The sequence below is a fragment of the Dendrobates tinctorius genome, unplaced genomic scaffold (assembly GCF_039654945.1).
Source record: "Dendrobates tinctorius isolate UK_male_01 unplaced genomic scaffold, ASM3965494v1 ptg000064l, whole genome shotgun sequence".
NCBI classification, from domain to species: domain Eukaryota; kingdom Metazoa; phylum Chordata; class Amphibia; order Anura; family Dendrobatidae; genus Dendrobates; species Dendrobates tinctorius.
The window spans coordinates 4,481,397-4,625,575 of record NW_027361732.1 but is presented as its reverse complement, the minus strand read 5'-3'; positions in this window follow the sequence as shown (position 1 = coordinate 4,625,575).

Genomic DNA, 144,179 nt, shown 5'->3' with positions numbered 1-144,179 from the left:
AAATGTGACAGCCCTTGAAATATTTGTAGACAGCTATTAAAGGGAAGGTGCCATCCCAAATAATTTTTTTCAGCAATTGAAAAAATGTAAAGAATTAATGTTTACATGTTCTTAAAATATATTATCATTTGTTTTTAATTTTGCAAAATGTGAAAAATAATTTTAAAAAGTTTGGTAATTCCACTTCTTAACACTAGGGGGAGTTGCTACTGAAATTTGGCACAAAAACCTAGTGTACAACTAGCTCACATTACTGCCCTGCAGTAATTATGGGCTGAGTCTGCTGACATGGGTGTGGTGTCACTCCTCTCCTCCCCTTCTGGGTGTTTGCTAAGGGAAAAGAGAGGATGACATCTAGGAACACAGTGAGCAGCCATTTTGATGGGGCCTGCAAAGTTACTGACTGCCTTTGCACGTAAAGTCTGGATCAGAACAGGACATCAATCAGAAGAAATGTTTCCTGGATTTCTGTGGAGCAGACAAGAAGACGGTCCATCCATGTGTATAAAACACAGCGCTCTATGTACAATCCCTGGCACTGAACAGGGTGCCCCCCATAGACCAGCACACTGCTCTCCTGAAATACTCTGTGCTGCTGTCGCCCTGCTCCTTCCACCATACATTAGGCCCCTGTCGCCTCGCTTTCACACATCGCCAGAACAGGATCTGAGGAGAGGAATGGGGTCTTCGGTCACCGAGGATGGCAGGCAGCAAGGATTCTGGGAGCAGGGTGACAGCAGCACAGAGTATTTCAGGAGAGCAGTGTGCTGGTCTATGAGGGGCACAGAGGGAGATATATGGGGGAGGAGCAGGGTGACAGCACCACAGAAATCCAGGAAACATTTCTGCTGATTGATGGCCTGTTCTGATCCAGACTTTGCATGCAAAGACCCCATTCCCCTCCTCAGATCCTGTCCTGGTGATGTGTGAAAGTGAGGCGACAGGCGCAGTCCGGGGTGATGCTGGGAAGCAGGATGGGGGGAAATGTAGCCATACAGTAACATTAAAAATGAGGCCCTTCTCTTCAGCTGCCTCACCAGCCCTCCCCTGACTGCACCTAACTATTACCCCTGACCCGTGTGCAGGTGCTCAGCCAGAACCACCCTAGAATGGGTCCCCTTTTAGCAGATAATACTGCCATAGTGTTCTCACATAATACCGCCATATACTTCACACAATACCACAATGTAGATCACACATAAAACCAGCAGGGTGACAGCAGCATAGAGTATTTCAGGAGAGCAGTATCACACGGGATAGGATTAGATACACGGTTCAGCAGACTGTATCACACAGGATAGGCTTAGATACACGGCTCAGCAGACAGTATCACACAGGATAGGATTAGATACATGGCTTAGCAGACATTATCACACAGGATAGGATTAGATACACAGCTCAGCTGTCAGTATCACACAGGATAGGATTAGATACACGGCTCAGCAGACAGTATCACACAGAATAGTATTAGATACACAGCTCAGCTGTCAGTATCACACAGGATAGGATTAGATACACGGCTCAGCAGTCAGTATCACACAGGATAGTGTTGTGAGTTCATTTTCCCCTCCGTCACTGAGGCCTGGTGAACTCCCTATTCTAGTGAAGGAAGGTAGTGAGCCTGATTATCAGGCACCTGGGACTAATGAAGACGATTGGCTGAGTGGAGTCACTGACTGGATTTAAGGCAGCCTACGCCCTTTCTGCCCTGCGGGTTATTTCTCTGTGGACTCTTGGACACCAGTCTGATTCCTGCTCTCCTAAAGCTAAGTTTTTTGTTTTGCCTTTTTTGCATCTAAGATTTGTTTTTGTTTTTCTTGCTTTTTGGATTCTGCCACTCCCTGCTGGAGTGTGCAGTGTTCCTTGAGCTCTGTCTTCTGAAAGTACCTGAGTGCTGATTTAGTTTTTGAAGCTTAGTTGCTTCAGGGCCATTTTTATATCAGCTTGTTGGCTTTTGTCTCTGATAGGGTTTTGGCAGATTGCAGACAGCAGCCTTGTTATCCGTTCCTATCTAGGTAGTTTTTGGGCCCCGTCTTTGCTCAGCCTGTCTTTCTGTCTGTGTAAGTGTTTTCATCTTGCTTCACCGTCATTATATGTGGGGGGCTGCCTATTGCTTTGGGGTCTGCTCTGCCGTTAGGGACGGCGGGATGCACTAAATTTAAATAATAGGAAGTGCGTTCGCCACCCGGGGTCCACCGTGCAGTAGGAGTAACAACCTCTGCTGAGTAATGGCAGACTCGCTATATGGCGGTATACGGCGCTCGGGTTAAACGTCACCCGAGGTGCGCAGAGCGGACTCTGTTAAACTCAGAGGTGCTTTAGTATAAATAAAGCATAAACACCGAGCCTGTTAGCTTCACAGGTCTCAGCTGGTGTGCACACACAGTATATGGTCACAGGACGTGGCCCAAGGCAGAGGTCGGTGTCTGTCTTGACCTCCCGTGCGTGCAGCATCGCTACTGCGGACGCCGGTAAGTGCTGCTAACTGCAGCGTGGCGGTCACTACTGTCGCTGTATGACAGTGCCATGAGGCATAACACTATCGTACGCTAGTGTAGCGGTGCGGTATGCACTGTGGCGTATGGCTTGCCACTGACTGGCGCTGACTATAACTCTAACTCCCTAACCACATACGTAATATTAGAGGGAAGGGGTTTTAATGAGTCAGTCACCAGAATCATACATCCGTCACCATTCACACATAGCAAGTAGTCTATACTAGCGCATGGCCGAGCGGCCATGTGGGCCTTTTATAGCCATGCGCTTCCGGGACCTTCCAGACCTCTGAGATGGGCCAATCAGATCAGGAGAAGGACCTGAGCATGTGACCCCCGATCTCCACTGGGAGATCGTCTCGTGGGCATGCCCAGTAGCGCGGCGAGAGGACAGCCTCTGGAGTGGTTTCCTGCAAAGCAGGTTGCGCTACCATTTCTGGTCCAGAGTTGGCAGCAACAACCAGACCCAGAGAGCTGGTCTGAGCAGGAAGCCTGGATCGCCGAGATTGCTGTGCAGGTCCCTGAGCGGTCGCAAAGGAATGGGAGACTGCTGGATGTATGGCTCTGGATTCCTGCTGTGTAGCAGCAGGAATCTGACGCCTAACATTACCCCCCTCCTAGGGTCCCCCCCTCTGAGCCTCGCTACGCTCAAAGGCTGTGATCAGGAGCGGAGCATGGATGCTCCCAGGTCCGGGCCTCTGGACCATGACCCTTCCAATCCACCAAATAAAACTTTTTGCCACGCACAATCCTGCATCCCACAATGGCGTTAACCTCAAACTCGTCCGAAGACAAGTCTGATGACCCGGCAGATGACTCAGAGAACCGGGCCATGTGAACAGGTTTGAGAAGGGACATGTGGAAAACATCAGAAATGGCTAAATGTGGAGGAAGAGCCAGGCGGTAGACCATAGAGCTGATTCGCTCGAGAACCTTAAAAGGACTCGGCCCGCAGCTTGATGTTTCGAGCAGAGAGCCACACCAAGTCGCCGGGAGAAAAGGTTGGAGCGGGTCGCCGATATGTGTCGGCGGATGCCCTCATTCTTTTAGAGGCACGAATAGCATCCTGAGTGCGATCCCAAATGTCACGAGCCTCCACTGCCCAGTCTACTACCCTGGAGTCAGCGGAGGACACTGGCATCGGGACAGGGACGCGCGGATGTTGGCCGTAATTTAGAAGGAACGGCGTCTGACCAGTGGAATCAGCCACTGCATTATTCAGGGCAAATTCAGCCCATGGTAGGAAGGATGCCCAGTAGTGTTGAGCGATACCGTTCGATACCCAAAAATTTCGTATCGGATGTTATCGCCCGATACGAAAAAAATATCGGGTATCGCCGATTCCTATACCGGAAGTCCCATTCAAGTCAATGGGACTTCCGGTATTGGAATTTAAAAAAGCCCTTTATTTCCTTGTTGGCTAATTCTACATAATTGAAAACAAATAAGAATCATGTAGAATGTATTGTGGGAGGTGGAGGAGACATTAAAGGCATAGTGGTTTATTCAAATCACATGGCATAGCATTAATTCCAATTTTTTTTTTCAAGACGTTCGGCGTTAAAAAGATATTGACTATGTTAACCTTTTTTATATTTTATCAGATATGTATGTTTCACAACTTCCATGCTCTTCACCTTCTTTTGTACTTCTCCCACACTTTCTCCTTCATGATCCGCAGCAGTAGCATTTTTTTCATCAACTTTTTCTTCACCTTATTCATCTTCTTCTTCATCTTCTTCCCATTAATTTTTTTTTTCCATTCTTCATATTCTTCTTATTCAGCTATTATTAATTTTAATATACTATTTCTTCATCTTCTTCCTATTCTTCTTTGTCTTCATTTTCTTATGGTGACAGGCATTCCTGTAGTACTTATCTATAAAAGTTATAAGATTACACCTTACGTTCTGCCTGTCACTAAAGATTTACAACAGGATTTGTCCGCGTTCAGTTTGGCCTGCAGCAGCAGGCATTTTCCAGGGGCACCACGAGGAGGAACGGACTCACCCCCATTTACTGCTTAGTCTTCTTCTGCTTATAATTTTGATTTCTTCTATGCTGATTTTTAGTCTTATGCTTAATGTTCTTCTGCTTTCTGTTCTTCTGCTTTTGCTTCTTCTGCTTCTTGTTCTTCTGTCTTTTGTTCTGTATCTTGGTGGTTGTCTTCATGTTCTTTGTCCTCTTGGTCTTATTATTTAGGGTCATATTTCTGGTCTTCTTTGGTGTGGTCTTCAGGGTCGTCGTCATCAGGGTCGTCGTCATGGAGATCAATAAGGATTACCAAAGACAATTTCAAAAAGCTTGATCTTGGAAATGTAGCAGAAGGTACAAGAAGGCTGAGAAACTGGCGAGAACCAGCTGACTGTACTGGAACCCGTAGTGGCAGAAGAAGGAACAATAGCCAATGGCACTACTGAAGAACAGCTGAAGGTGCTTGACCCCGGTTACTATGCAGGAGGTACCTGTGCTAGAAACCACTACCAAGGACCAGCTGACGTTGCTGGACCTCGGATACCGAGATGGAGGCACCTAGGCCAAAGGCTCTGGCGAGAACCAGCAGACAGTGCTGGAACCCCGATGGGTAGCAGAAGGAACAAGAGCCAATGGCACTACCGAGGACCAACTGGCGGTGCTGGACCACGGTTACTAAGCAGAAGGTACCTGTGCTAAAAAGCACTACCAAGGACCAGCTGACGGTGCTGGACCTCGGATACCGAGATGGAGGCACCTAGGCCTAAGGCTCTGGCGAGATCCAGCAGACAGTGCTGGAACCCGGATGGGTAGCAGAAGGAACAAGAGCCAATGGCACTACCGAGGATCAACTGACGGTGCTGGACCACGGTTACTAAGCAGAAGGTACCTGTGCTAAAAAGCACTACCAAGGACCAGCTGACGGTGCTGGACTTCGGATACCGAGATGGAGGCACCTAGGCCAAAGGCTCTGGCGAGAACCAGCAGACAGTGCTGGAACCCGGATGGGTAGCAGAAGGTACCCATCCAAAGCAAAGTAGCCAGGCCTCAAGCCGGCCGCAGTTACCGAAACCCACAGTCCTACAGGGGGTCCATGTCCCATTGGCACTACAGATCCAGCCTTCAGTGCCAGTTCCCGCAGCCCACATAGGAGTCACCTAAACTGCAGGCACCGTAGAGTCGGCTAACCCGGCCGCAAGATGACAGGACAACGGATTGGTGGCATAGTGACCTTGACACTACCCGGAAACAGCAGGCGTGCTGAAAACAGGCTGGGCAACAGGAAGTACCCGTGCCAAAGACACTGCCGAGAACCAGCTGACGGTGCTGGAACCCAGATGGGTAGCAAAAGCTACAAGAGCCAATGGCACTACCGAGGAACAGCTGACGGTGCTGGACCACGGTTACTAGGCAGGAGGTAACTGTGCTAGAAAGCACTACCAAGGACCAGCTGACGGTGCTGGACCTTCGGATACAAAGATGGAGGCACCTAGGCCAAAGGCTCTGGCGAGAACCAGCTGACAATGCCGGAACCCGGGTGGGTAGCAGAAGGTACCCATTCAAAGCAAAGTAGCCAGGCTGCAAGCCGGCCGCAGTTACCGAAACCCACAGTCCTACAGGGGGTCCATGTCCCATTGGCACTACGGATCCAGCCTTCAGTGCCAGTTCCCGCAGCCCACATAGGAGTCACCTAAACTGCAGGCACCGTAGAGTCGGCTAACCCGGCCGCAAGACGACAGGACAACGGATTGGTGGCATAGTGACCTTGACACTACCCGGAAACAGCAGGCGTGCTGAAAACAGGCTGGGCAACAGGGAGTACTCGTGCCAAAGACACTGCCGAGAACCAGCTGACGGTGCTGGAACCCAGATGGGTAGCAAAAGCTACAAGGGCCAATGGCACTACCGAGGAACAGCTGACGGTGCTGGACCACGGTTACTAGGCAGGAGGTACCTGTGCTAGAAAGCACTACCAAGGACCAGCTGATGGTAGTGGACCTTCAGATACCAAGATGGAGGCACCTAGGCCAAAGGCTCTGGCGAGAACCAGCTGACAAAACCGGAACCCGGGTGGGTAGCAGAAGGTACCCATTCAAAGCAAAGTAGCCAGGCCGCAAGCCGGCCGCAGTTACCGAAACCCACAGTCCTACAGGAGGTCCATGTCCCATTGGCACTACGGATCCAGCCTTCAGTGCCAGTTCCCGCAGTCCACATAGGAGTCACCTAAACTGCAGGCACCGTAGAGTCGGCTAACCCGGCCGCAAGACGACAGGACAACGGATTGGTGGCATAGTGACCTTGACACTACCCGGAAACAGCTGGTGTGCTGGAACCAGGCTGGGCAACAGGGAGTACCCGTGCCAAAGACACTGCCGAGCACCAACTGGCATTGTTGGAGCCCAGGGACAATCATGGTGTAGGCCGAGTCCTACTTGGTGGTAGTTTTAGATTGTTTGTAGTCTACAACAGACTGTCAACGTGCTCCAATAAGGCATCTGTCTCCACTCTGTTTCCAGGATTTCACGTGACCACCAACACCGCCAGTTTATGCGTACAGCAGCCGTCTGCCCAATCCACACGTGTTCCTGTGTTACTGGGGTTCTGTAATGTCAGCAGATCCCCTGATGTGTGTCTGCCACTGTCTCCTGCTCTGTCCACATTCCCACCGCTTGCAGTGGGAAGGTGGACAGCGCAGGAGACAGTGCCGGACACACATTGGGGGATCTGCTCACATAACAGAACACCAGGAACACAGGAACACGTGTGGAATGCGTGGATGGCAACTGTGAGTAGGAACTGGCGGTGTTGGAGGTCAGGGGAAATACTAGAGACAGAGTGGAGACAGAGGCCAAATCAGAGAATGTTTAAATCTGAAATAGTTACAATTTGGAGGCAGCAGCAGTTTGCCCTCCACACAGCAGGGGATCAGCTGACGTTACTGACCCCCACTTTCACATGAACGAGTGTTTTTTTCTGTGTGGACAGCACTTCCGAGCAACAACTGACGATGTTGGAGCCCAGGGATAGTCATTTTGTAGGCTGAGGCCTACTTGGAGGCAGTTTAAGATAAGACGTTGTTTGAATTTGGAGGCAGCAGCAGTTTGCCCTCCACACAGCAGGGGATCAGCTGACGTTACCGAACCCCACTTTCACATGAACAAGTGTGTTTTTCTGTGTGGACAGCACTCCCGAGCAACAACTGGCGTTGTTGGAGCCCAGGGACAATCATGGTGCAGGCCGAGGCCTACTTGGTTGCAGTTTTAGATTGTTTGTAGGCTACAACAGACTGTCAACGTGCTCCAATTAGGCATCTGTCTCTACTCTGTTTCCAGGATTTCACATGACCACCAACACCGCCAGTTTATGCGTACAGCAGCCGTCTGCCCAATCCACACGTGTTCCTGTGTTACTGGGGTTCTGTAATGTCAGCAGATCCCCTGATGTGTGTCTGCCACTGTCTCCTGCTCTGTCCACATTCCCACCGCTTGCAGTGGGAAGGTGGACAGCGCAGGAGACAGTGCCGGACACACATTGGGGGATCTGCTCACATAACAGAACACCAGGAACACAGGAACACGTGTGGAATGCGTGGATGGCAACTGTGAGCAGGAACTGGCGGTGTTGGAGGTCAGGGGAAATACTAGAGACAGAGTGGAGACAGAGGCCAAATCAGAGAATGTTTAAATCTGAAGTAGTTACAATTTGGAGGCAGCAGCACTTTGCCCTCCACACAGCAGGGGATCAGCTGACGTTACCGAACCCCACTTTCACATGAACGAGTGTTTTTTTCTGTGTGGACAGCACTTCCGAACAACAACTGATGATGTTGGAGCCCAGGGATAGTCATTTTGTAGGCTGAGGCCTACTTGGAGGCAGTTTAAGATAAGACGTTGTTTTAATTTGGAGGCAGCAGGAGAGTTTGCCGTACACACAGCAGGGGATCAGCTGACGTTACCGAACCCCACTTTCACATGAACGAGTGTTTTTTTCTGTGTGGACAGCACTTCCGAACAACAACTGACGATGTTGGAGCCCAGGGATAGTCATTTTGTAGGCTGAGGCCTACTTGGAGGCAGTTTAAGATAAGACGTTGTTTGAATTTGGAGGCAGCAGGAGAGTTTGCCGTACACACAGCAGGGGATCAGCTGACGTTACCGAACCCCACTTACACATGAGCGAGTGTTTTGTCTGTGCGGACAGCACTTCTGAGCACCAACTGGCGGTGTCGGAGCCCAGGGAAAATCAGGTAATAGGCCGAGGCCTACTTGGAGCCAGGTGTAAATCTGAGGTTGTTTGACTGTGGAGGGAGCAGGACACTTTGCCATACACACAGTAGGGGATCAGCTGACGTTACCGAACCCCACTTACACATGAGCGAGTGTTTTGTCTGTGCGGACAGCACTTCTGAGCACCAACTGGCGGTGTCGGAGCCCAGGGAAAATCAGGTAGTAGGCCGAGGCCTACTTGGAGCCAGGTGTAAATCTGAGGTTGTTTGACTGTGGAGGGAGCAGGACACTTTGCCATACACACAGCAGGGGATCAGCTGACGTTACCGATCCCCACTTACACATGAGCGAGTGTTTTGTCTGTGCGGACAGCACTTTTGAGCACCAACTGGCGTTGTCAGAGCCCAGGGAAAATCAGGTAGTAGGCCGAGGCCTACTTGGTGGCAGTTTGCGATTGTTTCTAGACTACTACTAACTGTCAACGTACTCCAATTAGGCCTCTGTCTTCACTCTGTTTCGAGTATTTCCTCTGGCTTCCAACCACGCCAGTTGCTGCTCTGAAATGCCATCTGCACAACCCACACTTGTTCCTGTGTTACTGGGGTTCTGTAACAGCAGCTTCTCCCTAGAGGTGAGTCAGGCAATGTCTCCTGCTCTGTCCACATTTCCACTACAAGTAGTGGGAATGTAGACAAAGCAGGAGACATTGCCGTGCTCACCTCTGGAGATGAGCAGATGTTACAGGACCCAGGTAACACAGGAACAAGTGTGGATTGTGCAGACGGCACTTGAGAGCAGAAACAGGCAGTGTTATAGGCCGGAGGAAATACTCAAAACAGAGTGGAGACAGAGGGCAAATCAGAGAACAAATTAAATCAGAGGTGGTCAGAAGTTGTAGGCAGCAGAAGAGTTTGCCGTACACACAGCAGGGGATCAGCTGACGTTACCGAACCCCACTTACACATGAGCGAGTGTTTTGTCTGTGCGGACAGCACTTCTGAGCACCAACTGGCGGTGTCGGAGCTCAGGGAAAATCAGGTAGTAGGCCAAGGCCTACTTGGAGCCAGGTGTAAATCTGAGGTTGTTTGACTGTGGAGGGAGCAGGACACTTTGCCATACACACAGCAGGGGATCAGCTGACGTTACCGAACCCCACTTACACATGAGCAAGTGTTTTGTCTGTGCGGACAGCACTTCTGAGCAACAACGGGCGTTGCTGTAGCCCAGGAAATAAAGTTCAAGTCATAGAAACATGAACACAACAGGAGACCTGGATCCTGTTGCCAGCCAATTATTTATTCTGGAAGAGGACTGGCAAATTCAGGTGAGATCCAGGCCTTGTTCATTTTCAGAAAAGTAAGCCGGTCAACATTATCGGCGGATAGTCGCGTGCGACCGTCTGTTACCACACCACCTGCAGCACTAAAGACACGTTCCGATAATACACTGGCAGCAGGGCAAGCCAGCACCTCCAATGCATACTGGCTAAGCTCTGGCCATGTATCCAGCTTAGAGACCCAATACTTGAACGAGGAAGAGCCGTCTGGGAGTACACTAACAGGGCAAGACAAGTAGTCTGTCACCATCTGACGGAAACGTTGCCTCCTGCTGACAGGAGCCGTCTGTGATGGTGTAGCCATTTGTGGCGGTCCCACAAAACTTTTCCACATTTGGGCCATACTGGCCTTGCCTTGTCCTGTGGCACTGCCTCTGCTACCTCTTTGTGCAGAGCTTTCTCCACTGCCTCTACCCACATGGCTGCTTTGAAAAGCACTACCAGCAACACTTGCGGGGGGAATGGAGAACATGATGGCCTGCACAAGTGTTTCTTGGTACTCCCGCATTTTTCGCTCCCGGTTCAACTGTGGTATGAGGCTTTGTAAGTTGTCCCGGTAGCGAGGATCTAGGAGGGGGTACACCCAATAATCAGCCGTGTGAAGAATGTTGGCAATGCGGCGGTCATTTAACAAGCACTGCAGCATGAAATCAACCATGTGCTGCAGACTGCCAACTGGACCGGAAACGCTGTCCCCAGCTTGAGGCAGCATCTCTGCCTGCTCAGCATCACCCCACCCTCGCTGTACACACTGACTACTAGAGCCTTGTGTACCTCCCTCCTCTGGAGAGATGTGTTCCTCCTCCTCCATTGACTCCTCGTCATCCGCCTCACTAAGTGTCCCCTGCCTGGGCCTTTGTGTGGAAGCACGTTGCACAGACTTGCCAGAAGCAGATGGCATTTCTGACTCCTCATCCTCGACCTCTTCAAAAACCTCCTCACTTAGTGCTTGTAAGGTTTTTTGAAGCAGACAGATGAGGGGGACAGTCATGCTGATTAGTGCATCATCTGCACTGGCCATCCGCGTGGAGTCATCGAAGGCACGCAAAACTTGGCAGATGTCCCTCATAGTGGCCCACTCAGTGGTGGTGAAGTGTGTCCGGCGCACAGTGCGACTTGTTTGCGCCTGATGCAGCTGGTACTCCATTACTGCTGCCTGCTGCTCACACAACCACTCCAACATATGTAACGTTGAATTCCACCTGGTGGGGAGGTCACATATGATGCGATGTTCTGGCAGGCGGAATTGGCGTTGCAGAGATGCAATGCGCGATCTTGCCATGCTGGAACGCCGCAAGTGAGCACACTCTAGGCGAACCTTGTGCAGCAGTGCATCAAGATCCGGATAGTCCCTCAGAAAGCTCTTCATGACCAAATTGAGCACGTGTGCCAGGCATGGTATGTGAGTGAGGTTGCCTAGGCCCAGAGCTGCCACTAGATTTCGGCCATTGTCACTCACTACCAAACCTGGCTGGAGATTCGCTGGCACAAACCACACATCGCTCTCCTGCTTGATGGCATTCCAGAGCTCCTGTGCTGTGTGGCTCCGATTCCCCAAAGAAATTAATTTAAGGACGGCCTGTTGACGTTTGGCCACACCTGTGCTCATATCTGGCCTAACAGGCTCATGCAGTGCTGATTCAGAGGAACTAGAGTAGGAGGAGGACTCAATATGTACAGACTGCATTCCTGCAATCCATGGAGTTGGCAGAATACGTACAGAGCCACTCTCCAGATCTGTACCCGGCTCCACAACATTGACCCAATGGGCAGTGAGGGAAAGGTATCGTCCCTGTCCATGGCTACTGGTCCACGCATCGGTGGTCAGGTGGACCTTGCTGCTGACGGCGTTTAGTAGCGCATTTTTAATTTTTCCCTCCACATGCTTTTGCAGGGCAGGGACGGCTTGCCTGCTGAAATAAAAGCGGCTGGGCACATTGTATTGTGGAACTGCCAATGACATCAAGTTCCGGAAGGTGTCAGTCTCCACCAGCCTGAATGACAGCATCTCAAGGGCCAGTAGTTTGGCAATGCCGGCATTCAGAGCCAGTGCTCGGGGATGGTTTGCCGAGTATGGCCGCTTTTTCTCCCATGCCTGTGCTACCGATTGCTGGTGAGTGGCCTGGGAGTGTGCTGATGACTGCGAACGTGGTTCAGTGGGTGGAATTTCACTGGGTCTCTGGACAACAGTGGCAGTGGTTCTTCCATGGCGTTCCAGTGAGGAAGCCGAACCAGCTGTGTGTGAGCTGGAGGAAGAGGCCCCAACACGAGCTGAAGAGGTGGTAGGTGCTGCTGAAGGTTGGCCTACATCTTCAGTGTGTCTGTGTAACTCCACCTCGTGCTTGGTACGCACATGTTTCCACATATTTGTGGTATTGAGGTTGCTCACATTTTTCCCTCGTTTCACTTTCTGATGACACAGCTTGCATTTGACAAAGCAAATGTCATCTGCAACTGTGTCAAAAAAAGACCACGCACTGCAAGTCCTGGGAGCGCCCGTTTTCTGTTTTGGAAGAGGATTGCTCCTCACGGGTGCCAAAGTGGAGGCTACAGACAACCAAGTCTGCCCCCGCCCTCTCCCTCCTCTTTTGGCCATTCGGGGAATCTCTTCCTCAGAGCTGCTCCCACCACCTTCCTGTGGCTGACGCCATGATGGGTCAAGGACCTCATCATCTCCACTCCCCTCTTCAAGCACCGGCTGGTCCTGGGTTGTCTCGCCAGCACCATACGCACCAGAAATTGGCAACTGAGTCTCATCATCATCAGATGAGCACTGAGGTGTGCTGACAATAGGCACTGGCCCACCCGCCTCTTCAGATTCAGAGGGACAAAGCAGTTGCGCATCACTGCATACTCCCTCTTCTTCACGCTCTAGAATGCTGCTTGGCTGGCCACCTCTTTCCAAGCCAACAGATTCTGAGAACAGAAGTAAAGATTGAGATGGCTCCTGTCCAGGGCTCTCAGACTGCCTGGGTAATTTGGCAGGTGGTGAAGAGACAGATGGTTGCTCTTCAGTGTTCTGGCCTTGGGAGGATGCGGAAGTCATTGAAGTGGATGCGTTAGCTGCCATCCATCCGACAACGGCTTCAATTTGTTCGTCACGCAGCAGTGGGGTACGGCGAGGTCCTACAAAGCTGCGCATGAAGGACTGTTGCCTGGTAAAAGTGGGGGATGCCGGGTCACTGGTGGCCGCAGCAGACACCGAATCCCCACGTCCTCTCCCTGCTGAATCCCCCCGTCCTCTCCCTGCTGAAACTCCACGGCCACGACCACGTGCCTTACTCCCTTCCTTCTTCATATTGGTAGACTGATAAAGATAGGCAGAAAAGTAAAAAAGGGGTGGCTTAGTGTTCTTATTCCTGAACACCTGCTAACCAGTATAAGAAACACTAATTTGGCTAAGAGTGTGTGTACTACACTTTAATATGATGTAATGTGGCCTACACAACTGTAAAGTGGAGTGTTTGGTGAACTTTATTTCCTTTTTTTTTGTCGGGGGGGGAAAGAAAAGGATGTGATCAAAGTTTGAAAGCTATAGTATCACAAACTTTTTGGAGCGATTACAATGCAGGAAGCTAACCTACAATGCAATTGATGAGGCTCCAAAAAATAGGGTGATACTAGTCTGGCTGGCCCTGAAGGGCACAAGCCAGCAAAAAGGCTCCTCTATCTAATCCTATATAGTGTTTGCAACCAACCAATGACAATGGATGCGGATGGAAGCACACTAATATAGGAACAAAAATCTGGATAAATTAGCTGCAAAAAAAGGACTATGTATGAGGCAGTGACGCACGCTGAGCAGACTACAGCTAGCGGTGGCTGTAGAACACACTGCAACGTGAGCTGCACTCACACACAGAGAGACCTATCAGACAGCCAAAAACAGTGCAGAGAAATGGGCTATAGCACTGAAAGGCTGCTGAAAGGCTCCGCTGTCCACTCCTTTAGTGTTTGCAACCAACGTATATGGATACGTATGGAAGCACACTATAGAGGAGAAAAAAAAGCAGCAATAAAAGAAAAATGTGTATGAGGCACAGACACACGCTGGGCGGCCTACAAGCAGACGTGCCTGCAGGACACACTACACAGCGTGGGTCTGCACTCACACAGCCCTTGCAGACAGCTATTAAAACAGCGCTGCTGGGCTACAAAAATGCTACAGTGGTGGATTATGTAGCCTGGGTAGAGCAATAGATATTTTTGATGATCGCTATTTCTAACTGTCCCTCACAGTCTTCAACAGCAGCCTGTCCCTAACTGAATTCACAGCAGAGTGACCAGAAATGGCGGCTGCAGCGGTTTTTATAGTGCATCATGACATCATTTCAGCAGCCAATCACAGCCATGCCAGTAGTTAACATGCCTACATGCCTAACAGGATGTGCCCGCACTTTTGAGGATCCCCATTGGCTGAATCAAATCGAGCGGGCTCCTAGCATTATGGGAACTTCCGATTCCGGTATTCGATATGAAAAAAGTATCGGAACTAAGTATCGGAATTCCGATACAGCGAATATCGGCCGATACCCGATACTTGCGGTATCGGAATGCTCAACACTAATGCCCAGTCATCCTGCCTGGCAGAGACGAAATGCCGCAGGTACGTGACCAAGGTTTGGTTGGCTCTCTCAACCAAGCTGTTCGTCTCGGGATGGTAAGTGGAGGACAGGTTTAGCTCCATGTTGAGTAGGCTGCAGAGCTCCCTCCAAAACCGGGACGCGAACTGGGGACCTCGATCACTAACAATTTTGTCTGGCATGCCATGCAGACAGAATACATGTTTTATGAACAGTGTGGCAAGACCACGAGAGGAAGTCAACCATGCGAGAGGCACCAGATGCACCATTTTAGAAAAATGGTCGGTGACCACTCAGATGACTGTACTGCCACCATACTTGGGCAGGCCAACCACAAAATCCATGCCAACCATCTCCCAAGGTCTATCCGCCACCGGCAGAGGATACAATAACCCAGCCGCCTCTGTCTAGAGGACCTGTTCGGTGCACACAAGATGCATGCTTGTATGTATTCCTTAGTGTCTCGAGCCATGTGCGGCCACCAATATGACCTTGCCAGGAGTTCTGTGGTCCGCTTATTGCCAAAGTGACCACCCACCCTGGATGTGTGTGCCCAAGCGAGAACCTCCGGCCGTAGCTGAGGAGGCACATAGGTCTTGCCCGGTGGCACTGACTTGAGAGCAACTGGAGCCATGGTCGTAAAGCTCTCCGAAGGGAGAGTTAGCCGTGGCTCAGCCTCTCCTTCCTGAGACCACCGAGCGCGAGAGAGCATCCTCACGGACGTTCTTCTCTCCAGAGAGATAATGCAAGATGAAGCGGAAGCGGGAGAAGAAGAGCGGCCAACTAGCTTGACGAGAGTTCAAGCCCTGGGCCATTTGTAAATAGACCAGACTTTTATGGTCCGTATACACCTGGAAGGGAAACCGGGCTCCCTCTAGGAGATGTCTCCACTCGGAAAAGGCCAACTTCATTGCTAGCAGCTCCCAGTCCCCGATGGAGCAATTCTTCTCCGCCGGACAGAAGGTCTTAAAGAAGAAGAAGCAGGGATGCTTCTGACCTTGAGCATCCTTCTGGAAAAGGACTGCTCCTGCACTGATGGAAGAGGCATCTACCTCCAGGATAAACAGTTTATCCACATTGGGAGGTTTAAGATGGGAGCACCAGCAAAATGGGATTTTAGAGACGAGAAGGCCTTGGAGACCTGGTCAGACCAAGCGTTAGGATTAGCCCCTTTCTTTGTGAGAGCAACCAAAGGAGCTACCAGTGTGGAGAAGTGAGGTATGAACTGGCGGTAATAGTTAACGAACCCTAGGAAGCGCTGCACCACTTTGAGTGAGTGTGGTTCCTGCCAGTCCATTACCGCTTGCAGTTTGGCCGGATCTATAGCCAACCCCTGGGCCGAGATGATGTAGCCCAGGAACGGCAAGGACTCCTGCTCAAACTGGCACTTCTCCAACTTGTCGAAAAGAGAGTTGGCCCGCAGACGGTCGAAGACCCTTCAGACGTCTCTCCGGTGGGAGGTCAAATCTGGGAGAAGATGAGAATGTCATCCAGATAGACCACCACCGAGGTGGAGAGCATATAGCGGAAGATGCCATTGACGAAATCCTGGAAGACAGCAGGCGCATTACAAAGGCCGAAGGGCATGACCAGATATTCGTAGTGGCCATCCCTGTTATTAAAGGCTGTCTTCCACTCGCCTCCTTCGTGAATGCGGATCAGGTTGTACGCCCCCCGTAGATCTAATTTCGTAAAGATCCGGGCCCCTCGCAACCTGTCAAATAGCTCAAAGATCAACAGGAGAGGGTATTTGTTTTTAACTGGTATGGCGTTGAGACCTCTGTAGTCAATGCAGGGACGTAACTCTTCGATCTTCTGCATGAAGAAGAACCCTGCACCAGCTGGCAACACCGACTTTCTGATAAAACCTCTAGCCAGGTTCTCCTGGGTAAATTGAGACATAGCCTCTGTCTTAGGGAGCGACAGTGGATACACACAGCCTCTAGGAGGTTCCGTTCCTGGCAGAACATCTATCGGGCAATTGTAAGGATGGTGCGGCGGGAGCGTCTCCGCAGATTTTTTAGAGAAGACGTCCGCGTACTGGTGGTAAGGTTTAGGAAGCGCGGAGAGATCCGCGGGCACTTCAGTGGAAGCTACCTGAACACTGCCCCTCAGGCACCTTCCCTCACAGTCCTTGCTCCAAGCCAGTATATTCCCCGAAGCCCAATCAATATGAGGGGAGTGACAACGGAGCCAGGGAACTCTGAGAAGTACCTGGTCGATGTCTTCTGGCAAAATGAACAAGGACAGAATCTCACGATGAGAGGGTGAGATTGAGAGCCTGAGTGGGGCTGTCTGGTAGGTCACCTGAGATGGTAAAGGTGCACCATTAACCACCCTGATGGTCAGATGTTGGGGCAGTAACACCAGTGGAATAGCGTGTTTCTGGGCGAAGGTCGAGGACATAAAGTTCCCCTCAGCCCCGGAATCCACAGTAACCTCTACCTCCCAGGTGGAGGCCCCGCTATCTAAGGTCCCTCGGAATACTGGTTTGGGAGAAAAGGGTTTCATATGTGTCTGACCACCACTTACGACCACTGGACGTGATCGTTTTTCCGACCGCAGAGGACACGTGCTAGCTGAGTGACCAAACTGCCGGCACGGGTAACAACGTGTGGAGCTTCGCACCGGACGTGGCTTGGGGCCGGCGAGAGACACCTCCATAGGTTCGGAGGATGTAAGCTCCTGGGTGGGTGATCTTAGCGGCTCGGTGAAGGTGGGAGCCAAGTTAACCCTTCGTCTGGATTGTGCATGTTCCAGCCCACGCTCCGTAAACCGGAGATCAATGCGGGTGGAGATGGCAATCACTTCCTCCAGACTTGTGGGGACCTATCTGGTTGCCAGAGCATCTTTGACATGCTCTGCTAACCCTCTCCAAAACACAGGGATTGAGTGCTTTATCAGGCCACTCTAGTTCGGAAGCCAATGTCCGGAATCAGACGGCATAATGGCTGACCGAGAGAGACCCCAGTGTTAGGGCCAATAATTGGAGAGAGGTGTCGTGCGTGATCCGTGGTCCCAAAAATACCTGCTTCAGAGCCGCGAGGAACTGAGCAGCGCCCTGAACCACGGGATCATCACGCTCCCACAATGGCGTAGCCCACACTAATGCCCTGCCAGATAAAAGAGAAACCATAAACCCCACCATAGCCCTCTCAAGCTGGATAGAGCACTGACTCACGAATCACCTACAGGTGGCGCTGTCACCCGAAAGCTTGTCGGGGAGCGGGAGGCGAGATATTGTCGGCATAGGAGTGAGTGCGGGCACGCGTGAGACATCCTCTGCGACTGCCTGAGCAGCGGCTACCATAGCATTCGCAGCTGAGGTGGAGCTCTCGATAGCCGCCATCCTGCTCTCCAGCTGCCGAATGTACCGCTGCAGCTGCTGCAGGTCCGCCATTACTAGCCAGACCCTGGCGCTAGTATAATGTTAGGGACGGCAGAATGCACTAAATATAAATAGGAAGTGCGTTCGCCGCCCGGGGTCCACCGTGCAGTAGGAGTAACAACCGCTGCTGAGTAATGGCAGACTCGCTATATGGCGGTATACTGCACTTGGGTTAAACATCACCCGAGGTGCGCAGAGCGGACTCTGTTAAACTCAGAGGCGCTTTAGTATAAATAAAGCATAAACGCCGAGCCTGTTAGCTTCAAAGGTCTCAGCTGGTGTGCACACACGGTATATGGTCACAGGACACAGCCCAAGGCAGAGGTCGGTGTCCGTCTTGACCTACCTTGCGTGCGGTGTCGCTACTGCGGACGCTGGTAAGTGCTAACTGCAGCGCGGCGGTCACTACTGCCGCTGTGCGACAGTGCCTTGAGGCATAACACTATTGGACGCTAGTGTAGCGGTGCGGTATGCACTGTGGCGTATGGCTTGCCACTGACTGGCGCTGACTATAACTCTAACTCCCTAACCACATACGTAATATCAAGGGGAAGGGGTTATAATGAGTCAGTCACCAGAATCATCCGTCACCATTCACACATAGCAAGTATAGTCTATACTAGCGCATGGCCGAGCGGCCATGCGGGCCTTTTATAGCTATGCACTTCCGGGACCTTCCAGACCTCTGAGATGGGCCAATCAGATCAGAAGAAGGACCTGAGCACGTGACCCCCAATCTCCACTGGGAGATCGTCTCGTGGGCATGCCCAGTAGCGTGGCGAGAGGACTTAGCCTCTGGAGTGGTTTTCTGCAAAGCAGGTTGCACTACCATTTCTGGTTCAAAGGTGTCAGCAACAACCAGACCCAGAGAGCTGGTCTGAGCAGGGCGCCTGGATCGCCGAGATTGCTGTGCAGGTCCCTGAGCGGTTGGAAAGGAATGGGAGACCGCTGGATGTATGGCTCTGGATTCCTGCTGTGCAGCTGCAGGATTCCGACGCCTAACAGCCTGTAATATACCACCAAACCTAAAAAGGCTTTTACCTGTTTTGTGTGAGGGGACGGGGCCAGTTTTGAATTGCCTCCACTTTGTTTACTTGAGGCTTGAGAACTCCTCTCCCAATGACGTAACCCAAGTACCGAGCTTCCTTCAACCCTATGGAACACTTCTTTGAATTGGCAGTTAGCCCTGCTTATCGCAGAGAGTCTATCACTGCCTGTACTTTTGCGAAGTGACCTTCCCAGTCAGTGCTGTACACAATAATATCATCTACATAGGCTGAGGCATAGCGGTGATGGTGACAGAGAACAATATCCATTAATCGCTGGAACGTTGCTGGTGCGCCATGCAACCCAAAGGGTAACACCTTATACTGGAACAGCCCCTCGGGTGTTACAAAAGCCTTTTTTTCTTTCGCCGCCTCTTAGGGGTACCTGCCAATAACCTTTAGTGACGTCCAGAGTTGTAAAATACCGTGCCTGCCTAAATCGCTCTATCAACTCGTCAACCCGAGGCATAGGGTAGGCGTCAAACTTTGAAATGTCATTAAGTTTTCTAAAATCATTACAGAATCTTAGAGACCCATCAGGCTTGGGTATTAGGACTATTGGGCTGGCCCACTCACTTTGGGACTCTTCTATGACCCCCAACTGTAGCATAGTTTTTACCTCTTCAGAGATGGCTTGTCACCGGGCCTCAGGCACCCGATATGGCTTTAGTCAGACTTTGGCCTGTCGCTCCGTGACAATGTCATTTTGGATTATGGAGGTGCATCCGGGGGAGCTCCGAAAAACATCTGTATTTCGGCTAATGAACTCCCGGTCCTCCTGAACCTGTCTAGGAGACAAAGTGTCTGCAATTTTGACTGTGGGTTGGGCTTCTCCTGCCTCGCCCCGAGGTGATGGAGCCTTCTCCATCTGGAACACAGGCAGTGGACTATCCCCGCCAAGGTTTTCTCTATCTTTCCATGGTTTAGGCAAATTAACATTGTAAACCTGTTGTGACTTTCTCCGTCCTGGCTGGTGTACCTTGTAGTCTACTGGCCCCACCTTTTCCATGATTTCATAGGGTCCCTGCCACCTTGCAAGAGATTTGCTATCTACGGTAGGCACAAGTACCAACACCTGATCCCCAGGACTAAAGGTTCTTACCCGAGCCCCCCGGTTATAGACCCGACTCTGTGACTGTTGTGCTGCCTCCATATGTTCCCGGACTAAGGATAGGATTGTCACCATTCTTTCTTGCATTTTTGCAACATGTTCTATCACACTTTTGTGGGGGGGTAGGTTGGTTTTCCCAGGCCTCTTTGGCTATATCGAGTAAGCCCTGTGGATGTCTGCCGTACAATAGTTCATAGATGTCTGAGGCACCTCCCGCACTGCAAACAACAAATATGGCAATAAGAGATCCCAGTCCTTCCCATCTTTGGAAACTGCCTTTTTAACATGTTCTTCAGTGTCTTATTGAATCTTTCTACCAGACCATCTGTTTGGGGATGATAGACCGATGTGCACAACTGTTTAACATTTTGTAAACGGCAGAGTTCCTTCGTAATTTTTTACATAAAGGGGGTTCCCTGGTTTGTTAAAATTTCTTGAGGAATTCCCACCCGCGAAAACATACCCATGAGTTCCTTTGCTATAAGCTTATCTGATGTGTGGAGCAGAGGAATGGCCTCAGGATATCGGGTAGCATAATCTAGAACTACCAAGATGTGTTGGTGTCGCCTTGCTGACTTATTGAGAGGCCCGACCAGATCTATTGCCACTCTCTCGAAGGGTACCTCTATGATTGGTAAAGGCACCAAGGGACTCCGAAAGTGAGGCAGGGGACTGGTTACCTGGCACACTGGACAGGAATTACAGTACCGTTTAACTTTAAAGAGAAGGAGGACACCATCAACAATACATACGGGGATACACCAATAGTCAGTATAAAATATTCAATAGAAAAACAAGGAAAAGCTACTGACCATAACAATGGGATCACACACTAGATCAAAATATTATAAATTTTATTAATTGTCAAAACAGACCAGGACACCATAAAAACATTTAAAAGTCACTCAATGACAGTGAAATTGAACCCTGAAGGGTTAATAATATAACCCTACAAAAAACTCCCCTCATACATAGGTATCATGATAGTGATGGCTGATCATAATGATAATAGCATAATTAAATCATGGTACAGATCAGGTATATTATAGTACAAATACATGGATATAACCGTTAGTAGCAAATGAACCAATCATGAAATACAAAATGCTGAACCATAGATCTATACACCGATGGATCAATATTCCAATTGAAATAATCATCTAATAAGAAGATAGAGAACCCAAAAGTACATCAGGGCCCTGATTGCAATGATTCAGAGCCCGGTGATGTTCCTCCAGAAAAGCGCTAAAAAGAGTATACAAGCACTGGGTGCAGAGCCATTACCATGCCAGGGGGAGCCTGTGGAATGCCCGACGCGTGTCGCTACCGCTAGGTAGCTTCGCCAGGGGATGGCAGCTGTCCATGGTGTCCTGGTCTGTTTTGACATTTAATAAAATTTCTAATATTTTGATCTAGTGTGTGATCCCATTGTTATGGTCAGTAGCTTTTCCTTGTTTTTCTATAGTACCGTTTAACTTCTTCATGGACCCCTAGCCAGTAGAACCGCTGCAGAATTCAGTCTAGGGTTTTCTTTTGGCCCAAATGCCCCACAAGTACATGCGCATGCGCTAAGTCAATTACCAGCCTACGATATGCCTGAGGTACCAGTAACTGTTCTACCATTTCCCCACGTATTTTCTCCACTTGGTACAACAAATCTTGGTTCAGCTCAAAGCATGGCAACACTGTAGCTGCCCCAGGTTGTTGGGGCTCCCCATTAACAAACAGTACATTTTCTCTGGCCCGGGCCAAGGTAGGGTCTCGGAATTGCGCCGTACCAAAATTGTCACCTGCTACATTCAAGTCTGACAACTCGGGTCCCGGCAGCAAGTCTTCCATCTCTCCAGCCAATACTTCTATGGGAGAATTCTTCCCCTCCTCCACCGAAGGGAAGGTTACCCCTACCGCCAGCACTCCTTCCTCTGGGCCACCAGGTTCATGCCCTACTTCTGGAGAACCTGGTTGCCTATGGTGCCGGCAGTTGCTCCGTGGGTGGGACAACAGATGGTCACAGCACAGAAAATAAAGGAAAGTCTCTTCCAATTATCACTTCATAATGCAAATTAGTCACAACCCCCACCTCGTGGCACTGCCTTCCCGCTGGCGTGTTTATCACCACTAGTGCGGTGGAATAGTCTTTTAAGTCCCCATGTATACACAACACCACTATTTTCCAACCCGTATACTCGCTGGTTTGTATCCAGCTGGCTCATACCAGGGTTACAAGACTCCCTGAGTCCAATAGGGCCACAGCCACGGTGCCTTCCACTTCAACCTGACACATATGTTCCATATTGGGACCTTTCGGGGTGCCCATTGCACACATCGGTTCGGCATAATGAGACTGGCGGTACCCAAAGTTTGCGTCCATGGGCTCAGCCAGGTGGGGGCAATCAGCTCTCATATGACCTGGTTCCTGGCACCGCCAGCATATTATGGGGCTCCTTACTTCCCCAGATAAGTCCTGAGCGGCCTTCCTGGGCTCCGCTTGCCGAACCAGGGGTGGAGACTTAGGGAACCTTCCTGTTACCTTCCGGGGAGTCCCTCCCTGTAGCTCTTTGGTAGACACCATACCTTTCAATGAGGTCTATCATCTGCATGGCATTAGTAGGGGATGTCTGTCCAACCCATGTCTGGAGGGAGGGGGCAAAGCCCTCCAAAACTTATCAGTCACTATGCGGTCCAGCATGGCCGTGGGGGATCACACCTCAGGCTGCAACCACTTTCGTAACAGGTGCATCAGGTCGTATTACTGGGACCGAGCCGGCTTGGAGGGGGTAAATGCCCACTGGTGTACCCGCTGCCCCTGAACTTACACATTTACCTCAAGACTTGCCAGTATCTCACCCTTGACGACCGTGTAGTCCGCGCTTTGCTCCGTTGGTAGGTTCTGATACGCTTTCAAAGGTCCTGGGGCCAGAAATGGAGCGATGATTTCTGTCCACTGGTCCCGGGGTAGCTTCTCTCTCTCAGCGACTCCTTCGAACACCTCCAGGTATGCCTCCACATCGTCCAACTTCTCCATTTTGGGAACCACTGTACGAACCGCTTTCCAGACATCATGGATTCCCCGGTTAGTTCCTTTTGTCTGTGCTGTCGTGATATGCTGTATCAACAGCTGATTGGTTTCCTGCTGCTGCTGCATAGCCTGCTGCCATATGGCCTCCTGCTGCATAGCCTGCTGCTGCTGTTCCATGGCCTCTATGAGCATTTTTACCGTGGCCTCCATTTCTGGAAAGTCCCCCGCCTTGGTCTGTGCCACTCGTTTCACCCAGGACATAGGCTGGGGTACAAATCAAAAATAAGAAAAACAGCCTGGCGTCACTGCTTTTGCCCGTATTCAGTCCACCAATTGTTGGGATTCGCTCTAATAATGGCAGGTAATGGCAGGGCTGCAGTAACGAGGCAACACACAGGCTTAAAATCCAATTTCAGTGGTTTAATGTCACGCTGCAAACAGCAGATTAACAGAAAGTAAGGAAAAACATAAATATATTCCAGCTTGGAGAACCACTGGTCCCATGTAGTTTTCGGTGGTGCGGATTTTTCCGCGCAGATTTTGGAAAAACCGCAAGTCAAAAAGACCTGCGGATTAGCCTGCGGTTTAGCCCTGCGGTTTCACACCTCTGCAAAGGAGGAGATGTGAAACCACAGAGGATTCCGCACAAACAATTGACATGCTGCGGATTGTAACCCACAGCAAATCCGCAGAATGTGCACAGCGTTTTTGGTTTTACCATTGGAAACAATGGTACTGTACAACGCAGCAGAAACTGCTGCGGACCCGCAGGGCCAGAAACACTGCGGATCCGCAGCAGAATCCGCACCGTGTGCACATAGCCTTACATGAACAGCAGGGTAAAAATATTTGGCACATAACTATACTGGAAGGTAATCCATCAGCAGTATTGTAATAAGAAAATGTATGTATGTGTAAATCTGCATGGACCAAATGGACCTAAATAAATTGATAAATAGATGTAATATATAGTCCAAAATGAGATTATAGCTCCTTTATTTTACTCATAAAAATGGCTGGAGATCACTATACATTAAAAGGCTATCGGTCATTTTTGACTGAACAGTACAAGTGTATAAAAAATTGTGGAGCAAAAAGTAAACAAAAAAAAAAAGTACCCATGGTAAGAACCCCTCAAATGAGGAAAAGTCAATCAACCACAAGTTTCAGACCCGCATCTTGAATATTTTGAAAAAATATTAAAGTTCAAAATCGGTTGTTTTTGACCGAAAATAACAGCAGGGTTAACCTGCTGGGAGAAATGTATCTCCCATCCAGTAAAGCATCCTTTACTGTACCACTATATATATATATATATATATATATATATATATACACACATACATATGTAGAAAACATACATATGTGTATATATGTGTAAACATACATCACATCTAAAGGAAACCAAATATAAAGCAAAGTCAAATAACCATGAAATTATAATTATATTAATCAATTATTAAACGGCCATACAGTAGACTGGTATAGCAGCTAAAAATATAAATTAAAGCAAATAAAGTGAAAAGGGTTACCTTAGTGAGAGAGATTGAAAGGTGAAAAGCTGTAATCAATACAAGAGACCAAATGTGAGCCATAGAGCCGACAATAGAGTGTTAATAATATATCCAAGTATATTGTATCAGAAGCATTTACCTGAATCACCAGGAGATATATGCGGCCAGCAGTCTAGGAAAATGTGTGCTGAAACCGCTACAAGCGTCTCTTATATGGTACCTTAATTAGGGACAGCAGAGGGGCGGAAGTAAACTGGCCGAAAGAAAGCGCATTAGATAGTAGCTCCAAATAAGCTAACATGTATAAAGCAGTGACTATAGTGATGGCGCATGCGCAGTACCGAATAGAGAAAGGGAAACTAGATGCCACGCAGGCACAAAGAATGTAACAAACACAGAACAGCTGTGTGCAGATGCGCAGCCATGAAGACCGCGCATGCACATAACAAAAGCAGCACGTGTGCACCGGAAAAGGCAATGAATATGTAGACGTGCTACCATGGAGACCACCCGTGCGCATCAGGGAAAAGCACAGTTCAGTATATGACTCTGAATGCCGCGCATACATCTCAAAGGGGAGACAGCGCGTGCGCTTTAAAGAACTAAGCAAAAACACTATCTTAGAGTCTAGTTATTATTGCGCGGTTAGGAGAACCGTGCATTGTGTGAAAAAATGTGGAAAAATGATCCTGGGGGAAGCGCAGGTACTGAAAAAAATAAAATAAAATAAACAGCAATATGAAAGACCAATTGTTTAGCTCTTAAAGGAAAAAAGAAGCCACTGTATACTTTAATATATGGAAAGGTCATAAGACAAAGGATGATGCAGGTCACTGTGTAAGGGCTCATACTCATTTGCGACAGACTCACATGATTCTTGTGCTAATCTCTCGCATGAAAACCTGGCACTGCCGCCGGCACTTGGACCGGAGCATGCAGCTACATGTATTTCTATGCTGCCGCATGCTCCAGTCTCAGTGCCGGCGGCAGTGCCAGGTTTTCGTGCGAGTCTCTCGCAAGTGAGTATGAGCCCTAAAGCGGATATACTGGGAACTCTTAATATGTGGGAACCCCTCTCCATAATCTTTGAAAATTCTTGGAGAACAGGAGAAGTCCCAGAAGACTGGAGAAGAGCAAAAGTTGTTCCTATCTTCAAAAAGGGGAAGAAGGTGGACCCAGGCAACTATAGGCTGAGTCTGACTTCTATACCAGGAAAGATCTTTGAACAAATTATTAAACAACATGTATGTAAGTACCTGGATAAGAATGAAGTGATTAAACAGAGTCAGCATGGGTTTGAACTAATAAGTCATGTCAGACTAACTTAATTTCCTTCTATGACAGAATCACTGATTGGGTGGATCAGGGAAATGCTGTAGGTAGTATATCTTGACTTCAGCAAAGCATTTGACAAAGTATCTCACACAATCCTTATTGAGAAAATGACTAAGTATGAAATGGACATGGCAACTGTTAGGTGGATTCATAACTGGCTTAGTGATCGGACCCAAAGAGTGGTCGTATATGGCTGCACATCCAGTTGGAAGAATGTCTCAAGTGGGGTACCACAGGGCTCTGTCCTGGGCCCAGTATTGTTCAACATCTTTATCAACGATTTAGATGAAGGAATTGAGGGTAAACTGATTAAATTTGCTGATGACACAAAGCTAGGAGGGATAGCCAATGCTAAAGAAGAGAGAGAGAATTCAAAAAGATATAAATAAATTGGAGCAGTGGGCAGCAACTAACAGAATGGTTTTTAACAGGGAAAAATGCAAAGTACTACATCTGGGAAATAAAAATGAAAAAGCATATACAGAATGGGGGGAATAGGGCTAAGCAACAGCTCATGTGAAAAAGACTTTGGTATACTAATAGATCACAGACTGAATATGAGTCAACAGTGTGATGCAGCAGCAAAAAAGGCAAATGCAATTCTAGGATGTACAGTCATGGCCAAAAGTTTAGAGAATGACACAAATATTATATTTTCACATGATCTGCTGGCCTCTGGTTTTTATGTGTGTTTGTCAGATGTTTTTATCACATACAGAAATATAATTGCAATCATATTATGAGTAACAAAAGGTTATATTGACAGCTATAATGAGTTAATGCAGCAAGTCAATATTTGCAGTGTTGACCCTTCTTCTTCAGGACCTCAGCAATTCTCCTTGGCATGCTCTCAATCAACTTCTGGATCAAATCCTGACTGATAGCAGTCCATTCTTGCAAAATCAATGCTTTTATTTTGTCTGAATTTGAAGGTTTTTGTTTGTCCACCCATCTCTTGATGATTGACCACAAGTTCTCAATGGGATTAAGATCTGGGGAGTTTCCAGGCCATGGTCCCAAAATCTCTATGTTTTGTTCCCTGAGCCATTTAGTTATCACCTTTGCTTTATGGCAAGGTGCTCCATCATGTTGAAAAAGGCATTGTTGATCGCCAAACTGCTCTTGGACGGTTGGGAGAAGTTGCTCTTGGAGGACATTCTGGTACCATTCTTTATTCATGGCTGTGTTTTTAGGCAAGACTGAGAGAGAGCCCATTCCCTTGGCTGAGAAGCAACCCCACACATGAATGGTTTCAGGATGCTTGACAGTTGGCATGAGACAAGACTGGTGGTAGCGCTCACCTGGTCTTCTCCAAATAAGCCGTTTTCCAGATGTCCCAAACAATCGAAAAGGGGATTCATCAGAGAAAATGACTTTACCCCAGTCCTCAGCAGTCCACTCCCTGTACCTCTTGCAGAATATCAGTGTGTCCATGATGTTTTTTTCTGCAGAGAAGTGGCTTCTTTGCTGCCCTCCTTGAGACCAGGCCTTGCTCCAAGAGTCTCCACCTCACAGTGCATGCAGATGCACTCACACCTGCCTGCTGCCATTCCTGAGCAATCTCTGCACTGCTGGTAGCCCGATCCCGCAGCTGAAACACTTTTAAGAGACGATCCTGGCGCTTGCTGGTCTTTCTTGGGCGCCCTGGAGCCTTTTTGGCAACAAGGGAACCTCTCTCCTTGAAGTTCTCGATGATGCAATAGATTGTTGACTGAGGTGCAATCTTTCTAGCTGCGATACTCTTCCCTGTTAGGCCATTTTTGTGCAGTGCAATGACGACTGCACGTGTTTCTTTAGAGATAACCATGGTTAACAGAAGAGAAACAATGATGCCAAGCACCAGCCTCCTTTTAAAGTGTCCAGTGGTGTCATTCTTACTTAATCATGACAGATTGATCTCCAGCCCTGTCCTCATCAACACCCACACCTGTGTTAATGGAGCAATCACTGAAACGATGTTAGCTGGTCCTTTTAAGGCAGGGCTGCAATGATGTTGAAATGTGTTTTGGGGGATAAAGTTCATTTTCTAGGCAAATATTGACTTTGCAAGTAATTGCTGTTAAGCTGATCACTCTTTATAACATTCTGGAGTATATGCAAATTGCCATTAGAAAAAATGAAGCAGTAGACTTTGTAAAAATTAATATTTGTGTCATTCTCTAAACTTTTGGCCATGACTGTATTAACAGAAGCATACAGTCTAGATTATGTGAAGTCATTATTGCCCTCTACTCCTCTTTGGTCAGACCTCATCTGGAATACTGTGTCCAGTTTTGGGCACCACATTTTAAAAAAGACATCAACAAACTGGAACAAGTTCAGAAAAGAGCGACCAGAATGGTGACTGGTCTGCAAATCCTGTCTTATGAGGAAAGGTTGCAGGATTTGGGAATGTTTAGCTTGCAAAAGAGAAGACTGAGAGGAGACTTAATAGCTGTCTACAAATATCTCAAGGGTTGTCACATTGTAGAAGGATCATCTTTATTCTCATTTGCACACGGAAAGATTAGAAGCAATGGGATGAAACTGAATGGGAGGAGAAACAGATTAGATGTTAGAAAAAACTTTTTGACAGTTAGAGTGTTCAAAGAGTGGAACAGGCTGACACGAGAAGTGGTGAGTTCTCCTTCAATAGAAGTCTTCAAACAGAGGCAGGACAGACATCTGTCTGGGATGATTTAGCGAATCCTGCTTTGAGCAGGGGGTTGGACTAGATGGCCCAGGAGGTCCCTTCCAACTCTATGATTCTATGGAATTGTCTGTGATTGTGCTTGGAGAATATCATTTTTCAAGGTTTCCCATCCTTCCTGGACATTTTTATCCTTAAGGATTTCCAGCCATTGGATCCCTCCAATTCTCTTTCTGAGTCCCTTAAAATCTGCCTTTCTGAAATCTAACCTTGAAGTCTGAGTCTTCACAGGTCTTCCTCCTCTAGTTATCCAAAATTCTAAAATAGCATGGTCGCTACCTCTAAGAGTCCCAGCCACTCTTACCTCCTCAACAATTTCCTCCCTGTTTATAAGGATTAGATCCAAGGTAGCAGATCCTCTTGTTTTCTCCCCTTCCTTTTGGAAGATAAAGTTGTCAGCAAGAGAGGATAAGAATTTGCTTGACCTGTTAGTTTTTCCTGAGAGAGATTCCCAACAAATATCTGGATAGTTGAAATCTCCCAGGACCACTATGTCATATTTTTTGGAGAACTTGGCCATTTGATGCATAAAGAGTTTATCCATACTTTGATGCATAAAGAGTTCATCCATATTTTCAGTTTGCACATTCAGCCTGTAGTAAATGCCTACAATGGTGTCCTTTCCGTTGTTCTCTTCTTGTATTCTTACCCAAACAGTTTCCACAGAACTCCCAGTCTCTGAAGCTTCAATCTCTGTGCAGTGTAGTGCAGCAGTGTCCACGCTGTGCAGTGATGAGGCACTAACCCAATCAAGTTCAAAACAAAACGTGTTTAATGTCCAACAAATCTCACACAGTGCACAGCACACTGTATCCTCCGGATCGCAGCTGGGAAAACAAAAAGACAGTCCGGGGTTAGTTGCTGTGAGTGTCCGCACTGCCGCGTATGCAGGTGGTGCCAGACCTTTTGGCTCCACTTGGCCCAGGGAATGCTCTGCAGACCACCTGCTCTGTCACTTTGCAAGACCAAAACTGACACACCCAAAACTCTTCCTGCAGGGTTTAATTTTCCTTCACTGCCATCTGTGGCCAAAGGCCACTTATAAGAGCTGGGCTGGAGGAAACCGAATGGACCTCACTACCTTCCTGCAGTCCGTTTCAAAAATAAAAGCCCATACCGGGGTTTCCTGAACAAGATCTTTGGTCAATATAACTTGACCAGGTTCAAACTTACTTTTATTCTGCCTTGTGAGTCACAGGCACGCTGCTGTGACCACAAGGCACTCCAGCGGATCTAATACACTTCTGAGCACATCCTGGGGGGACACATAGCGACCCTCACATATGACACCGGTCACTACCTCACATACCCCCCCCTGTTCAAACTTGTGGGGTTGAACATTTGTCCCAAACAGGGGACCCGTGACAGGGCATCCGCATTTCCCTGTGATTTCCCCGCCGGATGTTCCACTGAGAAACTGAAGTTTTGTAGGGACAGCAGCCATCTGGTGACTTGGGCATTCCTCTCTTTTGAATTTCTCATCCAGATGAGGGGTGAATGGTCCGCTACCAACCGAAACTAACGCCCGAGCAAATAGTAGCGTAGGGACTCCAAGGCCCATTTAATCGCCAAGCACTCCTTCTCCACTACGCTATAATTTTTCTCTGCCGGGGTCAGTTTCCGGCTCAAATAGATGACTGGATGCTCATCCCTGTTCACCTCTTGCGACAGCACCGCTCCTAAACCTACCTCTGAGGCATCGGTTTGGACAATAAAGATTTTCTTTAAGTCGGGGCTGATGAGGACCGGCTGTCCACACAACGCCGAATTCAGAGACTGGAGCGCTTCCTCCAATTGAGGATTCCACCGGAACATCTCTTCTTCCCTTTTAACAGGTCCATTAGGGGTGCTGATTTCCCAGAAAAATTGGGTATAAATCAGCGGTAGTACCCAGTGATGACAAGGAATGCCCTCACTTGTTTGGTACTTAGGGGCGTGGGCCAGTTTTGAATGGCCTCAGTCTTGTTGACTTGTGGCATAATAACCCCGCTGTCGATCACATATCTTAAATACCGGGTGTCACGCTCACCTCATCCCCGGTGCCTGTCACGCTCACCTCGTCCCCGGCGCCTGTCACGCTCACTGCTTCTGCTCTCCCCGCAGCATCGGCGGCCCCCGCTCTGACCGCCACCACCGCAGCTCTTCTTGGCCGTGCCCCTGCCACCGCCGGCCTGTCTGCCTCTGCTGCGTCTTCTGTCGTCATGGCGCCGGTGGTCCCCGCTTCCTCCCGTGCCTCCACGTCACTCAGGCACTTCCGGTCCTCTCGGCCCACCTCCTCTGCTGATGCCTGTCCATCTAGTGCCTCGGCTCCTCCTCAGGCACGCAGCCGCACCCTGACCCGGATGTTCTCCAGCATGCCCTATATCAGGCACTCTCCTTCTCCTCCCTGCCTGATTATCAATTGTGTTTCGCGTTCTGATATCGGGTCCATGCTCTCCAGCGTACCTTCTGTCTCTACGCTTCGTACCTTTCCTGGTTTCCCGCTAGTTTCCCTATTAGTTACGCTCCTGTGTTGCCTTCCAGGTCCTGCCTGTTCCTCCCTTCGCCTGCCTGTACCAGCATCTCACCCGCTACCCATTCCTGCCTCCTCCTTGGTTCTCCACCACCATCTCCGCGGCTACAGCTGTCTCCCCTGTGGTCATCACCTTCCCCTGTCTGGTCGCCTGCACATCCTGTTATGAATGGGAAACCGAAGAGGAAAAAAAGACAACAAGCTAAGTCTCAGAAAACCAGAGAAGTTGGTAACTATGCAGATTGCAGATCCCTGATCTTAACCACACAACTAGCAGCAGTCGTGGAGCGTTCCTACGTTGGTCCTAGACGCCTCGTCACAACCGGAGAACTACATAAGCCTAAAGCAGGAAAAGAGGAAAACTAAATGCCCCAGAGCAGACCCCAAAGGAAAGACAGCCCCCCACATGTATTGATGGTGAAACAAGATGAAAATACAAACAAAGGCAGGAAAATAGGCTGAGCAAACGATGGGGCCCGGCTAACTAAAAAGGACAGAAAAGGAAAGACACTGTCTGCAATCTGCCAAAAAAACCTACAAAAATATTGTCCAACACTTCTGATAGCAAAATTAACCCTGAAGTCACTAGACTTCTAAACCTATATCAACACTCTGAAATATTCTGAGACAGAGCAAAAAAGAGGCCAATCTAATAAGGGACAAAAAGCAGATTGGCAAATACTGATTAATAGGAGTGGAATTTCAGCATAGCCCCAGCAGGGGCAGGCTGATTACACAAAAAACTGAATTGACCAACAAGCGCAAGTGTGAACAATAGCAAAAAACAAACTTAACCTGAGAAGACTGGAAGAGAGCTGAAGTCCAGGACCTGAGAAGCAGACTGAATCACCAGCACCCGGATAGGGCGTTGGCTGTCTTATATCCAGTCTGATACTCCAGAGATCCAATCGTTATCTTCCTCATCAGGTGGCAGATCACTACCACTTAAACCAACCGCACTACCTCCTGCCACCACCAGAGGGAGAACGGAAGGGTTAACTCTCAACTGGTGGAGCAGAAAATGAGTTCATGACAGCACCCCCCCCCTTGAGGAGGGGTCACCGAACCCTCATCCATGCCACTAGGCCGATCAGGATGGGCCCGGTGAAAAGCATGAACCAATTTATTGGCATGAATATCAGAGGCAGAGACCCAAGAATTATCCTCCTTGCCATAACCCTTCCATTTGACCAAATACTGGAGTCTTCGTCTAACCAAACGAGAATCCAATATTTTCTCTACCTCATATTCCACATTGCCTTTAACCAATACAGGATCAGGAGGCGCCGCCACAGGAACTACTGGCTCAACAAACCTCTTCAACAGTGACTTGTGAAATACGTTATGGATTTTGAACGTAACTGGAAGAGCCAATCGAAAAGAAACAGGATTAAGAATCTCCAAATCTTATAAGGTCCAAAAAAATCTTGGCTTAAATTCTGGAGATGCAACCTTCATAGGAATATTCTTAGACAACAGCCAAACCATATCACCCACTTTAAACCAGGGACCAATGGTCCTACGCCGGTTGGAAAAATGCTGGGCCTTTTCCTGAGAGAGTGACAACTTATCCACTACTTGGTCCCCTATCTGCTGCATTCTCATGACCACAGTGTCCACACCTGGGCAGGACGAAGATTCCACTTGCCCTGAAGAGAATCGAGGATGAAACCCAAAATTACAGAAAAAGGGTGACATCAGAGTGGCAGAACTAGCTCTATTGTTCAGCGCAAATTCGGCCAAGGGCAAAAATGAGACCCAATCATCTTGGTCAGCAGATATAAGACTCCAGGGTCTGGTTTGTTCTCTCAGTCTGCCCATTGGTCTGGGGATGAAACACGGAGGAGAAGGATAACTGAATTCCCAGATTGGAACAAAAGGCTTTCCAGAATCTGGAAATAAACTGGACCCCTCTATCGGACACAATGTTCTCAGGAATCCCGTGTAACCGAACCACCTGTTGTAAAAATAAGGGCACCAACTCAGCGGAAGATGGCAACTTTGGGAGTGGTACAAGATGGACCATCTTCAAAAATCTATCACAAATCACCCAGATAACAGTCATTCTCTGAGAGACAGGAAGATCAGAAATAAAATCCATTGAGATATGGGTCCATGGCCTTTTGGGCACCGGCAGGGGCATCAGCAACCCACTAGAACGAGAACAGGGTTTAGACCGAGAACAAGTCCCACAGGACTGTACAAAATTCCTGACATCACGAGATAAGGCAGGCCACCAAAACGACCAAATCACCAAATCTCTGGTACCAAAAATACCCGGATGACCAGTCAATGCGGAGCAATGGACTTCAGACATCACTCTCTTTCTCCACTGGTCAGGAACATACAATCTTCCCATAGGGCAACGCTCAGGTTTATCCTCCTGAAATTCCTCCAGGGCGCGTCTCAAATCGGGCGAAATGGCAGAAAGAACTACCCCCTCATCTAGGATAGTAGTAGGCTCGGTCACACTAAGAGAATCAGCAAAGAAACTCATAGAAAGGGCGTCTGCCTTAACATTCTTAGTGTCCAGAAGAAAAGAGACCACAAAATTAAAACGCGTGAAAAACAAGGCCCATCTAGCCTGTCTAGGATTCAAGCGTTTGGCCGACTCCAGATAAATCAGATTCTTGTGATCGGTGAGGACCACAAATTGATGTCTAGCTCCCTCCAACCAATGTCTCCACTCCTCAAATGCCCATTTCATGGCCAACAATTCCCAATTCCCCACGTCATAGTTGTATTCAGATGGGGAAAACTTTTGAGAAAAGAAGGCACAGGGTCTTTTTGGGACAACACAGCTCCTGCTCCAATCTCAGAAGAGTCCACCTCCACTTGAAATGGAAGTGAGACATCAGGTTGCCATAAAACTAGAGCTGAAGTAAATCTCTGCTTAAGCTCCTGAAATGCGGAGACAGCCTCAGGAGACCAATTCAGCACATCAGCTCCCTTCTTGGTCAGATCAGTCAGTGGTTAGACAATACTAGAAAAATTACCTATAAATTTACGATAGAAATTAGAAAAGCCCAAAAACTTCTGGAGAGCCTTCAAAGAAGTAGGCTGAACCCAATCATAAATGGCCTGTACCATGGCCGGGTCCATTTCAATAGTCGATGGAGACAAGATAAATCCCAAAAATGAAATCCTCTGTACCAGAGAGGCACTTCGATCCCTTAACAAGCAGGGAATTCTCCCTCAAAATCCGGAACACAGTCCGGACATGTTCCACATGGGAATCCCAATCACTAGAAAAGATCAAAATATCACCCAGATAGATGATCAAAATCTTATCCACAAAGTCTCGGAAAATATCATTCATAAAGGATTGGAAGACAGAAGGGGCATTAGAGAGCACAAAAGGCATCACCAGGTACTCAAAATGTCCCTCCGGAGTATTAAACGCCGTCTTCCATTCATCCTTGTGCTTGATGCGAATAAGATTATATGCCCCCCTGAGGCAAGCTTAGTAAACCAGCAGGCACTCTTAACTCTGGAGAATAAATCAGCCAGTTTCCTACTCCACACTGATGAGGGGCAATACCCCGAAACAGCTGTCTGTGGATGGATACCATGTTTTGACATAGGTGGTTTCCTTCATTGGAGACTGCCCTTCCCGTGGTTGTTCCTTCCCGGGGAAAGACCTGGCTGGTCATTGCTTGCGTTGAGAAACATGTGATGGCGTCTCCACGGCTTCTGTTTTGCATGTTTTGCATATTTCCCATAAGGGATGGGGGCAGTGCTCTAGAATCACTGCGTTGAGAAACACGTGATGGTGTCTCCGCAGTGTTGGATGTTGATCTCCATGAGTTCATTCATCCTCATTTTCACAGTCTTTTACTAGGCATTGCTCCTACCAGCCAGTTTCCTACTCCACACTGATGAGGGGCAATACCCCGAAACAGCTGTCTGTGGATGGATACCATGTTTTGGCAGAGGTGGTTTCCTTCATTGGAGACTGCCCTTCCCATGGTTGTTCCTTCCCGGGGAAAGACCTGGCTGGTCATTGCTTGCGTTGAGAAACATGTGATGGTGTCTCCGCGGCTTCTGTTTTGCATATTTCCCATAAGGGATGGGGGCAGTGCTCTAGAATCACTGCGTTGAGAAACACGTGATGGTGTCTCCGCAGTGTTGGATGTTGATCTCCATGAGTTCATTCATCCTCATTTTCACAGTCTTTTACTAGGCATTGCTAATACCAGCCAGTTTCCTACTCCACACTGATGAGGGGCAATACCCCGAAACAGCTGTCTGTGGATGGATACCATGTTTTGGCATAGGTGATTTCCTTCACTGGAGACTGCCCTTCCCATGGTTGTTCCTTCCCTGGGAAAGACCTGGCTGGTCATTGCTTGTGTTGAGAAACATGTGATGGTGTCTCCGCAGCTTCTGTTTTGCATATTTCCCATAAGGGATGGGGGCAGTGCTCTAGAATCACTGCGTTGAGAAACACGTGATGGTGTCTCCGCAGTGTTGGATGTTGATCTCCATGAGTTCATTCATCCTCATTTTCACAGTCTTTTACTAGGCATTGCTCCTACCAGCCAGTTTCCTACTCCACACTGATGAGGGGCAATACCCCGAAACAGCTGTCTGTGGATGGATACCATGTTTTGGCATAAGTGATTTCCTTCGTTGGAGACTGCCCTTCCCGTGGTTGTTCCTTCCCGGGGAAAGACCTGGCTGGTCATTGCTTGCGTTGAGAAACATGTGATGGTGTCTCCGCGGCTTCTGTTTTGCATGTTTTGCATATTTCCCATAAGGGATGGGGGCAGTGCTCTAGAATCACTGCGTTGAGAAACATGTGATGGTGTCTCCGCAGTGTTGGATGTTGATCTCCATGAGTTCATTCATCCTCATTTTCACATGGAGAATAAATCAGACATCAGAGGTAACGGATACTGATATTTAACTGTCATCTTGTTAAGGGAACCATAATCAATACACGGTCTTAATGAACCATCTTTCTTGGCCACAAAAAAAAAAACAGCGCCTAATGGTGATGAGGATGGTCTAATATGACCCTTCTCCAGTGACTCCTTAATATAGGATCGCATAGCATCATGTTCGGGTACAGAAAGGTTGAAAAGCCGACCCTTGGGAAATTTACACCCAGGCATCAACTCAATTGCACAGTCATAACTCCTATGAGGAGATAAAGACGCAGCCTTATTCTCACTAAAAACATCAGAGAAATCAGCCAGATAATCAGGAATATCATGAGACTGAGGAGAGGTGGAGAAAACAGGCGCGTCCCTAAGAACACACTGACAACCCCAACTCACCACAGACACAGATTTCCAATCCAAAACTGGGTTATGAGTTTGCAACCAGGGGAACCCCAGAACAATAGTATCATGCAAATTATGCAACACCAAATATTTACAATTTTCTAGGTGGTCTGGGGCAACTCGATTATCACCTGGGTGCAAAACTGAGGTTTATTCTCCGCCAAAGGAGTGGCATCAATACCCCTCAAAGGAATGGGCGTCTGCAGAGGCATCATGGACAAACCACAACGTTTAGCAAAGTCCAAATCCATCAGATTCAGAGCTGCTCCTGAATCCATAAAAGCCTTAGTGGAAAATGTGGACAAGGAGCAGATCAGGGTAATTGCCAAAAGGAACTTAGGTTGTATACTACCCACAGCAAATGTGTGTGCAAAACGTTTTTCTCATTTAGGGCAGACAGAAATAGTATGAGAGGCGTCTCCACAGAAAAAACACAGCTTATTATGCCTTTTAAACTCCCGACGTTGCGCCCTAGACAAAATCCCATCACATTGCATAGGTTCAGACATTTGTTCAAAAGGTGGCAGCACCTCCCGTGTAGTTTTACCTTCACGTAAACGCCGATCAACTTGAATGGCTAATGACATAGAGCCATCCAGACCAGAGGGAACAGGAAATCCCACCATATCATCTTTTTACGGTCTCTGACAAACCTTTCCAAAAGAGAGCTGCCAATCATTCCATGTAGTAAGGACCACCCACTTTCAGAACTTTTGACAGTACAACGCTGCAGGATCCTGACCCCGGTTTAATGCCAACAGGGTTCTCTCAGCTTGATCAACGGCATTAGGTTCATCATACAACAACCCCAAGGCCTGAAAAAATGCATCCACATTAGTCAGAATAGGATTTTCAGGTGTCAGAGAAAAAGCCCAATCTTGGGGATCGCCGCGCAGCAAGGAAATGACAATTTTAACCTGCTGCACAGAGCTCCCCGATGAGTTAGGCTTCAAAGCAAGAAATAATTTACAATTATTCTTAAAATTAAGAAATTTAGACCGATCCCAGAAAACACATCAGGAGTAGGAATCTTGGGTTCAGCAGCATGTGACTGAATAAGGTAGGTGGAAATTCCCTGTACTTCAGCAGCAAGCTGCTCCACACGATCAGACAGTTGCTTAATCTCCATTAGGAAAAAAAATTCTCCTACGGCCCCAGAGAAAAAGAGGAAAAAATACATAATAAAAAATAAAAAATTCTGACACTTTTTCTTTTTTTTTCTTTTTCTTTCTCTAACAATTCTTTCCTGCTTTTGAGTACCCTAAAATCTGCGGTATGGCTGGTGATTCTGTTATGAATGGGAAACCGAGGAGGAAAAAAAGACAACAAGCTAAGTCTCAGAAAACCAGAGAAGTTGGTAACTATGCAGATTGCAGATTCCTGATCTTAACCGCACAACTAGCAGCAGTCGTGGAGCGCTCCTACGCTGGTCCTAGATGCCTCGTCACAACCGGAGAACTACATAAGCCTAAAGCAGGAAAAGAGGAAAACTAACTGCCCCAGAGCAGACCCCAAAGGAAAGACAGCCCCCCACATGTATTGACGGTGAAACAAGATGAAAATACAAAGGCAGGAAAACAGGCTGAGCAAACGATGGGGCCCGGCTAACTAAAAAGGACAGAAAAGGAAAGACACTGTCTGCAATCTGCCAAAAAAAACCTACAAAAATATATTCCAACACTTCTGATAGCAAAATTAACCCTGAAGTCACTAGACTTCTAAACCTATATCAGCACTCTGAAATATTCTGAGACAGAGCAAAAAAGAGGCCAATCTAATAAGGGTCAAAAAGCAGATTGGCAAATACTGATTAATAGGAGTGGAATTTCAGCATAGCCCCAGCAGGGGCAGGCTGATTACACAAAAAACTGAATTGACCAACAAGCGCAAGTGTGAACAATAGCAAAAAACAAACTTAACTTGAGAAGACTGGAAGAGAGCTGAAGTTCAGGACCTGAGAAGCAGACTGAATCACCAGCACCCGGATAGGGCGTCGGCTGTCTTATATCCAGTCTGATACTCCAGAGATCCAATCGTTATCTTCCTCATCAGGTGGCAGATCACTACCACTTAAACCAACTGCATTACCTCCTGTCACCACCAGAGGGAGAACAGAAGGGGAACTCTCAACTGTTGGAGCAGAAAATGAGTTCATGACCACATTCCCTGCCTGCATCTTCCTCCGGTTGTCCCCAGGTATCAGCTTCCACGGCGATAGTCTCCCCTGGGTCTGCCCCTAACGCTCCCTGTATAGGGGGTGGTACACCTGGCCAGCTCGCCCTAGGGAGGTTCGTCGTCGTGGTCCTGAGGGTTCAACTCCTGGAGCTCTCTAGGTCTCACAGTATAATCAGGCCATGGACCCCACTGGTACCTCGACCCAGACTCAAAAGGAACTTCTGTTCCTACGAGAAAACCAGACGAGGATAATGTCCTTCCTCAAATCTATGGAATCCCGTCTGTCATCCTTACCGACCTCTGACCCTACTAGCATCCCCCAGAAGGCGGGTCTTCAGAAGGCGCTCGCACAGCAGCGCGACACTCAGGCCCATATTTTAAACTACATGGCCTCAGTGGATAACCGTCTCCTGGCCCTCCAGACCATGGCCTCTTCTCCAACCCCGGTGGCTACCCCCCACCCACCACCCCGTTTGGCAAAACCCCCACGGTATAACGGCGATCCCAAACTGTGCAGAGGGTTCCTAAATCAATGTCAGCTACACTTCGAGCTGTCTCCCCTGCAGTACCCTACAGATCGGGCCAAGGTAGCTTTTGTTATGTCTCACTTGGAGGGTAAGGCCCTAGCTTGGGTAAACCCTCTTTGGGAGCGAGACGACCCCATTGTCTCCCAGCTCTCCATTTTTCTGGACACCTTTCGGAGGGTGTTCGATGAACCAGGTCGCTTGGTCTCTACTACCGAGGCACTGTTTATTCTCCACCAGGGCACGCTCTCGGTAGGTCAGTATGCCATTTGGTTTCGTATCCTGTCCTCAGAGTTGGGGGTGGAACAGTGAGGCCTTGGTAGGAGCCTTTTGGCGGGGACTCTCTGGTCGAATCAAGGACGAGTTAGCAGGACGTGATACTCCAGCCTCCCTGGAGGACTTGATCTCCCTGGCCACTCGCATCGACCTACGATTTCAGGAGCGATCCCGTGAGGCCGCCAGGGAGAGAAGACCTCGCGTTTTTTCAGCAGCTCGCAGTCCGCCCCGCTCCAGTCCAGTGTCGTCTTCTGTGGTTCCTGCCCCGGAACCCATGCAAGTGGATCATGTCAAACCGGTGGAGGAGCGTCGGAGAGAGAGGGTCGAACAGAGGCTCTGCTTCTATTGTGGGAGTGCATCCCACTTCCTCCGTTCCTGTCCAATACGCCCGGGAAACGCCTCCGCCTAGGACAGGTAAGAGAGGCCTCCCTAGGTAATTGTGATTCCTCTCTACCCTTGATTCTCTACGTTCTGTTGCACATAGGCTCCAAATGCTCCTCTGAGTGGGCTTATATTGATTCAGGCGCAGCTGGCAACTTTATTCAGTTCGAGGCGGTTAAGAGACTTTGGATTCCAGTCCGATCCCTGGAGACTCCTCGGCAGATTGCTTCAGTCGACGGTCGACCCTTGCGGATGTCCGTTACTCAGGTCACCGAAGAAGTGGAACTTCAGATTGGAGCCTTACACCGGGAGAAAATAGTCTTTTATGTGCTGCCTGCGCTATCCCATACCATCCTCTTGGGCCTACCCTGGTTGAGAACTCACGAGCCTGTCTTGGACTGGCGATCTGGGGATATCCTGAGTTGGGGACAGTCGTGTCAAGACAGATGTCTGTCCTCCGTCCAACCGAAGAACTCCAAGCCTCCCACTTCAGCCTCTACAGACTTACCTTCGGCCTATTGGGCTTTTTCGGACGTCTTTAACAAGAAGGAGGCGGAGGTTCTGCCAGCGCATCGGCCCTATGATTGCCCAATCGATCTTGTCCCAGGGTCTACTCCCCCTTGTGGTCGGATCTATCCTCTGTCTCCCTCCGAGACTCTGGCCATGACCGAATATATCCAAGAAAACTTGGCCAGAGGCTTTATCCGCAAGTCGTCTTCGCCTGCAGGAGCAGGGTTCTTTTTTGTCAAGAAGAAGGATGGATGCCTTCATCCCTGCATTGATTACTGGGCCCTCAATGAAATCACCATCAAAAACAAATATCCACTGCCTCTCATTCCGGAGCTATTCGACCGTCTATAGGGAGCACGGGTCTTCACGAAATTGGATCTCCGAGGGGCTTACAATCTGATCCGCATTCGTTACGGAGACGAGTGGAAGACCGCTTTCAATACCCAAGATGGCCACTATGAATATTTGGTCATGCCCTTTGGCCTGTGCAATGCTCCCGTAGTGTTCCAGGAGTTCATCTACGATGTGTTTCAAGACCTTCTCTACTCCTGTGTGGTGGTGTACTTGGACGATATCCTTGTATTTTCCTCGGATCTGGCTACCCACAGAAAAGACGTCCGCCAAGTCTTGCTACGACTAAGAGAGCATCGGCTTTATGCCAAACTCGAGAAGTGCGTCTTCGAGCAGTCCTCTCTACCGTTCTTGGGCTATATCATTTCAGACTCTGACCTACGTATGGACCCGGGAAAAGTGACCGCCGTGCTCAAGTGGCCGCGTCCCCAGGGAATCAAGGCGATCCAACGATTCCTTGGTTTTGCCAATTATTACCGGCAACTTATTCCACACTTTTCTACTTTGACGGCTCCTATCTCCGCCTTAACCCGGAAGAGAGCAAACCCTAACCTCTGGTCCCCGGAAGCTGAAGACGCCTTTCAAACCTTGAGACAAGCCTTCGCTGCAGCGCCTGTACTCCATCGTCCTGAAGCCAACAAGCCTTTTATCCTCGAGGTAGACGCATCAGCCATCGGAGCCGGGGTGGTTATTTCCCAGAGATCTTCCTCCGGTCGACTGCTCACCTGCAGTTTCTTCTCCAAGATGTTCTCCACCGCAGAGAGAAACTACGCCATTGGTGACAGAGAGCTACTTGCCATCAAATTGGCCCTGGAGGAGTGGCGGTATCTTCTGGAAGGAGCTGTACATCCATTTAAAATCTACACCAACCACAAGAACCTGGCATACATCCAGTCAGCACAAAGACTTAATCCCAGGCAAGCCAGGTGGTCACTATTCTTTGTCCGGTTCGATTTTGAGCTGCATTTCCGTCCCGATGACAAGAATCTCAAAGCAGATGCTTTATCCAGGTCCTTTCTGGTCTCCGATAACGAAGAGGAGCCATCACACATTGTGGACCCCAGTAAAGTCATCATGGTCGCACCCATTAGCTTGACTTCGTTACCGCCGGGTAAGGCTAGTTTCACATTAGCATTTACGGCTGCAGCGTCGGGCTGCGCACGGCTGCCGCTAAGCCCTGCCCCTTGCTGCGCCTCCACCGGTAGCTCCGCCTACAGGCGCATGACGCTGCATGCGTCCTGCGTCCCCTATCTTTAGCACTGGGGATGCAGGCCGTGCGCAGGTACGCGTTTGGCGGCGCATGCGTCCTTTTGACGCTGCGCCGAGCGCATCAAATTGCAACCTGTTGCGTTTGTTGCGCTCGGCGCAGCATCAAAAGGACGCATGCGCCGCCAAACGCATACCTGCGCACGGCCTGCATCCCCAGTGCTAAAGATAGGGGACGCAGGATCCATGCAGCGTCATGCATCCGTAGGCGGAGCTACCGGCGGAGGCACGGCAGGGGTGGGGCTTAGCGGCGGCCGTGCGCAGCCCGACGCTGCGGCCGTAAACGCTAATGTGAAACTAACCTTAGACCTTCGTGCAAGAAAGCGAGAGGAAGCGAGTGCTACGCTGGGGTCATGCCTCCAAGCTGGCCGGTCATGTGGGCGTCAAGAAAACGCTTCTTCTCATCACTCGTTTTTACTGGTGGCCATCCCTTCTTCAAGATGTCCAAAGTTTCATCACCTCATGCCCATCGTGTGCCAGAAACAAAGTTCCTCGGCACCTACCCTCTGGACACTTACATCCGCTTCCGGTTCCTTCGGCTCCCTGGCAACACGTCGCAATGGACTTTATTACGGATCTGCCTCGGTCTGCGGGCCACACCATCATCTTGGTCGTGGTGGATTGATTTTCCAAAATGGCCCATTTTATTGCTCTGCCAGGCTTACCCTCCACGCCTGAAATTGGTGAAGATCTTCGTCACCCATATTTTCCAGATTCACGGCTTCCCCAAGCATATCGTTTCCAACAGAGGGGTTCAGTTCACCTCACGGTTTTGGAGGGCCCAATGTCATGGTATGCCTAGGTTACTTTAGGCTAAAACCCCGGTACCCCTGCAGTGTCCCTCAGACTAGGGAAAACCCTGTCTGTCCCTCAACCCAGGGTTTACACTGAAGGTGTGCCTGCCTGGGCCTCCACCCTGTCCCTGTCTCCTGTCCAGCCCTAAGCTGAACCCACCACCCTCCACCCGGTGAGGGGACCAGACACCAGACCCCACAAATACATATGGACAGGGGTAAAAAAAACACCACACTGTTAATACACAAGGGAATACAATAATGTGCAAGGGCAACCAAATATATATATATAACAGATAGGAGAAAGAACAACTGAGAGATATACTGCACCAGATATCAGACGCTCCAAAACCACCACTGCTGACCGGTATTGCTAGCACTAGGCAAAAGCTATAGTCGGCGACGCCCATAGTCAGGACGGACTATTTAAAGACCAAGGGCGTGGCCCAGCCCTCAGCCAGCATGACAACCTGGTTAACCCTATCCCGACTGGAACAGAATACCCAACAAAGTCCCTGAGCATACTGTAGTGGAATAGGGTATTACCGCTGTCTGCCGGACACCCTGGTGTGAACAGTGTCCGACATGACAATACTGTAGTGGAATAGGGTATTACCGCTGTCTGCCGGACACCCTGGTGTGAACAGTGTCCGACATGACAGTACCCCGCCTTCTACGAGGGACCTCCGGAACCTCACCATGTCGAGGACCTGGCTTGTCCGGATGGCGACGATGGAACATAGTAACCAGTCGATCAGCATGAATGTCTGAGGCCGGCACCCATGTCCTCTCCTCAGGACCATAGCCACGCCAGTGGACCAGGTACTGTAGAGTGCGACGCACAACCCTAGAGTCCACCACTTTGGACACCTCAAATTCCAACGCGCCATCCACCAAGATGGGAGGTGGTGGCCCGGGAGAACCATCCACCAAACCCACGACCTTTTTTAGCAATGCTTTGTGAAACACATTATGAATCTTATACACAGCCGGCAATTCCAAATGAAATGCCACGGGGTTGATCACTGCGGAGATCCTAAATGGGCCAATGAACCTGGGACCCAACTTAAGTGATGGTATCTTGAGCTTGATGTTCCTTGTAGATAACCACACCCAATCACCCACACACAGGTCCGGACCTGGCACACGTCTGCAGTCAGCCACCCGTTTGTACCTGGAACCCACCTTCAACAAGCGCTGCTTGACTCTCCTCCAAACAGACGACAATTGAGCTCCCAACTGGTCCTCCTCAGGGACGCCAACCGAGCACCCCTGACGCAAGGTACAAAATTGAGGATGTTGACCATAGACACAAAAAAAAGGAGATTCCCCAGACGATTCCTGGCAATGGTTGTTTATTGCGAATTCTGCCAGAGGAAGAAACGCTGACCACTCTTCCTGATTGTCGGAAACAAAGCAGCGCAAGTATTGCTCCAGGTTTTGGTTCATCCGCTCAGTCTGCCCATTCGACTGAGGGTGGAAAGCCGATGAATGAGATAATTTGATCCCAAGGCGAGAACAAAAAGCTCTCCAAAATTTTGCCACAAACTGCGTACCTCGATCAGACACAATGTCAGATGGGACACCATGAAGTCTGACCACCTCGCGAATAAATATCTGAGCAAGAGTCTTAGCATTGGGCAAAGATGGTAAAGCAACGAAATGTGACATTTTGGAGAACCTATCAACAATTACCAAAATGACCGAGTTCCCCGCCGAGGCGGGCAAGTCAGTAGTAAAATCCATGGAAATCTCAGTCCATGGGTTACTGGGCACCCCGAGAGGCTGCAACCTACCAGCGGGACGGGAACGAGGAGTCTTGGCCCGTGCGCACGTGGTGCGCACGTGGTACAGGCAGACACATATGAGGCCACATCCTGCCGGATTTTAGGCCACCAAAAACGACGCGATACCAGTTCCAGAGTGCTCTTAACCCCTGGATGACCTGCCAGTACCGTGTCGTGATGTCCGCCTAACACTCTAGAGCGTAGATGTAGTGGCACAAAAGATTTATTAGCAGGGGGCGTGTCCGGATGCTGAGCTGAGCAGAAGTGTGGTGAAGGAGCTCCTGCCATCTCCCAGCTATAAATAGCATAATATCACCCTGCATCACCGGGTTCCACAGTCAGCATGGGGCCTAGGAAACCTAGAATCACACAGCAGCCAGCGGTGGACCAGCCGGCACAGCGGACGGCTCTGGACGCTTTTCTGGGCCTTGAACAAGTCCAGGGAGATACGCAGGCGCCATCTTTGCAGAGACAGGGCAGTGAGGAGGAAACTTCCTGGCACGACGCTCTGCATCAGGACGACACTCAGGAGACTGATGGCTGCAGGGAGGAGGAGGAGATCTCCCCCTCTACATCGGGGGATGAACCGTATGCAGAAGGAGCAGGACTTCATGGAGTTCAGATCAGCACCGCTGCTGACAGCAGCCACGAGGTGAGGGGGAGGGGGGGTGTTGGGCCCCCTCTCCTTTACCCTTCATATCAGCCCACACAAACAAACAGCTCCTCATTACATCAGGAGGTTCTTGGACAGAATAATACACAGAACACTGCCTATATCCAACCCCATCAGGGATACTACTCCTCTCATCATCCACATTATTCAGTTAACTATCCTCTTAACTCACAGCCTGATGGCAGCTTCAGGGGGCCTGCCCCTCCCTCCCAAGACTGGCAGTCTATTCTGACAACCCTACCATCTAAATAGGACTTTAAGATCCTCATTAGTGAGGTCAAAGACATATGCAGGGCAGAAATAGCCAACGTAAGACGAGATCTACAACACTTAAATGGGAGAATTGAGGCCCTGGAAGAGGAACATGACTCCACAAGAAAACACATGACAGAAATTCACCAGCTAGTGTCCTCACAACAGCAAGTGATGGAGGAAATGCAGTCCCACTTGGAGGACTTGGACAATAGGGGACGCAGATGCAACATACGTGTGAGAGGAGTGCCTGAGGTGGAGGACTCTGAGTCTCCTGATCCAATCCTGCAGGACATCTTTAATAATATTCTGGGTGCACCTTCAACCAATATAACTAAGTTGGACAGAGCACACAGGGCGCTACAGCCTAAGAACATGTCTACTCAACACCGAGATATTATATGCTGTGTTCACGACTTTACTACTAAAGAATTGATCATGTCCAAAGCCAGAACCCGGAACCAGACCCCCTCATTTCGGGGAACAGAGGTTCAGCTCTTCCCCGATCTCTCCCGCATAACCCTGCAGAAGCGGAGACACCTCAGGCCCCTCCTGCTAATTCTCCAGGAACACCAAATTAAGTATAGATGGGGGTTCCCATTTGCCCTGACGGCCAGGAAAGATGGAAAGTCCACGACTCTGCGTACCCCTGCTGATGTGACGGCCTTCTGTACAACCCTGGAGATCCCGGTGGTCAACATTCCACCATGGGTCCTGCATGTACCTGGTGCTCCCCCTCCGCCGGTGTGGACCAAGGTGGGGGGAGGAAGGCGCGGGGCGCGTGGGGGAGGCGGGGGGAGAGGCGGCCGTGCCCCGTCTTCCCCCCGTATCCGTTGACTTGACTTTAAGTTTAGGCTTGTTTAGAACAGGCCGCATATTCTCTTTTTTCTAAGCCTCCCTTACTGATTTGCCCCTCTGCTTTCTGGCCTGTGACGCTGGAAATGGGACATCCAAACCCCACCGGGGGATGGACACAATGCTGCCTCTGTGTGTCTGGAGCCGCATCATTTACTGAATCAATTGAAGCAGCTCACCCGGGAAGGCAGGTGGCGGGGGCTTCGCCAGGGCCACTTCGGTTGCTTCCCAGTTACCCCTTTCTTTACATTGGAGGGGCGGCTGGTTGGAGATAGACCGGCTCTCTCGGATCCAGAGACTTCCACCTATCCTAGGGCTTCCCTGGGATTGATACTGAGACCGACTTTTTCTACCACTCTGGCCCTCCGAGCCAAGAGTGGGTTTCCTCAGGGGATCCCTCCCCGGGTTAAACCCCGGGTATTGTTCTCAATGGTTTCTCTATGTTTTTTCACTTTTTGGATATGTAATTTACTAACTGAGTGTCTATGTCTTCCCTTTTCCTTGTTGTTCTTACCCTACCCAACCATCCAAATTTTGTTTCCACCCTCGGTTCGATCTTTGACAGCCTTCATCTGGTGGACCAGCCGTGCTGAGACAATCTCTATGTTAACCTACACCTTCACAGGTAATGGTCCTGACACCTGCACTACACTTCACTTAATGCAACTAAGATGACACGTATTGTATCTATTAACGTGCGGGGTCTTAATTCTCCCCGGAAAAGGAAATTGCTGTTACAGGAGCTGCGCTCCACTGGGGCAGACGTGGCTTTCATCCAAGAGACCCACTTTGACTCTACAGGCTCATTTATGTTTGCGGCCCACTTATATCCCCAACAATATCTAGCAAGCACGAATACTAAGAAAGGGGGGGTTGCAATCTTGATTGCAAAAAATTGCCCTATACAAGTCACTGGAAATCACTCTGACCCTAAGGGACATTACGTGATCCTGGAGGCACAGGTGGGGGGCTCACCTCATATTCTCGCTAACATTTATACTCCGAATGAGGGACAGATTCGCTTTCTGAGAGGGGTATTTTCACTCATAGGGGGGCTTCCCCATGCGGCGACGATAGTAGGTGGAGATTTCAATCTTCCATTCTCTGAAACATTTGACAAGCTCTCTCTCGGGAGGTTCCCGCCCTCTGACTCTGTAAAGAAGCTGTCTTTGGGCTTCCGGAGGATTATAAGATCTGAGATTCTCTTTGACGCATGGAGGGTGGCGCACCCTGGGGAGAGAGCCTTTACCTTCTTTTCACACCCACACCAGACCCATACCAGGATCGATTACTTCTTTGTAAACTCTGCTATTCTTAAGAGGCTGGGGGGGGTGGAACTGGGCTCCATTACCTGGTCAGATCATGCCCCTGTGATCATGGATCTTGAGGGAGCCCATTCTCGACCTAGATTTGGCTACTGGCGCTTAAATGAATCTTTACTCAAGGACCCCGAAGTCAGGGCCTCACTGCATAAGCAACTGGAGGAATTCTTCCAGCTCAATACGGGCTCAGTCTCCTCCCTGGGAATTCTGTGGGAGGCACATAAGGCGGTGATGAGGGGCCATTGTATTAGGGAGGGCGCCAGGGCCAAGAGATCCGCGGGGGTTCAGAGGGCACATTTGACTTCTCAACTAAAGCTTCATGAGAGGACACTTGCTGAATCTCCCTCTCTGGCCGCTTTGAAAGAGGTGGTCAGACTAAGGGAAAAATTAAAAGATCTGGCGGTGGTGGGGGCGGAGAAGCTGCTAACTTTCTCTAGACAGAAATTTTATGAAAGGGGCAATAAGGCTCACACCCTCCTGGCACGCCACCCTGATGCCATAGCTGATATTTTTTATAATTTCTACAAAAAATTGTACAATCTTGGTCCCCCATCGGCTGATGGATCCCAGGGTTCAGGGGCTATTGAAGACTATCTTGCTACCTTAGACCTCCCCTCCCTACCTAGTGAAGCGATTGAATCTCTAAATAGTGCAGTTTCCTCTGAAGAGGTAGAGGAGGTTTTGGAGTCCCTGCCCATGGGAAAATCACCTGGCCCTGACGGTCTGACATACTTTTACTATAAGACATTCGCCAAAACACTCCTTCCTCATTTAGCCTCATTATTTAACTCCTTCTTGCAAGGCGACCCAATCCCGTCCACAATGCTACATTCCCACCTCATCCTCCTTCCAAAACCGCCTAGGGACCCCTTGGACTGTGCAAACTATAGGCCAATAGCCCTTTTGAATACGGATTTGAAGGTGTTCACCAAGCTACTGGCCTCCAGACTTAATAAATGGATACCCTCGATTATTCATAAAGACCAAGTAGGCTTTATTCCATGCCGTCAAGGGGGTGATAACACCAGGAGGGTTGTGGACTTGGTGGACATCTCGAACCGAAAGAAATTGCAAACACTAGTACTGAGTCTTGACACCGAGAAGGCTTTCGACCGCCTCTCCTGGCCATTCCTTTTTAGTACGATGCGGGTCTTTGGCATCTCGGGCGGATTTCTGTCCGCGCTGAGATCCCTATACAACCACCCTACAGCAGCCATAAAACTCCCTCTCTGTACATCCAAACCATTCACTTTATCGAATGGCACTAGGCAGGGGTGCCCTTTGTCACCTCTCCTGTTTGCCCTCTGCATAGAGCCCCTGGCAGCGTCCATACGACGGGACCCCAATATTTCTGGGGTGATGGTTGGGAGTAAATCTTTTAAGATCGCACTATTTGCTGATGATGTCCTATTGACGCTCATTAATCCCCACGTGTCTCTTCCGAACCTCATGAGGGCTTTGAGGAGATATGGGGACTTATCTGGATATAAAATCAATTCCAGCAAAACGGAGGCTATGCCGCTTAACATCCCCCCTGAGGTATGGGACCACCTACGCCTGAATTTTAAATTCAGGTGGAAACAGGATGCTGTGAAATATTTGGGGGTGAATATTACGTCCTCATATGAGACCCTCTACAAACTAAACTTCCCCTCCCTCTTTAAAGAATCAAAAGCCCGCCTGACTAAATGGCAATCACTCCCTCTTTCGTGGATGGGTCGGATAGCGGCGGTAAAAATGAGCCTTTTACCCAGATTGATTTACGCCTTTGAGACCCTCCCAGTTGGAGTTCCGGTCTCGGAACTGAAGTCCCTTCAGGCGGCTATTCTTAGGTTCATATGGCAACAAAAGCGCCATAGAGTGGCTAAGGAGGTTCTCACAGCTCATAGGACCAGGGGAGGGCTTTATGTGCCAAATATTCTTAACTACTACTGGGCTACTCACCTGAGGAGAATCCCCTGCTGGACATCCCTATGGGCCTACAGCAAGTGGAATGAAATAGAGAAATTATGGCTTGCCCCAATACACCCTAACTCTCTCTTATGGTCGCCAGCACGGTGTGAGTCCTTTCCACCCCTTTTGGGCCCCATGCAGTTCACCAGTAACATTTGGAATACCTGCACACGGAGATTTGCCCTCATGTCACCTTGCTCCCCCCTGGTGTCCTTCATCTATCATCCACAGCTCCCAAGCAGTTTAGAGTCTCCTATGGTTCACCCTTGGCTTAAAGCGGGCCTATTTAGATTTGCGGATATTATAGACGGGGAGACCATGGAGATTCACTCCTTTGATTATCTTAAGCAACATTTCTCGATTTCCAATAGGGAATTCTTTCAATACCTACAAATCAGAGATTTTGCTAACTCCCTATATGGTAAAGCGGGAGCTTCGATCCCCACGGATTTCGAGAAAATTTGCAGGAGGGGCGTGAACACCAGGGGTCTGATCTCAGAAATTTATAACCTTTTATCGAATCCACGGGGTGGGTCTGGTGAATCTTTTCTATACATGCGCAAGTGGGAGGCCGCCTTGGAGCGGCGTATCTCTTCCCGAGAGTGGTCTGTCATTTGGAGGAATGCCGCAAAATCGTCAGTGTGTACTCTCTATAGAGAAAATATCTATAAGATACTAATGCACTGGTATCACACTCCAGAGTTTCTGCATGGACTGAATCCCTCTGTCCCTCCCTCCTGTTGGAGATGTGGAAAAAGCACTGGGTCCCTCATGCATATATTTTGGTCATGCCCAAAAATTGTACCTTTTTGGGGTCAAGCTAAGTCCCTCATTGACAAGGTATTGCATAGAGATATAGAACTAAACCCGCTGGTGCTTCTCCTGGGTCACGGGGCGCCGGGTATGGGCAAACTCTCCAATAGATTATTGCAACATATCCTTACGGCGGCCAGATGCCTGATTGCGCGCTTTTGGAGGCAGCCGAGTCACCCTTTGCTTCAGACTCTCATTAGACGGATCATGGATGTCAGAAGGATGGAACACCTTACAGCCTTACTAAATGATTCGGTGGTGCGCTTTCAGGCAATTTGGTCCCCGTGGGATTATTATGCAGCGGGATCCGACCTGTAGTGCGGCTGAGTTCGGGTCTGATTAGTCGATTTAATTGAGGTTTTCCCCCCCCTTTTTTTTTTTTTTTTCTCTTCCCCTCCCCTCCTTCTACTTCTTACTGTCTTGTCTTGTCTTTGTCATGTATATCTTTGTAAAATTAAGGTCATTTATAGCCTTATATCGTTTATATTGTTTATTATTCATGCACACTATATAGAAACTAAATACTTGTACGACTTTGTTTTGTTATGCCATGTTTAATAAAATAAAATAAATTTTATGGTTAAAAAAAAAAAAAAGATTTATTAGCAGGCAACCCCGGCGGTACCTCCTCCTGAGCCTCCGCAATCTCTGCCTCAATTTCTGTCGTGATGGCAGATACCACCACACCCTTTTGGAGAATAGGCACCGGCTCTTCACATAACTCTCCACCAGGAAAACACCTGGATAAAGCGTCTGCCTTAATATTCTTCGAACCAGGTCGATAGGTAACAATGAAGTTGAACCGGGTGAAGAATAATGCCCAGCGAGCCTGTCTGGAGGACAGGCGCTTAGCAGATTCTAAATAAAGCAAATTCTTATGGTCGGTTATCACAGTAATCTGATGAACAGCCCCCTCCAAGAAGTGTCGCCACTCCTCAAATGCCAATTTGATGGCCAACAATTCCCTGTTGCCAATATCATAATTAGGCTCCGCAGGCGACAGCTTCTTGGAGAAGTAGGCACACGGATGCAACTTGGCCCAAGATGGGCCCTGAGACAGTACAGCCCCCACTCCAACCTCCGACGCATCCACCTCCACGACAAACGGTAAGGAGACATCGGGCTGCACCAGAATGGGCGCTGAGGCAAAACTATTCTTGAGGAATTCAAACGCCTGTACCGCAGGCTCAGACCAGTCAGAAAAGTCGGTACCCTTCTTAGTCATGTCAGTAAGTGGTTTGGCAATCATAGAGAAATTCTTATTAAATTTCCTATAGTAATTGGAGAAGCCAAGAAATCGCTGAAGCGCCTTAAGATTATCAGGCCGATCCCAATGTAGTACCGCCTGCACCTTTGCGGTGTCCATCTTAAACCCTGAGGCGGAGATCATATAACCCAAGAACGGTAGTTCCTGTACGACAAACACACATTTTTCAAGCTTGACATAGAGCCTGTTCTCTCTGAGCAACTGCAGGACCTGTCTAACATGCTCTATATGTGTATCACGGTCGCGAGAGAAAATGAGGATGTCATCTAGATAAATTATAACAAATCTCCCCAACAAATGAGAGAAGACATCATTTATGAAATGTTGAAAGACCGCCGGTGCCATAGTCAACCCAAACGGCATTACCAAACTCTCAAAGTGACCCTCAGGGGTATTGAATGCCGTCTTCCACTCATCCCCCTGACGGACTCTTATAAGATTGTACGCCCCCCTGAGGTCCAGTTTGGAGAACCACTTGGCACCAACCACTTGGTTGAACAAATCGGGTATAAGTGGCATAGGGTAAGGATCACGAACCGTAATCTGGTTGAGTTCTCTGAAATCCAGACACGGGCGTAAACCGCCATCCTTCTTTTTAACAAAGAAGAAGCCAGCAGCCAGAGGAGAAGAGGAAGGTCTAATATGACCCTTGCTCAGACTATCAGCAATGTACTCCTTGAGAGCTAGCCTCTCGGGACCTGAGATATTAAACATTCTAGCTTTAGATAACTTGGCCCCTGGTTTCAACCTAATAGCACAGTCATAGGGGTGATGCGGTGGTAGTTCTGAACAACCTTTCTCAGAAAATACATCCGCATAGTCCAGCAACGGCTCCGGGATACTGGGAGTCAAAGCGGAAATACATGTAGCCAGGCACCTCTCCTGACACTCCCTGCTCCACTGAATTATGTCCTGGGTCTTCCAATCAATAACAGGATTATGCATTGACAACCATGGAAAGCCCAGAACCATCTGAGCCGGTAAGTTACTAAGCACCTTACAAGTTACCCGCTCTGAGTGTAATACTCCAATGTGGAGTTGTATATCCAACACACACTCTGTGATCTCCCCTTGAGACAACGGGGAAGCATTGATGGTAACCACCCGGATGGGGTTCGGCAATTTCTCCACCGGAAATCCCGCTGTATGCGCGAACTTCTCATCAATGAGATTGGCAGCTGAGCCACTATCAACAAACACTGCAATAGAGAGCATTTGCCCCCCAAGTGCTACCTTAGCAGGGAGCATACACTGGGAAACCATGACGGAGGATACACAAAGGCTCAGACTAGACTCCTCCAAACCCTCTGAGCCTATCAGTTTTCCGCCGGCGCGCCTTTCTTAGGTACCAGGGGGCAAGCGTTAATAAAATGTCCTCCTTTGCCACAAAAAAAACAAACCCCCTGCCTTCCGTGCCAAGGACGTTTAGGCTTGTTACTCGGTGACTGTGCTATACCAGCGATCTGCATGGGTTCCACGGATTCACCCGAGGCAACCTCACCTACAACTCCCCCACCTCCCGGAGGCAACGAAACCAGCGCCCCCTGACGGAGACGGCGGTCTATGCGTACTACAAGTGCCATCGCAGCCTCCAGAGAGGCGGGAGTCTCGTACATTAGGAGAGTCTGTTTAACCCTTCCAGAAACCCCATGCAAAAACTGACTTCTAAGCGCAGGGTCATTCCACTGCGTGTCCACCGCCCAGCGCCGGAATTCCGTGCAGTAATCCTCAGCTGGTCACTCACCCTGTAGTAGTGAGCGTATCTTAGACTCTGCTAAGTTTAATCTATCCAGATCGTCATAGATCAAACCCAGAGCAGAGAAAAAAAAATCTACAGACTCAAATGCCGGTGAGTCAGAAGGGAGTGAAAAGGCCCAAGCCTGTGGATCACCACTCAACAAAGAAATCACCAAGCCCACGCGTTGAGTCTCATTACCTGAGGAATGTGGATGCATACGGAAATACAATTTGCATGATTCACGAAAAACCGTGAACTTACCACGATCACCAGCAAATCGTTCAGAAAGGGGAAACTTGGGTTCAGCTGCCCTGGCTGCAGCCTCAGCAGGTACCGCAGGAGCTGACAGGCCTTGTTGCTGGACCGCCCCCCTAAGTTCAGTGACCTGTATGGATAGAGCCTCCAGCTGCTTGGTTAGGGAAAGTATAGGATCCATAGTAAGTAACCCCTATATTCCCTATCTATACTTTTTTTTTTTTTTTTACTTTAGTATTTGTGCCGACTATAATGTCATGGTATGCCTAGGTTACTTTAGGCTAAAACCCCGGGACCCCTGCAGTGTCCCTCAGACTAGGGAAAACCCTGTCTGTCCCTCAACCCAGGGTTTACACTGAAGGTGTGCCTGCATGGGCCTCCACCCTGTCCCTGTCTCCTGTCCAGCCCTAAGCTGAACCCACCACCCTCCACCCGGTGAGGGGACCAGACACCAGACCCCACAAATACGTATGGACAGGGGTAAAAAAAACACCACACCGTTAATACACAAGGGAATACAATAATGTACAAGGGCAACCAAATATATATATACATAACAGATAGGAGAAAGAACAACTGAGAGATATACTGCACCAGATATCAGACGCTCCAAAACCACCACTGCTGACCGGTATTGCTAGCACTAGGCAAAAGCTATAGTCGGCGACGCCCATAGTCAGGACGGACTATTTAAAGACCAAGGGCGTGGCCCAGCCCTCAGCCAGCATGACAACCTGGTTAACCCTATCCCGACTGGAACAGAATACCCAACAAAGTCCCTGAGCATACTGTAGTGGAATAGGGTATTACCGCTGTCTGCCGGACACCCTGGTAAGAACAGTGTCCGACATGACAATACTGTAGTGGAATAGGGTATTACCGCTGTCTGCCGGACACCCTGGTGTGAACAGTGTCCGATATGACACCCTGTGCCGTATGATGGAAGTAACGTTGGAATTCTCCTCCTCCGACCATCCCCAGACCAACGGCCAGGCAGAACGTACTAATCAAGTCCTTGTGACTTATCTCCGGCATTTTTCCAATGCCCATCAGAACGACTGGTCCAGCCTACTCCCGTGGGCCGAATTCACCTACAACAACCATACCAGTGAGTCCTCCTCCAAATCACCCTTCTTTATTGTCTACGGCAAACATCCAGGTGGTCCTCTGCCGGTACCTCCTGTCTCGGGTGTGCCCGCGGCCGATCTTCTGACCGAGGAGTTCTCCAGGGTCTGGCAGGAGACCAAAACCGCGCTTGATCGTGCTCAAGGCAGGATCAAGAGACATGCCGATAAAAGACGCCTGGATTCTCCACTGTACCAACCCGGAGATAAAGTATGGCTGTCTTCGAAATTTGTCCGCCTGAAGCAACCCTCGTATAAACTGGGTCCTCGGTATATTGGTCTGTTTGAGGTCTTGGCTCGTATCAATGATGTGGCCTACAATTTGAAACTTCCCGCCTGGCTAAGGATTCCTAATTCCTTCCATGCCTCTCTCTCAAAGCCTGTTATCCTTGACCGCTTTCATCCTTCCACTGGCCGCTCACCCCCGCCTGTGTCTGCACAAGATGTCTTTGAAGTTAAAGACATACTTGCAATGAAAAGATCCAGAGGTAAGACCCTCTTCTTAATTGACTGGAAGGGTTTCGGTCCCGAGGAGAGATCTTGGGAGCCTCGGGAGAACATTCAGGCTCCTCGTATCCTAGCCAGATTCCGTTCCGGCCTTAAGAAGAGGGGGCGTAAGGGGGGGGTACTGTCATGCTCACCTCGTCCCTAGCGCCTGTCACGCTGACCTCCTCCCTGGCGCCTGTCGCACTCACTGCTTCTGCTCTCCCCGCAGCGTTGGCGGCCCCCGCTCTGACCGCCGCCGCAGCTCTTCCTGGCCATGCCCCTGGTCCCCGCTTCCTCCCGTACCTCCATGTCACTCAGGCACTTCCGGTCCTCTTGGCCCGCCTCCTCTGCTGATGCCTGTCCATCTAGTGCCTCCTCTCCTGTCCTGCGGCTGGCCTCGGCTCCTCCTCAGGTACGCAGGTGCACGCCCCCCTAGACTAGGCACCCTATCTCTTGGTCCCATTACTCTGCCTCACCCTGACCTGGAAGTTCTCCAGCGTGCCCTATATCAGGCAGTCTCTCCCTCTCCTCCCTGCCTGATTATCAATTGTGCTTCACGTTCTGATATCAGGTCCAAGCTCTCCAGCGTACCTTCTGTCTCTACGCTTCGTACCTTTCCTGGTTTCCCGCTAGTTTCCCTATTAGTTACGCTTCTGTGTTCCCTTTCAGGTCCTGCCTGTTCCTGCCTTCGCCTGCCTGTTCCAGCGTCTCACCCACTACCCATTCTTGCCTCCTCCTTGGTTCTCCACCACCATCTCCGCAGCTACAGCTGTCTCCCATGTGGTTGTCACCATCCCCCGTCTGGTTGCCTGCACATCCCCTGCCTGCATCTTCCTCCGGTTGTCCCCAGGTATTAGCTTCCGCAGCGATAGTCTCCTCTGGGTCTGCCCCTAACGCTCCCTGTATAGGGGGTGGTACACCTGGCCAGCTCGCCCTAGGGAAGTTCATCGTCACAGTCCTGAGGGTTCATCTCCCGGAGCTCTCTAGGTCTCACACCGGGCCTCTGTGAGACCTATTGCGCATTTCTTTGGGTTTGCTGTTAACCCCACGATTCTAAAATACTCCAGCACTGCTTGTACCTGGGACAGATGGGTATTCCAGTCGGTACTAAAGATGACTATGTCATCCAAATAGGCCAGCGCGTAATCCCGATGAGGCGCCAACACAATGTCCATCAGCCTCTGGAATGTGGCCGGAGCCCCAAAAGGCGAGACGATATGTTGATAGAGACTCTCTGGTGTTATAAAAGCAGTCTTTTCTTTCGCTGACTTGGTTTAAGGGACCTGCCAGTAACCTTTTGTGAGATCCAGTGTGGTGAAGTACTGGGCCTCCCCCAGTCTCTCAATTAACTGATGGTATTTCGTGATGAAGGGGGCATGAGACCCCTGAAACGCATTGAGTAAAACCACTGTGAATCTACAACATTCTCCTGGAATTCATCCCAGCGACAGCACGGAATTTTAACTACGAATTCCCTTTGAATACAGTACTTGTCCACCCTTGGCATGGGGAGAGGTCAAATTTTGACGCTTCATTTATCCTCCTGAAGTCATAACAGAAGCGTACTGACCCATCTGGTTTTGGTTTTGGGATTGGGACAATGGGGCTGGCCCACTCACTTCAGGACTCTTCAATTACTTCCAACTGGAGCATTTGCTTCACCTCAGCCACAATGGTTTGCCTTCAGGCTTCTGGCACTTGGTACGGTTTCATCCGCACCCTTACTCAGTGACAATGTCATGTTGTATCACTGAGGTCCGCTCCAGGAGCCCTGAGAATACGTCCTTATTCTTCTGCATGAGGGCCTGAGCTTCCCACCGCTGCTGTTTGGTGAGAGCTTAATTTATTTTAACCTGACCCTTGCTGTGCCCTTGGCCAGTGCCAGAGGGACCCCTGTTGGTACGACCTGAGTCGCCTCCGTGACCAAACATTCCCGGTCCTTCCAGGCCTTTTGCAGGTTTACATGGTACAGCTGCTCAGATTTTTTTTTCCTGGGTTGGTACACTTTATAATTCACTTCCCCCACTTTTCCCCGTATTTCATAAGGCCCTTGCCACTTGGCCATGAGTTTACTCTCTGGGGTGGATACTAGTACCAATACCGGGTCTCCTTCTATAAAGGTCCTGACCGCCACCCTTATTATTATACGTGCGGCTCTGAGTGGTCTTGGCATCCAACAGATGCTCCTTTACTATGGGCCGCACGGCCGTAATTCGATCCTAAATGTTTGCCACATACTCGATGACACTCTTATGTGGAGTGAACTTCTGTTCCCACATCTTTTTGGCTACATCCAGCAGTCCCCTCGGGTGCCTGACATAATTGCTCAAATGGGGAGAACCTCGTGGATTCCTGCGGTACCTCACGGATGGCGAACATTAGATAGGGCAGTAACATGTCCCAATCCCTCCCATCCTTGGTGACCACCTTTTTTTAGCATGGCTTTGAGGGTCTTATTAAACCTCTCAACAAACCTATCGGTTTGTGGATGGTACACCGACGTATGTAGCTGTTTAATTTGGAGCAGCTTACACAGCTCCTTTGTCACCTTAGACATAAAAGGGGTTCCCTGATCTGTCAAGATCTCCTTGGGTAGCCCAAGGCGACAAAATATGGCAAATAGTTCACAGGCTATTAGTTTAGCCGAGGTGTGGTGGAGTATCGCCTCTGGATACCGGGTGGTGTAGTCTACGACTACCAATATGTACACACTATAGTTTCCTTAAACAGTGCTATATTGGCACTTCTACCACAATGATACACACTCAAGGGCAATTAGATGAAACCAATACCCAGAAAAATGAAGCGAACCAATCAATGTTATGTAATAAAATTACAACAATTTTATTTCATGAAAAAAGAATTAAAAAGACCACATATCATTTTTAACATAATATATCCCAAGGGGGAATTGCACTGCACAAGATATTATAATTAAACTAATCAGTGTACATTCATATCACAATATGTAACCATACTAATACCTCAAAACATTAATAAAGCCTAGCTGCTTCATAGTCCTAATTCAAATACCACTATCAAGGGTTACCTCTAATTGCCCTTGAGTGACTACCAATATGTGTAGGTGACCCTGGGCAGATGTTACTATTGGCCCTACCAGATCCATCGCAATCCGCTCAAAAGGTACCTCTATAATGGGCAGAGGCACCAATGGACTCCGGTAGTTCGTGGTGTGTGAGGTGAGTTGGCACTCCGTACACGTCTCACAATACCTTTGGACCTCAGCGTAGACACCTGGCCAGAAGAACCGCTGCAGTATGCGCTCCTGCGTCTTTTTGGCTCCCAATTGTGTTGCCAGCATGTGAGTGTTAGCCATGTCGAGCACCACCAGACAGTAGGACTGGGGGACTACCAGTTGTTCTACCACCTCACCCCGGATTTTATCAACCCTGTACAGTAACACCTGGTTGATCACCACCTGTGGGAACTCCATCTCCGCCCCCGGTTGCTGAGCCACACCATTTACCTCGATTACTCTATCCCGGGCCCGTATCAAAGTGGGATCCTGGAGCTGAGCTGTCCCGAACTTACCAGAGGACAACTCCAGCTCAGGGATCAGTGGGGACTCCTCGATCTCTCCTGCCAATACCTCTAAGGGAAATCTATCAGGGTTACATTCTGTCCCTAGGTTGGCGACCCCTATGGCAGATATCCCTGACTTGGGATCTTCGGGTTCGGTGCCTGGAGTGCCATTGTCCCTGAGAGGGTTAACCCTGGTCTCCCACAGGGACCAGAACAGGGGTAAGTCTCTTCCTAATACAGTCCCAAATGGAAGAGTATTTACTACTCCCACCACATGTTTTATTTCCCCACACGGGGTGGAAAACGTGACCTCCGCGGTCAGGTACTCTCAGAATTCCCCATGTATGCACACCACCCCCACCTTACGTCCATTAGGACTGTCCCCAGCAACCAGGGACCCATGTACCAGAGTCACCAAGCTCCCCGAGTCCAAGAGAGCATCCGTCTGGTTCCCATTAATGAGTACCTTGCACAGTTGATGTTCGGTACCAGCAGGATCTGTAGTGGCAGTGCAGACTGGCTGGGCATGCATAGTTACCCGGTGGGTATACCCGCAGTCAATGGGTTCTATTGTTATGGGGCAGTTGGCAACCACATGTCCGGGCCCTTGGCATCACCAACACTTAAAAACTGCGACACGAGGAAACCTTGTGGACAATTTAGGGGACATGGGTCTACTGTCACTCTGCTTCTGAAATACCACCTCAGTACGGGCTCGGTCTGGTTTTCCCCCAGTGGAGGGTCGTGGACTATTCTCAAGCTCCTGAGAGCGGATCCTTACATGACAGCAGAAATGGAGCAGTGTCCTGTATAAAGTCCTGAGTCGCCGTATACCACTTTGAGTCCTACCACCTGGTCCAGGGTGCCCGGGTCCCCATGCCCCACCCAATGCTGTATGGCTGCTGGCAGAGCACTCACCAGTCAGTTGACCACCACCCTCTCTACCATATGGAATGGGGTTAATGTCTCAGGCTGGAGCCATTTTTTAACCAGCTGCAGCAAGTCATAGGCCTGAGATTGGGCAGGGTGAGTCTCGGAAAAGGACCACTGTAACACCCGTTGGGCCCACACATATGTATTAACCCCCAGTCTGGCGAGGAGCTCACCTTTCAGCTTCCCATAGTCCAGCGCATTGTCCCAACTGAGGTCCAGGTAGGCCTTCTGTGCATCTCCCGTCAAGATGTTGGCCACCACCTTAGCCCACTGAGCCATCTCCCGTCAAGATGTTGGCCACCACCAAGGTCTCCCATGTCGTCCTCCGGTGCCATCTTCCTCAGCGCGGACCGGACCTTGTACCGGGCCTTCGACCGGAACATGGTTGCTGGTGAGCTGCGTCTCACATTGCCGCGATCTGCTGTATTAACAGATTTTTGTCTGCTGCTATTGCTGAAACTGCTGCTCCTGTCATTGCTGAGCAAGGACCAACTGCTTTAAAAGTTCCTCCATTTTGTCAGCAGGCTTGAGCTGTAATGCAGCTGGCTTATTTATCGACATGTAGCACTCTTTGGGGTATGCCTCAGTTCACACTGCCCGCACTCTCCACCATAAGTAGTGCAGCAGTGTCCACGCTGGGCAGTGATCCAAGCAAGTTCAAAACAAAATGTGTTTAATGTCCAACAAAACTCACACAGTGCACAGCACACTGTATCCTCCGAATCACAGCCGGGAAAACAAAAAGACAGTCCGGGGTTAGTTGCTGTGAGCCACCGTACTGTGTTGCTTCACACAGGGAGTGCTCTGCAGACCAACTGCTCAGTCTCCTTGCAAGACCATAACTGACACACCCAAAGCTCTTCCTGCAGGGTTTTTTTTCCTTCACTCCAATCTGTGGCCAAAGGCCACTTATAAGATCTGGGCTGGAGGAAACGGACCGGACCCCACTACCTTCCTGCAGTCCGTTTCAAAAATAAAAGCCCATACCGGGTTTTCCTGAACAAGCTCCTTGGTCAATATAACTTGACCAGGTTCAAACTTTTATTTTGACTTGTGAGCCACAGGCACACTGCTGTGACCACAAAGCACTCCAGTGGATCTAGTACACTTCTGAGCACATCCTGCGGGACACATAGCAACCCTCACATATGACATTAGTCACTGCCTCACAGCACATATACACTTTTCTAATATACAATGCGACACCTCCTTCTCGGTTATCAAGTCTGTTTCTTGCAAATAAGTTGTATCCTTCTAGCCTTGTATTCCAATCAAGTGTATTCTCCCACCAAGTTTCAGTGATTCCAATGACATCATATTTATTCTCCTGTGTTAGTAGTTCTAGTTCTCCTTGTTTGTTGCCCATGCTTTGTGCATTTGTATAGAAACTTTTTAGTTTGTGATTGGTTTCTCTTCCTCCAATATTTTTATTGTTTAGATTTTTTTTTGGCTTTGTTCTTCCTTTCCACTTCTAATAGTAGAGTTCTCAATAGTATTTGTCAGGTGTATGGCTTTTTCTGGCCTTTTGCTTCCCTTCCCACATTGTTCTAGTTTAAAGCTCTCCTGATGAGTTTAGCAAGGCGACTTCCAAATACATGTTTTCCAATCTTTGTAAGGTGCACCCCATCTCTAGCAAGCAGTCCATTGTATAGGTAATTCACTCCATGATCCAGAAATCCAAATCCTTGCTGACGGCACTATTGACGTAGCCAGTTGTTCTCCTGTAGAATCTTATTTCACCTCCTTGTTTCATGGCCATCCACTGGGAGGATGGAAGAGAAGACCACCTGCACTCCCAGTTCTTTCACTTTCTTACCTAAGTTTTCAAAGTCACCGCAGATGGTTTCCAGGTCCTTTGTTGCAGTGTCATTTGTCCCCACATGTATTAGCAGGAATGGGTGCTCGTCTGTAGGTCTGAAGAGTCCTGACATCCTGTCAGACACATCTTTATTTTTTGCAGCTGGAAAACAACACATTTCTCTTGAGGTTATATCCGGTGTTGTGAGTTCATTTTCCCCTTCGTCACTGAGGTCTGGTGAACTCCCTATTCTGGTGAAGGAAGGTAATGAGCCTGATTATCAGGCACCTGAACCTGATGAGGATGACTGGCTGAGCGGAGTCACGGACTGGATATAAGGCTGCCGACGCCCTTCTGCCCTGCGGGTGATTTCTCTGTGGACTTCTAGGACACCAGTCTGATTCCTGCTCCTCTAAGCTAAGTTTTTCTTCTTTGCCTGTTTGCATTAGTGTTTTGTTTTTGTTTTCCTTGCTTTTCTGGATTCTGCCATTCCCTGCTGGGGTGAGCTGAATCTCCTTTTGCCTGTAGCTCTGTCTTCAGAATATTCCTGAGTACTGACATAGCTTTTTTGAAGCCTAGCGTCTTCAGGGCCTTTTTCACTGTAAGTCCGTTGGCTCTTATTTTCATAGGGTTTTTCACGGATTGCAGACAGCAGCCTTCCTGTCCTTTTCTATCTAGCTAGATTGGGCCCCGTCTTTGCTCAGTCTATCTTTCTGCCTGTGTTAGTGTTTTCATCTTGCTTCACCATCATTATATGTTGGGGGGGCTGCCTATTGCTTTGGGGTCTGCTCTGGGGCAGTTTAGTTTAACCCTTTCTTTCTTTAGGCCTAGCTATTTCTCCGGCTGTGATCGAGGGGTCTAGGGCATCGTAGGAACCCCCCACGGCTACTGCTAGTTGTGTTGATAGGTTCAGGGGTCTGCAATCCGATAGCTGCCAACTTCTCTGGTTTTCTGGACTTAGCTAGCATTTCTGTTTTTGCCTCCTACGGTGACTCAATCATAACAGAATCACCCGCCATACTACAGATCCTAGGGTACTCAATAGCAGGAAAGAATTGTGTTTAAAAAAAAAAAAAAGTGTGTGTATATTCTTTCCTCTATATCTCTGAGGCCGTAGGGGGAATTTTTTTTTCTCTCAATGGAGATAAAGCAATTGTCTGATCATGTGGAGCAGCTCGCTGCGGAAGTGCGGGGAATTTCCGCCTACCTTGCTTGTTCGCATGCTGTTGAACCAAAGATCCCTACACCTGATGTATTTTTTGGGGATCGATCTAAATTTTTGAGTTTCAAAAATAATTGTAAATTATTTTTTGCCTTGAAGCCTAACTCGTCAGGGAGCTCCGCGCAGCAGGTTAAAATTGTCATCTCTTTGCTGTGTGGCGATCCCCAGGATTGGGCGTTTTCTTTGAAACCAGATGATCCTATTCTGACTAATGTGAATGCATTCTTTCAAGCTTTGGGGTTGTTGTATGACGAACCTAATGCTATTGATCAGGCTGAAAAGACCCTGTTGGCATTGAACCAGGGTCGAGATTCTGCAGAGTTGTACTGTCAAAAGTTCCGAAAGTGGGCGGTCCTTACTACCTGGAATGATAATGCCTTGGCTGCTCTCTTTCGGAAGGGTTTGTCAGAAGCCGTAAAAGATACTATGGTGGGATTTCAAGTTCCCTCTTGTCTGGACGATTCTATGTCATTAGCCATTCAGGTTGATCGGCGTTTACGTGAACGCAGGATTGCACAAGAGGTGTTGCCACCGGTTGAACAGACGTCTGAACCTATGCAATGTGATAGAGTTTTGTCTAAGGCGCAACATCAGGAGTTCAGAAGGCGTAATAAGCTGTGTTTTTTCTGTGGAGATGCCTCGCATATTATTTCTGTTTGTCCTAAACGAGAGAAACGCTTTGCACACACGTTTTCTGTTGGTGGTGTTCAACCTAAGTTTCTTCTGGCAATTACTCTGATCTGCTCCCTGTCCACATTTTCCACCAAGGCTTTTGTGGATTCGGGAGCAGCGCTAAACCTAATGGACTTGGATTTTGCTAAACGTTGTGGATTTCCGATGACACCTCTGCAGACGCCTATCCCTTTGAGGGGGATTGATGCTACTCCTTTGGCTAAAAATAAACCTCAGTTTTGGACCCAGGTGGTCATGCAGGTCGCCCCAAACCATCAAGAAAATTGCAGATTTTTGGTGTTGCATGGTCTGCATGATGCCGTTGTTCTGGGGTTTCCCTGGTTGCAAATTCATAATCCAGTTTTGGATTGGAAATCTGTGTCTGTGGTGAGTTGGGGTTGTTGGTGTACCTTTAGTGAGGCTCCGGTTTTTTCCACCTCTCCTCAGTCGCATGATGTTCCTGACTATTTGGCGGACTTTTATGATGTATTTAGTGAGAATGAGTCTGCGTCCTTGCCTCCTCATAGGAGTTATGACTGTGCAATTGAACTAAGCCCGGGGTGTAAATTTCCCAAGGGTCGGCTCTTCAATTTATCTGTACATGAGCACGAGGCTATGCGGTCCTATATTAAGGAGGCGTTGGAGAAGGGTCTTATTAGACCATCCTCTTCACCCTTAGGTGCCGTTTTTTTTTTTGTGGCCAAAAAGGATGGTTCTTTAAGGCCTTGTATTGATTATCGTGCCCTCAATAAAATTACTATTAAATATCAGTATCCCTTACCCCTGATTTTGGATCTATTCTCTAGAGTTAGAAGTGCTTGCTGGTTTACCAAGCTTGACCTCAGGGGGGCGTATAATCTTATCCGCATTAAGCAGGGGGATGAATGGAAGACGGCATTTAATACTCCGGAGGGACATTTTGAGTACCTGGTGATGCCTTTTGGGCTCACTAATGCCCCTTCTGTCTTCCAGTGCTTCATGAACGATATTTTCCGAGACTTTGTTGATAAATTTTTGATTATCTATCTGGATGATATTTTGATCTCCTCCAAGGATTGGGATTCTCATGTGGAACATATTCAGACTGTGTTCCGGATCTTGAGGGAGAATTCCCTGTATGTCAAAGGATCGAAATGCCTTTTTGGAGTACAGAGGATTTCATTTTTGGGATTTATTTTGTCTCCGTCAACTATTGAAATGGACCCGGCCAAGGTACAGGCCATTTATGATTGGGTTCAGCCCACTTCTTTGAAGGCCCTCCAGAAGTTTTTGGGTTTTGCTAATTTTTATCGGAAATTTATAGCAAAATTTTCTAGTATTGCCAAGCCATTGACTGATCTGACTAAGAAGGGTGCTGATGTGTTGAATTGGTCTCCGGAGGCTGTTGCTTTCTTTCAGGAGCTGAAGCGAAGATTTACCTCCGCCCCGGTTTTGCGGCAACCTGGAGTGTCACACCCGTTCCAGGTAGAGGTGAATGCTTCTGAGATTGGTGCAGGAGCTGTTTTGTCCCAAAAGGATCCTGTAACAGCTAAAATGAATCCCTGTGCTTTCTTTTGCCGAAAGTTCTCTCCATCTGAACGTAACTATGATGTGGGGAATCGGGAACTGTTGGCCATGAAATGGGCATTTGAGGAGTGGAGACATTGGTTGGAGGGAGCTAAACATCAAGTTGTGGTCCTCACTGACCACAAGAATTTGATTTACCTAGAGTCAGCTAAACGCTTGAACCCTAGACAGGCTAGGTGGGCCTTGTTTTTTACACGTTTTGATTTTGTGGTCTCTTTTCTTCCTGGAACTAAGAATGTCAAGGCAGATGCCCTCTCTAGGAGTTTCTTTGCTGATTCTCCTGTGGTGACCAAGCCTGCTACCATCTTAGGCGAAGGGGTAGTTCTTTCTGCCATCTCGTCCGATTTGAGACTTGCTCTGCAAGAGTTCCAGGAGGACAAACCTGAGCGTTGTCCCAGTGGAAAGTTGTATGTTCCTGACCAGTGGAAGAAGAGAGTGATGTCTGAAGTTCATTGCTCTGCATTGGCTGGTCATCCAGGTATTTTTGGTACTAGAGATCTGGTGAGTCGCTCTTTTTGGTGGCCCACCTTGTCTCATGATGTCAGGAATTTTGTGCAGTCCTGTGGGACTTGCTCCCGGTCTAAATCTTGTTCTCGCTCTAGTGGGTTGTTGATGCCTTTGCCTGTCCCCAGGAGGCCATGGACCCATATTTCAAAGGATTTCATCTCTGATATGCCGGTCTCTCAAAGAATGACTGTTATTTGGGTGATTTGTGATAGGTTCTCTAAGATGGTTCATCTTGTACCACTCCCTAAGTTGCCATCTTCCTCTGAGTTGGTGCCCCTGTTTTTGCAACAGGTGGTTTGCTTACACGGGATTCCTGAGAACATTGTATCTGACAGAGGAGTTCAGTTTGTGTCTAGATTTTGGAGGACTTTCTGTTCCAAGCTGGGAATTCAGTTGTCCTTCTCCTCTGCTTTTCACCCTCAGACCAATGGGCAGACAGAGAGAACAAACCAGACCTTGGAGTCGTATTTGAGATGTTTTATTTCCGCTGATCAGGATGACTGGGTTTCATTTTTGCCCTTGGCCGAATTTGCTTTAAATAATAGAGCTAGTTCTGCCACTTTGATGTCACCTTTTTTTTGTAACTTTGGGTTTCATCCTCGATTTTCTTCAGGGCAGGTGGAGCCTTCTGCCTGCCCAGGTGTTGACACTGTGGTGGAGAGAATGCACCAGATCTGGGACCAAGTGGTGGATAAGTTATCTCTCTCCCAGGAAAAGGCCCAGCGGTTTTCCAATCGACATAGGACCATTGATCCCCACTTTAAGATTGGTGATATGGTGTGGATATCATCAAAAAATATTGCTATGAAGGTGGCTTCTCCTAAGTTTAAGCCTAGATTTATTGGACCTTACAAGATTTTGGAGATTATTAATCTGGTCTCTTTCCGTTTGGCTCTTCCTGTCACATTTAAAATCCATAATGTGTTCCATAAGTCCTTGTTGAAGAGGTTTGTTGAACCAGTTGTTCCTGGGGTGGCACCTCTGGACCCTGTATTGGTTGAAGGTAACATGGAATATGAGGTAGAGAAAATACTGCATTCCCGTCTGGCTAGACGGAGACTCCAGGATTTGGTTAAGTGGAAGGGTTATGGTCAAGAGGATAATTCCTGGGTCTCTGCCTCTGATATTCATGCCAAAAGATTGGTGCGTGCCTTTCATGGGTCTCACCCTGATCGCCCTGGTGGCGTGGTTGAGGGTTCGGTGACCCCTCCTCAAGGGGGAGGTACTATTGTGAGTTCATTTTCCCCTTCGTCACTGAGGTCTGGTGAACTCCCTATTCTGGTGAAGGAAGGTAATGAGCCTGATTATCAGGCACCTGAACCTGATGAGGATGACTGGCTGAGTGGAGTCACGGACTGGATATAAGGCTGACGACGCCCTTCTGCCCTGCGGGTGATTTCTCTGTGGACTTCTAGGACACCAGTCTGATTCCTGCTCCTCTAAGCTAAGTTTTTCTTCTTTGCCTGTTTGCATTAGTGTTTTGTTTTTGTTTTCCTTGCTTTTCTGGATTCTGCCATTCCCTGCTGGGGTGAGCTGAATCTCCTTTTGCCTGTAGCTCTGTCTTCAGAATATTCCTGAGTACTGACATAGCTTTTTTGAAGCCTAGCGTCTTCAGGGCCTTTTTCACTGTAAGTCCGTTGGCTCTTATTTTCATAGGGTTTTTCACGGATTGCAGACAGCAGCCTTCCTGTCCTTTTCTATCTAGCTAGATTGGGCCCCGTCTTTGCTCAGTCTATCTTTCTGCCTGTGTTAGTATTTTCATCTTGCTTCACCGTCATTATATGTTGGGGGGCTGCCTATTGCTTTGGGGTCTGCTCTGGGGCACTTTAGTTTTCCCCTTTCTTTCTTTAGGCCTAGCTATTTCTCCGGCTGTGATCGAGGGGTCTAGGGCATCGTAGGAACCCCCCACGGCTACTGCTAGTTGTGTTGATAGGTTCAGGGGTCTGCAATCCGATAGCTGCCAACTTCTCTGGTTTCTGGACTTAGCTAGCATTTCTGTTTTTGCCTCCTACGGTGACTCAATCATAACAATCCGGTCTGCAGATAGCGGCCTCTGTTCCTCTCAACAGGGAATCCCCCATGACCAAAACTCTCCGCTTCTTCTTCACAACATTTTTCTTTCTCCATCCAGGAGGACTCTGAGGGCGTACCAGGTTGTTCTTTATGGGTAAAATCTTATCTTGATGTATTTCTTCATCGTTCTCCTGCATGAGAGCCTGGTACTGGTTCCTGAGCAGTATGGGTTCTGACTGCCTCCCAATCTTCATGCTTCTCTGTGTCACATGCTTCCATTTCTCTATTTCTTCAGTTGCATTTCGAATTTCTTCTCTTTCTGTAACATGAAGAGATAATTCTACTCTGTCTAAGGACTCTTCACCTTCCTTAATGATTTTCAATCTAGCTAACCTCTCTTCTAGATTTTGAAACCTTTCTTCCAACAGGGACACAAGCTTGCATTTCTGGCATGTGAAATTTGGCTTTTCCACTGGTAAGTCTGTGAACATGTAGCAAGAAATGCAGCTCACCAAATGGCTCCTGGCCTCTTCCATGTTCTTACTATTAAAGAGAAATCAAAGCGGTGAAAAAACGTGCCAAAATTCAGCGCGTGGTTTACCGATGTCCTCCTTTCAGCTGCAATGGCCAAAATCCAGTGTTCTTTGAGCTTGCAGAGACTCATCACTTATCCCAGAATACACTGGCGATATGCAAATTCCCTCCTCAGGGCTCCTGAGTGTCACATTCTTTGTGTCAAACCACTCATGACCAATAGACAATGCCAGAGGCATCTTACCTGGGCTAAGGAGAAAAAGAACTGGACTATTGCTTAGTGGTCCAAGGTGTTGCTTTCAGATTAAAGTAAATTTTGCATTTCAATTAGAAATCAAGGTCCCAGAGTCTGGAGGAAGAGTGGAGAGGCACACAATCCAAGCTGCTTGAGGTCTAGTGTGAAGTTTCCACAATCAGAGATGGTTTGGGGAGCCATGTCATCTGCTGATGTACAGTAGGTGCACTGTGTTTTATCAAGAACAAAGTCAGCACAGCCGTTTACCAGGAAATTTTAGAGCACATCATGCTTCCCACTGTCAACAAGCTTTTTGGAGATGGAAATTTCATTCTCCAGCAGGACTTGGCACCTGTCTATACTGCCAAAAGTAACAATACCTGGCTTAAAAACAACAGTATCACTGTGCTTGATTGGCCAGCAAAATCACCTGACCTTAACCCCACAGAGAATCTATGGGGTATTGTTAAGAGTAAGATCAAAGACACCAGACCCAACAATGCAGATGAGCTTAAGGTTGCTATCAAAGAAACCTTGCCTTCCATAACACCTCAGCAGTGCCACAGGCGCTGAAGAGTCAGCTCAACGGGAAGAATAAAACCCGCTCCATCAATACAAGCCTGCTGGCATCGTGTGCTGACCAAAAGAAGAGATGGTAGCTGCAGATGTTAAGACATGAAAGCTCCTCACAATGCATGGAGGTCTCCACCCTAAGGGTCCCGTTTCACTTAGTGACGCACCAGTGATCCTGACAACGATACGACCTGGTAAGCATCGCTGGTGCATCGCTAAATGGTCGCTAGTAAGCTGCCAAACAGGCAGATCTCTTCAGCGACACAGCAACAATACAGCGATCCTCGGCGGTCATTGTAACCTTGTCACACAGCTGCTTTTCTGAATGATTCCAGCCTGCGTCCCTGAGTTCTGCGTCGCCGACGAGGTCATTCATCAGGTCAAACAGCGATTTGCACTGGCCAGCGGGACACCGACGATGAAAAAATGGCCCTGTACATTTGAGCACGATCAGCGATATCCAGTGGGGGGGGCCAGTCGCTGCTGCATGTCACATGTAGCGAGATCGCTGGCGAGGTCGCTGCTGCGTCACAAAATCGGTGACGCTTCAGCGATCTCGCTAGTGATCTTGCTATGTGAGACGGGGGCTTAAGTCTAGCATCCAAAATTGTATACCAACAGAAAGGAGGGTGGTCGAGGCTGGATAAGCATCCAAGCCACCATCACGGTAGAAACAAGAAGGTATACATCAGAAAAATGGCATCAAAAGATGCTGAGAGAGAGTCAGTGGTAGCAGCAACAACAAATCTGGAAGGAAGAACAGGAACATGAAGCGTCATGGCAAGACAAGCAGCTGCATGGCATGTACCATCGACAGATAATGGAGGTGGATGACATAGAGAAATTCTACTAATGGCTGGAGAAAGCTGGACTCTCAGACAGCATAGAGGCACTACTCATTGCGGCACAAGAGCAAGCACTAAATACCAGATCCATAGAAGCAGGAACATACCACACAAAACAAGATCCAAGGTGCAAACTATGCAAATAAGGCTATGTGCCCATGTTGCGTTTAAATCTGGACACTGAAAACCGGACTCCTTCCCAGAAATTGCGCGTTTTTTTTCCCCGCGCGATTTTACCGCGTTTATGTTTGATTTTCGCGTGTGATATCCAAGCACTTTCCAAGCGATTTGAAGAATCGTTTGGAATGTAATTGACAGGTTGGTCACACTCGTCAAACATAGTGTTTGACAAGTGTGACCAGGTTTTTACTATTGAGGCCGCCTATGCGGCCTCAATAGTAAAAGAAAGAATGGAAAAAGTAATCAAAAAATAAAAAATCGGGGTATATTTACCTTCCGACGTCCCGCGCAGTCTCAGCGATGCTCCCGTTCCCAGTGATGCCTTGCGAGACCTGTGATGACGTTGGTCTCGCGTTGCTATAGCGATCTCATGAGACTGCTAGAGACACGCGAGACTACGTTATCACAGGACCTTGCCGCAAGGCATTACTGGGAACGCTGTGGCCCGGGAATGCTGCGTGTGACGTCGGAAGGTAAATATATCCCGATTTTTTTTTTATTTTTTATTCTTTTTTTTACAGGGGTATGGTACCCAGGGCCTGGAGGACAGTCTCCTCTCCTCCACACCGTGGGTACCAACCGCACATGAGACACTTAACTTCGCGCATAGTGGGCATAGCCACATGCGGGAAGTAAGCGGTTCTCATGCATTCCTATGGGTGCGGAATCGCGGTAATTCTTTGCGATTCTGCACAAAAGAATGAGCATGCTGCGATTTTTTTCCGTGATGTGATTCCGCTGCGAAAAAAAGCGCAGCATTAGTACAGCATGTGCGGAATGCCATAGGAATGCATGGGGTGTGTACAAGATTTTTAAACGTTTTCGCAGCGTTTTCACGCCGAAAATCGCGGCAAAAACGCTTAAAAATCACACCGTGGGCACACAGCCTCAAGCTCAGAAACAGTCCAACACATAGTGGCAGGATGCAAAATACAAGCAGGAATAGCATATACCGAACACCACAACCAAGTAGCGGGAATTGTATACAGGAACATCTGCACAGCGTATAGGCCAAGTCCTCCTAAGTCCAGGTGGGAGACCCCAGAGAAAGTGGTGGAGAATGAAAGGGCTAAAATACTATGGGACTTCAAGATCCAGATGGATAAGCAGGAGTTGGCTAACCAACCAGACATTGCAATAGTAGACAAGGATCAGAAGACAGCAATGATAATAGATGTGGCAGTGTGAGAAATACCAGAGCCTCGTAGGAGAACTAGAGAAGATGTGGAAGGTGAAGGCAACAGTGAGTGATTCCAGTGGTGATAGGAGCACTTGGAGCAGTGACTCCTAAGTTGGGAACATGGCTACATCAGATGGCAGGAGCAACATCTGAACTCTTTGCCCAGAATAACACAATGCTGGGAACAACTAAGATCCTGCGCAGATCCCTCAAACTCCCAGGCCTCTGGTAGAGGACCTGAGAATGAGAAAGGAAAAAAAAAGACGACCCCCATTGGGAGTGAGAAGGAAGGTTTATATATATATATATATATATATATATATATATATATATATACACACACATATAATTTATATAGCCATGGGAAAAAGTGCTGGCACTCTTGAAACGGTTCCAGAAAATGAAGTATTCATCCAAGAAAATTGTTGCAGTTACACATATTTTGTTATGTACATGTTTATTTCCTTTGTGTGTATTGAAATAACACAAGAAAAACAGAGAAAAAAGGTAAGTTGGAAACAAATTGGAGAGCACATGACAGAAATGATTCACCCCTCCTGTATTACTGCTGCACTCTATTGTTACCAGCGTAGAAAATCGCATCATCAGCGGTCAAACATAGAGCCGCAAACGCAGAGCCGCACTGCCAGGTTACATAACAACACATCTCCAGCACCACCCTGCTCGGGACTATGGGATGGAGGATGTGTGATGGGTATATGTACATGGGACTATGAAATGGAGAATGTGTATGATGGGTATATGTGCACTGGACTATGGGATGGAGGATATGTATGATGGGTATATGGGCACAGGACTATGGGATGGAGGATGTGTGAAGGGTATATGGGCACGGGACTATGGGATGGAGGATATGCATCATGGGTATATGAGCACGGGACTATGGGATGGAGGATATATATAATGGGTTTATGGGCATGGGACTATGGGATGGAGGATGTGTGATGGGTGTATGGGTACAGGACTATTGGATGGAAAATGTGTGATGGGTATATGGGCATGGGTCTATGGGATGGAGATTATGTATGATGGGTATATGGGCATAGGACTATGGGATGGAGGTTTTGTATGATGGGTATATGGGCACAGGACTATGGGATGGAGGATATGTGATGGGTATATGGGCACTGGACTATGGGATGGAAGATAATCATTATAATTTGTTATAACTAACCACAGCTAGTTACTACGCCTGGGTAACGCCGGGCTCTTCAGCTAGTATAAATTTATTTGCATTTTGCAGTGAAAAATAAGTATGTCTATGATCATAGGTCTATGACATCCTTATAAAGCTCTTTGGTCTAGCCCATGTTGTTGAGGTTAGAGTCTAACTGATTAAATGAGTCTGTGGACAGGAGTTTTTTTTTTATAAAGGTGAGCATGTAAGACAGCTGTCTTTAATGCAGGTAATCAGTTGATTAGGGGCGTCTAACTGGTCTGTGGGAGCCAGAACTCTTAATGGTTGGCAGGGAATCAAATATTTATTTCTCACTGCAAAACGCAAATAAATTTATATAATTTATACAACGTGATTTTCGGGATTTTGTTTTTGATATTCTATCTCTCGATGTTAACCCCTTCCTGACATATGACGTACTATACTGTCCATGTGCCCTGGGCCTTAATGCCCATGGATGGTATAGTACGTTATACGTGATAAGCTGCGCTCACGGATGGAGCGCAGCTGATCGCGGCCAGGTGTCAGCTGATTATCACAGCTGACACCCAACACTATGTGCCAGGGGTGGTCACGGACCGCTCCCAACAGATTAACCCCCGGCACACTGCGATCAAACATGATGGCAGTGTTCCAGGGGCATAGGGAAGAATCTCGCAGGTAGGTTCTTCCCTGAAAACCTCGGAACAATGTGATGAGCTCGCGTTGTTCCGAGGGCCTCCTCCCTGCAGGTCCCTGGATCCAAGATGGCCACGGGGGCCTTCAGGGTCCTACAGGGAGGTGGCTTCTCTGTGCCCGCTGACAAGCTGCCTGCACTGCCTGTCAGATCGCTGACAGTGCATTGGAAAGTGTCAGATCAGCAATCTGACTTTATATAGTGATGTCCCACACTCGGACAATGTAATAAAGTGGAAGCCTTTACAACTGGACCCGTGGAAGCGTGTTTAGCGTGAAACAGCCGCAGTCCTATTTCTTGCCTGCATGCCTGCACTTAACCTGCCCTCATAAATCTTGTCCATGTATGCTTTTCTGAAATAAAGGACTTAGGTTTTTTATGATATGGTAAACGGAGTGTGCTGCTTTTTTCCTTATTTTTCGGATCAAGATAAGTTCCTTGGGGGGTCTAGTTTCCAAAATGGTGTCATTTGTGGGGGGTTTCCACTGTTTAGGCACTTCAGGGGCTCTCCAAACGCGACATGGCATCCAGCCAATTCTGCGTTGAAAAAGTCAAATGGCATTCATTCCCTTCTGAGCTCTGCCATGCACCCAAACAGTGGTTTATTATTATTATGCATTTATATAGCGCTATTTATTCCATGGCGCTTTACATGTGAAAAGGGGAAATATAGAAAGGTACAATAAACATGTGTAAGACAAGGGACACACAAGTACATAAGGAGAGGGGACTCTGCCCGCGAGGGCTCACAGTCTACAGAGATGGGTGAGGATACAGTAGGAGAGGGTAGAGCAGGTCAGGCGGTGGTTCAGTAGACTGAGGATCATTGCAGGCTGTAGACTTGTCGGAACAGGTGGGTCTTCAGGTTCTTCTTGAAGGTTTCCGTTGATGGTGAGAGTCTGATGTGTTGCGGCAGAGAGTTCCAGAGTATGGGGGAAGCATGGGAGAAGTCTTGTATGCGGTTGTGGGAAGAAGAGATAAGGGGGGAGTAGAGAAGGAGATCTTGAGATGATCGAAGTTTGCGTGCGGGTAGGTACCTAGAGACCATGTCACAGATGTATGGAGGAGACAGGTTGTGGATGGCTTTGTATGTCATGGTTAGGGTTTTGAATTGGAGCCTCTGGGCAATAGGACGCCAGTGAAGGGCCTGGCATAGGGGGGAGGCTGGGGAATAGCGGGGAGACAGGTGGATTAGTCGGGCAGCAGAGTGTAGGATGGACTGGAGCGGAGCCAGAGTGCTAGAGGGGAGGCCAGAGAGTAGGAGGTTGCAGTAGTTGAGGCAGGAAATGATAAGAGCATGCACTAGTGTTTTTGTAGTTTCGTGGTTGAGGAATGAGCGGATCCGGGAAATATTTTTGAGTTTGAGGCGGCAGGAGGATGCGAGGGCTTGGATATATGGTTTTGAAAGAAAGCGCAGAGTCGAGGATCACCCCAAAGCACCGAGCGTGTGGGACAGGGGAAAGAGAGCAGCCATTGACATTGATGGATAGGTCTGGTGGAGGGGTAGAATGAGATGGGGGAAAGATGATGAATTCTGTTTTGCCCATGTTCAGTTTGAGAAAGCGAGCAGAGAAGAAGGCTGAGATAGCAGACAGACATTGTGGGATTTCAGTCAGTATAATAATCGGATGGGCAGCTAATCCCTGGTTTCAGGTTAATATAACGTGGCCTAAGGTACAAATGTGAAGGAGGAATGTGTCAAATAATTTGTCCCACCTGTTGTAATTATATCGACCCTGCTGGCAATCTCCAGATCAGGGCCAATATGGACAAAATAGATGAACTTAGAGACCAATGGTTAAAACAACACAGTGCAAACAGAGGCTCCTGGTGAGGTAACACATTCTTTATTTTAAATCCAGCAAATTGGATTAATGGCGCAGCAGGATGGATTTTTGGCATTGTACAGACTTGTATGCAAATTTTGTTGTTTTGCTTATTGTTTTATGTAGCCGTAAAAGCGCTAATATATGTATTACTTAAGCTACTGAATAATGTATACATAAAATAAGAATCTAAGGCTGAACCTTCTGTAGTGTATCATAGACCCGAGATAGCCATTGCTGATGGGCAAAGTGAGTGTCCACACTGAGGGTGGATGGACGAAGCAGGTACGAAGCCCCCTTATGGGTACTAGACCCATGAGACAGTAGCTCTTTTGTGGACATCAGCTGACCCTGGGGCAAAGGTTATACCATTTACAAAAGGGGAAATTGATATAGAAGGGTTAATGATTTGCCTTTAAAAGCCTAACTGCCTTTCATTCTTGATTTGCCTTTTGCCTTTCATTTATTCTTATGACGCTGCAGTTTTGCCTGTCTCCTCTTCAAGGGAAAAATGCTTCTTATCATATATGTTCTTGATAGTCAGTAACAACATGTTCTGGTTACATTGTAAACAAGGTACAACCCTGAGGTGATGGTGGGGGCCACATGAGCTCCATAGAATTACATATTGTTGTAAATGGTATAAAAGATTGCCTTGTATTTCATTATGTCAGATAAAGTGATCTGCCCACGGCCCGTGTGTGAGCAGTCTCTTTTGTCTCCTAGCGCTTGTAAATTAAGGGCGAAACTCCTAATCTGGACTCACTGGTGATCTAGCTTACCTGACTTTGGGTCAGAACGAAGCGCAGCTACGACATCAGCCAGGGCTGCCTGTTAATTGTTCGAGCTTTGCTCTGCGTGAGGGGAGCAGCCGAGTCAAGTGTTGCTGTTATTGTGGTGTTATAAAAAGTGGCAGCAGCATCTGTGCCATGAAGGGAAGCAATATCTGTAAGAGGGAGAAGGGACTCAGAGAGTAATTGTAAATTGAGGTGTTTGAGATTCCTGCGGGGGTGAGCGAGTTTATGGAGCGGGGGTTGCGCAGTAGGAGAGGAGAGGAAAGAGAATGTCAGTAGGTTGTGATCAGACAGGGGTAGGGGTGAGTTATTGAGATTAGTGAGGGAACAGAGACGGGTGAAGATAAGGTCCAGTATGTGACCACATATGGGGTATCAGCGTACTCAGGACAAATTGCACAATAACATTTGGGGTCCTGTTTTCTTGGGGGTGAAAAGATCATTTTTGTGGAAAAAATATAATTTTTTAATTTTATGGCTGTACATTATAAACTTCTTTGAAGCCCTTGGGGGTTAAAAGTTCTCACCACGCATCTAGATAGTTCCTTAGGGGGTCTAGTTTCCAAAATGTGGTCACTTGTCGGGGTTTTCCACTATTTAGGCACATCAGGGGCTCTCCAAATGTGACATGGTGTCCGATCTCAATTCCAGCCAATTTTGAGGTAAAAAAGTCAAACGGCGCTCCTTCTCTTCCGAGCTCTGCCATGCGCCCAAACAGTGGTTTACCAGCGTACTCAGAACAAATTGTACAACAACTTTTGGGGTCCAATTTCTCTTGTTACCCTTGGTAAAATAAAACAAATTTGATCTGAAGTAATTTTTCTGTGAAAAAAAGTTAAATGTTCATTTTTTTTTAAACATTCCAAAAATTCCTGTGAAGCACCTGAAGGGTTAATAAACTTCTTGAATGTGGTTTTGAGCACCTTCAGGGGTGCAGTTTTTAGAATGGTGTCACTTTTGGGTATTTTCTATCATATAGATCCCTCAAATGGACTTCAAGTGTGATGTGGTCCCTAAAAAAAATGGTATTGTAAAAATGAGAAATCGCTGGTCAACTTTTAACCCTTATAGCTTCCTAACAAAAAAGTTTGGTTCCAAAATTGTGCTGATGTAAAGTAAACATGTGGAAAAATTTTACCTATTAAGTATTTTGTGTGCTATATCTCTGTGATTTAAGGGCATGAAAATTCAAAGTTGGAAAATTGCGAAATTTTCAAAATTTTGGCCAAATTTCCTTTTTTTCACAAATAAAGGCAAGTAATATCAAATAAATTTTACCACTATCATGAAGGACAATATGTCATGAGAAAAACAATGTCAGAATCACCAAAATCCATGAAAGCATTCCAGTGTTATTACCTCATAAAGGGATAGTGGTTAGAATTGTAAAAATTCAGAGGGCAAACTTACAAAATCAGGAAGGGATCAAATACGTATTTCTCCCACTGTATACTTCAACTGTGAGAGACAGAATACAATAGAAAAACAGAGCTTAATATTTGGTACAGAAACTTTTGTTTGCAATTACAGAGGTCAGACATTTCCTGTAGTTTTTGACAACCTGCAGCAGGGATTTTGGCCTACTCCTCCATACAGGTCTTCTGAGGGAAGGAGGTTGTTTCCCAAAATCTCAGGATACACGACCCCATCCATCCTCCCTTCAAAATGGTGCCATCTTTCTGTTCTCTTTGTAGAAAAAGAACCCCTTAAATATGATGCTTCCCCCACATTGTTTCATGGTTGGGGCAGTGTTCTTGGGGTTGTTCTCATCCTTCTTCCTCCTCCAAGCACAGCAAGTGGAGTTGATACAAAAAAAGTTCTGTTTTGGTCTGACCACATGGTCTTCTCTCCTGCGTCCTCTGGATCATCCAAATGGTCAGTAGTGAATCTCAAGTGGTCCTGGACATATGCTGCTGTTAGCAGAGGGACCATGCAAACCCTGCAGGATTTTAATCCATGACAGTTTAGTGTGCTACTAACGGTAATGTTTTAGATTGTGGTTCAAGATCTCTTCAGGTTATTGACCAGGTCTTCTTTTGTAGTTATGGGCTGATTCTTCACCTTTTTCAGAATCATTCTTACCCCACAAGGAGAGATCTTGCATGGAGCCCCAGACCAAGGAATATTGACAGTCATCTTGTGTTTCTTCCATTTTCTAATAATTGCGCCAACAGTTGTTACCTTCTCGCCAAGCTGCTTGCCTATTGTCCTGTAGCCTATTGTTAAGGTTAGAATACTTGGGAGGAACCTGGGAGTGGACCCTCTGGGTCCCGGCTCCAGAGCACCCGAGGGCGAGCGGACCAGGTGAAGACCACCCCCTATACAGGGAGTGTTGAGGGCAGGCCCAAGGGAGATGGAACCACAATGGCTGGAGCCAAAGGGGCGACTCAGGGCAACACAAGGAGGATAGAGAGAAGGACTGAGGTGAGGAGACAGTACAGTTATGGGCTTGGAGGTACCAGGAGCCGAGAAGTATGTGAGGCAAGTGGGACCGGAAGGTCCTGGGGCTGGCAGCGGCTGGATGCTGCAAGAGAGAAGCAGAAGGTAACAATAGTGAGAGTGGAAATGGATAGGAGTACACAGAGGCCAAGGGAAATGGAAGGACTGCAGCAGCCACAAACAGACAGGGGTGTCTGAGACACAACCAGACAGGCAAGGCAGAGGTTCAAGACAAGGGGGGGCAGCAGAGACGCAGGGTAAACAGGTGCAGAAGAGACACAGGGCAGCAGGTAGGACAGAGGCACAGTGCTATCAGGTACGGCAGAGACACTGAGCGGAACTAGTATTGCTGAGACACAGGTAAAGGAAGACAAGCAAGGCTGAGACACAGCACAGGCGGACAAGACAGAGACACAGGGGCCTGAGGATCTGGAATGATGCCAGTAGGAGATACTAGCGCTATCGCATTAGACAATCAGGCGTCTTACCTGGGTAGACGCCGTGCAGAAATACCCGGTGGGAGCCGCCATATTAGGGGCGGAGCCACTGGGTCAGAGTTCTCAGGGACCCTTGCAGTGGAAAGGGTGCCACTGCGCATGCGCGAAGCATGGACACGCCAGGAGCCCAGGAGGACAGGAGCCGAGACGCATCGGGGAGCGGGGACGGCCCGGGAAGCGAGGATGCGCTGGTGAGTACCAGCGGTGGCAGTAACACCCATCCAAGTCTTTTGCAGGTCTGCAATTTGGTCCCTGGTGTCCTTGGACATCTCTTTTGGTTTTGGCCATGGTGAAGTTTATACAGGTAACTAGTTCACAAATAGGTGAAATTAATACAGGTAATTTGTGCAGAGTAGGAGGGCTTGTTGAAGAAATTCTAGCAAGTCTGTGAGAGCCAGAATTCTTGTTGGTTGGTAGGTGATCAAATACTTATTTCATGCAATAAAATTAATTGAATTTTTTAACAATCATGCAATGTGATTTTATGGTTTTTATTTTTAGATTCTATCTCTCAGCTGAAATGTACCTACTATAAAAATGACAGACTTCTCCGTTATTTCTAGGTGGATGTCACGCTCACCTCATCCCCGGCGCCTGGCATGCTCACCTCCTTGGCTCTGGTCCGCTCTGCGGCGTCTGTGGCCGCTGTCCCGACCGCCGCTGTCTCTGCTACCTCTGCCCGGGTCTCTCCATCTGCCGATGCCGCGGCTCCACCGCTTGCGGCGCCTTCAGTCCCCGCCGCCTCTCGTGCCTCCACGCCGTCTGGGCCTCTCCGGCGAGTCCGCACCTCTCGCTCCGCCCCCTCTGCTGGCACCTGTCAATCATCCTTCCTGCGGCCGGCTCCTGCTCCTTCACACAGGCGTACTACTAGATACGCCACCTAGACCTGGCGTCCTATCTCCTGGTCCCATGGTTCAGCTGCTCTCTGACCCGGAAGTTCTCTAGCATGTCCTATATCAGGCAGTCTCACCCTATGCTCACTGCCTGACTATCATTTGTGGTATCGGGTCCACATGCTCCTGCGTTCCTCTTCATTCCTGCGCTGTCTACCTCTCTGTGGCCTCCGCTGTTCTTCCTGTTTGTGACTTTCCTGTGTTCCCTCCTAGATCCAGTCCGTTCCTGCTTCCGTCCTCCTGCTCCTGTGTCTTGTCCTATACCGGTTCCTGCCTCCCGCCATTGCCAGTCTCATATGCCGTCCACCACCATTCCCGCAGTCTCAGCAGCCATCCCTGTGGCCGTCGTCATCTCTCATCTGGTTGCCTGTATTTCCCTGCCTGCTTACTTACCCGGCTGTTCCCAGGTATCAGCTTCCGCGGCGATAGTCTCCCTTGGGTCTGCCCCTAACGCTCCCTGTATAGGGGGTGGTCCACCTGGTTCAGCTCGCCTGAGGGAGGTTCATCGTCGCGGTCCTGAGGGTTCACTCCGGAGGTCCCCAATCTCACAGTATAGTCAGGCCATGGACCCCGCTGGTACCCCGACCCCGACCCAAAAGGAACTCCTGTTCCTGCGAGAGAATCAGACGAGGATAATGTCCTTCCTCAAGTCTATGGAGTCTCATCTGTCCTCTCTTCAGTCCTCAGATCCCACTTGCGCTTCCCAAATGGCGGGTCTCCAGCAGGAGCTCGCTCAGCAGCGCGACACTCAGGCCCATATTTTAAATTATATGGCCTCGGTGGATAACCGTCTCCTGGCCCTCCAGTCCGCAACCTCTGCTCCGGTTCAGGCCGTAACCCCCCACCCCTCACCCCGTTTGGCGAGACCTCCATGGTATAATGGGGATCCCAAATTATGCAGAGGGTTCCTAAACCAATACCTGCTCCACTTTGAGCTGTCTTCCCTGCAGTATCCTACGGATCGGGCCAAGGTGGCCTCTGTTGTATCTCATTTGGAGGGGAGGCTCTAGCTTGGGTAAATCCTCTATGGGAGCGAGACGACCCCATTGTCTCCCAACTCTCCAATTTTTTGGACACCTTTCGGAAGGTATTTGATGAACCGGGACATTTGGTCTCCACTACCGAAGCGTTGGTTAATCTCCAACAGGGCACGCTCTCAGTAGGCCAGTACGCCATACGCCTTCGCACCCTATCCTCTGAACTGGGGTGGAATAATGAGGCCTTGGTAGGAGCTTTTTGGCGGGGGCTCTCTGGCCGAATCAAACACGAGCTGGCGGGACGAGATAATCCAGCCTCCTTGGAGGATTTCATCTCCTTGGCCACCCGTATCGACCTCCGCTTTCAGGAGTGATCCCGAGAGGCTTCTAGAGAGAGCAGGCCTCGCGTCCTGCCAGCCGCTCGATGTCCACCTCGCTCCCACTCAGTGACGTCCTCGGCGGCTTCTGCACCGGAACTCATGCAAGTGGATCGTCTCAAGCCGGTGGAGGAGCGTCGGAGAGAGAGGATTGATCAGGGGCTCTGTTTCTATTGTCGGAGTGCATCCCACTTCCTCCGTTCATGTCCCATATGCCCGGGAAATGCCTCCGCCTAGGTCAGGAAAGAGAGGCCTCCCTAGGTGATTGTGATTCCTCTCTACCTCTGATTCTTTCCGTTCTTTTGCACATAGGCTCCAAACGATCCTCTGAGTGGGCCTACATTGATTCGGGTGCTGCCGGCAATTTTATTCAGTTTTAGGCAGTTAAAAGACTTCAGATCCCTGTCTGATCCTTGGAGACTCCTCGGCAGATTGCTTCGGTCGACGGTCGACCCCTGCGGATGTCCGTCACTCAGGTCACTGAAGAAGTGGAACTGCAGATTGGAGCCTTACACAGAGAGAGGATAGTCTTATGTTCTGCCTTCGTTATCTCACACAATCCTCTTGGGCCTGCCCTGGTTAAGAACTCATGAGCCTGCTTTGGATTGGCGCTCTGGGGACATCCTGCGTTGGGGACAGTCGTGTCAAGCCGAATGTCTGTCTGCCGTTCAACCGAAGAACGTCAAGCCTTCCGCTCCAGTCCCTACAGGATTACCTTCGGCCTATTGTGCCTTCACGGACGTCTTCAACAAGAAGGAGGCGGAGGCTCTGCCCCCGCATTGGCCCTATGATTGCCCGATCGACCTGGTCTCTGGTTCTACTCCACCCCGTGGTCGGATCTATCCTTTATCACCCTCCGAGATCCTGGCCATGACCGAATACATCCAAGAGAACCTGGCCAGAGGTTTTATTCGCAAATCATCTTCACCGGCAGGAGCAGGGCTCTTTTTCGTCAAGAAGAAGGATGGTTCCCTTCGTCCCTGCATTGATTACCGGGGTCTCAACGATATCACCATCAAAAACAAATATCCGTTGCCTCTCATTCCGGAGCTATTCGACCGTCTACGGGGAGCACGAGTCTTCACTAAACTGGATCTCCGAGGGGCGTATAATCTGATCCACATTCGCCCCGGAGATGAATGGAAGACCGCCTTCAATACCCGAGATGGCCACTATGAATATTTAGTCATGCCCTTTGGCCTGTGCAATGCTCCCGCGGTATTCCAGGAGTTTGTCAACGACGTCTTTCGAGACCTTCTCTACTCCTGTGTGGTGGTGTATTTGGACGATAACCTTGTGTTCTCCGCGGACCTGGCTTCCCACAGAAAAGACGTTCGCCAAGTTTTACTACGCTTAAGAGAGCAGCGTCTCTACGCCAAACTCGAGAAGTGCGCCTTCGAGCAGTCGTCCCTGCCATTCTTGGGATACATCATTTCCGACTTGGGTCTCCGCATGGACCCTGAAAAAGTGTCCGCCGTGCTCAAATGGCTGCGTCCTCAGGGAGTCAAGGCGATCCAACGATTCCTTGGGTTTGCTAATTATTACCGGCAATTCATCCCACACTTTTCTTCTCTGACTGCCCCTATCTCCGCCTTGACCCGTAAAGGAGCCAACCCTCACCTCTGGTCCTCGGAGGCCGAAGATGCTTTTCTGTCATTGAGACAAGCTTTCACTTCCGCTCCCATCCTACATCGTCCTGAAATTAACAAGCCATTCATTCTCGAGGTGGACGCGTCTGCCATAGGAGCCGGAGCAGTTTTTTCCCAGAAATCTTCCTCCGGTCGGCTACTCACCTGCAGTTTTTTCTCTAAAATGTTTTCCACCGCCGAGAGAAACTTCACTATTGGTGACAGAGAGCTACTTGCCATCAAGTTGGCTTTGGAGGAGTGGCGGTATCTCCTGGAAGGAGCTGTTCATCCATTTAAAATCTACACCGACCACAAAAATCTGGCATACATCCAGTCAGCAGAAAGACTAAACCCCCGACAAGCCAGATGGTGGCTGTTCTTTGCCCGGTTCGATTTTGAGCTTCATTTCCGTCCCGGTGACAAGAATCTGAAAGCTGACGCTCTATCCAGGTCTTTTCTGGTCTCCAATACTGAGTAAGAGCCATCACACATCGTAGATCCTGTTAAAGTCATCATGGTTGCACCCATTAACCTGACCTCTTTGCCGCCCGGTAAGACCTTTGTGCAAGAGAGCGAGAGAAAGCGAGTGTTACACTGGGGTCATGCCTCCAAGCTGGCCGGCCATGTGGGTCTCAAGAAGACACTCCTTCTTATCTCTCGTTTCTATTGGTGGCCATCTCTTCAGGATGTCCGAAGTTTTATCGCCTCCTGCCCGTCGTGTGCCAGAAACAAAGTTCCTCGGCATCTACCGTCTGGTCTCTTACACCCGCTTCTGATTCCTTCGGTCCCATGTCAACACATCGCAATGGACTTTGTTACTGATCTGCCACGATCTTCTGGTCACACCGTCATCTTGGTTGTGGTGGATCGATTTTCCAAGATGGCCCGTTTTATTCCGTTGCCAGGGTTACCCTCCGCACCTGAATTAGCAAGGATTTTCGTCACCCATATCTTCCGGATTCATGGCTTCCCCAAGCATATCGTTTCCGACAGAGGGGTGCAGTTCACCTCGCTGTTTTGGAGGGCCCTATGCTGTATGATGGAGGTAACATTGGATTTCTCCTCTTCCATCCTCCCTCTTCCATCCTCAGACTAACGGCCAGGCAGAACAAACAAATCAAATTCTCGTGACCTATCTCCTGCATTTTTCCAATGCTCACCAGAACGACTGGTCCAACCTGCTCCCATGGGCCGAATTCACCTACAACAATCATTACAGTGAGTCCTCCTCCAAGTCACCCTTCTTTATTGTCTACGGGCATTATCCAGGTGTTCCTTTACCGGTATGTCCTGCCTCGGGTGTGCCGGCGGCCGATCTTCTGACCGAGGAATTCTCCAGGGTCTGACAGGAGACCAAAACTGCGCTTGATCAGGCTCAAGGCCAGATCAGGCTCAAGGCCAGATCAAGAGACATGCCGATAAGAGACACCTGGATTCCCCATGGTACCAGCCCGGAGATAAAGTATGGCTGTCTTCTAAGTTCGTCTGCCTGAAGCAACCCTCGTATAAACTGGGTCCTCGGTATATAGGTCCGTTTGAAGTTTCGGCTCGTATCAATGATGTGGCCTACAAGCTGAAACTTCCCGCTTCGCTCAGGATTCCAAATTCTTTCCATGTCTCCCTCTTAAAGCCTGTCTTACTTTATCGCTTTCACCCCACCACCAGCTGTCCTCCTCCGCCTGTATCTGCACAAGATGACTTTGAAGTCAAAGACATTCTCGCAATGAAAAAGTCCAGAGGTAAAACCCTCTTCTTAATTGATTGGAAGGGTCCTGAGGAGAGATCTTGGGAGCCTCGGGAAAACATTCAGGCTCCTCGTATCTTGGCCAGATTCCTTTCCAGTCTTAAGAAGAGGGGGCATAAGGAGGGGGGTACTGTCACGCTCACCTCCTCCCTGACGCCTGGCACGCTTACCTCCCTGGCTCTGGTCCACTCTGTGGCCTCTGTGGCCGCTGTCCCGACCGCCACTGTCTCTGCTACCTCTGCCCGGGTCTCTCCATCTGCCGATGCCGCGGCTCCACCGCTTGCGGCGCCTTCGGTCCCCACCACCTCCCATCCCTCCACACCGTCTGGGCCTCTCCGGCGCATCTGCTACTCTCGCTCCGCCACCTCTGCTGGCACCTGTCAATCATCTTTCCTGTGGCCGGCTCCTGCTCCTTCACACAGGCATACTGCTAGATACGCTCCCTAGACTTGGGGTCCTATCTCCTGGTCCCATGGTTCAGCTGCACTCTGACCCGGAAGTTCTCTAGCATGTCCTATATCAGCCCTCCCCAACACGCGTTTCGGCACTTTGCCTTCGTCACGCGTTGGGGAGAGCGTCTATCCAAGGAGACCAGGAGCAGTATATACTGTAAGTTATCACTTCACACTTACACCACTTTCTTATTGTATGTTGTACTGTTTATCTATCCTGGTGACAAGAAATTTACATATTGACACCTTTTGATGTCTCTTAGTATTATCCTTACTGTCTTTGTGGCATACCAGTGCAGTGACACCTACTAGTTGTTGTTTTTTATGCACTAATATTGCACTCCCATGAATACTTTTTCAATGCACTCTATGTTTATTTAAAATTTTTTTCCATGATGTGCACTTATATATGATTCATTATTGTTCGCACATTTCACAGTATTGTATTTTTTACTATTTATGGAATAACATATATTTTTAGCACTATTATTTAGCACTATTGGCTGTATCGGTATGCCCTTATAAATTGGTTAGTATGTCCCCTTTTCTATATCAGCATATACAAATGGATTTTATGTTTATCCATTGATGCTTTACTTCATTATTTTTATTACTGTCATATTAAATTAATAAAAATCATGTTTTAATCTTGGGATTTTTTGGTCAATGTGTCTTTGGTTGTTGTGTTTTTTCAGAATAAATTATGCAACAAATTATGTAGCCAAATTTCTTTTGTTACCCTTGTGAAAATTAATCATTTAAGGCTAAAGCAATGTGTATGTGACGTTTTTTATTTTCACAGCTCATCTTATTTTCCCCATTGTATCTTTTGTAGCCAATTTTGCACTCCAAAACTGGAATGGTGCTCCTTCCTTCAGGAGCTCTGCCATGCACCCAAACAGTATTTTTCACCACATTTGGGGTATCGTTGTACTCAGGAGAAATTGTACAACAAATGTGAAATTTAAAGCTAAGGCAATAGTTTTGTGAGAAAAATTTAAATTCTCATTTTTTCCTTCCACATTGCTTGACTTCTCGTGAAGCACCTAAAAGGTTAATAAACTTTGTGAATGTGCTTTCTGAAGGGTGCAGATATTTTTTTAAAAATTAGAAATTGCTGATTAATTTTAACCTTTCTAACTTACTACCAAAAGAAAATGTTAAAAAAATGTTGCTGTTATAATGTATACATGTGGTAAATGCTATTGTTAACTATTTTGTGTGGTGTAACTAACTGGTTTAAGGGAATAAATATTGAAAGTTCGAAAATTGTGAAATTGTATTGTAAATATTTTTGATACTTTCATTAATAAATGCAAATCACATTGACCAAAATTTACCACTAACATAAGTACGATATGTCCCGAAACAACATTCTCAGAATCACTGGGATACGTTGAAGCTTTCCAGAGTTACTACCACATAAATTAACACTGGTTAGAATTGAAAAAATTGGCTTGGTCAAGGAGGTGAAAACATGCTTGGGTGTGAAGGGTTTAAAAACTTGTATAACTCATCATTTTTTAGTTAGGTCAATAAAAATATATATGAAAAAAACAAAGGACTCTAACTCTTTCTACTTTCCACACGTGTTCCAGTACATTTAAGAAAATGTTGACCAGTGAAATCTGAAGCATATTGCTTATACATCAATGATCATCTGATTTTTAGGAGAGGAACAGATGTTGTGTGTTCCCACCTCCTATATGTGTCCTACGCTGCGCAATACACTGATAGGTCTAAGAGAAAGGTGAAGTGCATAATAGTCAACAACTACAGTGCAGCCCACATACTAAAGCTATTTCCTAACCATATGCTTTGAGTCCTAGGAATATCTAACACCACTGTTTTTATTTGTTGATATATGCGCATTCATTTGCTTTTTTTTCCGCTAGCCCTCATAAAAACAATACATGCTTTCAAAGTTAAATATATATTTTTCACAATCCGTGGAGAAATTTATTACTCTATTAATATGCCCTTGTAACTAAAAGAGTATATGATAGGTTTCTGTACAGCTTTGAAATATACCACTATCTTAGCAATATTCTGACATGTGAGCCAAAATACTATGCCTATTTTTTCAAAAGGTATTTTTATCTAACAAAAAAATAATAATTTAAGACTGTTAAGGAACATCCACAGGATATACTGTAAATATCTGAAAGATGAGAGTCACATCAACATCTGTCAATTGAGAAGTGACCACATGTGGAACTCTCTCGATTCACTACTATGAGATACAGGTGCTGCTCACAAAATTAAAATATCATCAAAAAGTTAATTTATTTTGGTTCTTCAATACAAAAAGTGAAGCGCATATAATATATAGAGTCATTACAAACAGAGTGTTCTCTTTTAAGTGTTTATTTCTGTTAATGTTGATGATTATGGCTTACAACCAATGAAAATCCAAAAGTCATTATCTCAGTAAATTAGAATACTTTATAACACCAGTTTGAAAAATTATTTTAAAATCCGAAATGTTGGCCTACTGAAATGTATGCTCAGTAAAGCTTCTTTTCCATCAACAACTGCATCAATGCAGCGTGGCATTGAGGCTATCAGCCTGTGGCACTGCTGAGGTGTTATGGAAGCCCAGGTTGTTTTGATAGCAGCCTTCAGCTTGTCTGCATTGTTGGGTCTGGTGTCTCTCATCTTCATCTTGACAATACCCCATAGATTCTCTATGGAGCTAAGATCAGGCAAGTTTGCTGGTCAATCAAGCACAGAGATACTGTTGTTTTTAAACCAAGTATTGGTACTTTTGGCAGTGTGGACAGATGCCAAGTCCTGCTGGAGAATGAAATTTCCATCTCCAAAAATTTTGTCGGCAGAGGGAAGCATGAAGTGCTCTAAAATTTCCTGGTAGATTGCTGCGCTGACTTTGGTCTTGATAAAACACAGTGGACCTACACCAGCAGATGACATGGCTCCACAAACCATCACTGATTGTGGAAACTTCACATTAGACCTCAAGCCGCTTGGATTGTCTGCCTCTCCACTCTTCATCCAGACTCTGGGACCTTGATTTCCAAATGAAGCGCAAAATTTACTTTAATCTGAAAACACCTTGTCGCGATCCATTTTTGGATCTGTATCAGTTTTGGGCTGCTCACATTTAAACTTTTTTCCTTTCTGGCCATCGGGGGTTAATGTCAATTTTTCCCTCCAGTGGCCGCCGGTGTTACTACAACTTTAGTTAGTCTGCTGGTGGGTTTTTCCCCCCAGTGGCCGCTGGTGTTACTGCATTGTGATTAATTATCTATGCAGGTGAGTGCCACTCCCACCTCCCTTTATAATGCCACCTGGTGCTGTAGCTCACTGTTTGTGATACACTTGCTCTTTGGAGACCAACCAATCTGGAGTCAGGAGCTGGCAGAGTTCTGTGGTGCTTCAGTTGTATGCTGTTGTCAAGTGGCTAACTCTGCTGTCCAGGAGCATTGCAGCAGAGCAAGCTAAGTGTTGTTTTGTCTTACCTTGTCTGTTTTCTTCCTCTGGTGTTTTATTAGTACAGCGGTGGGACCAGTGTCCACACTTACCAATTCCCTAGTGAGGGATAGGTGCAGGGCAAGTGAGGGACCCTGGTATCCTGTTTGGCAACAGGTTGAAAGAACTTGTATAGGGAACATCAGGAGTGTTCAGGGCACTTCCTTAGGAGAGTGCAGGAGGTGTCCATTTCCCCATTCCCTATTGCAGGGCCCACCATTGTAATTGTGTCCCCGGTGTCCCCTTGTTTGTCTTTGTTGGTTTTGTGTCTGACCAATTGTCGGGTTGCGTCACGCAGGGTCAGTCACTTCGTGACACACCTGGACCACTGAGCAACAGTCAACTTCTTTTTCTCCTTGGGCCAGGTATGCTTCTGGCGTTGTCTAATGGTCATGAGTGGCTTGACACAAGGAATGCAACTTGTAGACCATGTCCTGGATACGCCTGTGTGTGGTGGCTCTTGAAGCAATGACTCCAGCAGCAGTCCACTCCTTGTGAATCTCCCCCCAAAATTTTGAATGGCCTTTTCTTAACAATCCTTTCAAGGTTGTGTTTTTCCCAGTTGCTTGTGCACCTTTTACTACCAAACTTCTTCCTTCCACTCGACTTTCCATTGATATGACTGGATGCAGCACTCTGAACAGCCAGCTTCTTTAGCAATGATCTTTTGTGGCTTACCCTCCTTGTGGAGTGTGTCAATGACTGCCTTCTGGACATCAGGCAACTCAGCAGTCTTCCCCATGATTATGGAGCCTACCGAAACAGCCTACTGAAACAGACAAAGGGACCTTTTTACTGAGATAATTATGTTTGGGTTTTCATTGGCTGTAAGCCATAATCATCAACATTAACAGAAATAAACACTTGAAATAGATCACTCTGTTTGTATATAACTATAATATGAGTTTCACTTTTTGTATAAAAGAACTGAAATAAATAATTTTTTCTATTATATTTTAATTTTGTGAGAAGCACCTGTATGTATGTATCAGAGCATGCTATTAGTAAGGGAACTCCTGTGTTAGATCACCGTTCCCTTTCAATTGTGATTTAATGGCTCATTTTAGAACACATCACATAGTTATTCTTCTGTACTACCTTACAATGCTCAATTTACACACTGCAAAACCATTATTGTGAAGAAATATTGTGATGCATGCAGAAAAATATTTACGCAATTAAACTGTGAAAGGTCAAAATGACAACTCCAGAGCCGTAGAAATAATGGCCAACAATCAATAAACTGCTATAAAAAACGGAAATATGAAAATATCATTGTTTATTCTTGGTGAGTCTAAAAAGGTGTTTTTAACTCTTAAAAGACTGAAGAATAGATAAAATGAGAAGTCATTACATTTTAAATTACAGATTTGCTGAAACTATGAAGAGACGGTAAATTAATGAAGTTTACCCCAGATTGGTGAACCATAATTTATATTTATTGTGGTGAACATTTAAACTGCTGTTTGAACATAATCCGCATAACTTTGCAGATACTTTTTTAGATCTATTTGTTGTTCTATGATGGGAGGAGTTTAGTCCTAAGTATTCTGGAATCTGGCTGTATAAAACAGATTGCCCGCAGATTGTATTTGAATAACAAATGAGAAAAACTCATTTAAGTGTTCTGGATGAAACTCAGGTGTATTTTTATTACCCGAATTTACTTGTTAGTAGTAAAGAAGGGGAAGCTGATATATAAATAGTCGAAATGTGCTATTTAGTCATGTGCCCTGCTGACATGGAAGGGGTTATACACTAATCGGACAACCCCTTATATATCCACATGTTTGCCCCCAGTAAAATACCAACACCTATACACATCTCCGACACTGTTACAGCAGTGTTGTCATAGTCTCTCCCAAATCTCGTGTGGCCAATCAATTAGCGGCCGCTTCACTTTCTCCACAGCAGCAGCTCTCACTTGTTCCAGATATATGTGATTTATCAGAAGAAGGGAAGAGTGAAGCCAGCGCTGAATGGCTGAATGATGTAACACAGTGCCAAGAGACAGTGACCTCTTTTTAGATGTGACAGACATTTTTGTCTTGAAAACTGAGGTTTATTATTTATATTTGGGTTCCCTGAGTGGTACAGATCTCTGTGGTAAATAGTAAAAATTAATGATCTAAGAATCATTGCATTGAAGGACCAAGATAGCAACACTGGAGGCTTAAATTAGGACCTACTGATTACATTGTGAGGGCTGATAGTCAACAATACACATATGCATCATCCTCACAGGTATTGAAATGTCACTGTGATTTATAGCAGTATCTATATGCTTAAAGGGACTCTATCGGCACAAAATGATTGTTCAAACCAAGTACAGGCAGTCGAGGCCAATCATTAACGCCTTTACTCCAAGGGTGGTTTGCATATTAATGACTAGGCCAATTTTTACAATTCTGACCACTGTCCCATTATGAGGTAATAACTCTGGAACGCTTCCATGGATCCCGGTGAATCTGACACTGTTTTCTCTGACATATTGTACTTCATGATAGTGGTAAAATTCCTTTGATATGACTTGTGTTTATTTGTGAAAAAAATGGAAATTTGGTGAAAATTTTGAAAATTTCACGATTTTCCAACTTTGAATTTTCATGCCTTTAAAGCAGAGAAATATGTTGAACAAAATAGTTAATAAATAAAATTTCCCACATGTTTACTTTACATCAGCACAATTTTGGAACAATTTTGTTAGGAAGTTATAACAGTTGACCAGCGATTTCTCATTTTTACAACACCATTTTATTTTTATAGGGACCACATCACTTTTGAAATCACTTTGAGGGGTCTATATGATACAAAATACCCAAAAGTGACACCATTCTGAAAACTGCACCACAGAAGGTGCTCAAAACCACATTCAAGAAGTTTATTAACCCTTCAGGTGCTTCACGGGAATTTTTGGAATGTTTAAAAAAAAATGAACATTTAACTTTTTTTACAAAAATTTATTTCAGATCCAATTTGTTTTATTTTACCAAGGATAACAGGAGAAATTGGACCCCAAAAGTTGTTACACAATTTTTCCTGAGTACGCTGATACCCCATATATGCAGGTAAACCACTGTTTGGGCGCATGGCAGAGCTCGGAAGGGAAGGAGCGCCGTTTGACTTTTCAATGCAAAATTGGCTGGAATTGAGATCGGACGCCATGTTGTGTTTGGAGAGCCCCTGATGTGCCTAAACAGTGGAAACCTCCCACAAGTGACATCATTTTGGAAAGTAGACCCTCTTAGGAACTTATCTAGATGTGTGGTGAGAACTTTGAATCCTCAAGTGCTTCACAGAAGTTTATAATGCAGAGCTGTAAAAATAAAAAATCTTATTTTTTTCACCAAAATTATCTTTTCGCACCCAATTTTTTTTTCCCAAGGGTAACAGGAGAAATTGGACCACAGAAGTTGTTGTGCAATTTGTTCTGAGTATGCTGATACCCCATATATAGGGGTAAACCACAGTTTGGACGCATGGAAGAGCTCGGAAGGGAAAGAGCACTGTTTGACTTTTTCAATGCAGAATTGGCTGGAATTAAGATCAGACGCATGTCAAGTTTGGAGAGCCCCTGACATGCCTAAAAGGTAACTCCAACCCTAACCACAACACACTCCTAACCCTAATCCCAACAGTAACCATAACCACAAACCTAACCGTAACATTCTCCTAACCCCAACCCTAACCCTAATCCCAACCCTAACCCTAACTTTAGCCCAAACCCTAACCCTAACTTTAGCCCCAACCCTAACCCTAACTTTAGCCCCAACCCTAAACCTAACTTTAACCCCAATCCTAACCCTAACTTTAGCCCCAGCCCTAACCCTAACTTTAACCCCAACCCTAACCCTAATGGGAAAATGGAAATAAATACATTATTTTTATTTTATTATTTTTCCCCAAGTAGGGGGGTGAAAAAGGGGGATTTGATTTACTATTTATAGCGGGTTTTTATGTCACACTAAAAGACACTTTATTGCAAAAAATAGTTTTTGCATCACCCCATTTTGAGAGCTATAATTTTTCCATATTTTGGGCTACAGAGTCAAGTGGGGTCTTATTTTTTGCGGGACGAGTTGACATTTTTATTGGTACCATTTTCAGGCACATGACATTTTTTGATTACTTTTTATTCCGATTTTTGGGAGGCAGAATGAACAAAAACCAGCAATTCATTAATTTCTTTTGGGGGGGACGTTTACACTGTTCTGCGTGTGGTAAAATTGATAAAGCAGTTTTATTCTTCAGGTCAGTACAATGACAGCGATACCTCATTTATATTTTTTTTACGTTTTGGCTCTTTTATACAATACAAACAATTTTATATAAAAAATAATTATTTTTGCATCGCTTTATTCTGAGAGCTATAACTTTTTTATTTTTCTGGTGATGGAGCTATATGGTAACTCGTTTTTTGCGAGACAAGATGACGTTTTCAGCGGTACCATGTTTATTTATATCCGTCTTTTTGATCGCGTGTTATTCCACTTTTTGTTCAGCGGTATGATGATAAAGCATTGCTTTTTTGCCTTATTTTTTTAATGGTATTCACTAAAGGGGCTAACTAGTGGGACAGTTTTATAGGTCGGGTCGTTACGGACATGGCAATACTAAATATGTGTACTTTTATTGTTTAGATTTTTTTATTCAAATATTGATTTATTGATGGAATAAATATTTATTTTTTATTATTTTTTATATTTTTACAATTATTTTTATTTTATTTTTTTATTTCATTCTCCGATGCAAAGGCAGGGTCTCCGATGCAAAGGCAGTGGGGCAGTCAGAGCTGACAGTCCCTCTGCCTGCTCCCGGAATGCTGCGATCATGTTTGTTCGCAGTGTTGTGGGGGTTAAAGTGGTCCGTGACCGCTCCTTGCACTTATAGCCGGGTGTCAGCTGTGAGCGTGGAGGGAGCAAGGCTGATCACGTATGACGCACTATTCCATCCATTATCATAGGGGCCCAGGGTACATGGATGGAATATTACGTCAAAGGTCAGAAAGCGGTTAAAATACACATCATCACCTACTAGGTTTCCAACTATCTGCATCCTTCTTTGATCCTATGCAGCTAGAACTGTCAATCAAAGAAGAGATGGGCAATGGAGGGAAAACAAGTAGTTGCGAAGGAGTATTGAAATGATTGGCCCCGTTATGAAGCACCAAGCGGGACTTAGTTTGAACAGTCATTCTGTCCTGACAGAGTCCATTTAAACAGCAGTAATCAGAGCTAGCTCAAATTGCTGCTCTTAGATGCAGATGCTGACTGTAAAATACAGCCAGTACCTGTCCATAACAGTGCGTTATGGGTTTTACTCTAAAGATTTATGGATATTGCAGGAGGCAGTGCTCCTAAATGTTAACATTTTATTTTTCTGTGTGGGTATAAATAGTAGTCTACAATTGTGTACAGCTTTTTAATGAAAATTAATAAAGAGTAAATCTTAATATATTAGTGATTAGTGGAGGAAGGTATTGTTTGCCTATAGCAATGTTGTAAATAATTGTGACATAATCCAGCTTAGTGGGAGAAAAGTAAGGAGCTGTAGTGCAGGCATGTATAGATTGAGTCTTGGAGTAATAGAGATTCTGTCAGCGGAGTTACATTTGTAAGAGAAAGGGTGGTGTTTGAAGGGATCTACTGAGCAGGGTCTGAGTTAGGCTGGAGTCGCACTTAATATATAAAAATACGGTCCATTTTACATGGATGAGAATCGCAGAAATGTTCCCTGAACAGTGATCCGTGTGCAATGCGAGGATGCAATTTTCTTGCATCTAAGCTTCCGTGAGACATCCGTATGGCAATTTTTTTTTTTCTCGCAACTTTGCAAAGTGGACATTTAACGGTTTTTAGGCCTGAAAATAATTTAAATCCTAATTAACAGCCCCATTTATTGCCTCTACAACAGCTGTCAGTCTCCAATCTTTGCATTTTCAAGCCGTGCTTGTGTTGGAGTATTTCTGCTTTGTGTCTAACATGTCAGACATGCTTACTTTCAACACAACTGAGCAGGTGCTTTACAACTGGGTTTTGTCATGACGCTTTGGGGAGCCATACCCAGTGATTGTTGATCCGAGGAGGCGGAGAAGAATGTGGGTACATCCGCTTCTGAGGCAACGCCTCACTAAAGGCCATATCCACCGTCTCTATGCATCTCTGCGGACCCTTCCTGACAAGTTCTTCTAATATTGTCAGATGAGCCTTGCCACCTTTGATATTTTGTTGGATATAGTGCGCCCTGAGATCAACTTTAAGGACACCTGGATGTGCAAGTGTATTTCTGCCGAGCAGCGCCTTATCCTTACATTACGGTATGTATTCCTCCTCTATGTTGATTATGTTTCCAACAACCTTGCTTTTTTTCTTCCCTTATATCTTACTTTTTGTTCAGTTTGTTTTTTAATGTCAAAATACAACATGTGATTAATCATAATATTTGTATATTTTTGCAACCCCAAAGCCATTGCATGTTTTTTTAATGTTGTTATGGCATGGCTTGTTAGGTACAGACTATAACTTTGCTGAATGTGAAAATGGTTTGTTATGTTGAATGTTATCTATTTTTTGGGGGGATTTCTAAGTCCTTTTTTGTGTCGGTGAGCTCAGCTTTACCATATAGTAAATGATAAATAAAAAAACAAAAACAAAAAATAATTTTAAAATAGCTCTTTTTTTCTGCAATTTCAACCACTTAGAATTTTTTTTCACATGATAAAATGAATGGTGGTATTTAAAAGTTCAACTCGTCCCTCAAAAAACAAGCCCTCAAATGGCTATGTCGATGGGAAAATAAAAAAAATGATGGCTCTTGGAAGAAGGGAAGGAAAAAACATAAAAGGAAAATTGCTCGGTTGTGAAGGGGATAAAAAGTAGACAAATTTCTGACATTTACTTTTTAAATTTCCAGGCACATCATTTTGAGAGAAGAAAGACAATTTTGGAAAATATATTCCAAGTGTTCTATAGTGTGAATAATTCAACCAAGTTTGCTCCATAACTGTCTGCTTCTCCAATGTCTATTTCTATAAAAATACAAGGTATTAATTGTGTTGCGTATTAAAAAAGCAGCTAAATTTAGTATAGGTAATATTCCATGTTTTTTATCTAAATTGACATTTGAAATGACGATAAAAGCAGAAGTTAATAGTTTCCTTAAAATAATAATGTATCAAATGACATCTACAACAGTACATTCATATCATTTGTTTTATCTGTGTCTCATTAGCGATAGTAAAAATGAAAAAACTGATTTCTTAAGCATTTTGCCTGAGGGCAGAAAATGAGTTAATGAGGCACAGCAAATGTACTAAACTGAGTAAAATAGCATGGATAGAAGATGTATATGAGCCTTATCTTATTGTATGCTTATCTCTGCACCATGACCAGATGGCACAATGGGGGAAACTCGTACATATCAACCTTACAATGATTAAACCTAATGTTACAGCCACTAGCTACTGTGGTAGTTTCCAGACTTGCTCTCAATGATTAAAGGGGTTTTCCACTACTAAAAATTAAAAAAAGACCAAAACTGTTAAGCTCATGATATTTTCTACAATAATTTCACTGTGGTTTATGGTTCATTGGATTCAAGAGGTGAAAAATACAATTGTCTTGAAAACTGTAATTCAAAGTTTGTGAACTGGATCTGTGGAAACATCATGGTAAAATCCCTACATTTAAATAACCAGCGAATGCTAGGCAGACAGTTGTGGCATGATATTAAAAGCCTAGGAAACGGCCATTGATATTGGCTCCTACCAGAATACAAAACATCAGCTCTCAGCTGCCCCAGAAATGGTGCATCCATAAGATGCGTAAAATCTAGCATGCAGCCTCGCCCTTCCTATTTGCCCTGATGCGGTGGCAAGTTGGGTGATAGTTGTGTGGGTTGATGTCACCTTTGTATTGTCAAGTGACATCAATACCAGAGGATAGTAATGGAGAGGCGTTTATAAGACTCCCCCATTAATAACCCCATTGTCATATTGTATAAAAAAAAAACACACACCCAGAATAAAGTCCTTTAATTGAAAGAATGACACATACTCCTTTAAAAATCTAGATTAAACCAAACTTACATCATCGCCTAGTTAAAAGAAGCTGTCTCCTGTGACAGAATTAAAATAATAAACAATATTCCTACCCTGTCCGCAAAAAAGATAATACTCCATTTGTCTGGTGATGCATCTAGCTCTGCTACACCTAAATGACAGGCTGCATTGTTGCATGATGCGACTATGTAGCCTGCTATCCAGCAGAGACACTGAGCAGCATGTGCAACTGCTGCTCAGGGTCTTGCAGTGCCATGAGAAAGGTCCTGGGAATTAACAGCCAATGAATTCAGTTCAACTCACTGACTGCTCAGCGTGTGCGCTGTTACAACTTTTCCCAAGTCGCTCGCGCTAGTGTCAAAATCTTTAGGGCTGATAGTGTTGTGCAGCCAGGAGGCCCCATATGTTTATCAAAATCATTAGAGATAATATTGGGGTGTAGCCACTTGGCCCCATTTGCTAATCAAAATCGTAAGAGCTAATACTGGGGTACAGGAGCAAGGTCCCATTTACCAACCAAATCATTTGGGTAACATTAAGTTGCCATCAGGACTTAGGAGTAGTGATGAGCGAATGTGCTCACCACTACTCGTTACTTGCCCGAGTATCATGGTACTCGGCGAGCATCGAGCATTTCTGAGATTACTCGGCGGGAACTCGGGTCTCCACCCAGATTTTTTGGCACACTTTAGAGACCCAATCATGATGCAGAGATTGTCTGCCAGGCATTCATATGCCGCAGTCATCTTTGTTGTGGTTGTGCAGTGATTGGCTGGCCGCACAACATCATCAGGGGTATAAGAGACTGGACGCCGCCCAGTTCGGCACACTCAGCTTTGGATTTAGATAGCATAGGGAGAGCTGCTGCCGACATAGGGTCAGATTTGGGGATTTATTAGTTAGTGTGGGTTCTACCATAGTAAACTACTCAAATTCAGCTAAACCAACAGTCCTTCTAAGGACTAATTCCGGAGTATATAGGTTCCAGTGGTAGGTAGGCAGGGTAGTGTAAGTTGCTCTATACACATCAGTGCAAGGCCTGCAGGTACTGTATGTGTGTACATTAGGGTGACTGCAAAAAATCGATGTCGCAATTTTGTCCATCTGGACCCCACAAAACGATTCCCCTTTCCAGATATTGAGATAGCCAAAATTTGAGCTCGATCAAACGACGTTAACCCGTGCCGCTCGTCGCTCAAAGTTTGAAAAAATCCAAATTGAGGTATTTTAAGATTTAGGCATTTTGCATAGTCTGTTAGACTGTAAAGAATGTGACAACAACATTGCAGAAATAACCCTGACCAAATTTTCGAACCATTTGTGGTATTTGAATGCAGAGTTGGTGGGATTATCGTTTTTTGATCCCACCATTACAGACAATGAAAAGTTGTTAATGGCTAATAAATTGCTCAGTAGCACAGATGAACCATCAGAGCACGCTAGGGTTGTAAATCCAAAAGTTAGGAAAGAAAAATTAAAAGAGGTAGGAAGTAACCGACTTTAACGACCTTCTGACAAAAGATGAAGAACAAAAGCAATATGTCCTGCAGGTTGTAAGCAAATGCCGAGCATTATATTCTGACGTTTCAAAAACTACTTTAACAAAAGCTCTAGAATAGATAAGATAACTATGTAAAATTATCAACTCATGTAGGTTAGCGTGCTCTGATGGTTCATCTGTGCTATTGAGCAATTTATTAGCCATTAACAACTTTTCATTGTCTGTAATGGTGGGATCAAAAAACGATAATCCCACCAACTCTGCATTCAAATACCACAAATGGTTCGAAAATTTGGTCAGGGCTATTTCTGCAATGTTGTTGTCACATTCTTTATAGTCTAACAGACTATGCAAAATACCTAAATCTTAAAATACCTCAATTTGGATTTTTTCAAACTTTGAGCAACAAGCGGCACGGGTTAACGTCGTTTGATCGAGCTGAAATTTTGGCTATCTCAATATCTGGAAAGGGGAATCGTTTTGTGGGGTCCAGATGAACAAGATTCCGACATTTTTTCCCCCCCATATGAGATCCGGTCACCCTAGTGTACATACATATTATTGCATACATCAAGAGGGTCCATTCCATTACTGTCTGCTGGTGCTGCTGCTGCTACCTATAGCATATATTGACTATATATACCTAACCCCAGGTGTAATTGGCTTTAAAAAATTTTTGGGCCAGGGTTAATAGAGCTTTTTTTATTGCAAAGTAATCCAGAGCCCTTTTTTTCTCCATTTGCTTTTTGACAGCGCGCAATACAGACAGATCCTTTTCCTATGTGAAAATCCTGCAATTTTAAAGGGGTCCCAAAAATCACTTTTGAGTGCGCAGAGAAATATTTAACCCCTTCATGACCAAGCCTATTTTGACCTTAATGACCAGGCCATTTTTTTCAATTCTGACCAGTGTCCCTTTATGAGGTAATAACTCAGGAACGCTTCAACGGATCCTAGCGATTCTGAGATTTTTTTTCGTGACATATTGGGCTTCAAGTTAGTGGTAAATTTAGGTCAATAATTTTTGCGTTTATTTGTGAAGAAATCAGAAATTTGGTGAAAATTTTGAAAATTTCATAATTTTCAAATTTTGATTTTTTATTCTGTTAAACCAGAGAGTTATGTGACACAAAATAGTTACTAAATAACATTTCCCACATGTCTACTTTACATCAGCACAATTTTGGAAACAAAAATTTTTTTGTTAGGAAGTTATAAGGGTTAAAAGTCGACCAACGATTTCTCATTTTTACAACAAAATTTACAAAACCATTTTTTTTAGGGACCACTTCACTTTTGAAGTCACTTTGAGGGGTCTATATGGCAGAAAATACCCAAAAGTGACACCATTCTAAAAACTGAACCCCTCAAGCTACTTAAAACTACATTCAATAAGATTATTAACCCTTCAGGTGCTTCACATGAGTTAAAGTAATGTGGAAGGAAAAAAGGGACATTTTAATTTTTCCAACAAAAATTTTCTTTTGGCATCGATTTTTTCATTTTCACATGGGCAACAGGATAAAATGGATCCTAAAATTTCATGGACAATTTCTCCTGAGTACACCGATACCTCATATGTGGTCATAAACCACTGTTTGGGCGCACAGCTGGGCTCGGAAGGGAAGTAGCGCAATTTGACTTTTTGAATGGAAAATATGCTGGAATATTTAGCGGTTGCCATGTCGCGTTTGAAGAGTCCCTGTGTGCCTAAACATTGAAGCTCCCTTACAAGTGACCCCATATTGGAAACTAGACGCTCCAAGGAAATTATCTAGATGCATAGTAACAAAAATTTTCTTTTAGCCTCAGTTTTTTCATTTTCACATGGGCAACAGGATAAAATGGATCCTAAAATTTCTTGGACAATTTCTCCTGAATACACCGATACCTCATATGTGGTCATAAACCACTGTTTTGGCGCACAGCAGGGCTCTGAAGGGAAGGAGCGCCATTTGACTTTTTGAATGGAAAATATGCTGGAATATTTAGCGGTTGCCATGTCGCGTTTGGAGAGTCCCTGTGTGCCTAAACATTGAAGCTCCCCCACAAGTGACCCCATATTGGAAACTAGACCCTCCAACGAACTTATCTAGATTCATAGTAAGCACTTTGAACCCCCAGGTGCTTCACAAATTGATCTGTAAAAAAAGTACTTTTTTTTCACAAAAATTTTCTTTTAGCCTCAGTTTTTTCATTTTCACATGGGCAACAGGATAAAATGGATCCTAAAATTTGTTGGGCAATTTCTCCTGAGTACACCGATACCTCATATGTGGTCATAAACCACTGTTTGAGCGCACGGCAGGGCTCAGAAGGGAAGGAGCGCCATTTGACTTTTTGAATGGAAAATTGGCTCCAATCGTTAGTGGACACCATGTCGCGTTTGGAGAGCCTCTGTGTGCCTAAACATTGGAGCTCCCCGGCAAATGATCCCATTTTAGAAACTAGACCCCCCAAGGAACTTATCTAGATGTGTGGTGAGCACTTTGAACCCCCAAATACTTCACAGAAGTTTATAACGCAGAGCAGTGAAAATAAAAAATCATTTTTTTTCCTCAAAAATTATTTTTTAGCTCGCTATTTTTTATTTTCACAAGGCTACTTTGCATCAGCACAATTTTGGAACCAAAATTTTTTTTTGTTAGGAAATTATAAGGGTTAAAAGTTGACCAGCGATTTCTCATTTTTACACCTTTTTTTTAGGGACCACATCACATTTGAAGTCACTTTGAGGGGTCTATATGATAGAAAATACCCAAAAGTGATACCATTCTAAAAGCTGCACCTCTGACGGTACTCAAAACCACATTCAAGAAGTTCATTAACCCTTCAGGTGCTTCACAGAAATGTTTTGAATGTTTAAAAAAATGAACATTTAACTTTTTTTCACAAAAAAATTACTTCAGGTCCAATTTTTCTATTTTACCAAGGGTAACAGGAGAAATTGGACCATAAAATTTGTTGTGCAATTTGTCCTGAATACACCAATACCCCATATGTGGGGGGAACCACTGTTTAGGCGCATGGGAGAGCTCAGAAGGGAAGGAGCGCCATTTTGGAATGCAGATTTTGATGGAATGTTCTGTGGGCATCATATTGCGTTTGCAGAGCCCCTGATGTGCCTAAACAGTAGAAAGCCCCCACAAGTGCCCCCTTTTGGAAACTAGACCCCCCAAGGAGCTTATCTTGATGTGTAGTGAGCACTTTGAACCCCCAAGTGCTTCACAGAAGTTTAGAAACGCAGAGCTATGAAAATAAAAAATAATTTTTTTTTCCTCAAAAATGATTTTTTAGCCCACTATTTTTATTTTCACAAGGCTAACAGGAGAAATTTGACCCCAAAAGTTGTTGTCCAGTTTTTTCTGAGTACGCTGGTACCCCATATGTGGGGGGAACCACTGTTTGGGCGCACGGCAGGGCTCAGAAGGGAATGAGCGCCATTTGACTTTTTGAATGGAAAATTAGCTCCAATCGTTAGCGGACACCATGTCGTGTTTGGAGAGCCCCTGTGTGCCTAAACTTTGGAGCTCCCCCACAAATGACCACATTTTGGAAACTAGACCCCCTAAGGAACTTATCTAGATGCATAGTGAGCATTTTGAATGCCCAGGTGCTTACCAGAAGTGTACAACGCAGAGTCGTGAAAATAAAAATAATTTTTTTTCCTCAAAAAAAGAATTTTTGCCCGCTATTTTTTATTTTCACAAAGGTAACAGGAGAAATTGGACCCCAAAAGTTGTTGTCCAGTTTGTCCTGAGTACGCTGGTACCCTATATGTGGGGGAAACCACTATTTGGGCACACGTCAGGTCTCGGAAGGGAAGTAGTCATATTTTAAAATGCCGACTTGATGGAATGGTCTGTGGGCGTCATGTTACATTTTCAGAGCCCCTGATGTGCCTAAACAGTAGAAACTCCCCACAAGAGACCCCATTTTGGAAACTAGACCCCCCAAGGAACTTATTTAGATGTGTGGTGAGCACTTTGAACCCCCAAGTGCTTCACAGAAGTTTATAACGCAGAGCCGTGAAAATAAAAAATCATTTTTTTTCCTCAAAAAATAATATTTTAGCCCACAATTTTTTATTTTCACAAGGATAACAGGAGAAATTGGACCCCAAAAGTTGTTGAGCAATTTTTCCTGAGTACGCTGATCCCCAATATGTGGGAGTAAACCACTGTTTGGGTACACATCAGGGCTCGGAATAGAGGGAGCACTGTTTGACTTTTTGAACACAAAATTGGCTGGAATAAATGGTGGCGCCATGTCGCGTTTGGAAACCCCATGATGTGCCTAAACAGTGGAAACCCCTCAATTCTAACTCCAACCCTAACCCCAACACATCCCTAACACTAATCATAACCCTAACCACAACCCTAACCCCAACACACCCTTAACCCTAATCCCAATTCTAACCCTAACCCTAATCCCAACCCCAACCCACCCCTAACCCTAATCTTAACCCTAATTCCAACCCTAACCCTAATTCTAACCCTAACCCTAATTCTAACCCTAACCCTAATTCCAACCCTAACCCTAATTCCAACCCTAATTCTAACCCTAACCCTAATTCCAATCCTAACCCTAATTCCAACCCCAACCCTAATTCTAACCCTAATGGAAAAATAAAAATATTTTCTTTATTTTATTATTTGTGCCTACCTATGGGGGTGATAAAGGGGGAATTTATTTACTTTTTTTTATTTTGATCACTGTGAAAGTTTATCACTGTGATCAAAATGAATGAATGAATCTTCAGCGTTGCAGATTCTGGCGGGTGCACTGCGCATGTGCCCGCCATTTTCAAAGATGTCGGCACCCATGATCCGGGACGGTGGGACACTAGGATGGCCAGAGGGACATACTAGGTACCAGGGGGGTAAGGGGGGGATCAGAAACTGGGGGGAGCAGAGGGAAGGCGGGGGGAGCAGATCATGACAGCGGCGGCAGATTGCCGCTGTCATTCAATGGCAGGGGGCAGATCGCCCCCGTTAGCTGGTGGTGGGGTTGGATTGGTTTCTCCAGCCATGTCCGATGCTACTGCAGCATCGGCCATGGCTGGATTGTAATATTTCATCAAATTTCATTGATGAAATATTACTATCGCTCTGATTGGCTGTTTCACTTTTAACAGCCAATCAGAGCGATCGCAGTCATGGGGGGCGAAGTCACCCCCCTGGGGTGAAGTACTAAGCCCCCTGTACCTGCGGGTCGGGTGACCTTTCATTGACCCCGGTCACCTGACCCACAGGGGTGCTTTCAAGTCATGAAACAGCATATGCATCATTGGTCAGATTGGCACTGACTTTCATGACGCATATGCTGTGTCACTGGTCGGGAAGGGGTTAATTGTTATGTAGTACGGTTGAGTAAATTTTTTTTGAGTGTCTTACACAATTTCTTGACACTATTTTGCTGAACCCCTCCCAAAAAAGGCCACTTATTTTACAGTGCTGTATATCTGTGACATGCCTCATCCATCCGTCTACTAAAAAGATTGGTCTTTTTAGGAGTAAAATTCAAATTTTTTTGCTGTCTGTCACTGTACTTATATACAGCAGTATTTAGCCAAAAAATAAAATAAATACAGGCCACACATTTGTCGGTGTGGTATCTCAATGCCAGCTCATATCTGTGCATGCTACTAGTCTGGCCAGTTTAAGCCGGTTTTCCATTTTTGTCCTGTGGGTCACTGTACTTATATACAGCACTGTTTAGCCCAAAAAGCAAAAAATACAGGCCACACATTTGTCGATGTGGTATCTCTGTGCCAGCTCATATCTGTGAGTGCTCAAAGTTTGGCCAGTTTAGGCTGGTTTTCCATTTTTGTCCTGTGTGTCACTGTAGTTATATACAGCACTATGTAGCATTTTTTTTTAAAACAGGCCACATATTTTACAGTGGGGTACATCTGTGACACGCCTCATACTTCTGTGTGCAAAAATTTTTTGCATTTTAGGCCTAAATTATCTTTTTTTTGCAGTCTGTCACTCTAGTTATATCCAGCACTCTTTTGCATAAAAAAACCAGGCCACATATTTTACAGTGGGGTATATCTGTGACACGCCTCATACATCCGTGTGATTAAAATGTGTGGGATTTAGGCTGGTATTCCAGTGTTTTCCTGTCTGTTACTCAAGTTTTATACAGCACTATGTTGCTTTTTTTAAAAAAACAGGCCACATATTTTACAGTGTGGTAGATCTGTGATATACCTCATACGTGCCAAAAATTGTGGCATTTTAGGCCTAAATTCACTTTTTTTTGTAGTCTGTCACTCTAGTTTTATCCAGCACTCTTTTGCCTAAAAAAAAAAAAAAACCCAACACATTTTACAGTGGGGTATATCGGTAAAAAGAATTCAGTTTCAAGTTGTTATGGCTGCTTCATGACTGTGTAAAATGCTCCAACTACTACCACCATCATCTTCAGCCTAAAGGCAGTTACAGCGCAGATAGTCTGAGTAGCAGAGGGTGAACGCTTAGGCGGTGTTGTACTCTATCTCTGTCTTACGAAGGCTAAATCTTCTTGATGAAGTCATGCCTGGTGTTCCTGAGCAGAATTCTGACAAACCCTCACCTACTAATACTGAACTGGTTGAACGATGACGCCAAAAAGGAGCCCATGCATTTTCTATAACAGAAGCTAGAGATTTTGACATTTCGTTTGCATTTCAAGAGCTATCAATTGGAGAACATGGTGGTCAGAGATGTGACTTCTACACCACCACACGAGCTGCTGCCTTTCCACCACCCGAGATGCCGCATCCCTGACCTTCTGTCTCTTTCCCATTCTCCCACAGAATGAAAGTCCACAAGGACAAGGCCCTCTCCCCTCTGTACCAGTCTGTCATTGTAATTTTTTTTTCTGTAAACGATATCTATTACTTTGTATGTAATCCCTTGTCATGTACAGCACTATGGAATTAATGGCACTATATAAATAAATAATAATAATACTACTGTATGGGTGTTTCCACGAGACAATCCATCAAACATGTTATTGAAGCAAATTCTGAAAACTCTGTTCAGCTGTGCACAAACTATGTCAACTTGGTAGCTAGACCCCAGTGGGTGTTGGCACAGTGTCATGTTGACTACAGTCCCCAGTTGTTATCCAGATCCTTAATTTCACCTCTACTTCTACTCTGCAGAATGATGAAGCTGTTGTTTTCTTGTCAAAGAAACTCAATAAGATCAATTAGGTGGTTAGCCGCACACGGAATGGAGAAATAGTAAAGATCACAATTGACAAGTAGCTTCACATTTGAGGTACAACACACTTCAACAACTTGCTTTCACTCTTACAACATTATATTCCAAAGCCTTGAAGAAAAAGATGAATATATTGTGAAGCAAATAGGTATGAATAATTAATCACACAAATGATGTTACATAATTCAGAACACACACAACCTATCAGTGGGGAAATTCTTTTCCACTGAAAATTTTAAGTATGCTACTAGTGTCATCTTGTGGAATGATATAAGCCACAAAGTCCTTCAAAGTGAAAATGCTCTGGATGTACTGTACAATTTTCTGATGGAAATTTGAAGACCATGCCTTATATGCTGCATGCATTAAAGAACTGATTGGCCAGATATGTACGGAGTCAGAATGACCTGGCTGCGGGTACCTATGCTGTGCCATGTCCGGAACTGTCAAGGCAGCGTCCTCTGTTTCCTGGCAGAAGGAATATGGGAACAGACAGGCCCCATTACACAGGAAGAGGGGTTGTGTTTAGACAGGGAACCTGGCCGGAAGCTGAGGGAAAAAAAAGCAAAGCAAGAGTGAGTCTCCAGCTGTGAGCAAGTGAGAAGCAAGGGGGGGCAGTGCACTATGCACCCGAAGTGCTGACGCTGCGGTGAAATGCAGCAGACAGACCCAGTGACCTAGAGGCAGGGGGCTAGCTTAAGAGAAAGCGGGCATGACAGCAAAGATTTTTAGCGTGGACAAGCAGCACATAGGAGGCTGAGCAGCGGACTTCTTCCTTAGAGCAGTGGCGCTGCTGTTAGGCATCGGATTCCTGCAGCGACACAACAGGAATCCAGAGCCACACATGCTGAGAGCAGCAAGCCATTCCTGAGGCTAAGTCCCTCTGCTGCTCCACTGAGCATGCTCACGAGATGATCTCCCATTGGAGGTCAGGAGTCACGTGCTCAGGTCCTTCTCCAGATCTGATTGGTCCTTCTCAGAGATCTGGAAGGTCTCGGCAGCGCACGGCTATAAAAGGCCCGCATGGCCGCTCGGCCATGCGCTAGTATAGACTCTTCTTGCTAGATGTGTGAATGGTGATGGATGTATGATTCTGGTGACTGACTTATTAAGATTCCCCTCCCTCTGATATTACGCATGTGGATAGGGAACTATAGAAAGAGTCAGCGCCAGTCAGTGGCAAACCTTAGGCCACAGTGCACACTGCACCTCTGCACTAGCGTCCGGTGGTGTCACATCTCTCACGGCACTATCGCATAGAGGCAGTGTCTGCCGCCGTGCTGCATTCAACAGCACTTGCCGGCGTCTGCAGTAGCGCCGCCGCACGCACTGTAGGTCTAGATGGACACCATCCCCTGTCTTGGGCCCGTGTCCTGTGACCAGATACCGTGCGTGCAATTTCGCTGAGACCTGTGAGTCTAACAGGCTCAGTGTTTATGTTTATGTTACAGCGCCTCTGTGAGTTAACAGAGTCCGCTCTGTGCACATCGGGTGACGTTGAACCCATGCACATTATACCGCCATATAGCGCATCTGCCATTGTCTAGCAGTGGTATTAACACCTACTGCACGGTGGACCCCGGGCGGCGAACGCACTTTCTATTATTTAATATTTAGTGTGTTCCGTCGTCCCTAACATTATACTAGCGCCAGGGTCTGGCTAGTAATGGCGGACTAGCAGCAGCTTCTGCAGTACATTCAACAGCTGGAGGGCAGGTTGGCTACTCTCAAGAGAGCCACCTCAGCTACGAAGTTTACTGAGGCTGCTGCCCAGGCAGTCGCAGAGGCTGTCTCATGTGTGTCCACGTCCATGCCTGCACCGACAGTTTCCCGCCTCCCATTGCCCGATAAATTTTCTGGCGACAGCTCCTCCTGCAAGGGTATTTCGTGAGCCAGTGCATCATCTAGCTTGAGTTACTGGCCGCACGATTCCCTATAGAATGGGCCAAGCGGGGTTTTCTCGTTTCCCTTCTGTCACGCCACTGTGGGAGCGTGGTGACCCAGAGGTTCGGACTGCTGCTCATTTCCTAACATCTCTGAAGCAGGTCTTTTTGGGGCCACGGGTCACTCACGACACCTCTCTCCAGCTACTGGCATTAACACAGTGATCCCTCTCGGTCAGCTAGTACGCCATCCATTTCTGGACACTGGCTTCCGAGCTGGAATGGCCAGATAGAACCCTCATCCCTGTGTTCTGGAGAGGTTTGGTGGAGCATGTTAAGGATGCTCTATCTACCAGGGAGGTTCCCAAAAGTCTGGAAGAGCTGATTGCCATTTCCACCCGCATCGATCTCCGTTTTTCGGAGCGTGGGCTGGAGCGTGCTCAATCCAGGCGGAAGGCTAGCTTGGTCCCCAACCTCCTTGAATCTCTTGAGCCCCCCCGGGCTGGAGAGTTTACCTCCAGAGCCCATGGAGGTGTCCCGCGCCAACCTCAAGACGCGTCTGGCACAAAGCTGCACACGCTGTTCCAGTGTCGACAGTCTGGTCACCTGGCTAACAGGTGTTCGCAGCAGCCAAAATACAATCGTGTCCACTGGTAATTGGTGGAGGTCTATTCGCTATGGAGACCTTCTCCCCAAAACCGGTACTCCTAGGGACGTTAGATAGTGGAGATTCCTCCTGGGAGGTAAAGGTCACGGTGGATTCCGGGGCAGAAGGGAACTTGATGTCCTCGTCCTTCGACCAACAGCATGCTATCCCGTTGGTACCACTTCCTCACCCAGTGCCCATCAGGGTAGTCAACGGGTCGACCTTGTCATCCCAGATTACCCACCAGACAGCACCCCTTTGGCTCTCAATTCCACCATCTCATCAGGAGACACTGTCCCTGCTCATTATGCCAGAGGGCATCGATCAGGTGCTCCTCGGGGTTCCCTGGCTCCGTTGCCATTCCCCTCACATAGAGTGGTCCTCAGGGAGAATACTGGGATGGAGCAAAAACTGTGTGGGAAGATACATGGGGGAAAGCATCCAAGTAGCCTCTGTGGAGGTGTCTGCAGATCTTTCCGCGCCCCCTACTGGGAATCTGGGAATCTGAAGACCGTGACTCTGATCGTCCCCGGATCAGTGCCGCCAGGTAAGACCTTTGTCCCGCCTCACCTGCGGTCCAAGGTTCTCGCGTGGGCACACGCGTCCAGGGTGGGTGGTCACTTTTGCTACAAGCAGACCACAAAACTCCTGGCAAGGTCTTATTAGTGGCCGCACAGGGCACGGGACACTAAAAAATACATTCAGGCATGCGCCTCTTGTGCTCGGAGCAGCTCCACTAAACAGAGGCCGGCTGGGTTACTGTATCCCTTGCCGGTGGCAGACCGGGCAATGGAGGTTCGCGACAGTCTGGGTCGCACCCCACATGTCACTCAATCCTCTAAAATGCGAATGAAGACGATGCAAATAAAGATGGTAATAGTACCTGTAAAAAGATTGTGTGCAGTGGATGGGGGTCAGCGCGTCCACCCGACGCGCGTTTCGGACCTCGTCCTTCGTCAGGGGCAGTCAGTGGGCGTGCTGACCCCCATCCCCTGCACAGGATATTTTTACAGGTACTATTGCCAACTTTATTTGCATCCCACAAATTACCTGTAGTGGCTGGAGATATCCATTATGGCACCTGTAGATGTACTATGGCCATTGGCCTTGGGCAGATTTTTTATCTTTATATCTATATGAATTATCATGGCCATATTTTGGGCCAATTACCGGCTACATGAGGACATTTTGCCATTCTAGGGGTCTGAGCGTTCTTGTGTTTTTATGGTACCACTGTGCCTAATGGTTGTAACCACTGACACTGTCTCTGCATACCTGTTTAATAAAGATTTATATTTTTATTAATGGACTGTTTTGGTTGTATTTGTGGTCCTGACAGACCACCTTTTGTTTTGCCTAGTATGGACACCATTAAATTATCTGATCACTTAAGTTGAGTGCCGAGTCTCTTATTATACTGTATGTTAATGGTGTGGGAACCTACTCTGGCACCTACTTATGCTGTGCACACGCTTATCTATTCAACTGTTTAAAAAACAAGATGGCTGGTAGGGGGACATTCATTGTCTCCCTCTAACACACCACCTCCTCACCTCGACACCTGTCTTTCGCTGTTCCCCATGGCTCTCTTCTATGAACCCTGCTCTTCTCCATCTACACCTTCGACCTGAGCCAGCTGATGTAATGGCACAGTTTGCAATATCATCACTCCGCCGATGACACGCAGATCTACCTATCTGTACCTGACATGACCACATTACTGACCTAAATCACATAAAGAAAGAAAAAACTACCACGTGATGTACACGAACCACAAATTAATAAATGTGAAAATATGAGAAATTCAATAAAAACCAAAGAAAATATAACAAAAATAATGTTTATTATTATAGATTCTAGCACAATATACAATGTATAAAAGACATATAAAATTGTTAAATAGTATGGCAAAAAGAACACCTCAATGTATTAGTAATTTAGTTACATACTATATTAATTTCACCACTGCACAAAAAAGTTTTTTTGTGGTATAGATCAAACATGTATAAAAATCCCCAAATGACGCAGCAAAAAAATATATATCAACGCGCCCCAATTTATTATTGAGCGCTAGATACTCCGTTCATTCTACAATGTCATAGATTTAGTCTTGTGCTGGCCCATGTTTACTACATAGCGCTACATGGCAATCTAATCCATCACATAGGTTATATGTTAACATGCTAGCACTTGATACTCTGTTCATTGTGCAATGTCATAGATTGTATCCCTGTGCTGGCCCATGTTTACTACATAGCGCTACATGGCAATTTAATCCATCACATTAGGTTATATGCCTTATCATTAAGCGCTAGATCTTTTATTCATTGCACGGTGTTACATAGTATTTTTCTTGTGCTGGCTCATTTTTTATACATAGCACTACATGGCAGTTTATCATATTATATTGGGTCATATGCCCTTTGTGCTATAGAAGCACTGGATATTTTGCTTATTGCATACATGGTGCGCTAGACATTTTTCTATATAAGCGCTCTTATAATTGTAGATTGCATTTTTGTGCTGATCCAATCTAGCATATAGCGCTACATGGTAATTCATTCCAGGGTTTCATGTTTTGCCATTGAGCGCTAGACATTTTGTCTATTGGCATAGCATTTACATAGTGCCAGGAATTTGTCTCCCACAATTGCATATTTTAGCACTTTTTATGTGAGCTCAGTATTTTTTACCCCATTATTCCAGCAGCTATTTCTTCACAATTTTGAGTTATTTCACTTTTGTGTCTTTTTTTATATATATATAGTTGTTTTTTACACATATTAATATCACATATGTCATTTTATCACAATTGCTATATAGCGCTTTATTTTTGACAATTTTCTTATTGTATACCATCATTATTATTTTTTTTTATCACTTTACTTATTTTGATACAATTATATTGATATATTTTTTTGCTGCGTCATTTGGGGATTATTATACATGTTTGATCTATACCACAAAAAAACTTTTTTGTGCAGTGGTGAAATTAATATAGTATGTAACTAAATTACTAATACATTGAGGTGTTCTTTTTGCCATACTATTTAACAATTTTATATGTCTTTTATACATTGTTGTTGTATATTGTGCTAGAATCTATAATAATAAACATTATTTTTGTTATATTTTCTTTGGTTTTTATTGAATTTCTCATATTTTCACATTTATTAATTTGTGGTTCGTGTACATCACGTGGTAGTTTTTTCTTTCTTTGCCGATACCGGATGGTCTGCCATCCAACCTTAAAGGAACACATTGTCAATTTACTAAATTATATATTATTTTTTGTATATTACTGATTTATTACACATTGTTGGAGTGTTCCTTTACGTCTGACCTAAATCACATGTCTATCCGCCTAATCATCCTTATTTTCTGCTCATTTGGGCATGGACAAATCAGAATGCATCATCTGTCAAGCATCTCATGCTGAGTACACCTGAGAGTTGTGTATGCCTCATTCGGTACCACTTTAATAAGAGGTAGACTTTGCTTTTGAGAAATTGATTTTCCAGACATTCACTGCCTTTTTGGAACATTTTTTGCAGCTGTGATCTTCATCTTCTTGGTGTGGATGTGGAAATTTTCTAAGTCATCACCAATACCATCATCATCCATATGTTGCAAAGAGGAAATCAGGTTTTTCAAAGAGTCGTGGTTATGTACGTTTTGTGGCATTCCCTTAACAGTGTTGGTTACACTCAGACGATTAATTTTACACTGTGACAATTGTATATTATTGGTAATATGTATGGGTGAAGATGAAGAAGCTTTTGGCATGGGTGTGTTTATAGTTACGGATGGTGCACTCCTCTTTAAACTTAGTTTTTCACGAGCATCCATCAGTTTGTCTGGTTTTCCTCTGACACTGATCTGCTTTCTGTAATTCAGTATCTCACAAACATGTTGCACTTTGCCCTTTATACAGACACGTGCGTGTTTGTTTACATATTTTGGATGGGCATTTCTTAGGGTGAGTCTCACACGCGCATCTGGTACACCGATCTTCTGATGTGCATGAAACCGATTCTGGTAACTGATGGTGGCTAAACGGTGAATCACTGTGGGCTGTATCCTGGTTCTCATACCTCCCATAGCCACTGCTGCTATTAATCATGTACTTTCCCATTCCTGTCATCACCATGCCCCTTTTCCAGATCACTTCATCCAACCATTCGTCCGCCATATTATTACTAAAAGCCTGCACCTTCACAGCAGCAACTGTGTATGAAACCAAGTTACAGTTTTGCAAGGTGTTTATGATGCCCCCTAAAAAAAAAAAAGTCACACTGTTTATATCTACTCCCCAGGGGGAAATGTTTGCCAGAACATAAACTTATTGTATGGGCAATCCAAGTCTAGGAGATCCGCTCCTTTAAATTGGGCATAGTTTTTAATCAGGCCTTCTTCCACATCTCATCATCCACCACCACTAGATTACCTGCATTAACGTGTACCATGCTGCTACAGTCAGTGTCAAATTCCGAACAAGGGTGGGTGGTTTTGCTAGGCGTAAAAGACTTGTTATGGAAAAGGTTGAGGTGTACCCCACAGGGGAAATTGTTTGACAGTCAACACACTTAGTGTATGGGCATTCCAAGTCTAGGAGACCCGCTCCTTTAAATTGGGCATAGTTTGTAATCAGGCCTTCCTCCACGTCCCATCATCCGTCTCCTCTAGATCACTAGCGTTAACGTGTTCCATGCTGCTACTGCCATTATCAAATTCCAAGCAAGGGTGGGTGGTTTTGCTGGGCGTAAAAAGACTTGTTATGGAAAAGGTTGAGGTGTATCCCACAGGGTAAATGTTTGCCAGCCCATACACTTAGTCTACGGGCATTACAAGTCTAGGAGACCCGCTCCTTTTTAATGGGACATTTTTGGTTAAGAGGCCCTCCTCCATGTTTCTTCCAAGGGGGATTGGTGTTATTGAGGTGCATATGACTTGGTAGCAGGGCAGGCATTGCAGTCAATGCATAAGAATACAGAATGGGAGTACAAAATGAATTGAAGTGGATTTTCCTGTGCCAATCCAGTACCTGGGTTCAAAGGCGTATTGAGGTGCATATGACATGGTAGCAGGGCAGGCCTTGCAGTCAATGCATAAGAAAACAGAATGGGAGTACAAAATGAATAATGTGAAGTGGATTTTCCTGTGCCAATCCAGTACCTGGGTTCAAAGGCGTATTGGGGTGCAGATGACTTGGCAGCAGGGCAGGCCTTGCTGTCAATGCATAAGAAAAGAGTATGGGAGTACACAATGAAAAATGTGAAGTGGATTCTCCGGTGGCCATCCAGTACACGGCTTGAAAAACTTATTGGGGTGCATGTAAACTTTGGGGCAAGCCAGGCCTTGCATTCAATGCAACATTTTTCTGGAAGCCCTCCTGTACCTCTCATTAAAGGGGTATTGTGGTGCATCGTAATTCTTGGCAGCCCATCCACTCACTGCATAGGCAATAGCAGTTTAGGAGTCCCACTGTTTAATAATGGCCTTTTAAGAAGATTAATGCCGCCTGATCCCCCGGTAAAAATAGGCTCTGTTACTTTAAGAGTCCCTCCTTCATAAATGAAACAAGATGTGTCTGTTTATGTGTCACACACCACATGGCCAGCTAGGATTGTTAAATGTTACAATGACATTTCCAAGTAAATGTATTTGTATTGGTTGAAAGCAATGTTAAAGTTGAAAACCGCTTCAAAAACGCTGCTTCTGAACATAGCCCAAGTGGGATAGGAACAATTTGGTCTGGGGTTAATTATTTTGCCTTATATACAAGTCATTAACCTGGAATGGATGTACCTTAACATATTTCTCAGCAAAATCCTTTTTGGTTTCGTTTTGGTATGTTTTTTGGTGCACCGGTAAAAATGGCATGAAACTCTGACAACACTGTTTAAAGCTGTGAACTAGGACTCAGAAATGCTTCCAGGGCATTTCCATCATTTTCAAATGTTTTTAGACCTTAAAAGGACCCCCGGGGGGATCGAGGTAAGAATGCTCGGGTCTCCCATAGACTTATATTGGGCTCTTTGTTCTGTCAGGACTCAAGAGGTCACATTTCCTAATGAAAATAATTTGGGTTAATACTCTTCTCTGGTGCAGATGTGGCGCCCCTGAGGGTTCAGTCCCCACAGAGGTACTGCACCTCCTCCTGAGGTGTGGTACCCCACCATCCAGGTAAGGTGGAGACACCTGACCATGCTCCAACACCTGCATCCCACACAACATAGTAGTGTAGCAAAGCACCCTTTGGTGGCTCCCTGCTTGGAACACGAAGCTTGCTGGGAGGCGAGTAGAGTTTAGTTTTGCATCAAAAGAGCGGGAAGAGTTTAGGATGGAGTCAGTTTGTCACAGGAGTCTGACGAGGTCAGTCTGTGAGAGGAGATCCCCGGAGTGGGATGGATGAAGGGAGTGCTGCAGCTGACCTCAGTGATCTGGGTCCGCTGGCACAGGAAAGGAACTTTAATAGAAAGCCTGACTCTCCATAAGAAGAAAAGGATTAGTACGGAACGTGAGGAGAAGAAGAGAACTAAGGATTAGGGTTAGAGGAGAACCCTTCCCAAGTTCTAAGCGTAAGGCGGGGTCCGGTCCCTGAGGTTGTACGGATACTAATGGTCCTGCAGCCGACACCGGAGGAATAGAAGTTGTCACCACTTAATTCCCACACTTGACTTGGGGGCACAACAGCATCGATAGTGAGCCGGGACTAGGTAGTAAGGAGTCCCTGAAGCAGGCTACAGCTGTCTGCCGTACAAGTAGAGTTCATAGGAACATCTGACAGAAGGAATTACAGTGTAACTCAGTAATGTGAGTACTTCACTAAAGGCGCTAAGAGGGAGACGTTCAGAAAAGGCACATATGTTGGAGGAGTGTTGGAAAGGAGTACTTCATCTTGCCTGGAAGTTGGCTGAGCTCCTGACCCAGAGGACACGGCACGGATGCGGGCTCTTGTGGCACAACAGACTGTGAGTAAAGCTTTGGAACTACATGCCCTGGTGTCCTCCACTTATTCCTGAGTCAACCTGCCCGACACTGCTACAGCCCCTGCGCCTGACACTACACCATCTAAGTGTCACTTCACCTACTCTGCCCTGGGACTTCAGCCCTGCCTGTGGAGGGCTATAACATCATTGCTGCACCACACCATCTGTCCCAGAGGATCTGTCTGCAGCGTCGGCTTAACATCTTCATTGCCGAACACCACAGGTGGCATCACGACTCATTGATTCTAATCATCATAAGCACACTGAACATTTCCCCTTGTACAATAGGCGCCCAGGGCCACGGGCCAGGTCCCAGCTGCCGTGACATCTCCCATTGAGGCTCATCGGACCCGGTACCGAGTACCCCACAGCCCTGGGAGGGCGACCCACAGACACCAGGACTAATTTCATAATCCAAATTGATTGGGAACCAGGCACCAGGCCTCATTTCGCAATATATAGTGCCTTGCAAAAGTATTCGGCTCCCTGGAACTTTTCAACCTTTTCCCACATATCATGCTTCAAACATAAAGATACCAAATGTACATTTTTGGTGAAGAATTAACAACAAGTGGAACACAATTGTGGAGTTGAATGAAATTTATTGGCGATTTTAATTTTTTTGTGGAAATTCAAAACCTGAAAAGTGGGGCGTGCAATATTATTCGGCCCCTTTAACTTAATACTTTGTTGCCCCACCTTTTGCTGCGATTAAAGCTGCAAGTCGCTTGGGGTATGTCTCTATCAGTTTTGTACATCGAGAGACTGAAATTGATTGCAGATGTAGGAAAGGATTTCTGACCAGAAGAGATCAGTTGGTGACTAATCTACCAGCATCAACAAGGTTGTCAGTATTCAGTTCTGTCTTCACACATAACATCTGAGATGTGGACATGGATGTCTGAGATGTGGACATGGATGTCTGACATGTGAACCATCCTCCAAAACTTTGAGAAATCCACCAAGAGGGTGAGCGTCAATGACACCATGATTAACGTCTCCATCCCGCTTATCTGTGTTCTAATTTGAATATTTAGAATTTTTATAGAGCAAAATCATATTTACAGTTTAACAGTTTCAAACACAACAGTCCTAAATAACAACGTTAACAATAATCCAATAATGAAACCCAAAGAAAACTAACCTGCTCGTGACAGCTTACAATCTACACTAAGTAACAATGATAACAATAATTTAACCCAAACAAAACAATCCTGCTCGTGACAACTTACAACCTAAAATAAGGTGGGGGAGATAAAAAATGCAGGGGTGTATTTACAAGAAGGTATTTACAATGATGTTTGTTCTATGATCTTACTGAGGTTCGTTGTAAGTGTTGTAGGCCTGAGGACAAGGAGGAGGAGGACTGCATGGTCAGTCGTCCCCTTGGTGACGACACTGAAGTCTTGCCTGTTAGCAGTCTGGGACGCATTGGGCTGACTTTATGTTATGCTGCCTTTCCCTGACTCTTGCGCTCTCAAAATTTTGGATGACAGACAGGCAATACTGATTTGTGACACTTCTACAGCCACGGTGTCATGATCCAGGACGGGGTTTTGTCTTTGGCCCGTCCTGGTCAGACAGGGGTTAATTGTTTCTGCCTCTCTCTGGCAGAGGGCGGCTATTTAGTGGCCCTCGGCTGAGTTAGTTGACCTCTTGAATACGTGTGCCTTGTGCCTGATAACTTGTTGCTTGTTTGGTTTTGATCTGGTTCTGTCCCTGTTATGAGTTCTGCCTGTCCTTCTTGTACTGCGCTACCCTCTCTGTGCATGACTCTCTGCCTGTGACTTGACTATTCTCTGCTCATCCCTCTGGTACCGTGCCACCCTCTCCGTGTATGACCTCTTCTTGTCTGACCTGCGCTTTCCTCTCCTCTGCTACAGTATCCCTGCAGTAAGTATATTACATCATCTGCAGCAGTAGGACACTAAGCCCCGCCCCTTCAGTCTCATGATCGTAGGTCCTTATACTCCTTACTACTTTCAGTGTCGCAGGTCCTGTCTGCTTGAACTTTCACTGCAGCATCGGACCCCGGGCCCTCCCGTAGTGTGGGTAAGTCACCCTGCTCAGCCGTGGCAGTTTGCCGGCGCTGACAGGATCCTGACACACGGTAATCGGAGAACTTTATATCTCTTAGTCCTGAGGCAGTGGAACATTGGCAAAGTTCTTGTAGAGTTTTAACAGACCCTCTCATCAACTTGACACAGAGGCGCAGGGTACTGTCACAAGGAATGCTATGTTTTGGAAGATGCTGAGGGAGTACCGTGCATTATAAATATTGGTTATCCAAGCTGGACATGTGGCATGAACTGGCTCTCTCTACTACACACGTGCACTGTACTCAAGGACGGTCAAGGAGCACACAGCGCCTCGCTCTTTGGCGGTTACTGTGCAAACAGCACCTTGCTAAATGGCAGTACCGCTTTTAGTGGCGGGAGACTACGGGAACAGTCCTTTGCAGGGCCACTTGTTATGAATGAGTCACCGTAGGAGGCAAAAACAGAAATACTAGCTAAGTCCAGAAAACCAGAGAAGTTGGCAGCTATCGGATTGCAGACCCCGGAACCTAACAACAACAACTAGCAGTAGCCGTGGGGGGTTCCTACGGTGCCCTAGACCCCTCGATCACAGCCGGAGAACTACATAGCCTAAAGGCAGAAAGGGAAATCTAAACTGCCCCAGAGCAGACCCCAAAGCAATAGGCAGCTCCCAACATATAATGACGGTGAAGCAAGATGAAAAAACACTCACACAGATAGAAAGATAGGCTGAGCAAATGATGGGGCCCAAGCTAACTATATAGGATAGGATAGAAAAGCTGCTGTCTGCAATTCGCCAAAACCCTCTCAAAAACAAGAGCCAACAGACTGATAGGGAAAAAAGCCCTGAAGACGCTAGGATTCAAAAAGACTATATCAGTACTCAGGTATTTTCTGAAGACAGAGCAAAAAGGAATTCAGCTCACCCAGCAGGGAAAGGCAGAAATCAGAAAAACAAGGCAAAACAAAACCAAAACACAAATGCAAAAAGCAGAGCAGAAAAACTTAGCTTTTGAGGAGCAAGGATCAGACTGGTCTCCAAGAATCCCTCAGAGAAATCACCCGCAAGGCAGAAGGGCGTCGGCTGCCTTATATCCAGTCAGCAATTCCAGTCACCTAGTCATCATCATTCTGCTCAGTTGCTTTGTAATCAGCCTCACTACCTTCCTTCACCAGAAGAGGGAGTTCATCAGACCTCAATGGTGAAGGGGAAAATGAACTCACAACAGTACCTCCCCCTTGAGGAGGGGTCACCGAACCCTCAACTACGCCACCAGGGCGATCAGGGTGAGCCCGATGAAATGCATGCACCAATCTTTTGGCATGAATATCAGAGGCAGAGACCCAGGAATTATCCTCCTGACCATAACCCTTCCACTTAACCAAATCCTGGAGTCTCTGTCTAGCCAGACGGGAATCCAGTATCTTCTCTACCTCATATTCCATGTTACCTTCAACTAATACAGGGTCTGGAGGTGCCATCCCAGGAACAACTGGTTCAACAAACCTCTTCAACAAGGACTTATGAAACACATTATGAATTTTAAATGTGACAGGAAGAGCCAAACGAAAATAGACCGGATTAATAATCTCCAAAATCTGGTAAGGTCCAATAAATCTAGGCTTAAACTTAGGAGAAGCCACCTTCATAGCGATATTTTTTGATGATAACCAAACCATATCACCAACCTTAAACTGGGGACCAATGGTCCTATGTCGGTTGGAAAATCGCTGGGCCTTTTCCTGGGAGAGAGATAACTTATCCACCACTTGGTCCCAGATCTGGTGCATTCTCTCCACCACAGTGTCAACACCTGGGCAGGCAGAAGGCTCCACCTGCCCTGAAGAAAATCGAGGATGAAACCCAAAGTTACAAAAAAAGGTGACATCAAAGTGGCAGAACTAGCTCTATTATTTAAAGCAAATTCGGCCAAGGGCAAAAATGAAACCCAATCATCCTGATCAGCGGAAATAAAACATCTCAAATACGACACCAAGGTCTGGTTTGTTCTCTCCGTCTGCCCATTGGTCTGAGGGTGAAAAGCAGAGGAGAAGGACAACTGAATTCCCGGCTTGGAACAGAAAGTCCTCCAAAATATAGACACAAACTGAACTCCTCTTTCAGATACAAAGTTCTCAGGAATCCCATGCAAGCGAACAACATGTTGCAAAAACAGGGGCACCAACTCAGAGGAAGATGGCAACTTAGGGAGTGGTACAAGATGAACCATCTTAGAGAACCTATCACAAATCACCCAAGTAACAGTCATTCTCTGAGAGACAGGCATATCAGAGATGAAATCCATTGAAATATGGGTCCATGGCCTCCTGGGGACCGGCAAAGGCATCAACAACCCACTAGAGCGAGAACAAGGTTTAGACCGGGAGCAAGTCCCTCAGGACTGCACAAAATTCCTGACATCACGAGACAAGGCGGGCCACCAAAAAGACCGACTCACCAGATCTCTAGTACCAAAAATACCTGGATGACCAGCCAATGCAGAGCAGTGAACTTCAGACATCACTCTCTTCTTCCACTGGTCAGGAACATACAACTTTCCACTGGGACAACGCTCAGGTTTGTCCTCCTGGAACTCTTCCAGAGCACGTCTCAAATCGGGCGATATGGCAGAAAGAACTACCCCTTCGCCTAAGATGGTAGCAGGCTTGGTCACCATAGGAGAATCAGCAAAGAAGCTCCTAGAGAAGGCGTCTGCCTTGACATTCTTAGTGCCAGGAAGAAAAGAGACCACAAAATCAAAACGTGTAAAAAACAAGGCCCACCTAGCCTGTCTAGGGTTCAAGCGTTTGGCCGGCTCCAGGTAAATCAAATTTTTGTGGTCAGTGAGGACCACGACTTGGTGTTTAGCTCCCTCCAACCAATGTCTCCACTCCTCAAATGCCCATTTCATGGCTAACAGTTCCCGATTCCCCTCATCATAGTTACGTTCAGATGGAGAGAACTTTCGGGAAAAGAAAGCACAGGGATTCATTTTAGATGTTACAGGATCCTTTTGGGACAAAACAGCTCCTGCACCAATCTCAGAAGCATCCACCTCTACCTGGAACGGGAGTGAGACATCAGGTTGCCGCAAAACTGGGGCAGAAGTGAATCTTCGCTTCAGCTCCTGAAAGGAAGAAACAGCCTCCGGAGACCAATTCAACACATCAGCACCCTTTTTAGTCAGATCAGTCAATGGCTTGGCAATACCAGAAAATTTTGCTATAAATTTCCGATAAAAATTAGCAAAACCCAAAAACTTCTGGAGGGCCTTCAAAGAAGTGGGTTAAACCCAATCATAAATTGCCTGTACCTTGGCCGGGTCCATTTCAATAGTTGACGGAGACAAAATAAATCCCAAAAATGAAATCCTCTGTACCCCAAAAAGGCATTTCGATCCTTTGACATACAGGGAATCCTCCCTCAAGATCCGGAACACAGTCCGAACATGTTCCACATGAGAATCCCAATCCTTGGAGAAGATCAAAATATCATCCAGATAGATAATCAAAAATGTATCTACAAAGTCTCGGAAAATGTCGTTCATGAAGCACTGGAAGACAGAAGGGGCATTAGTGAGCCCAAAAGGCATCACCAGGTACTCAAAATGTCCCTCCGGAGTATTAAACGCCGTCTTCCATTCATCCCCATGCTTAATGCGGATAAGATTATTCGCTCCCCTGAGGTCAAGCTTGGTAAACCAGCAAGCACCTTTAACTCTGGAGAATAGATCCGAAATCAGGGGTAACGGATACTGATATTTAATAGTAATTTTGTTGAGGGCACGATAATCAATACAAGGCCTTAATGAACCATCCTTTTTGGCCACGAAAAAAAACCCGGCACCTAAGGGTGAAGAGGATGGTCTAATATGACCCTTCTCCAACGCCTCCTTAATATTGGATCGCATAGCCTCGTGCTCGGGTACAGATAAATAGAAGAGCCGACCCTTGGGAAATTTACACCCTGGGCTCAGTTCAATTGCACAGTCATAACTCCTATGAGGAGGCAAAGACGCAGACTCATTCTCACTAAATACATCATAAAAGTCTGCCAAATAGTCAGGAACATCATACGACTGAGGAGAGGTGGAAAAAACCGGAGCCTCACTAAAGGCACACCGACAACCCCAACTCACCACAGACAGATTTCCAATCCAAAACTGGATTATGAATTTGCGACCAGGGAAACCCCAGAACAATGGTATCATGCAAATTATGCAACACCAAAAATCTGCAATTTTCTTGATGGTCTGGGGTGACCCGCATTACCACCTGGGTCCAAAACTGAGGTTTATTTTTCGCCAAAGGAGTAGCATCAATCCCCCTCAAAGGGATAGGCGTTCACAGAGGTGTCATCGGAAATCCACAACGTTTAGCAAAATCCAAGTCCATTAGGTTCAGGGCTGCTCCCGAATCCACAAAAGCCTTGACGGAAAACGTGGACAGGGAGCAGATCAGAGTAATTGCCAGAAGAAACTTAGGTTGAACACCACCCACAGAAAACGTGTGTGCAAAACGTTTCTCTCGTTTAGGACAGACAGAAATAATATGCGAGGCATCTCCACCAAAAAAACACAGCTTATTACGCCTTCTGAACTCCTGACGTTGCTCCCTGGACAAAACTCTATCACATTGCATAGGTTCAGACACTTGTTCAACAGGTGGCAACACCTCTCGTGCAGTCCTGCGCTCACGTAAACGCCGATCAACCTGAATGGCTAATGACATAGAATCGTCAAGACCAGAGGGAACAGGAAATCCCACCATAGTATCTTTTACGGCTTCTGACAAACCCTTCCGAAAGAGAGCTGCCAAGGCATTATCATTTCAGGTAGTAAGGACCGCCCACTTTCGGAATTTTTGACCGTACAATTCTGCAGAATCTCGACCCTGGCTCAATGCCAACAGGGTCTTTTCAGCCTGATCAATAGCATTAGGTTCGTCATACAACAACCCCAAGGCTTGAAAAAATGCATTCACATTAGTCAGAATAGGATGATCTGGTTTCAAAGAAAACGCCCAATCCTGGGGATCGCCACGCAGCAAAGAGATGACAATTTTAACCTGCTGCGCGGAGCTCCCTGACGAGTTAGGCTTCAAGGAAAAAAATAATTTACAATTATTTTTGAAATTCAAAAATTTAGACCAATTCCCAAAAAACACATCAGGAGTAGGGATCTTTGGTTCAGCAGCATGTGAATGAGCAAGGTAGGTGGAAATTACCCGCACTTCCGCAGCGAGCTGCTCCACATGCTCAGACAATTGCTTTATCTCCATTGAGAGAAAAAAAAATTCCCCCTCAGAGATATAGAGGAAAAAATATACACACTTCTTTTTTTTTTTTTTTTTTTTACAATTCTTTCCTGCTATTGAGTACCCTTGGATCTGCGGTATGGCGGGTGATTCTGTTATGAATGAGTCACCGTAGGAGGCAAAAACAGAAATACTAGCTAAGTCCAGAAAACCAGAGAAGTTGGCAGCTATCGGATTGCAGACCCCTGAACCTAACAACAACAGCTAGCAGTAGCCGTGGGGGGTTCCTACGGTGCCCTAGACCCCTCGATCACAGCCGGAGAACTACATAGCCTAAAGACAGAAAGGAAAATCTAAACTGCCCCATAGCAGACCCCAAAGCAATAGGCAGCCCCCAACATATAATGATGGTGAAGCAAGATGAAAAAACACTCACACAGATAGAAAGATAGGCTGAGCAAATGATGGGGCCCAAGCTAACTATATAGGACAGGATAGAAAAGCTGCTGTCTGCAATCCACCAAAACCCTCTCAAAAACAAGAGCCAACAGACTGATAGGGAAAAAAGCCCTGAAGACGCTAGGCTTCAAAAAGACTATATCAGTACTCAGGTATTTTCTGAATACAGAGCAAAAAGGAATTCAGCTCACCCAGCAGGGAAAGGCAGAAATCAGAAAAACAAGGCAAAACAAAACCAAAACACAAATGCAAAAAGCAGAGCAGAAAAACTTAGCTTTTGAGGAGCAGGAATCAGACTGGTCTCCTAGAATCCCTCAGAGAAATCACCCGCAAGGCAGAAGGGCGTCGGCTGCCTTATATCCAGTCAGCAATTCCAGTCACCCAGTCATCATCATTCTGCTCAGGTGCTTTGTAATCAGCCTCACTACCTTCCTTCACCAGAAGAGGGAGTTCATCAGACCTCAATGGTGAAGGGGAAAATGAACTCACAACAGCCACTGCTCTAAGGACGGAACATGCTACTCAGTCTCCTATGCACTGCTTGTCCACGCCAAAAATCTTTGCCGTCTGGCCCGCTTTGTCTTAAGCTGGCCCCCTGCCTTTAGGTCACCAGGTCTGTCTGTCTGCTGCATTTTGCCACAGCATCGGCGCGCTTCAGGTGCATATTGCACTGCCCCCCTTGCTGCTCACACGGACACAGCTGGGGACTCACTCCTTCTCTTATTTTTCCCCTCAGCTTCCAGGCTTGTTCCCTATCTAAACACAGCCCCTCGTCCTGTGTAATGGGGCCTGTCCATTCCCCTATTTCTTCCACCGGTAAACAGGGGACGCAGCCAAAACAGGTCCCGAACCGGCGCAGCACAGGTACCCATGGACCGGTCAACCTGACTCCGTATATATCTGGCAAATTAGTTCTTTAACACAAGCAGCATAGAGGGCATGTACTTCCAAATTTCAAGAGAAAATTCTACAGTACATCCACAACAGTTTCTATTTGAAGGGCTTTGTGGCTAATATCTGTCATGATCCATGCGGGATCAGGACAGATATAAGCACAGGTAACCTTTTTTTCTGTGCTTAGGTTGGGTTTTTGCCCACGGTGGCCATTAGGATTATTGCACTGTGGTGTCTTTTGCTCTATATTTGCCCCCCGGTGGTGGTGAGCGTTATTGCACTCTGTTTCTTTAGTTTTGTGCAAGTAATTATAAAACAGGTGTGATTGCTCTATAAAAGAGTGTCAGGTGTGGTAATCACTGTTGGTGATAGTCCTCAGTTACAAGCAAGCCTGGGTGAAGGATGGAGCTGTAGGAGAATCCCGGGAAGCTCAGTGAGAGTCCTGGAGTGGCAGCTATGGTGTCTGCGAGGAGGGCTGGCATGGCTTTGTGGAGTTGCAGCTATGGTGTCAGCAAGGAGTTCTTGCATGGCTTGGTGGAGTGGCAGCTATGGTGTAGAGCTGCACTTATGATGCTGGACTCGGTTGCTGGAAAGCTGGACTCATATACTGGACTCTGTTTCTGGACAGCTGCACGCAGGTGGTGGACTCTGTTTGCTCCAAGGCTGCACTATGGTGTTGGATCCGGTCGGAGGAAAAGATGCACGCAAGTGGTGGGCTCTGTTGCTGGGAGCGTAAGCAGCAGAGCAAAGCTAAGTGGTGTTTCCCTGTTTTGTCTCTTTTCCTTATGTGTGTTTTAGTGCAGTGGTGGGATTAGTTTCCGCACCGTCCACTTCACTAGTGAGGGTTTAGGTGAAGGACGAGTTAGGGTTTTTAGATTCCTGATCAGCGCCAGGTGCGGAACCGGCCTAGGGAACGTTAGGAGTGTAGAGACACTGACTCAGGGGAGTGCAGGAGGTCTCCATGTCCCCGTTCCCTATCGCAGGGCCACCATTGTTATTGTTACCCAGGTTTTCCCTTTTATTGTTTAAATTCACTTTACTGGAGGCGGGGTTTCCAGACATGTGTAGTTCCGAAATTCGCCTGTTGGAGGCGGCGTATCCAGCTGCACATTTTATTATTTAAATTCGCCCAACTGGAGGCGGTGTATCCAGGGTAACGCGTTTCATCTATATCCGCCCTGCTGGAGGCACTATGTCCAGCCACGCGTGACCATGACAATATCATTCCACAAGGTGACACTAGTCTGATACTTTAAATTTTCGGTGGAAAATAATTTCATCACTGATAGGTTGTGTATCTTTAGAATCATGTAACATCATTGGTGTGATTAATTATTCATAACTATTAGCTTCACAATATATTCATCTTTTTCTTCAAGGTTTTTGAATATAATGTGTTGTAAGAATGAAAGGATATTGTTGAATTGTTTTTACCTCAAATGTGAAACTACTTGTCAATTGTCATCTTTACTATTTCTCCATTCTGTGTGCGGCTAACCACTTCATTGATGTTATTGAGTTTCTTTGGCAAGAAAACAACAGCTACACCTATACCACATGCTTTTCCAATTAATTCATCATGCTGCTGAAGTAGAGGTGAGATTAGGGACCTACATAACATCTGGGGACGGTAGTCAACATGACACTGTGCCAACACCCACTGGGGTCTAGCTACCAATTTGACATAGTTTGTGCGCAGCTGAACAGAGTTGTCATAAAAAAAATCCTTCAATAACATGTTTGATGGATTGTCTCGTGGAAACACCCATACAGTAGTATTATTATTATTTATTTATTTATATAGTGCCATTAATTCCATAGTGCTGTACATGACAAGGGATTACATACAAAGTAATATATATCGTTTACAGAAAAAAAAAATTACAATGACAGACTGGTACAGAGGGGAGAGGGCCTTGTCCTTGTGGACTTTCATTCTGCGGGAGAATGGGAAAGAGACAGAAGGTCAGGGATGCGGCATCTCGGGTGGTGGAGAGGCAGCAGCTCGTGTGGTGGTGTAGAAGTCACATCTCTGACCACCATGCTCTCCAATTGACATCTCTTGAAATACAGCCAAAACATCAAAATCTCTGTCTTCAGTTCTAGACAATGCATGGGCTCCTTTTAAACGTCAGCGGCAAACCAGTTAAGTATTAGTAGGTGAGGGCTTGTCAGAATCCTGCCCAGGAACACCAGGCTTTAGTTGTTGTGAGTCCTGTCCCCGTGAACTTCCACCTAATCTTGCCCTTGCTCTTCCAGGCATGATTTCATCACAAAGATTTAGCCTTCATAATACAGAGACAGAGTACAAGACAGAGTACAACAGCGCTTAAGCGTTCACCCTCTGCTACTCAGACTTTCTATCTGCACAGTGACTGCCTCTAGGTGAAAGATGATGACGGTGGTAGTAGTTGGACCATTTAACACAGTCATGAAGCTGCCGTAACAACTTTAAACCGAATTCTTTTTACCGACATCCCCCACTGTAAAATGTGGCCTGTTTTTTTTAAAAAAGCAACCTAGTGCTGTATATAACTGGAGTAACAGACAGGAAAACAATGGAATACCGGACTAAAATCCCCAAATTTTAATCACACGGACATATGAAGCATGTCACAGATATACCACACTGTAAAATATATATTTTTTTTATTGGATGCAAAAGAGTACTGGATATAACGAGAGTGACAGACTGGCAAAAAAGGGAATTTAGGTCAAAAATGCCTCAATTTTTGAGACATGGATGTATGAGGTGTGTCACAGATATACCCCACTGTAAAATGTGGGCTGTTTTTAAAATAATGCAGCATAGTGCTGTATCTAAGTCCAGTAACACCCAGGACCAAAAAAGAAAACAGCCGTAAACTGGCCAAACTTTGAGCACACACAGATATGAGCTGGCACATAAATACCACTACTACAAATGTATTTTTTCTTTTATAGCTTTTTTGTGCTAAATACTGCTGAATATAAGTCCAGTGACACCCCGGACCAAAAAAGAAAACAGACGTAAACTGGCCAAACTTTGAGCACACACAGATATGAGCTGGAATGCAGATACCACTACTAGAAATGTACTTTTGCTTTTTATAACTTTTTTGTGCTAAATACTGCTGTATATAATTCCAGTGATACCCAGGACCAAAAAAGAAAACCGGCCTAAACTGGCCAAACTTTGAGCATGCACAGACATGAGCTCGCACGCAGATACCACACCGAAAAATGTGTGGCCTGTTTTTTTTATTATTTTTTTGGCTAAATAGTGCTGTATATAAGTACAGTGCCAGACAGCCAAAAAAAATGAATTTAGGGATAAAAAGACCAAAATTTTTAGCAGATGGATGGATGATGCGTGTCACAGATACACCACACTGTAAAATATGTGGCCTGTCTGTTTTTTTTTGGGGGGGGGGTCAGCAAAATTGTGTCAAGAAATTATGTAAGACACTCAAAAAAAAAACTACTCAACCATACCACATAAAAAATAAATATTTCTCTGCGCACTCAAAAGGGATGTTTGGGACCCCTTTAAAATTGCTGGATTTTCACGTTGTGCTAGGAAAAGGATCTGGCTGTATTGTGTACTGTCAAAAAGCAAATGGAGGGAAAAAAAGGGCTCTCGATTGCTTTGCAATAAAAAAAAGCTCTATTAGCCCTGGCCAAAAAAAATGTCAAAGCCAATTACACCTGGTGCTAGGTATATACGGCCAATATATCCTACAGGTAGCAGCAGCAGCACCAGAACACAGGACCCTCTTGATATATGCAATGATATGTATATACACACATACAGTGCTTGCAGGCCTTGCACTGATGTGTATACAGCGACGTACACTACCCTGCCTGCCTAACACTGGAACCTATATACTCCGAAATTAGTCCTTAGAAGTACTGTTGGTTTAGCTGGATTTGAGTTGTTTATGATGGTAGACCCCATACTCACTAATAATTCCCCAATTCGGACCCTATCAAGGCAGCAGCTCTCCCTACACTATCTCAATCCGAAGCTGAATGCGGCAAGCAGGGTGCCGTCCGGTTTCTTATACCCCTGATGATGCTGTGCGGCCAGCCATTCACTGCATGACCACAATAAAGATGCCTGCGGCGTTTCATTGCCTGGCAGACAATCCCTGCTTCGTGATTGGTTCTGTAAAGTCCACCAAAAAAGCTGGGTGGAGACCCGAGTTCCCACCGAGTAATCCCGGAAATGCTCGGTGCTCGCCGAGTACACCAAGTGCCGTGATACTCGGGCGAGTACTGAGTAGTGGCAAACATGTTCGCTCATCACTACAGTGAGGCTGTCAAAGAAAGAGGGTCGAGTAGCCCATTAAGTAACAGATGCCAGTTGTCTTTGGATAGGACGAGACGGTGTTTGTTCAGCAGAGCTTTCAGTAACATTAAGATCTAATCCAGATACACTTTGAACACCAAGCCTATTCCCCCTTACATCATGACCTTGCTTTTTACCATCTGTATTTATTTGCTGAAAAAGTGTACCTGCACCACATATTAGCTCAAATGATTTTGATTGGGAGATGTGGCCTGGTGCCTGCACAATAGTATTAGCCCAAACAATTTTGATTAGAAAATGTGGCCAGGTGATTGCACCACAATATTAGCCCAAAAGATTTTGATTTGAAATGTGGTCTGGTGCTTGTTAGCACCAAATGATTATGATTAGGAAATGTGGCCTGGTGGGTTCCTGCACAACAATATTAACCCAAACAAATTTGATTTAAGAAATGTGGCTTGGTGCCTGCACAGCAATATTAGCCCAAACAATTTTCATTAGGAAATGTGTCCTGGTACATGCACAACAATATTATACAAACTAGTTAGATGCTAGAAGGTTTATTTTACCCAGGATCCTAACTAGCTGAAGTAGCTGGCAATAAATCGCCTATCTAACTATCTGACAACTTGCAGAAACAGCAGTGGCAGCCTCTCTGTGCTGTTACACTGACAAAATGGCGTCACCATAACAACACATTTGCTTTTTATATGGCGAGGGACATGTAACTTCGGCAGCCAATGACAGAAGCCCTTGTCTGGGCGATGTGGATGGTTTCTGTGCCTTGATTGGCTGCCGGAATCTCCACATATGAAGTTAATGAAAAAATAAATAAATGAATAACAGTCCACCGCTCCTCTGATCTCTCCCCACTTCATCTGCTCATAAAATACTTACCCCGCTCATCATACAGCACTGCTATCCTAGATAAAGTCATAACAAAAGCATTAGTGGAAACACATTAATTTACTGAAGTGGGTCAGAATTTTGCCAACTTTGAGGGACAATGCTCCGGAATCCAAACTCAAATCCAAATGGGCTAAATTCGTGCTGAATTTCAGATTGGTGAACATTTTCCAAACACGTTCTCTCATCTCTATTGAATATGCTGTTTCCAGAAAATTAATTAGACATACTAGCTTGGCCCGTGCAAAATTTTCGCACATTGGTCATCGGGGGTGCAGGCAATTTCAGAAAAAGCAAGCTGGTCAAATGTAAATGTATTTCATGAGTTGATGAACACAGACAGGTATTTATATATGTAGATTGGTAATACAATAAATTATTTTGATAAGTAGAAGCCAAAAAATGTTTTCCGGTTGAGGTGCCACCTGCAGGTCATTGTGTCTTTCTGCAGGTTCATGAAAATGAATGTTTAGACTGTATTTAGTGATAAAATTGTGAATGTGTGGTTTGTTTGGCTATTTTCTTGCTGAAGGGAGCAAGTTTATCTTTCAAATAGTGTAATATTTGTGTGTGTGGGGCGAAGTAATGAGCAAAAAAGCAGTGCATGTTTACAAATGTGTTGGTAGTGTGCTTTTGGGTACTGTGGTGCCACCTGCAGGTCATTTTTCCTTACTGCAGGTTTATGAAAATTAATGTTTAAACTGTATTTTGTGATCAAATCGTGGATGTGTGGTTTGTTTGGCTATTTTCTTGCTGAAGGGGGCAAGTTTACCTTTCAAATGGTGTATCATTTGTGTGTGTGGGTGCAGTATGAACGGGGATACAAAGGAATCACCAAAAAACAGTGTTTAGAAATAATAGAATAGATGGTTCTATTCAACACATTTCGAAGAGTAAGGCTGGTTTCACATTAGCGCTTTTTAAGCGCATGCACGGCCGGGGGTAGCTCCGCCCCCGAGCCGGCTCTCTGCCCGGCGTGCCCGCCCCTTGCTTGTAGCGCCGCCTCCTAGCGGACAGCGGCGCCTGCGATCGGCGCACCCTATCTTTTGCATAGGGTGCGCAGATCGTGCGCAGGCCGTGCGCTAGTTGCGCTTTGACCTGCACTGCGTACTTTTGACGGTGCGCCGTGCGCGCCAAAATCGAACTTTTCGGATATTGGCACGCACGGCGCACCGTCAAAAGTGCGCAGCGCAGGTCAAAGCGCAACTAGCGCACGGCCTGCGCACGATCTGCGCACCCTATGCTAAAGATAGGGTGCGCCGATCGCAGGCGCCGCTGTCCGCTAGGAGGCGGCGCTACAAGCAAGGGGCGGGCACGCCGGACAGAGAGTCGGCTCGGGGGCGGAGCTACCCCCGGCCGTGCGTGCGCTTAAAAAGCGCTAATGTGAAACCAGCCTAATACACTTCTTCTTCAGGAAAAACCATAATTTTTTTTCTGAAACTCGCAACTTCAATAATCAGCAGCGCGAACAAGTCCAAAAATCCTTCTTGATTTCTAATGCAAGTGGTTTAACTACATATCAATCCACAGCAGCTGAATAACATTCTAATTCTATGGATCAGGTTAACATAATCTGCTATTCCTAATTCTGAATGTTGGTATTGGATAAGACCCTATTACGCTATTTTTTCTCTAGACTATCCCCTACTGCTTTTGAGGCTCTCTGATCTACGACTTAGCTACTAACTATCCGTTTGTTGTACCCCCTGGTTTTGATGTATCCTTCTGGAATTTGACCTCTGACTGTTACATGACCACGTCTTTGTCTTACCCTTCTGTACTACAAACCTTCCTGGTATCTGACCTCAGACCTCCTGACTACCTTATTCATAAACCATAACTACTATTAGTAAATGGCAGAAAAAGAGGCAAAAAGCATGATATTAAAATTTCTTCAAACTTTATTATTTACTCAATACATAAAATAAACAAGGGAATATGCACAAAATGCCATGATAATACACAGACCAGAAACCATATCAGAAAATATGACAGGAAAACACCATAAAACTCATGTAATCAAAAGCTTATTGTTTGATAGATACCAAAAATTATAATAAAATGCTTGATGTGATAGACAGATAATGTGCAAAATTCACAATGAAAAAAGTGCTACATGCAAGGAGGTGCCAATTGTCTGCTGCATATAAAAGGCTAGCCACCCTATTGAAAAAAGCACAGCCTTTTATTAAATGCACGAAAATCCACTGTTGAGAAAATGGTGTACAATGCCACTCAGAATGAGCATTCACTTATTTCATATAAATTGATTTTGTGTGCAAAATATGCAGGAAAAGTGCATAAAAAAGTGCATAAAAATGGTGCCAATAGTTGCCTGCTGCAAATAAATGCTAGCCAATGCCTGTTTGAGGAAGACTGTGATACGAAACGGCGCTGTCGGGGTGGCTGTGATAGACCAGACCAGTACCTGTATCATATGTAAGTTCAGGAGATCATTATGCCCTTCGGTGACTAGCGTTTTATATGCAGCAAAATAAAGAGATTTAAGTGGCTAGCAGCTTTTCATGCAGCAAGTGGATGAACGTTCGTAAGGAAACTGAATCACCTTTTTTTTCTTTTTTCTCTCTCAGTTGTGACTTGGTAGGTGCACTGAATATAGGACTGTGCTTTTTCAATATGGTGGCTAGCATTTATTTGCAGCAGGCAACTATTTGCACCTTTTTTATGCACTTTTTGTTTTATGCACTTTTCCTGCATATTTTGCGCACAAAATCAATTTTATTGCATTAAGCACTTTATTTTTCTGAGGTATAGGTGACTGGAATTTATATGAAATAAGTGAATGCTCATTCTGAGTGGCGTTATACACCATTTTCTCAACAGTGGATTTTTGTGCATTTAATGAAAGGCTGTGCTTTTTTCAATAGGGTGGCTAGCATTTTCTATGCAGTAGACAATTGGCACCTCCTTGCATGTAGCACTTTTAACATTGTGAATTTTGCACATAATGTCTGTTACATCAAGCATTTTATTATAATTTTTGCTATCAAACAATCAGTTTTTGATTACATGAGTTTTATGGTGTTTTCCTGTCATATTTTCTGATATGGTTTCTGGTCTGTGTATTATCATGGCATTTTGTGCATATTCCCTTGTTTATTTTATGTATTGAGTAAATAATAAATTTTGAAGAAATTTTATTATTATGCTTTTTGCCTCTTTTTCTGCCATTTACTAATAGTAGTTATGGTTTTTGAATAATTTTTGAGGTGGTATTTATACATCTTGGACATTTTTGATATGTTGACTCCTGACTACCTTGTCTGACAGTTTGTCCGTGAATTGTGACTCAACGTAACAACTAGGACTCTGACCACTGGGACATTACTGTTACTAGTAGTGATGATGAGCGAGCATGCTCACCCCTATTTGGTGCTTGCCCGAGCATCGCAGTGCTCGTGATGCTCAGAGCTCACCGAGTATTAAAGGGGTCGCTCGGCTAGAGCTCGGGTCCCCGCCCTGCATGTTTGGCACTCCTTAAAGAGCCAATAAACATGCAGGGATTGTTTGCCACACACTGTAATGCCGCAGTCATGTTGGTTGTGGCATCACGGTGATTGGCTGGCCGCACAGCATCATCAGGTCAATTTCAGACCGGACGCCGCCATGCTCATACCATGCTGTATCTGTGTGTGCGCCTGTGTGCAGGTGTCTGCAAGTGTGTGCGGCTGTGTGCGGGTGCCTGTACGTGTGTGGGGATGTCTGCGGGTGCATGCGGGTGTCTGTGTGTGCAGTACCGATACCGCTGGTTCTGTCGGTCACAGCGCTGCGGGATCATGCTGTCAGATGTCAGTGTGATTCCACAGCTGACTGTGACCCGCTCCGGAGAAGCAGGCTTAGGCCAATGAGACTATTGCTCCCATCAGGCTATGTCTAGTGTCTCTGATAACAGTGAGAGCACGTGTTGCTAATAGGAGAGTAGTATCATTTGCTGGCGCCTTGGGCGATGGGACTACTGCTCCCATCCAGCTATGTCTGGTGTCACTGATAACAGTGACAGCAGGTGCTGCTGATGGGAGAGTAGTATCATCTGCCAGCACCTGGGCCAATGAGACTACTGCTTCCATCCAGCTATGTCTGGTGTCACTGATAACAGTGACAACAGGTGCCACTGATGGGAGAATAGTATCATCTGCTGACACCTGTGCTCACTGTTAAAAAAAAAAGTAAAATTACATACATATTCATTATTCACATAATACATACATATTGATACATAATACATAATTTTATTGATACATAATATATACATATTCATATAGAAATAAAAACACATTATACTCACCGCACACTAAATCCCCGACCCTCTCGTCTCCTAGAAAAAACGTAAAATTAATAAACCAACATATACTCCCTGTCCGCTGTAGTCCAAGTTAATCCAGATTATCCCATGGCGATTTCATGTGTAGAACAGTCACATCGGGAGATGTGACAGTTCTACCTGACCGGCCATACACTGACAGGAAATAATTGCCTCCGTGGTGTATCAGCTGATCGGCTCCGTGCTGTCTCTTACGGCACCTCTGTATGGGAAAGTTCTCACACAGCGGTACTGCCGTAAAGTGAGAGCACCGGAGTGATGAACTCTGGTGAACTCTCACGGTGACTCAGTGATACACTGCGGGAGATATTACCTCCTGTCAGTGTGTCACCACAGGCTGGGTAGAGCAGTCAAATCTCACGATGTGGCTGTTCTATACCTGAGATTGTGGTGGGACACTCGGTAAATGGATTACAGTGGACAGAGAGTATTATATTTTGGTTTATTATTTTATTTTTGTTTCAGAAGACTAAGGAGTTGGGGATTAGGTGATGCAGTAAGTATGGTTAATTAAGACTAATAAAGGACTTTATTCAGGCCGTGTCTTTATTTACCATATAACTGTAGGATTAGTAATGGATAGGTGTCTTACAGACACTTCTCCATTACTAAGCCATGGGCTTGATGCCACCGGACAATACAAAGGTGTCATCAACCCCACAAATATTACCCCACTTGCCATCGCTACAGAGCAAGTGGGACAAGTGAGGCTAAGTGCCCGAATTGGCGCATCTATAAGATGCGCCATTTTTGGGGCAGGTTGAGAGCTGATGTTTTTAGCCTGGGGTGCCAATATCCATGGCCCTTTCTCAAGCTATTAATATCAGCCCACAGCTGTCTGCCTAGCCTTTGCTGGTTTGATTTTATAGGGGGACCCTATGTCAATATTTTTCTGGGATTCCCCTATAAAATCGCCAGTAAAGGCTAAGCAAACATCTGTGAGCTGATATTAATAGCCTGGGAACCTTTATGGCTATTGGCTCCTCCCAGAATATTAACATGAGCCCTCAGCTGTTGACTTTCCCTCTGCTGGTTACGAAACTTATGCGGGAGCCCAAATAATGTTTCTTTAAATATTTTGAAAAATAAACAGATATTGCATTTCACACTGATTTCATGTGTGTGTGGGTGCCTTTATTTAACTATATATGTACCGTTTTATTAATGAGAGTATCTGGCTGGCACCTGTTAATTACTAAACCTTGTGCTTGGTAGTCAATATATTTGTAAGCAGAGATGTGACCGCTCTACCTGGCCTCTGCTAATACACTGACAGGAGATAATATCTCCTGCAGTGTATCACTGAGCCGCTGTAAGAGTTCACCGGAGTTCTTCACTGTGGTGCTCTCACTTTAAGGAAGTACCGCTGTGTGAAAACGTTCCCACGCAGCGGTGGTACTGTAAGTGACAGCATAAAGCCGATCAGCTGATACACCACGGGGGCGATTATTTCCTGTCAGTATATCGCCGGTCGGGGAGAGCTGTCACATCTCCCGATGTGATTGTTCTACATGTGAGATCGCTGTGGGACAATCTGGATTACCTTGGATTACAGCGGACAGGGAGTATATGATGGTTTATTATTATGTAATTTCTAAGAGACAAGGGCGTTGGGGATTTGGTGTGCGGTGAGTATAATGTGTTTTTTTTTCTATGTGAATATGTATATCTTATGTATCAATATGTATGTATTATGTGAATAATGATTATGTATGAAATTTTACTTTTTTTTTTAACAGTGAGCACAGGTGCCGGCAGATGATACTTCTGTCCCATCAGTGGCACCTGCTGTCACTGTTATCAGTGACGCCAGACATAGCCGGATAGGAGCAGTAGTCTCATCGGCCTAAGCCTGCTTCACCGCTGCGGGTCACAGTCAGCTGCAGAATCATCCTGACATCTGACAGTATGATCCTACAGCGCTGTGACCGACAATAACGGCGGTAGCGTTACCGCACACACAGACAGCCGCACATACACGCAGACATCCGCTCACACATGCAGACATCCGCACACACACGCAGACATTTCAGGCAGACACATATATTCTCTGCTAAACTTCAAATTGCACCATTGTTCAAAGCAGCGACCTTGGAGTCACAAATGCTTCCAGGGATCTTCCTCATGCTGTTCCCATGTCATTTGAGCACTTTTCTCATCAATTTCCACAGCTTTTAGACCCTCAAAAGACCTCTGGGGGGGCGCAACAAAAATGCTCGAGTTTCCCATAGACTTACATTGGGCTCATTGTTTAGATTGAGCACCCGAGTATTCCAATTTGCTCTACCCGAGCAACGAGCACCCGAGCATTTTAGTGCTCGCTCATCACTAGTTACTAGGAATGGGTGACCCAAAATTGAAATCTTTGGATCAATTTGGGTCCCAGTAGTTAGAGCCTCATGACACAAATGAATCACCTATCCTTTGTATAGGTAATACATTTTGTTCATTGGACTATATAACTTTAGGTTTGTAACAAATGAAGGAGGATCTTTAACCAAATTGTTCATGTTGAATTAGACATACAATGTAATAATGGTCTCAAAGCAGGATAAAACATTTATTTTTTAAAAAAAACATCAATCTCTTTGTTGCAGAGATTAAGACTCATATCTTTGGCAGCTATTTGAGGTCATTTTCATTATGCCTAAGTGGGCGATATCAGAGAGTTTTCACTGGGTGAAAATACTTCTAAGTTAATGGTGTTGACTAGAGTTGAGCGAAACGGGTCGAAAAATTCCAAAAGTCGCCGACTTTTGGCAAAGTCGGGTTTCATGAAACGAAACCCGACCCTAGGATGAGGTCGGCCACGAGGTCGGCGACTTACGCGCCAAAGTCGCGTTTCAAAAGTTTGTTTTGCGCTCTTTTTCAGCCAATCAGGGTCCACGGACACTGTGGGCAACGTGATGACATAGGCACGGGTCACCACAATCTTTTGGCTTGCTTTGGTGGGCGTCACAGGGGGTATAAAAGGGCGTGCACGCCGACCGCCATCTTACTTCTGCCGATCTTAGCATAGGGAGAGGTTGCTGCTGATTCTGTAGGGAGAGTGTTAGGCAAGGAAGAAGAAAAAAAAACTGCTTCTGCTGCTAGCGATTGTGCCTGTACAACACACCAGTCACTGTGTGTGCAGTGCAAGGGGAGGCTATATTGTGGTGTATCAGTGGTGTTGGTTGTTGGGCTGCCTTCTAAGGCTTCCTGGCAGCTGCATTGCTGTTTACCCACTGCTCTGCAAACTGCTTTTTTAAAAGCAATCCCAATTTTTTTTTTTTGTCCTGCTGAGGTACTGAGCTGCAAACTGCTTTTTTAAAAGCAATCCCAATTTTTTTTTTTTGTCCTGCTGAGGTACTGAGCGTGCATTTTGTCACACCATACAGCGGTGTACGCTCCTCACACAGTACCGTGTAATGGCTGTTATCACAGCCACAGTGAAGCTATCTGTGTCACTCTGTGAGAATAAGTCGAGGACATGTTCCGTTCTTACAGACCTGCACTCTAGGGAGATTCCTACTCTGCCCAATTCTACATACACCTTGTAGTTTGTGATACACTAGCCAATTTCTGCCTGTGACATAGCGCTGTGATATTCAGTGGGCCTCACACAATCCAAAAGTGTCCAGTGTCCACAAGTGTCTGCAGAAATTCAAAATCTCCCTTATCCTCTAGTCACTTTGGTCACAGCTGTGCCATCGAGCCTGTGACAAAGTGCTCAGATATTCAGTGGGCCTCACACAATCCAAAAGTGTCCAGTGTCTGCAGAAATTCAAAATCTCACTTATCCTCTAGTCACTTTGGTCACAGCTGTGCCATCGAGCCTGTGACATAGCGCTCAGATATTCAGTGGGCCTCACACAATCCAAAAGTGTCCACTGTCCACAAGTGTCTGCAGAAATTCAAAATCTCACTTATCCTCTAGTCACTTTGGTCACAGCTGTGCCATCGAGCCTGTGACATAGCGCTCAGATATTCAGTGGGCCTCACACAATCCAAAAGTGTCCAGTGTCCACAAGTGTCTGCAGAAATTCAAAATCTCACTTATCCTCTAGTCACTTTGGTCACAGCTGTGCCATCGAGCCTGTGACATAGCGCTCAGATATTCAGTGGGCCTCACACAATCCAAAAGTGTCCAGTGTCCACTAGTGTGAGCAGAAATTCAAAATCTCACTTATCCTCTAGTCACTTTGGTCACAGCTGTGCCATCGAGCCTGTGACATAGCGCTCAGATATTCAGTGGGCCTCACACAATCCAAAAGGGTCCAGTGTCCACAAGTGTCTGCAGAAATTCAAAATCTCACATATCCTCTAGTCACTTTGGTCACAGCTGTGCCATCAAGCCTGTGACATAGCGCTCAGATATTCAGTGGGCCTCACACAATCCAAAAGTGTCCAGTGTCCACTAGTGTGAGCAGAAATTCAAAATCTCACTTATCCTCTAGTCACTTTGGTCACAGCTGTGCCATCGAGCCTGTGACATAGCGCTCAGATATTCAGTGGGCCTCACGCAATCCAAAAGTGTCCAGTGTCCACTAGTGTGAGCAGAAATTCAAAATCTCACTTATACTCTATTCACTTTGGTCACAGCTGTGCCATCGAGCCTGTGACATAGCGCTCAGATATTCAGTGGGCCTCACACAATCCAAAAGTGTCCAGTGTCCACAAGTGTCTGCAGAAATTCAAAATCTCACTTATCCTCTAGTCACTTTGGTCACAGTTGTGCCATCGAGCCTGTGACATAGCGCTCAGATATTCAGTGGGCCTCACACAATCCGAAAGTGTCCAGTGTCCACTAGTGTGAGCAGAAATTCAAAATCTCACTTATCCTCTAGTCACTTTGGTCACAGCTGTGCCATCGAGCCTGTGACATAGCGCTCAGATATTCAGTGGGCCTCACACAATTCAAAAGTGTCCAGTGTCCATTAGTGTGGGCAGAAATTCAAAATCTCACTTATCCTCTAGTCACTTTGGTCACAGCTGTGCCATCGAGCCTGTGACATAGCGCTCAGATATTCAGTGGGCCTCACACAATCCAAAAGTGTCCAATGTCCAGAAGTGTCTGCAGAAATTCAAAATCTCACTTATCCTCTAGTCACTTTGGTCACAGCTGTGCCATCGAGCCTGTGACATAGCGCTCAGATATTCAGTGGGCCTCACACAATCCAAAAGTGTCCAGTGTCCACAAGTGTCTGCAGAAATTCAAAATCTCACTTATCCTCTAGTCACTTTGGTCACAGCTGTGCCATCGAGCCTGTGACAAAGTGCTCAGATATTCAGTGGGCCTCACACAATCCAAAAGTGTCCAGTGTCTGCAGAAATTCAAAATCTCACTTATCCTCTAGTCACTTTGGTCACAGCTGTGCCATCGAGCCTGTGACATAGCGCTCAGATATTCAGTGGGCCTCACACAATCCAAAAGTGTCCACTGTCCACAAGTGTCTGCAGAAATTCAAAATCTCACTTATCCTCTAGTCACTTTGGTCACAGCTGTGCCATCGAGCCTGTGACATAGCGCTCAGATATTCAGTGGGCCTCACACAATCCAAAAGGGTCCAGTGTCCACAAGTGTCTGCAGAAATTCAAAATCTCACTTATCCTCTAGTCACTTTGGTCACAGCTGTGCCATCGAGCCTGTGACATAGCGCTCAGATATTCAGTGGGCCTCACACAATCCAAAAGTGTCCAGTGTCCACAAGTGTCTGCAGAAATTCAAAATCTCACTTATCCTCTAGTCACTTTGGTCACAGCTGTGCCATCGAGCCTGTGACATAGCGCTCAGATATTCAGTGGGCCTCACACAATCCAAAAGTGTCCACTGTCCACAAGTGTCTGCAGAAATTCAAAATCTCACTTATCCTCTAGTCACTTTGGTCACAGCTGTGCCATCGAGCCTGTGACATAGCGCTCAGATATTCAGTGGGCCTCACACAATCCAAAAGTGTCCAGTGTCCACTAGTGTGAGCAGAAATTCAAAATCTCACTTATCCTCTAGTCACTTTGGTCACAGCTGTGCCATCGAGCCTGTGACATTGCGCTTAGATATTCAGTGGGCCTCACACAATCCAAAAGTGTCCAGTGTCCACTAGTGTGAGCAGAAATTCAAAATCTCACTTATCCTCTAGTCACTTTGGTCACAGCTGTGCCATCAAGCCTGTGACATAGCGCTCAGATATTCAGTGGGCCTCACACAATCCAAAAGTGTCCAGTGTCCACTAGTGTGAGCAGAAATTCAAAATCTCACTTATCCTCTAGTCACTTTGGTCACAGCTGTGCCATCGAGCCTGTGACATAGCGCTCAGATATTCAGTGGGCCTCACGCAATCCAAAAGTGTCCAGTGTCCACTAGTGTGAGCAGAAATTCAAAATCTCACTTATACTCTATTCACTTTGGTCACAGCTGTGCCATCGAGCCTGTGACATAGCGCTCAGATATTCAGTGGGCCTCACACAATCCAAAAGTGTCCAGTGTCCACAAGTGTCTGCAGAAATTCAAAATCTCACTTATCCTCTAGTCACTTTGGTCACAGTTGTGCCATCGAGCCTGTGACATAGCGCTCAGATATTCAGTGGGCCTCACACAATCCGAAAGTGTCCAGTGTCCACTAGTGTGAGCAGAAATTCAAAATCTCACTTATCCTCTAGTCACTTTGGTCACAGCTGTGCCATCGAGCCTGTGACATAGCGCTCAGATATTCAGTGGGCCTCACACAATTCAAAAGTGTCCAGTGTCCACTAGTGTGGGCAGAAATTCAAAATCTCACTTATCCTCTAGTCACTTTGGTCACAGCTGTGCCATCGAGCCTGTGACATAGCGCTCAGATATTCAGTGGGCCTCACACAATCCAAAAGTGTCCAATGTCCAGAAGTGTCTGCAGAAATTCAAAATCTCACTTATCCTCTAGTCACTTTGGTCACAGCTGTGCCATCGAGCCTGTGACATAGCGCTCAGATATTCAGTGGGCCTCACACAATCCAAAAGTGTCCAGTGTCCACAAGTGTCTGCAGAAATTCAAAATCTCACTTATCCTCTAGTCACTTTGGTCACAGCTGTGCCATCGAGCCTGTGACATAGCGCTCAGATATTCAGTGGGCCTCACACAATCCAAAAGTGTCCAGTGTCCACTAGTGTGAGCAGAAATTCAAAATCTCACTTATCCTCTAGTCACTTTGGTCACAGCTGTGCCATCGAGCCTGTGACATAGCGCTCAGATATTCAGTGGGCCTCACACAATCCAAAAGTGTCCAGTGTCCACAAGTGTCTGCAGAAATTCAAAATCTCACTTATCCTCTAGTCACTTTGGTCACAGCTGTGCCATCGAGCCTGTGACATAGCGCTCAGATATTCAGTGGGCCTCACACAATCCAAAAGTGTCCAGTGTCCACAAGTGTCTGCAGAAATTCAAAATCTCACTTATCCTCTAGTCACTTTGGTCACAGCTGTGCCATCGAGCCTGTGACATAGCGCTCAGATATTCAGTGGGCCTCACACAATCCAAAAGTGTCCAGTGTCCACTAGTGTGAGCAGAAATTCAAAATCTCACTTATCCTCTAGTCACTTTGGTCACAGCTGTGCCATCGAGCCTGTGACATAGCGCTCAGATATTCAGTGGGCCTCACACAATCCAAAAGTGTCCAGTGTCCACTAGTGTGAGCAGAAATTCAAAATCTCACTTATCCTCTAGTCACTTTGGTCACAGCTGTGCCATCGAGCCTGTGACATTGCGCTTAGATATTCAGTGGGCCTCACACAATCCAAAAGTGTCCAGTGTCCACTAGTGTGAGCAGAAATTCAAAATCTCCCCTGTCCTATAGACACCTTGTACCTTGTTTTACATTACTATATAGTTTGTTGGATTTTGTCTACATTTCTACCAAAAATGAGGAAGGCTGGTGGAAGAGGCCGTGGAATTGGGCGGGGGTTGGCAGCTGGTAATGATGGTGTTGGATCTGATGGTAGTGGCAAGAGCAAAATAGGACTGAATGCAGGAGGTGTTGAGCCTGCGTCATCGTCTGGCTCCATAAGGCTTCGAAGGCTTAGTTTTCTAGGAGTTGGCAAACCGCTTTTAAAGCCAGAGCATCAGGAAAAAGTTTTGTCTTACATTGCTGACTCAGCCTCCAGCTCTATCGCCTCCTCTTCTTCAGTTGTAAAAAGTAAAAGCACTGAGTGGTCATTGGAGGCTCATGTTCATGAACCACACCTTTTCTTGTGTCCTTCACCCCAACCAAGACTGAAGGATGACGCAGGCCATACTACTGATTACTCCATGGAGCTGTTTTCACATACCATGCCTGGATTATCAAGTCAAATGGTGAATTACCCAGGCCAAGATGAATCTGACATGGAGTGCACTGATGCACAGCCGCTGATGGATGATTCTGCTGGTACATTCACTCAGAGCACTACATTGTCCTCGCAGTGTACAGAGCCAGATTCTGACCCTGATGAGACTCAGGTGCCCCTTCCGGCACACTATACCACCATACACGGTGACACAGAGGAAGGTGCACATGACATTGAAGAGGAGGTGATGGATGACCCAGTTGTTAACCCAGATTGGCATCCATTGGGGGAAGAGGGTGCTGCTTCCAATAGCTCAGATGAGGAGCATCCACAGCAGACATCGACATCGCAACAGCTGTTATCTGGCAGGCCCGGAGTACTCCAAAGACAGGTTCCAAAAATCAAAAGAGTTGCTGGACAGCTTGTCCAGAGGGTCAAAAGATCACAGCGTGCTAGGCCGCAAAATGTCTGCCAAAGTAGGAAGAGTGCAGTGTGGCACTTTTTTGAACAAAATCCTCATGATCAGGCCAAGGTTATCTGTAAGAAGTGTGCAAAGACCTTTAGCCGATGGAAAAATCTGAAAAATTTGAATACCAGTTGCATGCTTAGACATTTAAACACCATGCACTTGCAAGCGTGGACACAACACCAAACCTCAAGTGCCACATGTGCAACTGATCACAAAGAAGGTAGTCAGCAACGCTACATTGTTTCCCCCACTGTAAGCCCACCGGTTAGCACAGCAGCAAATGTTGAGGTGTCGTTGCAAGGCCACAGCAGTCAGGGAATCCCACTGTTATATCAACGAATGACTGATTCTGGGCCATCAGAAAGAACACCAACTCCATCACCATCATCAACCCTCTCTCAGTCCGCCCTGTCCACCGCTACTTCCACCATATGCAGCTCTCAAGTCCAGCTCACCCTCCCAGACACTATGAGTAGGTCAAGAAAGTACTCAGTCTCTCATCCGCGTACACTGGGTTTAAACACCCACATTGCCAAACTAATCTCGTTTGAGATGATGCCCTTTCGGTTGGTGGAAAGCGCAGCTTTCCGCGTACTCATGGCCTATGCAGTACCACGCTATGACCTACCCAGTCGCCACTTCTTCTCTCGCAAAGCCATCCCAGCCCTCCACCATCATGTGAAAGACCGCATTGTCCATGCACTCAAGCAGTCAGTGAGCGGAAAGGTGCACCTCACAACTGATGCATGGTCCAGTCGGCATGGCCAGGGCCGTTACGTGTCCATCACTGTACACTGGGTTAATGTGGTGGACGCAGGGTCCACAGGGGACAGCGGTGGTGGGAGAGTGCTGCCTAGCCCACGGTATAGGAAACAGTTGGCTGTAGGCGTTCCACCCTCCTCCTCCTCCTCCTCCTCCAGAAGCGAAAGCTCGTCCACAGAGCGCAGTCGTACGAGCACTCCATCTGCAGCTGCCACTGTTGCACATGAGGTGTCCCCCTATCGAGCAGCTAGTGGAAAGCGTCAGCAGGCTGTGTTGCAGATGATGTGTTTGGGCGACAGACACACCGCCGAGGTGCTGGCCGAGTACTTTCAGCGACAAACTGAGTCATGGCTGGGCAGTGTACATCTTGAGGCAGGCAAGGTAGTTAGTGATAACGGCCATAATTTTGTGGCAGCCATAGCCCTTTCAAAACTCAGCCACATACCTTGCTTGGCTCACACCTTGAACCTGGTGGTGCAGTGCTTCCTCAAAAATTATCCGGAGTTAACAGCCCTGCTCCAGAAGGTGCGAAGACTGTGCGTGCACATCCGCCGGTCGCCTGTACACTCCGTTCGTATGCAGAAGCTGCAGCGATTGCTCCACCTTCCCAACCACCGCCTCATTATCGACATTGCAACAAGGTGGAACTCCACCCTGCACATGGTGGAGCGGCTGTGCGAGCAGAGGCAGGCCATAATGCATTTGTGGGAGGATATACGGCCAGGCACTTTGAGAGCAGACATGGAGTTGACAGGTGTGCAGAGGTCGAAGCTGAAAGACCTCTGTAAAGTCCTTCAGTGTTTTGAGGAATGCACACGGCTGGTAAGCGCAGACGACGCCATCCTAGGCATGAGCATCCCACTTATGCGTCTGCTCATGCAAACTTTGACGCACCTTAAGGAGCAGGCTTCTGCAGCCAATGTTGATGAGGAGGAAGAGGAGGAGGGAATCCTTGATGACATTCAGCCATTGTCTGCTCAGGGACCTCTCCTGGACGAGGTGGAGGAAGAAGAGGAGGAGGAGGAGGAGGATGATGGGGATGATTACTTAGGGGAGGAGGATGCATCTCGTGGGGCAAGTGAAAATGTTGGCGTGGCAAGGTCTGGTACAGGGTTTGTGCGTGACTGGAGGGATGTGGATTTGCCAGAAAGTGCTCCTCCAACCAGCACTCGCAGTGCATCATTGACACCGGGAACATTGGCCCACATGTCAGATTCTGCCTTGCAAATCCTAAAAAGGGACCCCCGCATTGCCAAAATGATGAACGATGACGACTACTGGTTGGCCAGCATCCTGGATCCACGCTATAAAGGCAAATTACAAAACATCATGCCACAGGAGAACCTTGACCTAATATTGGCTAATAAACAAGCAACTCTGGTAAATCGGTTGCTTGAGGCATTCCCAGCACACAGCAGCGGTGATGGTTCTCACACGAGCCGTACGGGCCGGGGTCAGCTTGGCAGAGGTGTTCGTGGTGCACACAGCAGAAGTGGCGTTGGAGACAGGGGTTTCATGACAATGTTGTGGACTGATTTTTCAAGTACCGCTCACACAACTGGTAATACTGCATCGATGGAAAGTGACAGGAGACAGCAGTTGTCAACTATGGTTACAAACTACTTTTTCTCCCATATTGATGTTCTCCCACACAGGTCATTCCCCTTTGACTATTGGACCGCTAAACTGGACACCTGGCCTGAATTGGCACAATATGCCTTACAGGAGCTCGCTTGCCCAGCTGCAAGTGTGCTATCGGAAAGAGTCTTCAGTGCAGCTGGATCAATCCTGACAGAAAAAAGGACCCGTCTGTCAACCCAAAATGTGGATGATCTAACCTTCATTAAAATGAAACACGCATGGGTTTCCAAGGATTTTGTCCCACCTTCCCCTGATGACACATAGGGTGACAGAAAAATGGCTTGCTTTGGTCCACCTCTTCCTGGGACTTGACCTATTTCACCTTTTGCATCAGCTGAATGTCCAAAATCAACATATGCCACTTTCTAAAACTCCCTAACTGTGCTGCCTCCCCCCCCATGGCCGGGGTCACCACCTAGCGCATGACACCGTGCGAGT